The following is a 144,179-nucleotide window of genomic DNA, read 5'->3' as shown; positions in this document are numbered from 1 at the left end:
TGCCCTAGGTTTATAACAACAGTGAGATGAGCCTATCACTCTCAACTTATCCATATGGACAATTGTAAACGATCCCTTGGTGTCAAGTTCACAGAGTAAGCATAATTTTTCACTGTCCCAGATTAATGTTATTAGATTTAGGACCTCTTTCCTTAAAACAGCCAAGTGTTTTTTCAAGTCCTTAGATCTAACCAAGCACTGGTAGTAAAAAGCATGTAAAAGAAAAGGTCAAAAAACAAAGGTTTCAGACTAGACACTACTTGTGGCCTGCTGCCTGACAAATTTATGAATTTCTACAGTGTGTTGGGCTTTCAAACAGTAATATTATATCTCAGATTGTGATATTGCCACTGTGCACCAATTCCAGAGGACTTTTTGTGTCTGACAGAACAGCAGTATTTCTATTAATCACCATTGTAAGATAACACATTATCTGTAACTTTGCCGCTTTCTGATTTTTTTTCTTCCACACAGATTGGCTATTGTTCAGAGGTAATGTTTATTGAGCGATTGAGGCACTATATTTATCTGGTGGACATATGAAGTGGAGCCCTCCTAACATTTATACTTGGGGAAAAAGTGGTTGGAGGCAGAAATTGTTGCAACCATGTGCTATGAATTTGCGATGTTGTTGCCTTTGAAATGATTGCTTCAAAGACAGGCACCGGGAACAGAAATTCGCATTAACTTCTTCAGAGTCCAACCGAAATCTCATAGATTAGAAACAGAAAATCAGAAATTGCTCTGCAAATAGTGACGTAGTTGCTTCAGGATGGTAATTTAAGTGAAAAATGAGATAGGTGCTCAGCATTCATAGTTTTATCTCTGAATATAAGCAGAATAGAGCCACTTGGCAGCCAGTTCAGTCAAGTCTCCTCTTCCAAAGAGAGGCATCCCAGACGAGGTCAGCTTATCAGTGCAGACTGACTCAGATTAATTGCAACATGTTGAAAATTTGTCTGCGTTTATAAATCAGATATCAGTTATTGGCAGACCTTCATCAGTCTGTCTGAGAGGGATTTTAGTCAGTCTGAGTCAGACTGCAAATGAGACAGGTTTGAGACGGGTTGCCTCCCAGCGGACACCCAAAGGGTGAGCGAGCAACACCCTAACCACTGCACAACCAGATCGAGGGTCAGCACTATTTTAACAGTTTACTAAATATTTACAATCACAAAAAAAATCTTTAGTTCAGTCACTGAACAACCACCAATTTTTCTTAGTTGCAAGATGTAACTATTTTTACTCCAGTGTGACTGATACAGAGCCCAGTGGCTAATATTATATTAATAAATAACATATCCAATCATTAGTCATTTCTGTAATTTCTGTTGCAATTTCTGTGTAGGATTTTTTTATTTATTTTATAACCTGTGAATATGAAGAAGAACCATTACTGATATTTCTGTATTTGAAATATTTGCAGTTAAAACAGAAACATCATTTAATTCCAACATATTCCACTTACTGTACAATTTGAAGAGTGATTAATTGAGCAAAAACACTGTGTTTTTATTTCTTTTCCTCACAAGTCGACCTCAAACTGTACTTAACTGCTTTAGTTGTCTTGATACATTTGAGCTAAATTTTCAGAAATTATGTTCCACCTTTACAAAATGATGCTAGTCTTTTTTTATTTCAAGTTTTTCATTTTCAAGTTTCAAGTTTTTACATTAGTGACCCAAAAGGGATCATCAAATTACAGTGATTCATTGGGAGAGGGCATACAAGATACTTTAGATGGAGTTGTGTCTGTGAGCGCAAGAGCATATTAAAATATATTTATAAAGATAATAGCTGTGACTTTTTATTATTTCAGTCCACTGTAATTGTCATCCATTTGTTCATTTTATTTTGTTCACAATGTGCGTTAAAAGATAAAGATATCAAAGATAAACACAAATGCACTGCACACATTCAATCACTTAAACTTTATTTCTACCGGACCTTTGACGCAGACTAGTGCCGTTCACGGAAGTACTGGTAAACTGATAATAAGACAGAGTGACTTTAATAAAATCAAACAAACAAACAAAGATACTTTACTTTTAAGAAATTATCTTTATCTAGAGCTAAATGCACACATGCCTGTTCTGGCTCTGGTACAAAATGTGCTGCTGTTTACTATGTGTGACGCTGGCCAAAAAGCTTTTTTTCTTTTACTATTTTGTCTTGGATTACAGACCAAAGCCATCAGCTACAATTGTTAGGTGAGCAGTCATTTCATACATAACAGCCATTACATGTTTTTTTCTCAGCGACAGAAACCAAAAAAAAAGAAAAAGCAGTCAGCGAGCACTCAGAAAACAAAATACAGACCAAAAAAAGACATATTTCTGCAAGGCCTAATAGAGTGTTCCTGTCTTGTACCTCACAGTCATCCCTATATGAACAAACAGCAACCCTTTTCAGTAGATAAACACAGACATACACAGAGACACGCAGACGTACTGTGTTCCAGGAAAACTGCTTCGGGGAATCTCTCCTAATCACCTACACAGCCAAGCCGAAGTGATGAGGGTAATAAACCCCAAAGGATGGTGACTCATTTTATCGATGAGTGTATACACACATACAGACACACATACAGACGATAAACATCACTCTTTCTTCCTGCTGATATTTAATCAGAATATTCCTGCTCACCTATCCAAACCAGTTCATTCGTATGGGTGCCGGGGATTTCCTTTAATGTCCCTGAATGCACGCTTATACTTTCACCAATAAAAAACATCATTATTCCTGAAACAAATGGCAGCATTAATGTCCTGGCAATAAGATGTTTCATAACATCTTAGTGGATTTAATAATGTTAAGGTTCAAATCTCTGAAGGGGGAATCAAAATCAAGATCCTGTTGATAGTGAAAGGTTTCTTTGAGTCTCAGCAAAACTCTTAGTCGTATTTTCAAAAAAACAAAACATGTGAGTCAGACAAGATAATTTATCAGAAACTTTGCGACTCAAAGATAAGGAGGGGATAAGTCTGTGGTGGAAAAGTGATTGCAGTAGAGGAAACCACCTCTGATAAGAGAGACTTTTTAAGATAAGACAGATCAAAGTAATATAAAGCTAATGCACAAAACTGTGAAAAAGCTTTACAGGCACTGAAATTATACTAAGTGTATTCTGATGTTAACTATTAATCTGTTAGGCTGAAAAGTATAGTAAAGAGAATGCTATACCAAAGTTCAGTGTAATCAAAATTTACCTTTAGAGCATCACTTATTCTCCTTGGCACATTTGTTTGTTTTTCAATATTTTGCAAATTGCCTCAGTCTCTCTGCTGATTTTGATCATCTCTTGATTTTCTCATTTTCCACGAGCCCAGACTGACTTCTTGATTTGAGATCAAGGCAGCAAGGTTCCTGCTCCACCTTTTGTTCTTCTTTCCACTTAAGACAGGTGATTATTTTACTACAACATAAATTTTATGATCAATAAAAGCAGTCTCAAAAACCGAGACCGCTCTTTGTCAGTGACTGCCTGTTAACAGCTTTCCTAGTGGCCTCGCTCATTGTTGAGTTTACTAATATTTACAATTTATACAAGATCATTCAAGTTGCCGGGACTCTTGCTCTTAGTAAAGTCAACAATAGTCACAAGCTGGGAAAATTCAAAAAGATATTCAATCATCTGCTTGTAGTTTATTATCTGAAAGTCAGAAATAAGTATAAACCCTGCAACTAAAAAAGACGAATAGACATTGAATGGCTGATGTTTTCCAGCATTCAACAACCCAGAAAATCACCCAAAAATTAATTTTCTTGCATGGGTCATGCTGACATCTTGGACAATGCATGAACTTAAAGTTTATAAAACAAAGCTATAGGTTATGTAGGTCTATATTCTTTACTAGTGACACTGGAACAAAGTGACCCATGTGGTCTATTTTTTAAATTTTGTATTTCCACAAGTTAAACAAGTTATAACAATTTCATGCCGGCACCAATCATAGTGAAGCTATAGTGAGTAAACACTTAGTTTAGCTTGAAAAAGCAATGTTCCTGGCTGCTCCATATTTACTATACAAACTAAGTGAAAGGTCTAAGTATATTTCCAAAGTTATGACACTTTTTCCACAAACATATTACTGAGTATCAGTCACAAAAAAACATAATCATTTTAAATCATTTCAATTCATTTTAAAGAGATTTCTCTTTGATATTGTAATGACATGTTTTCAGCATTTTAGTTTAAATGAATGCTATGATACAGCTCTTTTAACCACACTGAGCCTTTTGATCAGTTAAAGTGGATGATTTGTAAATAAGCCTTTCAACTTGCTCAAGGCACTCAGCAGGAAATTAAAGCTCACTGCCTGTAATTTATTCCTCTTTTGCTCCGAGACTTTCTCATGACATGTTGAGGTTTTGTATTCATGAGCCCGACTTAAAGTTCTAATCCACATTTCTGTTCTCATTTCATGGAGATGAATTCTTACCTTGTGAGGTCTGTGCTCTTTCCTTAATAACCAAACACTTGTGTTACTAAATGCAGATGGTTGACATGGCCTGGGGTTGCTGATAGAGTTATTTTCCTTTCACTTACCTTTTGTGTTTCTGTGTTTTTTTGTCTACTGTGCTCTTCAGTATCTTCCCCTGGCAGTTGTTAATATGCTACATTTGTCCCTTTGTTTGTCTCCCTCTATCCTTGTTCCCCTTTTCTTTTACCTTCTGGATTTGTTTGTGTTTGTTTGCAGCACTTTACCTTTGTTGGGATTATACCTAATTGGATGGTGTCTGTTTTATTCATCTGCCTCTTTGTGTTCTGGGGCTTACCCCAGCCTTTATCTGTTCTCTAAGACTGAATAAAACTAAGCCTTTGTTTATTCAAACTTCCTGTTTAACATAATACTGCCCTTCACTTGAACAGAAACAAGTAACAGTTGTCTTAAACTCATCCACAACTCCATACACAACTCAGCTGTTGAAGACTTATTACACTTTCACTAACTGGGCCCACGTCCTCATTTTAGGTTTGACAGCGTTTTAGTAGGGAAAGGTGAATGGCTTGGACAGGAATTGAGCTGTGGTTTGTGGAAGGCCTGGTGACGGCTTCCGGGCCGGGCTTCCGGGCCGGGCAGATCCCCATGTACTAAATAGAAGTGAAGAAGTTAAAGAATTGAAAACAAGGAGGGAGGGAGGGTGGGACACGTAAACGAGAATGAAAAGCTTGCAGAACTGGGGGAACCTAGATGACAACCGGAAGGAGCGTGTTTGGAGGCGTGGTCCCGCTCCTCAAATTCCGATACATAATCTCCAATTAGAGTCACTTTGTGTGAGTTCTGATTCAAATTAATCCATATTTACCTGCTTATCCACTAAAACAAGCATGCTCCTCTCCCTTTAAACCAGCTTTTTAATATTGGTTACCCTTGGATCACAGAAGTTATTTGCCCATATTTTGCACACCTCATTATTTTAAAGTTTGGGTATATTTAATTTGAGCTAAGAAAGATTGTCGTATTTTTAAGGAGGTAATTAAAATTAAGTTGCATATTTTACTGAATAGCCTCGATAGCTGGGGATCAGACTGCCAGTGCCCCCGCCTTTGACCACCACATGACACAGTGCACCCCACCCTTATGGCATTTCAGGAGAATGTGGTGTATGGCCTGTTGCTACGGGTTGCTAATATGTGGGACTCATTCCCAGCACACGTCGGCAGCACAAAGGCACACCCATGACACACTGGAGAGATTACATCGGCTGGCTGGTGTTCCCCTGGATAAGCTGGAGAAGGTGGCTGGGGAGAGGGAGGTCCCGGGTCCAGCTGAAGAAAACTGATGAATGGATATAATTTATTGTAATTTGCTGCCTCAGTCATTTTAATGAATACAAATTAGATTGTGAGATAACGGTATGGATAAGCAGCATGTCAATGTTTAGAATTCTTTATTAGATTTTAAAGCTGAAATTATACATTTCCATCCTTCTATTCAAGTCTGCTTATATGTATGTGACAATAAGCTAAATCAGAGAATCTGCTCCTCCAGATAGGAAAGGTCTCTTTTTTTATTTATATTTCCATATGGAAACTGACAATGTGACTTTTCTTCCTTATCTCCTCCAGACTGCATTCAACGCCTGCCATTATGTGCTGCTCCAATCATTTTATCTTTTTTGGACCACATCACATGTCTGCCTGTTTGATGTGCTACGTGTTTCACATGATATTTGTTGAATTTCTTCATCTGATTTTTGAATGTTAAAAATACAATTTCTGACATTTCCAAACATCTATCATTCCTGCTTTACTGACGCTGCAACAGTTCCAGATGGGTTTGTTGGTTAGATAAACTAGTTTGAGCCAAGATGAAATAAGTGCATTGTTATCAAAGTTTCCTTTATCAAGTACAAAGTCAGAAAAAAGCTGTGCATCTACTTAGTGGGTTGGCGTATCCTGTGGACTTGAAAACAGTTAAAAGCTAAATATTAATAACATTAATCCATCAGCGCTTGTCACACAGAATAACTCGTCACTTTCTGCTGCTGAAGTGGGTTTTTTTTGTCAATTCTGCAATTCTGTTATATTATTCATCTTTTTCTGCTAGTGGAAAACAGGATGGACATTATGTTGTTATACAATTTGAAGAGGATGTTGTTATACTTGTTTGCACAGACAAGAACTTAATTTGATTGATCTTCATCTAATTCTTTGGGAAACCAGGATGAAACCAGCAAAAGCAAAAATCATTTCTATTGCTTATTCATGGGAGATTTCTGTGCAGTGTACAGACGATAAAAAGATGTTTATTGTTAGGATCTTACACCACCAGCCCACCAGCACTTATAGAGGGAATTTTTGTGGCTTTACTGCATTATGTACACACTCTTTTGTATGCACACAGTATTTTCATGTTTTGATTATTTCTTCATCACATTTTTTTGCAAATGCTGTGTGTGAATAAATTGGACGCCACACAGCATTCTGATGGCTGTTTATGATTTTTTTTTTTTTATTTGTGAAACACACAGAAGCGCTCAGCTTTGGCACCAGTGTCCCGGCACAGTTAGCTTTTCAGCTGTCCTCGCATGCGTCTCTTTCTTCTGGTCTCCGACGTCAGTATAAAGAACAGAAAACCTCGTTACATGGATCACCTTCACCTGTTCCTTCAACCTCCCTGGTACTGCAGCTTGAGCTCACTGCACCACGCCTCCTCTGCAACTGAGCCAGGGACCACACCTCCGCCACACTGTGCTAATTGCTACTACTCAAGAAAAAATAAATGAAAATCACACCAACATTCTGGTGGCACTATTTATTTATCCCTTGACCAAAAAAAGCAGCCTCACATCAAAACAATGTTGGGGCTTTTGCTTAAGAAAACACTGATCAACAGTGACAGTCCTGCACCAAAACTTCAGCACCACAGACAGTGCCCTGGATATCAAACACAAAAAAGCAAGGAACTGGCTGCAGTGTGTGAGATGACAGATGTCATTTAATAGCTCAGACATAGAAGGACTTGTTTCTGCAAGCTGTTGATAACTAAGCAGAATGGTCCCTTCTTAGTTCAGGTTAACCAAAAACCTCTGACCTGAGGGACATGTGGGTGGGTTGCCCACTCACCACTAAAATACTGTTTTTAACCACTGACAGCAGCTTGTTCGGTTGCGGCTCGTGGTCTATCTTACTAAAGTTGGAAACAGGTGTGATTTGTGTTTTCACTGACATGTGATACACAAAGTATGAACTCTGCTCTACATACTTAGTGAATAAACTAAGTACCAATAGCAGAGCTCTTAAGTGCTTAAGAGGAAAGGCTAGTCTGTTACTGGCTTTCTATATACCTATATAACCCAATGCACATCAATGCACCTTTTATTCTCTTTTTATTCAAGCAAAGAATGTTTGTAAAACTCATGAAAAAACTGGATGTAACAATATTCAATATAGGAACATGCAGGAATCAATTCATCCACCTTCTTCCGTTTATCCGGGGCCCGGCCGCGGGGGCAGCTGCCTAAGCAGAGAAGCCCAGACCTCCCTCTCCCCAGCCACCTCCTCCAGCTTGTCCGGGGGAACATGGGGCCTGGCCGAGCACAGCCCAAAAAAGGAACATGGGCCCATCTTCCTGCAGGCCCACCACCCACAAGAGGCTCTGTAAGGGTCAGGTGCAATGTGTGTCTGGCGGCAGCCAGGAGCGGAGGCCCTGGTGGATATATCCCTGGCTACCAAGACTAGCAAGTAGGAATATGTGGCTCTGAAATATTTCCCCCCCTAGGTTTTAGACACACTGTGAGATTTATAGTGACATAGCATGGCCTGACATAACAGTTCTATCAAGAGAACATTAAAACAATATTTTGGTTAGGACAAATCACAATAGCCATAACTGAAATGTCAGTAAAACAACATTATTTTTAAAACTCATAAAGTGAAAAAATAACAAGTAATAAAAAAAAGTAAAGACAGCTTTTGTTTGTGTCTATGCATGAACCAACAGTTAAACTGCTTTGTGGAATTTCTTGAGAAATATATCAAGCAGCACAGTTCAGACAGCTTCTGAATTAATATTTTACACATCATCAACATCTTCAGCAAAACTGACAAGACGGATTCCTGAGGATAGAGTTTAAAGTGCACTTTGATGCCACTGTCTAACCAGTAAGCTATGTAGTAAATCAAATTCCCTAAAAAATAAAGGAGTTTTTCTTTGATGCACTTACCGTACAGTCGTGTAAAACATCTCAAATCAAACAAATGATGAGCATTTCCACGTAACATTCAAACTTTATGGTTCTTATTTCAATTTTCTGCTGCCCTTTTCCAGAAGCTGAAATGCTTATCCAATTCAGAATCAGGGAGCTGGAGTCCATTACAGCTGCTATAGGGCAGGACACGTTGTGATTCACGAGTCTGGTGACTATTACTCATAATTCATAAAACCAGTGACATTTTAACACAGAATAGAATGAACTTTTATGGCCTCTTTACTCTGAAATAAAGATCAGCTGATATGTATTTGTCCTTGTTTTGCTGGTTTCAACCCAATAAATCAATTCTTCTCACTCCTGGATGAAATGTTATTTGCACAAAAAAGACCACACCATGAGCATTTAAGCCATTTTAATTATTACTAATAAGGGACTACCATGATTTGTTTATTTCATCCAAACTGTGAGGTGAGAAGAAGACAAACACAGAACTCAGTTTAAGGAGTGTAAGATCCGGAAGCATGGTTTGGACTGACTGGGTCTTTGGGGGCTGCTGTGCTGCAGGGCAGCAGCTGGCTACTGGGCACAATTTACTCATTTCAAACTTCCTTCACATGAGATGTTTTCCACATAAAGTAGCGGATTAATTTGTTAGAATATGAAGAGGCTGTTACAGTAGCATTCCCGATGACAACTCTCATCTCAGTGCCGCCTAGCTTAGGCTCCCAGAGGAACGTCAGTCTGTCACACTCTTGACAACCTCACCACGAGAGGTTTCTCATGGCTGCGATTCACTGCCTCTCAGCCCTCCCTCTCTCTGTTTTGAGTGGGCAGACGGGACTAAGAGGAAGATCATCCCTCCGGTTTTAATTAGGCTTTTTAATTAGAGAGCTGAGATGCTTTTCACACAGACTTGAACTGACGTAACACATGAGCAGAGGTGATAGCAAAGGGAGGGTGAGTGTGTCACGGCCAGTGCCTCCAAGATCTGCCAAACCGAATTCCCACTAACTATTTGCTTTGAGTGAAAGTCTGCAAGTGAAAATAGATTTTCAATTTTCCTTAAGGGACATTTAAAAAAAACAAAAGAAACATGATCTAAAGTTGGGGAAGTAATCATTTGATCCCTGCTGAATTTGTAAATTTGCTCACATACAAAGAAATGAATTGTTTGATATGCTGGTAGAAATGCTGAGTATGATCCAAAGAACACCGTCGCCACACTCAAGCACAGAGGTGGAAACATTATGCTTTGGGGCTGTACATGTACTATAAAATCTTCGACGAGAACCTCCTTCCTTCAGCTACAAGACTGAAAATCGGTCATGGATGGGTCGTCCAGAATGACAGTGAACCAAAGTATAGAAATAGGAAACAAAGGAGTGACTAAAGAAGGAACACATTAAAACAATGGAGTGGCCTAGGCAGTCTCCGAACCTCAATCCTATAGAAAATGTCTATATAGAAGCTGAAACATTGAGTTGCCAGGTAGGATCCAAAAAGCATAAAGGATTTACAGAGTTTCTGTAATAAGAAGTGGGCAAAATACCCCCTGAGATGTGTGCAAACCTGGTGACCATCTAACTGCTAAGTCATGTTTTCCTAACTCATTTCACTTAGTGACTTGCAAATAAATTCACAACTTTAATATAATGTGTGTCACAGGCAGCAGGAGCTGACTGTGTGTAGAGTGAATACTGGACCCAAAAAAGTGAAAAGTGACTTGAACAAAAAGCAAGCAGTTTATTGTGGCTGATAACAAGAGTACACAAACAAAGCAAAGCCAAGAGGGGAGATAACTACACTAGACCCTAAACTGGAGAAAACTAGACTACCATCACTGTGACATAAGACATGAGCATGATTCAGAGCAGGTGCATGCAAGAAACGATGAGGAAAAAACATGAACATGAGCAAGACCTGAGCTGAATCATGAAATACCTCAGCGTGACTTGACATGGTGGAAGGAACACAGACAGCCTCACAGCCACTGAATGAAAACACACAGGAGGTGATCAGAGGAAGTGGAAAAACACATGGGGAAACAGCTGACACAAATGAACATAAGGATATCACAGGGGAAGAGTAAAACTAAACACACTGAACAAAGAAACACAAGACTTTCAAAATGAAACAGGAAACACTAAGAGACATAGACGTGACACAGGCCTGACAACATAAAACACGCAGACAAGAAATACATGACATAAACTAGACTAAACTCAAGGCAAACAAATAATAATCCTATAACTCAGAATTATCTCAGGATATAACATAAGAACTCAATATATAACCTGAAAACGCTGGGTCACAGACCCACCCCTGACAATGGGTTTTTTCTGAATTTCCGTGGTTGTTTGTTCTGTCCAGAAAAATTAGAGATTCACTGAAATAAAAGCCCAAAAATAAGGTACTATCTGAGGCAATGATGCCTTTGTATTTGTCACAGATGCAAACAATTTCCTGAAGAATGAAAGAATTGACAGATACGTTTTTGAGATATCTCTGTAAACGGACAAGATTGGACCCAGAAAAATCCAGATACTCATCCATTAAATATACTCATAATATCTTAATATTTATTCTGCTAAACATCTTTCTCTGATCTCTTTCATATTACCATTATCTTTGACCATTTCTTTGTAAATGAGCAAACTTTTACAAAGCAGAAAAGGATCAAATAATTATTTTCCCCACTGTAGTGGACATCAATAAATTAGTTTAAGGTAAAATCGGCTTTAATAACTGTGTTATGTTGTATTTCTAAGCCGCCTGTTGTATAAATGTTCTTTTAAAAGAAAACTTGGATGCCGTTTAAAATGTAAATGGAATGATTTGCAAAACTTTTAAACCCCATGTTTAATTAGTGCAAAGCGGCACAGCAAATGCTGAAAATTAGTTTTGCTTTTTAATATATGCTCATGAGGGAGAGAAGAGCCACACTGTTGCGAGCGCTCAACAACCCTTACACGTTTGCAATTGTGGAGACAAAAACAAATGTTTCTGATTATATTTTTCAGAAGCTTTCTTGAGCCGATGCAGTAATTTCCACTACAGTGCCACCTGAGGGCCTGGAGATTGTTTTCATCTTTATCTATTGTGCACAGAAATTTCTCTGGTAACGCTTGCAATGTTATTATGCACTGCAGGTGATAAAATCCCCAAATTCTTTGCATTAACACTGAGAAATGTTTTTCTCAACTCTAACTATTTGTGAACCTGGCCTCAGAGTGGTGAACCCCTACCCATCGCTTCTACTAAACACTCGGCTCTCTCTCTTTATGGGCTTTCAGGCACAGTGTGATGTGCTGTGATGGGGTCACTGAGTACAAACCAAATGCATAGCGTTTTCTAAGAATTTCATGGACTAACATGATTGTGCTAATAAAATATCCTGTTCGAAGAGCTATTCCTTTTTACCTCGTTAGCTCAAGAAACTTTAATGTCTCTAGAGCTGTTGAGGGTTAATATAAAGTTTAATAAGGTGTGAGTCATCCTTTGACATACACATGTAAGGGGGGGGGGCAGTAACTGCATCTCAGCAACTGCAGTAATTACATACATTTCACATCATGGATTTCATGGATTACTGACATTTCCACAAATTGGTCCATGACTACTTTCACTTAGAAAGAGACTCAATCTTTAACATGCGATGATTCACTTTTGTGAACTGTAATTGGTGGAAATTGTGGGAATTCCACCTGTTTTTCAACATAAAATATAACCACTAAAGGTTAATGCACATGCTGGTGTGATGCAAAAGTCTGACTGCTGAGGTCTGAATGTGCTGAATACTCCTCGCCTGTGGCACAGATTTAAAAAAAAAAAAAAAAAAAAAGAGTCTGAAGTAAAAAGAGGAAAAAATAGGCGAAAATAGAAAAAATAAAGGATTGTTAAAAAGTGTGCATACGTTCACACCTCAGAACACACGAAAAAGCATCAAATGTAATCATGAAAGTGAATCTTTACGGGCCGCAGCCCCACCAGTTTTCTTGTGCATCATAGTGCTGCAGTGGTTACCACTGTTGCTGCATATCTGTAACGGTTTGCAGGGGCAGACTGTGTGTGGGCGTGTGAGGACCCAGGAGCAGACACAGGCGAGGAGACCACAACTAACTTGAACAAAAAGCAAGCTTTTCATTACGGCTGATAATCGGGTCAACAAAACAAGGCAGTAAGCACAGAGGCAAAACTAAAGTGGAACCTAAACTGGGGAGAACTGAAAACTAAGAAAACTGAGACTTGACTATGACAACTAGGAAGACAATGACAAGGGGACTGTGATGACTATGAACATGACTTTGTGCAGGAACATGAAGGACTATGAACTTATACATGAACAAGCAACATGAAGATGACCTGCACAGAGTCCTGAAACCTGACATGAGGGGTGATCAGGGGTGATGACACATGAGTACACACTGACTAGAATGAAACATAATGACAACAAGGGGGAGTGTAAGACTACATACGCAGTACAAAGAAACACAAGACCTTTCAATATAAAACAGGAAACATGGGGACACGAACCAACAGGGAATACTTAACACAGGGGTGACCACATAAAGCAGAGGTGGGCAGCTCCAGGCCCCGAGGGCTGGTGTCCTGCAGGTTTTAGATATCACCCTGGGTCACCTGAATCACATGATTAGTTCATTACCAAGCCTCTGGAGAACTTCAGGACATGTTGAGGAGGTAATTTAGCCATTTGAATCAGCTGTGTTGGATCAAGGATATATCTAAAACCTGCAGGACACTGGCCATTGAGGCCTGGAGTAGCCCACCCCTGACATAAAGGGATCTAATAAACAAGGAACTAAAGAAACCTAGAAGCTAAAACCAAAAGAATGAAATATAATGAATATCAAAAAACAAGAAAAACTCAGAACGCTGGGTCACACGACCCAGGACCGTGACAACATCAAGAAGTTGGTCATTGTCACCAGGTTTTTCTCGGTGGAGTTTGCAAGCTCTCCCTGCATCCGTTTCTTCCACATTCTCTGGCTTTCTCCCACAGTTCAGTGGCATCTTAGGTTAACTGAATGCTGAATGCTTGAAGTGCTGTACGAATGAACATTTAAACATGGCTTGTAGCGGTCAGTAAGACTAGAAAAGTGCTATATACACTCACCAGACACATTATTAGGTACATCATATGAACACAAATATATAATAAGCCAAACATATGGCAGCAATCCAGTGCACTAAAGCATGTAGATGCGATCAAGATGACCTGTTGAGGAAGAAAGGTGATTTAATGGATTCTGAACATTGCAATGTTGTTGGTCTTGACAGCTACAAGCTGACAGGAAAGCAATAACTCAAATAACCACTCATTACAACCAAGGTATGTAAAAGAGCATCTCCTAATGTACAACACATCAAACCTTGAAGTAGATGGGCACATGCAGAAGACCACACTGGGTGCTGCTCCTGTCAGCTAAGCGCAGGAAACTGAGGCTATAGTTTGCACAGGCCCATCAAAATTCAAGAAAAGAAGATATGAAAAGTGTTACCCTGTCTGATGAATCTAAATTTTTATTGGAACATTTGGATGGCAGGGTCAGAATTGGATGTAAACAGCATGATAGCTCCATCCTGCCTTGTATCAATAGGTCAGACTGGTTGGGGATGGTGTAATGGAGCAGGGGATATTTTTTTGCACACTTTGGAACCTTTAGTATCAACTTAGCAGCATTTTAAAGCCACAGCCTACCTGAGTATTGCGCCTGATCATGTCCATCCCTTTATTACCACACTACACTCATCTTCTAATGGCTGCTTCTGGAAGCATAACAAGCCATGTTACAAAGCTTCGAATGATCTGAAATTGGTTTGAGTCGCATCATGGATGTGATGACAAATCTGTTGCAGATGCATGATGCTGTCATGTCACTTTGACCCCAAATCTCTAAAAAATGTTTCCAGCATCTCGCTGAATCAGTGCCGCAAAGAATTAAGGTAAAAGTGGGTCCAACACAGTAAAAGCACTAGTACTAGGCACACCTAATAAAGTGTCCAGTGAGTATAAATGACAGTTCATTTAATAGTAGAATAGGGTATCTGACAATGTTTGACGTTTGATGAAGCACTTTATTTTAGGTACAAGGTCATCTTACTGTCCAGCTGTTTGTAAGTTATTGTTGCATTTCTCTTTTATCCCTGTAAATGTCAAAGTAGTTATTTTTAATTCTGTTTAGCAAACTATTTATTCATGTTAACACAATTAAAGGGACAGTTAAAGTGTCATTTTCACTTTCTAAAATCCATAAATAATAGTTTCTTGTTTGTTTGTTTGTTTGTTTGTTTGTTTGTTTGTTTGTTTGTTTGTTTGTTTGTTTGTTTGTTTGTTTGTTTGTTTGTTGAACAATAAATCATTACATTTTCCCCTTTTAGTAACACTGAGCCTGATCCATGTGCATTAACATGAATTACTTCCTCCAGAAGAATAAAGAGTGTTTTGGGATTGATTCCAGAGAAGTCCCAGGTTGAGAGGAAACGTGTCTAAAAATATTAGTTAGGTGAGGGTTGTCATGGAAATACTGCAAGATGCAAAAAAAATTAGCAAAAAATAGCCATATATAATAAGTCAATGAAGATGCATTTATTATGGATGTTCTTGACATTTCTTACAGTAGGCTTGATCATCCAGTTCTAAAGTTAAGCCTTCTGCAGAGTTTTTCCATCCCCTTGTATTTGTACTCTGCCATGAACTTAGTTTCATATCCTATTATCTCCAAAATGAGATGATAAAATAAGAACTCAAGAGCCAATATGAAAACCTGGAAGGTCCTTGAAAAGCTTTAAAATAAGACATGCACAAAAACCTTCCCAAAATAATAAAACCTCATCGAGCAGAGGAACCTAGACTAAAAAAAAACATTCCCACTGTTATGTTAGATGAAATAGAGTACAAAAGATGGAAAGATTGGAGGACAGGGTTTTAAGATAAAAATGGAACTCATCCTAAGGAGTGAAAAGGAGACAAGAGCCTAATAATATACTGTCGATGATGAAAATGATTGTTGGTTCCAGGGAAATGAGCCTGTAAAATGCTTCTCCGATGGATGCGGAAAGCAATTCTGAAGCTGAGGGATGAAATTTTGAAAAAAAAAAAAAAAAAAAAAAGGGAAAGGGGACTTAGAAAAAAAAAGATCAGCACATACACAAGTGGAGAAAATGGAAAAACTGTTTAGTGAAGCCAAAGGCAAGAAATGTAAGCAACAGTGCAGTGGGCAGAAGTTATAGCATCAACAAATGCAGACTGGCCTAAAAGAATTGTGTATATAAATACACACCCCCGAGGTTTTGCACTTATTAAGGACCTGCTTAAAAGTACTGCAGTCATTGTTGTTGATAAATGTCAAATTTATACTCAGATCAGAGCACTTAATGCATTTAATTGAAGTATGACTGGAATTCAGACGATATTAATATTGGTTGGTTGTTTTGGTTTTTTGGCCGGTGTGAGGGGTCTGAAGTGCTGGGAAGGGGATCTCAAGACTGCATTGTAGGTGGTTGATAGCTGGTGTTGTAAGCCAACACCGCTGTTCATCCGACATAGATGGCCTCCAGTTTTCCACGTTCCACTTTGAACTCAAACCATTTCTGTGTTCTCAATCCAAAATGTGAACACTGGTATTCTTAAAAGAGTGTCCTTTCTCCTTTCCTAAGTGCTTCAACCCCACTCCCACTTTTGTCTCAGTTAACCTGAATGGGTCACATGATAAACTGGGCACTCTCACACTGCTTTCACCTTTAACCTCGAAACCTTGACTTATATGCTCTGCAGGAAATCTATGTCCCAACTTACGATGTAATCAGAAACCCCTCTCAACTCTACACACGACCATTCAGGTCAGTGCAGGCTGCATCGACCCGACTTGTAGTTACATTTCTCCGGAGGTGCACATCAGGTTTTGTGGAAGGTTACGATGTAGGTTTAAAAGGAGTTTCCGGTTACATTGTATAAGAGTTATATACCATTTGTTTTCAGAACTGAAGAAGCCTAAAAGGTGAGAGGTGAAACATCTTCACAACATCAAGCTTTCAAGACTACCCTGACCTGGATGACTGAATGCCTACACAGACATCACTATGATGAACAGAGCAACAATAGGACTCTGGTCTTGCCGAGGAGTTGGAGGTGTGCATCCTGCCACTTGTGACTGCTCCTCTTTGATTTGTTACACTTTTTTTTAATTATCAACTTGAAACACTGTTTTTTTGTGTTTTTGCTTCTTTTTTGTTTATTCTTTTGGAAATTTGTTTTCTTGTGATACCCTCAGGTGGTGAGTATCAAATTAAAGAGAGGGGGATGGTGGGGATGGTGCACTCTGCCACAAACAATGAAAACTGATATGAAGAAGAAAAAACTCCTGATTTAATTTGACCTTATTCATATCACTGAGCACAAGCATCAGAGTTTTCATGTGAGGTTGAGAGAGGAAGATTTTGCAATGTGTGGGGCTCAAGAACATCAGGAGCCTGTGGACGAGTTGGGAGTGAAGAGTTGTTTGAAAGACATGAAAGAAGGAACTGAAGACCAGAGTATCAGAGGAGCTGAAGCGGTAATGGGCAGGAAGAGAGGATGCAGAGGAGGATGCAATTATTATTTATTGATGTGATGTACCCTTGGTGAGATAGACATGAGAGTAACCATGGAAACTAAAAAGGGTATGAGTCACAGGTAGCAACATTCGGGTGGGGAGAGGGGGTTGAATGAGGTTTAATCTGCTATCAAAGGCTACATATAAAAAAAAAAAAGCCAAAGAAAATTTGTTGTTATCTGAATTACTAGTAAAGAATTTATTCTCCAAATACTCAGGTGTTTTCATTCTAGTATCAAATATATTAGATTTATTTGACACATAAATGTGTTTTCGTCAAAAGTTGATGTAAGTAAATTCAATCCTACCGATACAACACAGCTGCTACTCTTTCCCACTTTCAGCCCAGCTGAGTTGATGATTTCTAGTTTACAAAAAAGTAATTTGATTATATTAACGGTGGACTTCAGACTTCAACTTGAATTTGAAACAAAACAAATTTAAGTAAATATTGATCCTGGAAAACTCTACAGAAATATTTCATTAAAATTCATTTTTATGAGTTGTCTGGTATTTATAGGTGGCTTTACCTCATAAGAAGCCATTTAAATGACTCATTAGAGATATAACTTTATCTCACAAATTTCCAGATAGCGCTTATAACCTTTAAAATGTACAACAGAGATGACTCTGAAGAATTTGAAAGTGCATGCTGATAATCTGTCTATAGGAAAACCTTTTATTCCCGTTTTTCTGAAGTCCATTCAAACAACAGTTCAAGAGTTCAAGGAAGTAGAAGTCATGTTTATAATTCTGAAATATTAACCCTTTCACACATAGTGGTCACTACAGTGGACAGCTATTCAAAGGCTGGTTTTCTTGTATTTGTGTCAGTGTTGATGGTATGCTTGCACATAAACCACTACATTAGACACTGATGTGTATTCATTTGTCAAATTCATAAGTCAAAACGTATGTTATCCACCTAAGTGGACATGTAAAAAAATAATTTGAAAAGTACATGTTTAAAAAAATGGAGTTCAAAAATCGTTTTTTTCATGCCTAAAGATGAATAAAAATACTTAAGAAAAAATTCTGATTGAGGTTGTCATAAGTCATGCATGAAAGGGTTTAATGAAAATATTATATTCCCCAAAGAAAGATTTCATATGCTTCAAATTATTTTTTTTAAGTATTAGTATGTTAGTGTTAGAAAAAGCCAGTCATGTTTATGATGCACTGAAATTCATCTGTAAGCACGCACCTGCAACTGCTTGACATGTGTCAGTGCTGATGTCACTCTGACATCACTTTTATAATGTGCAAGTTGCAGGGTCACACAACACATGCAGATATACACTATAGGAACAAAACCACTGGGCCACCTACAGTTACACCTACATGAGCTGCTCAGAACTAAAGAATCACCAAAGCAATTACTTTTATGCTCTATGCACTCCTGGTGGCTCCAGTCTGTAACTTTACATTTTGCAATAATACCACTTTCACTCGATATAGAAAAATATCTAGGAAACATCTAAGAAGTATCACGCCACTGTAATAGGCAAGTGCAAGTAATGAGTATGAGCCAAAAGCTCAGTCTACAAACTGCTCGAAGTCTGCTGTTTCACACAGTTTATTACACATAGACAGTGTAAAAGATGGACGGTAATTCCAGATTGAAAACTGAAGCTAATGTGAAGTGCTTTAAACCTGCATTCTATATGAAAGCCACCAGATGGTGATAGCTGTGGTTGGAAAAAGACTGGTCCTAAAGTCCCTGGGAAAAAGCGCCTTTGTTCCACCTCTGTAAACACTTTCCTGCTGAGTTTAGCAGTTTAGCCACTCGTTTGGGGTAACACTGGATAACAAATTAAGACTGTTTGATAAATCTTGGTATTACCGTGTTTATTAATGGAGGGTTATGTTTGAGATGAAACCACATGATCATTTACTCACAACATGCCAACCAGCAGTCATTAGCCAATAAGCGTATGGTTTTACAGTAAGCTCTGAGTCTCACTGTCGTCTTGCTTTTTTACAACCAACATGCCAGAAATGCTGATTTTAAGGCTTCAAACTGGAACTTCAGAAACCAGTGGATCTTTTATAGTCTTATGTCAAATCTTGTCTCTGTTTGATGTCACTGAGAGTGGATCTTCTTTTTATGGTCATACCAGGCACACAGGCGTCGACTGTGAGCACAGACGTCCCATCCATCTGCTGTTCACAGCTTTTGTTTATAAAGGGCAGCAAATCAGAGGAAGGTTTCCCTCAAAAGCTAAAATAATCTTTTTTAGGCAGTATATAAAAAGTGCAGGATAACATAAACAGGAATTTTTTTTTGTTTGTTAAATTTCTCAATCATCTAGTAAAGTCCAAGCATAGAATTAAGTATTTTTTTATGTATTTTTAATGAGTATAATAGGTTACCTTTAAAGAATAGTAATATATAGACTCAACAACAATCTTATGTTACCTTTTATTTCTTTATATTTTGCAAGGAAAATTGGACATAAAGTGTAGTGATTTATTGAAACATCTGCAAACATAATTGGAAATACAGTTTATAAGACAAATACAGAGTATGATGAGATTGTATTGTATTGTAATATTTGGTTTGACCACATTAATTCTTCAACACTGTCTGATCTCTTTTACATATTTTATGTATGCTTTTACAAGCTTTCTTTTAATTCCCTTAAGCTATTCTCAGTAATAGGACATTCAGAGTTGTGCTTTGACTGCCTTTTGTTCTTGTTAGTGATTCCACACAATAATGTTGAGGTCAGGGCTCTGAGGAAGCCAGTCTATGACTGATGGTGTTTTTCTATCAATGCTTTTTTTGCTGTTGTTGTTGTTGTTTTCACTGAAAAATGAAGATGTTGCTGATGAGAATTTTTCCAGATGTTGCATGATGGATCTAAATCTGACTGTGCTTTTCTGTGTTCATAATTCAGTCAACTTTGGCAAGATCTACAACAGCTGGGGATGCAGACCCAAACCATGACAGAGCCTCCGTCATGTTTTACAGTTGGCTGTATATAGTAATTGTTCTACCTCTCTCCTGACCTGCACCACACATACTGCCATCCTTCCACTTAGACCATTTCCTTTGGACAGTTTTTGTTAAGCCTGCCACTTCTTCTTCTTCTTCTTCTTCTTCTTCTTCTTCTTCTTCTTCTTCTGCTTCTGCTTCTTCTTCTTCATTTGTCCAGTTTCCTCAAACTTTTGAAGGACACATAAGCTAAGACTTGCAAACCTTTCAGCTAATAACTCTTTGGGAATCACCTTGCAAAAATGCTGTCTGTCAAAACTGTGTTATCTTGTTTCATAGATTCACCAAAGAAACGGGAACAATTTACTTTAAAGTGTTTTGCGACAGGCTTCTAGTAACAAGTGCCTAAACATACAATATAAAAATGTGGTATTTTATAAGTAGTCTGTTACGTGACACAACACTGGTTATAATCCCTCTGATTAAGTGCCCTTTTACATAGGAATGATGTGACTTGACAAACAAACAAAAAATTCTGAAAAAACGAATGAACATCAGCGAAAAAGCAGCTGATGTCCAAAGAAAACTAAGAAACAAAAGCATTTCTCAAAAGCACTTTAAAAAGCTGACATGAACATCTAACTCCACATGAAGCAAAATACAAAGAAATGAGTGACAGCTCAAGACTTTTGGACAGTACGGTAGAAAATATGTAAAATCTCAATTTATAAAACAGTGTAGATCGTATCCTGTGGGTTTTCTGTCTCATTGCATGCCTATGTTCCATCTAGTTCACAGCAGTGGATGTAAAGTATTGCTATTAAATCTATAAACACACAAGATGGTTTATATAACGTGTAGCATTTGAGCAATAAAGCAGCTCTTTTTTTCATTATGTCTGGTTCTTACTACAGGATGTAACACACACTACATCTAAGCAATGTCACACAAGCAACAGACCATCTGCAGTTTAATATTTGTTTAAATGTAGCATAAATATATATATAATTACTATATACATAGAGTGTCACATAAAGTTTACGTCTCCATGTGATTCATGCTTTTCATTTTGTTAGCACACTTACAGCGGCATTTCTACCCCCATCTGAATTTGCTTACGTAACACCTATAGGACGACATTTTTTTCCCAGTAATTTCTGGTGACAAGAAATTTGTGTTTTTCCTTACATTTCCTTACATTTGTAATAAAAATGACAAGAAATTCTAAATATTTGCCCTGTTCTTTCTGCCAAAAATCACTCACGCTTCCACTTTGTAATGCTCATTCTCGGCTGGTCTTTCAAAGATATGTCACTTACCTTCTCAGCTGAATTTATGGGGGGGAAAAAATCGAAGAGCTGGCCCACAGCTAACCTTCACTGCTTTGTAGATGAATGGGTAGTCGCAGTGCAAAGGGAGGTGTGCTCTGTATATAGAAGAGGTGAGTAAAGAGGACAAGAACAAAGAGAGGAAGAAGAAAGAGCACAAACACCAACAAACTGAAAGAATCCAGATCATTTATAAATAGAGATCTCTGTTAAGTGTCTGAGAAGACCTGTGGTTGGTTGACTTTTTCCAAGGAAATGTATCTTTGAAAGGCAGACATTTGGAAAATATCCTCAACAAGCAGAGATGACATTCCTCGTCCTGAACAAGAACTGATTTAACAGACAACCCAGGGGGGAAAAAAGCAATTTATTGCTTGTATGTGTTGTTTTTTTGTGTGGGGTTCAGCATTAGTGTGGAGACAGTCAGTCTTTGAGCAAATAACAAGAAAGATCGCATACCAGACTTAAAGAGGCCGTAACATTTAGGAAAGGTGAAAACAGGCCAGCGAGGTGACTTTATTGAGCTACAATTTAGGAAAGAAGTCACAGGAGACTGCTGGTTTTTGTTTTGCTGTTTTTAACCCCGGTTCAGACTCATACTCTGTTTCCTACGACTGTGATGTTTAGTCAGGTATTTATTACTTTAACCATGATGATAGACATTTTGTAAACTTAATGGATCACTGAATTTGACGCAAACCCTGATTTTTCTGTTCATCTAAACTTTGTGTGGTATATCCTTAGTCCTCTAGTAGTGTTAGTCTTGTATTAGGAGTGTGTTTTCGTTCAGCAGGAGGCATAACGTGTTGAGGTTTCTGCCAGATTGTCTTCTCACCTATCAGGCATTAGTTTGCACTGGCTCAGTGTAGAGTGTAGTGTACCCAGTATATTATCTGATGCTCCCGCCTTGGCTTCCCATTATGGATGCCTACCGCTGTCCCTTGCCTAGCTGCTTGCCCATTCCCAGTATGTCTGAACAGTCACTAACCTTTCCCATTACACTGTTCCAAGTACTCAGGTCTGAGCATTCACTTAGGATCAAAGGATTCCCAGCACACCTGCTCACATTTCAAATTCCACTCACCTGGTTCCTGTTTTTGTTTTTTTGTTTTTCTGTGCAGCATTAATTTAAACATTTTTTCTCCTGCCACCAGTACACTTATGTAGTGTCTCGGTCACTTACACAGATGATCTGTGTGACATCTCTGTGATCTATGACATCTAGTACACACTGCACAGTCTGTGCTGGTTGGATATTAAATACTTCTTAAATAAGACACCAGCACTCACAAGCATTAGTATTTCTTGTTCTGCAATGCTTTCTTTGATGAATCTGGTTCCCAGAGTCCAGGTGAATTTCCACTTCAGTGTGAAATATATAGTGTGATTAATTCAGGGAGAAGTGCTGCAGGAGAGGACAAGCTGAATGACCCAATCTAAATTTGCAGTGTGACAAAATTAGTCTCCGTCTTGCATCAGGAAAGTGTAATCAAGGAAACTCAGACCTTTATCTCCGATTATTATCTTCCAAATTTGGTAATCAGCCATGAGCAGATGGGAAGCCTCAATGACATGGAAAACTGCTGGCAAATACTTTCGAGTGCCTCTTGACAGTCTCGGTGTAAGATGAATTTCAAGTACAGCTTTGCAGTAAAGAAGATAAATTATTTAATGTGGTTTTAAACAATTTTGACAGACAGCCTCACAGACTGAAGGGAGTAAATATAGATCATAGGTACAGAATGCAGTGATATGTAAATCTGATAGACCCATATTTTATTCACAATAGTACATAGAAAACATATGAAGTGTTTAAGCTGAGGAAAATACACCGTTTTAAGAAAAACTGTGGCTAATTTTGACAGAAAGAAAGAAAGTCACATAAAACAATGACTGCCTGTGCCATGTGAGGTGAAGAAAGCTTCTGATTTACTGTTGGGTATTGGCTACGGAAGAGGATTAGGGCGACTGGGAAAAAAAAAAAAAGTGGGCACATCTTCTATTTTCTTCTTTTCCAGAATTCTGAGAAAAAAGTCAGAATTCTGACTTTAATCTCAGAATTCTGACTTTTTTCTCAGAATTCTGACTTTTTTCTCAGAATTCAGGAAAAAAAGAAAAAAAAAGACGTGCCCACTTTTTTTTTTCCAGTGGCCCTAATCCTCCTCCGTAATTGGCCAAGCCTGCCTCTGTGTCTAGAAGAAACATAGTTCTGAATATTTCATGAAGCTACAATGATTTATACGCTACTGTCGTCCCTACATGTGTACAGTTATGTCACTTTTGAGGTGTGAGTTCTGCTGCACTATTCAATCTTGAAGAGCCATGGTCAGACTAATTCAGAGACATAGTACTGTTGTTGTGAGCCATAAGGTCTGTAATAATTAAAGTACTCTGCATAAACATAAACTCCATAAAATGAATAAATTCCAAAGTCCAGCTGAAATCACTTTCCAGTCAGGATGTTTTACATTCTGCAGCCCTTTATGTGGATCTGAATATGTTATCAATGGTTCACATACCTGGTTGTTAAAAGGTTATATGAGCTGAAAGCAGCTCTTAATTTCAGGCTGGCTGAGCACAACCAGCAATCTCTCTTAATGGCTGTGCAGACTGAGAGCACGAACCTTTTAAGAAATGTGTCCAATTAAATGAAGAAGAATCGCAGTGCACAGGCGAGGGTTTATTTCCCAAAAAATCAGTACAATCGAGCGGCAACTTGAAAACGACTGAGGTACATTTCCACCGAAACTTGTTTGAAATTCAAACGACACCGTCCTTCTGTTCCTTTTTCTTTAGAAACAAGTTGAGTTGAAAACATTCATTCATTTTCTTTCAAAGTAAAACCAATTTTCTTATCTGTGCTAGACTGTGACTGTGTGCCTGCTAGTTGTTTGCATCTTCATGTACTTGAAGTCAACTTTGCATGCTGAAGAAACTGCGAGATATAAACGTGATGATAATCTTCTATACCACACGAGTTTCCTGGTGGTGTGTGTCAGCATGAGAAGCTCTTTCTCTTTTGTAACTTCACACACCCCGAGGTTCTCTGCTAATTATGTCAGTTAATCATCCTGTTCTTCTCTCATTTTTGGATGTCAGAATGAACATTTTTTCCCACATAACAAAGTGCTGCTCGTGTTTCCTCTGATGAAGAGATTTGTGTTCTTACTGAGTTCATGAATATCTCAAACCAGACATTTCTCAGAGCGGATGATTTATATTTCACACCTTGAGCTCTTATGATTACAATAAGCTGAAAGGGTATTTTTGGAGAGAAAGAAATCACTGGTGACAGACTAGTTGAATGATATTCTGTTATGATTTGAAAAAAAAAAAAAAAAACCCCAGAGCTGAAAATTTGAATTTTTTTAAGTGCAAAACTCTATTTTTACCTCCACCCGATTATGTATATTTTTAAAATAACATACTGTAACTTTACTGTATCATACAAAATAACACAGATTATTCTGTATAATAAAGTGGCAGAATAAAGATTTGCCTGTGCTTCTTTATGCTCATATGATCCTTTCATACCCTCTCTTTGCTTTTAAAGGTTTCCACAGCAGTGGTGCTGCTGTGCTTCCACTTGAATCTTACTTAGTATAATAATAGCTGCCTTAGGCCCTTCTTTTTAAAACACATGGAATGGATGTGTTCAAAGCTGAACTGTGTCAAGAGCACTTTGATTTCTCATTAAGATCTAAAGCAATACTATGTCACATTCATTTAATTTCACACAAGAAATGTAAAATTTCAGTAAAATTGCACCAGTAGGCTGATTTAGCTACAGGTGCCTGACAGTCAGGCTTCAGGACTGCAGTGTAGAAAGTCTCTATAGGAGGCAAAGAAATCGTGTTTGAAGGGCATTTTCAGAGGTGTCACGTTGACTCTCTAAGGTAAGATCCCTACCAGGTAACAGAAATAGGTCTGAGTTTGAATTCAGCCCTCCTGAAACCACTGCTGCTTTTGCTCAAAAACTGTTTTTGGGTGTTGAAGAGAGAAGATGTAGTGTAAAAACAATCTTTGAAAAGACTTTTTTTTTTCCATTTCACTTTGAAAGCGAGCTTGCTAAACTGAAAGTATAAGTGATATGACTGGAACAAATCGTACCTGAGATTTTTAACACGTTGCTTATTGATTTGTGGCGGTTTTAGGATAGTAAATAATGTAGGAACAATCTACATTAACTGATCTGAGGCATAGGGTCACTGCTACTGTGACTGTTTTTGCAAATGCATTTTATTCTCTGTTTATCAAGCAGACATCGTACACTAGAGTCGCAATTTGCATGTAATTTGCCAAATGTTTGTTGCATATGACGGTAAGAGAAGATCCTGTGGATAATTGGAAGAGGTTAGCATGGAGATTTTATTTTCAAGTGCGGTAACAATTTGCAACAGTAAACTTTGTATGCATTGCATACCATATAATCTAATTAGCACTGAGTCTTCAGTGATGCAGTGAAAGACTCTCAGAGTGCTACATAATCTTATCTCAGGAGGAGAAAATAGTCACAGATCCTGTGGGTTAACGCTAACCTTAACCCTAACAGCGATAGGGGTATTACTCAAAAAAATGTTACATTTTATAACATATACTACAAGATGTATATAATATAGATTCAGCATTTTACACATTTTCTCCTTATGTTACAGCAATCATTATATTACACTTTCAACTCACCTCAAGTGTCTTATAACTGCCATAAGAACATCAAACTTTACATACACTCAACAGCCACTTTGTTAGGCACACCAATTGCTCATTTATGCAAATGTCTAATAAACCATTCACATGGCAGCAACTCAGTGCATTAAGGAACGCACACATGGTCAAGATGACCTGCTGAAGTTCAAAGCATCAGAATTGCAGAAAAAGGAGTTCAAATGGCTTTGATGTCAGATGGATTGGTTTGAGTATTTCAGAAACTAATGATCTACTGGGATTTTCATGCACGGCTATCTCTAAGCTTTGAAGAAAATGAGCTAAAAAAAAAAAAAAAGAAAAAGAAAAAAAGTAAATATCCAGTGAGCTGCAGTTCTTTTGGTGAAAATACGTTTTTGTTGCCAGAGGTCAAAGGAGAATGGCCAGACTGCTTTGAGCTGAAAGGAATACAGCAGTAACTCACCACCTCATGTTTGTCCTTTAGCTAAATTCAAAGTAATCTCCATATCGACAGCCCTCAAGGGCTGCAGAGCGATCTGCTGTCTCCCACAAAAACTACGATCGGACAGTTGTTGCACAGTTGCTGGACATGATTGAAGGTGGGCAAATGCATTGACAGAACATGGATTGCTGAGATAGAACAGACTGGATCCAAGGATTATAAACCATATACACACATTTCAACTGTTACAGTGAACAGTAATCCATTTATCCATCCATCCTCTTCCACTTATTTATCAGGGTTGAAGGGTGGCTGGAGTATACAATGAACAGTAATGTTCTTGCTAAGTTTTTTAAAGTAAAAATCCAGGTTTTCAATGTGGAAGCGACTAGAAATAGAAAAGTAAAAGATGGAATTGATGACAAGTTTAAAAATGCAAGGGAACACTCACATGTTATGAAGCATGAGCATGTGAAAGCATTTAATTAAGGAGTAACATCTGTTCATTGTCATAGGCAGTGCAGTCTCTGTAAGGGTGAAACATGTAAGAAAAGTTGAAGCTTTACAGTTAAGTCATGAGCAGACAGAGTATTAAGCTTTATTATCTGCCATCCTCATGAAAAAAGTATAACCTCTGCTCACTTGCCTGGGCAGGCTTCAGATCCATCAGTGAGGAAAAGAGCTTTAAGTGAGCGCTGAATGCATAAGTGAACAGGAGCCTTCAGATGTGATGGACTTGATGAGAGGCTGCTCTCATCTTTAATGGCCATCTAATTTAGTTTTCAAGATGTTTTTTTATGTCATGTTAAAAGTCAGAATTTAGAACATACTAATATCCTCATGCTAAACTGTTGGAGGGGAGTAAGGCAGATGAACAGTAAATAAAGTGTTTCATCTACTCTTGAGTAGCTCTTAGCAATTAAAAAAATTTATTAAGTTCTTATATTTAATGTATGTTTTGATTTCTTTGCTTTAGACTGGAATCAATTTTTCTTTAATCTTGTGTATGGTTGAGTGAAACCATTATTTTTCCCAGTGGGCTCAGACAAAGAAGAAACCAGACACATGCTGTTGTTATTCAGGTCTTATCATTTCTTTGGGTAGAGAAAGTGTGACTGCAGGCTCTATATGTCCATCTGTTGTCTATCTTTCTTCCTCTCCCTTTCTGTATCTCTCTGTATCTCTCATACATGTGGTACACAAACAACAGTCAAACAAATTAACTCCAGAAAACCCCAGAAGGCTGTCTGGGCTCAGCTTGACAAATCCCACAAACACAATGACCACAGGGTGAAAGATAACTGTAGGCATGTTGAGATAGTATGGAAGGGTCTAACTGAAGGAATCCATATACTTTTTCTCAGCCTTGCTGGTGGCTTTGATGGCCACCAGCAAGGCTGAACCAGGGAGAGGTTCAGGTTATGTGCCTCTACTTGCTGACTCCTTTCCACCACTTAAAGGATCTACAATCGGCATGTGAGCATCAGAACTTGATCAATGAGAAATTGTTTTCTCATTTAAATCTTGTGGGTGGTAAAGCATATGTGCATCTTTTAACTGTGTGCAAGATGGCTGTAGGATGGATTAAAACTAGACAAGGTGGTGAAGACAATGTTCTGTGAAACCTTAACATTCATGGGGATGTTACTTTGACACCAACGACCTACCCTAACATTTGCAAACCAAATGGGCCCGTTCATCACAAAAGGCGATGGTAATGGCCCCTTACACCATGGTAACTGTTTTTGCTTTTTTTTTTTTTTTTTACACTATTATGTTTCTGATTCCTGAAAATTTTTGCAAAGAGTTCAAGGTAATGACCTGGCCTGTAAATTCTTAGATTTTCATTCTGATTATCTGTAGGAAGTGCTGAAAGAACAAGTCTAATGCATGAAAGCCCCAGGTGTCTTGGTGGATTAAAAGCACCTTCATAGGTGGTGACCAAACTGACAGATCTGGGACTCTCTCACTCCATATGCCTCTGGATTAAAGAATCTTTGTTTGATCACTCCTTGATGGACACAGCAGGACCCTATACCTCCTCAACCCTCAACCTCAGCACTGGCTCTCCACTCCAGCAAAAGCATCATCTAATTTGCTGATGACACCACCATAGTGGGGCTCATCTCAGGGGATGATGAGTTTGTTTATCAGGATAAGGTGGAGCAACTGATTGCATGGTTTAGAGATAACAACCTGATCCTTAACACCATCAAGGCCACAGAGTGGAATATTGACAACAGGAATAAGAAAATACATGTAAATCCAATTTTCATCTGCAAGAAATGTGTGGAGAGAATTTCAGATATCCAGTTCCTAAGGATACACATAGAGGAGGACCTGAACTGGAGTGCAAAAACCACTGTACTAGTAACAAAGAAAAAAAAAGAAAAGAAAAACTAATTTTACCAAATATATCCCACTTTAATCTTAAGTGGGCTAGTCCAGTGAAACTCCCCTTTCTGTAAGTGTACAGAAGTTGAACTACATATTTAACTCCAGAGTTATAAGAAAAAGAAGTGTAATTACAATAGCATGCCATTTTTCTACATGATAAAGAAATGCCACTATAGTAAATGAAAGAAGTCTGTCAGCACAACTTGTTGGGCTTAAATTGTGTAAAATTACAGAACAGAAAATTACAAAACTTCTGATAACTCATTGATCAGTCCAGTCTAGTCCACTCATTGTCCTGTAAATATAAAACTTAATATAAATATCAAAAATGTTTTCTTTAATTAACAGAAAATATCCTGAAAATCTGAAATGTATGCCCTTCTTTACATCTTCAAAGTAGTGCAATGGGTCAGATTAGAACCTTTGTAGGGGTAATTGTGGACCCCGTGCCTTACGTTTGATAACCCAACCCAAAAGCTTGTGTTCTTCAATGACTGCTCAGTAGAGAGCATATTGACATGCATCTATGTGTGACTTGCCATCTGCACAGTGGCAGAGAGTAACGTACTCAAGAAAATCATCGGCTGCCTTCTCCCGTCCTTGGAAGCTCTTTGCTGTTCCAGCTGCTTCGAAAAAGCCTTCTGAACCATCCCACCCTGGACATGTTTTGCTTGAACTGCTGACCTTGAGCAGATGTTTTAAAAATAACAGATTAAAAAATACTTGTCATTCAAAAGCTATAATTGCATCAAATGCTGCCGGAACTGTGCAATTTTGTTAGGAGTTTAAATTGTGCAATGAATATATATATATATATATATATGTGTGTGTGTGTGTGTGTGTGTGTGTGTGTGTGTGTGTGTGTGTGTGTGTGTGTGTGTGTATTCAGAATTACTTAAAGGGGATGGCAAATTTACATTGTTATACAAGCTGTACACTGACTACTTTACATTGTATCAAAGTGTCATATCTTCAATGTTCTAACATGAAAAAATATAATAAAATATTTACAAAAATGTGAGCGGTGTACTCACTTTTGTGAGATACTGTAACAACTGGATGGTAACAAGGTAGTAGGAACTGAGAGGAATGTACTACCAGAAGGCAACACTGGAGATATTGAGGACAGTTACAAATACCTGGGAATCCCACAGGTAAATAGGAACCATGAAGAGGCTGCTAATCAAGCCGCAACCATCAAATACCTGCGGATGATCAGGCAAGTCCTAAAAATTCAGGAGAATTAGCAAAACAAGATCCAGGCAATCAATACCTACAATCAGTCATCAGATACTCTGCTGGGATAATAAGCTGGTCAAAGGAGAAGATAAAAGCCACTGACATTAAGACAAGAAAGCTCATTACCATGCATCGAGGGTTTCATCCCAAGTCCAGCACACTGAGACTGTATGCTAAGCGGAAGAACGTAGGCTGAGGACTAGGGAATGTCAGAACCACTATCCAGGATTACACTGCAAAAATCCATGAGTGCATCAGGAAAATGGCCACGACTGATCACGTGCTCTGTGAATACCTCAGGCAGCAGAAACCAGAGAAAGAAGAGAAGCAAGAACAGGAACCATCATGAAAGAACCGGCCACTGCCCGGCATGTTCCGGCGGCAGACAGAGGAAGTGGCTGATATTGAAAAATCCTACCAATGGCTGGACAAAGCTGGACTGAAAGACAGCACAGAGGCACTAAACATGGCAGCACAGGAAAACGCTCTGAGCACAGGATTGATAGAGGCTGGGGTCTATCAGAACAGGCAAGACCCTGAGTGACGGGCATAATATACTGGAACATCTGTGCTGAGTATGATCTGGAAGTCCGGAGGTCAAAATGGGATACATTGCCTCAAGGGTGGTTGAGAATGACCAAGCTAAGATCCTGTGGGACTTCCAGATACGGATGGAAAAACTTGTAGGTATACCAAGGGGCAGCAACATCAGGAAGAACATGAGACGCTCAAGAAATACCAAACGCTGAGAGAGGAGTTCGAGAAAATGCGGAGGATAAAGGAAAACAGTGGTCTCTGTGGAATTTTTGAATTTTATTTTTAATTTGTACCAGCCACTGAATCTTCATGATTTTGCTAATGACCTTACTTTCTTTTAGTCAGGTTGGCATTTGTCAAATGATTAACTAAAAACGGAAGTTGTGGTGAAAAGCCAGACTCCTACAGAATAATGGGGGTAAAGTACAACTCACACTCATGGAGTCACAAAACTAGTTTTGCAAAGAATGAATGATCTTTTTTCAAAGTCACAGAAAATGTTGCACAAAGCATAATTATGATGTTAAAAAGAAGCAGGGAGAGCTCTGCAATAATCCCACACGTTTGTTGAAGTGTATAGCCTCCTTAACAGGTAACCACAGTATTTTAGTGCCAAAAATTAATCCATTATATTTTAATGTCTCTGTTTGTGTTTATCGTGCCTACACTGTTTCCTTTATCTCTGATAAACATTTAAAATGTTCTAATGCAAATAACTTGTGCTTTAAAATCATTTTTGCATCACAGATCCACCAGATATGTGGTGTCATACTCATCTGAAACAAAGAGGCTATCATCTGATACTGTATCTCCCTCTAATAGACAACTTCTTTATCCTACCAGGAATATCATTTGGGTAAATGGGCCACACACATTGTTCAGATATCCCTTAAAGCAGCAAGGTTGTCCATGATGTGCCTGTCTGCTCTGTTTGCTTGGCTTTCAAACCCCATGTACTTCTGGATCTCACTGAAGCTTGTTCTAGGTCTAGTAGCCATGGCAAGCCACAAAACATTGCAATGTAGTGATTAGAAAGCTAAAATAAAATTACAGCCTATGATGTAAAAAAAAAATAAAATGAAATAAAATAAATAAAACATACAGATACCTCAGATACAGAGATCCCAAATAGCTTTCCCTTGTCTTTGCAACACTGGTGGGCCAAAAAAAAAAAAAAAGTTGACTGTTTCTTTGAAGTATTGTTATGATTTTAAATATCACAGTGGCACATATAAATATACAGCTGGGGTCATAAATGACCCATCTGGGTTACTCGAAGGTTAATCTTCTTTCCCTCTTATTTACATGTGCACATACTTATCTGTGAAAAACCAAACAGATGTTTGCAGAGTCACATTTTGCCTAATTATTCATTGCTCATGAGGTATATAAATAAAAATGCACAAACACGTCTGTACTTGGATGTTCGTCAGCTGAGGACATGCACGCTTGTCTTCCGACTGTCTATGCCAGAAAATTCACTGCTGCATGTTCGAGATTTGCCACGATGAAGCAGAGTGGTGCTTTTGTGGCTCTTGACCTTTTCACATGCAAATCAGTGCAATCACTCTCAGCATGTGAAGAAAACAGGAGTTGATCCAGGCCTCTTCAAATCCCTATTAATGAGTCAATGGTGTCAAGGAACATTCCCATGTTCCATCTTAGCCTCCCAGCCATGACCTTTTCGTAATTGTCCCTCTGGAGAACCAGAGTTCCTCACAACTAAACACTGAGTGCATCAGATGTATAAAGATGGAGGCCTGCCAGACAGTAAATGCACAATCCATCAGTCCTGGTACAATTTCCATGCAGAGCTCACTTAAGTGTTTCTTCTTTATGCACAGCGGGTTGTTATTTCGCGCACATATAATGAGTTATTTGTCTGCTCAAAGCCTATAATTGTCACTGTAGCAGCAATAATGTTTCCTGCCATTTCCGTTCACACATATAGGGAGGCACATCGCATCAGAACAGGTGTTTGTGTGCATATGTGTGTGTTTGAGAGAAAGAGAGAGAGAAAGATCGAGTGTGTTAGAGAGAGAAAGCAGAGCAGAGCTGTGGTGCCCCCGTGTGGTGGAAGTGGAAAATATATTTACTGCCAAAACTGAGATTTACTAGATTGCGCCTGCATTCTACAGGCTGCACGGTGATGAGGGAAACATCAATTAAAATAAACTGTGACACTAAATCAGAAGTACAGGGAAAGCTTGCGATTAACAGAATAAAGCCATAAATCGATTCTCTGATCCCCCGATAATATTTTTTTTCATGGATGTATGTTTAGAAAACCTCACAATGTGTTTATGTATTACATTTTAAAGATGTCTTTCTTTAAACTCATCTGAGCATTATTTAAGAAGTATTTAAGCTTGATCTTAAAAGTGCGTATTTTAAGCATCTTGTTGTCTGCATATGTATGTAAAGCATAATATGATCATCATACTGTGTTAACACTGTAAAAGTGCTAAACACATATGCTTCGTGAAGTCAGTGTAATCTCACTGATAAGCTTTAACAGTGCATGGGGCTTTATGTTGAGACGAGAGAAATAATGCAAAACTTTGTTCCCATTTCTGTTTTAGTGCAGCAACTGTTTCTTGCGGAAACTGTTTTAACATCAGGACAGTCTGTATGTGAGATAGTTTATGGTTCATTTTTACGAGTTTATAACCCGGGGACACATTTCCTCTTGTATGAATGGTGGCCTTCTAACTTTATTACCGGCTGACTGGCTTTCCGAAAGTGTGCTCGCTTGTGTTTAGGATACTGACTAAAGCTAGTACAGCATTGTTTTTAAAGCAAACTGAGCGTCTTCAGTTGTGCAGCAGCACAGCTGTGATAATGATCCTCTGTGACCGGACTGTGTGCAGCCTCGGCAGTGCATCTTCTCACCAACTGCGGGCACAGAGCGGCGGTGGCAGCGCGCCTGCGCAGTGCATCCAGGGGCTCGGCGGCGTTCGGTGCTGAAGTGGGGCGGATGGCAGAAAAACAGCGGCGATGGACTTTACACCGCGGGATTCCCATTTACGATGTCGTTAAATAAGCATCGGGACGTCGCTTTTTCACACCTATCATCCTAGGACACTGACAGCCCACCGCAAAGGGGTAAGGTGGTGATTATTCTGCGCGAAGGGTCCACACGGGCTGGCTAGCTGACGTTAGCACGGCGCTAGCTGCTGCTCAGCTGCCACCGCCTCCTCTCCCTGCGAGAGATAGCCGATCTCAGGCTGACTGCTAAAGCTAGCGAGAAGAAAGTGGGTGGTGTTTGATTTCTGTAAAATGTCTGTGCGGGTGACAGCGCTGTGCAGCCCCCTCTCTGACTGCGTTAGCCGTCGGTGGTGTCAGCTGGGAGGGGATCCCCTCTGCCGGCCGGCTGGTCGGACCTGCAGCGACTGGGCTCAGATGGTTCTTGCAGCTGCAGGAGACAACCATGCAAAACAACCCAGCCGAGCAGCTAGCCAGCAGAGCTAGTGTACAGAGGGTGAGAGCAAGGTCTGATGAGCTTGCCTTCTTCATATCTGAAGATATGCACAGGCCTTCAGGGAGATGCAAAAGATTCCGTTCTGCGACTGTCCTGTTAACTTTCTCACTCGGGAGTGCATTTTGCGTGTGTTGTTTATTTAATGTAATGCACTGTTAAGAGATCATGCAGTGCACAGCTGTAGCAGCACCATCACTGCAGTTTCCCATGGGTGTGTTGAGTCAGAGGAGCCCAGGTTATGTTGCAACTGCATCCTGAGAGACTTCCTGATTAATCTCATTAGGCCTGTACTCTTCATTCAAAGAGTTTAACAGAATGCAAGCTGACCTATCAGCATCTGATGTTATTTGCTTCTAGGATGGCAACTTTTATTCTTGAAAGCAGTGAAACTCGGTGGCACCAGTATCGACATTTAAATTGATCCCTAAAAGCATTCAGTGATATGTCCTCTCTCAGATATACATACATACATACATACATACATACATACATACATACATACATACATACACATATATATATATATATATATATATATATATATTAGTTAATAATTTACTCAGGGCTCATTTCTTGTCTCCCTTAATTGATCAGGGACTGTTATTCAGTTTACACTGGTTTAAAGCACGACAGAGCAACAAAATATTCACAGTTAACAAGCCATACATATTTATTTTTTTTAAAGCATTTGAAAATTACTTTTTTTTTTAACTAGCTTTGGCTTCCTACAAGTTTAAGAGCATGGATCTATATGTTGTCTTATTCAGAACATGATTAAGAAAAACAAAATGCTTGAGGTAATTTAGAAATAAGGTTAGCATATAGTGTCCAAAAGAGCAGCTCTAATGTCATTTTCAGACTGTCTGCTGTCTGCAGCACATGTAGCAGAGCAGCTATTTTTGTTTGTGATGTTGTCTGACAGGGTTGAAAGCAGATTTTTTCAGTTGTTTTTTTTTTTTTTTCAGGGGTCTGTTGAGTTTTGTGGATGTTTAATTTGAAGGTTGTTTAGGGAGTTTGATAGCCAAGTCAATCCTCTTGCTAAGTGTAGAATACTTATTAATTTCTGCAACCAAAAGCTTCTTTAGTTCCCAATAGCAAATTAGCATTTAGGCACCAATTGTTGTTGTTTGTTTGTTTTTTTTCTTTAAACACTAATAAAGCAATCTGGATGAATTCTGGATGAAAAGATGAAAAACAAAGTGCTGGTGAGGTTTCAAAGGGTTGCTGAAATTAGGTTAGTTGTTAGCCTCCCGCCCCAAGGCTGGCTTCAGACCAACTAAGCTGATATAAAAAGAGCAGCGCTGGCAAAGTATTTGGAAGGTTTTATGACTTTGTAGGGCTCTCGTTGACATATCAAACCTGTAGGTGCCCAGTCAGCAGACACAAATTAATTTAAGGTATAAGGTAACATCATCCACAAAACAAGGTTAGTAATGAGTATTTTGTGGGATTGTTTTAAATTATTCCCTACCAAAATCTCAGCAATTTCTGAATATATCTGTAATGTACAAAACGTAGCTTAAAGGTGTCTTGTATATGAATAGTGCTATTTAAAAAGACAAAAAGCTATACAGAAGAATAAGGATAATAACCAAACAACCTTTTACAGCTCATGCCAATTCAAAAACATCAAGGGAGGTGTTACTGCAGCATTTCAACACTGACAGCGCTCCCTATGCAGTAGAGGCTTGGACCCGGAAAAAGGCTCGATACGTCATCAGTAACAAAGCGCACAGATTGGCTCTTTGTTGTGTTTCAAAAGCCATTCCTGTGCAGTTTTATCCCAGGATGATTTAGCCATATTGGAATTTTTTCACTCACTTGGATTATCAGCGGCATCAGTCTCCAAATTCCAAACCGGACCGAGCTTTGTCGTAAACATTTCCGATAGTCCTTTTCTTCATTTCGTTCAGGAAGCACATCACTAAAGTTGGGGATCATCTTCGCAACAGGAATAAGCAAACTCACAAGTACAATGAAAAAGCCTTATCTTAACAAGCTGCTGTGCAAAATCATTTTTCATAGATTCTTAATATACAAGGGAAACTATTGTTTTCAAACCAGTTTAAACTGGCATGAACAGATGTTGATGCTCCCCTCACGTTGCTTTTACAGTAGAGCAGTATTGAGACAGCATGTTGTGTCATATGGGAGGGATGGTAGTGACATGTGAACCTCGATTTTTTTTTTGCTTTGTGCTGCTCTTTATCTTGCTAGACATCACTGTGGAGGAAATGAGCCATGTATAGGCAAGGGTGGGTGGGGGACTGTAGATCATAGCTGATAAGGCTGCTAACCCACTATAACTGAAGATGTTTAGTTTGTTTGGTAAGTCTTTTCAATATTAGATATTATCTTTATCTTCTTTTTTTGTATATGCTAATTTTACACTGTAAGTTGCAGACTGCTGATAATTTGCAATAGTGTTGAGGTCACCATGCGAACACCTCTAAGCTGCTGTTATGAGTAAGCACGGCGTTGGAGCACTAATTCCTGCATGAAAAACATGGAGCATGAGGGCTACCTAGGAGACACAGCAGCCTCACTCAGGGCCAAAATCCAGCATATGGCTTTTGACATTGATTGAGTGTTGGGTTGCAGTGCCAGCGAGCTTAATGCTTTGCACCATAAATGTTTAAGATAAGCATTCGCAGCATCATTTGCCATTTACTGCATTTCCTGGTTGAACTGGTCTTATTCTAACCACATCCTTTAGCTTATCACAAGTAAAGTATTATGGTATCAGCGTCTGTGTTGGTGGCTGAGAAGAGGAAGCTGTTGCACAAAGGCGTCAGAGGAAAAGTACAGCTCTTCAGCTGATGTCTGTTTTCAATACAGATGAATATGCTAGCTTTTTCACATAGTCGACTTCCTCATTAACCAGTAGGTCTTTGTCATCGTTAACCCCTCCCGTGTAATGATTGTATATTAAAATACAGTCCATTCCCAAATTAAATGTACATTTTTACATTTTCCTCTGGCCGTAGTGCTGCTTATCTATCTAGACTACTTTGGTGTGAGCTGCTCAGTTTGGGAGGTTTTGGCTGAAGAAATGCCTACATTTGTCTTGAATTTAATGTAAGTACCTTCCTCGTAGTTCTTCAATGGGCACTACATTAAAAAAATAAAAACACAATATCTTTTTTTAGAAATCAAAGCCCGGTGACTGAAAAAGTCCCGGTGTTCACAGGTTTATGCAGCAACTGTTTTTCTTTTGAACTACACCTGGCAACGACACAGGATGTGACAAGATATAAACTCAGCTGAGCTGAGCTCAAATGTTAGGCAGTTTCATACCTATTTTGGCCGGTGCGTGTAGATAGTAGAAAGAAAAGAGTTCTACAACAAGAAACATGAATAACCAGATCGCAGTTTCTAGAAAAGGCATTGCTGCTTAGTTTCTCTGCTGCAATCTTTGGCAATTGAGCACACGTAGACAAGTAAGAGTAGATATCTTTACCACTTATAACTCCAAAACTGGGCAGCTGAAATAATAAAAAAAAAAAAAGAAAAGATCTACACCTAATCTAGTTGTAAATCTAGATGGATAAAAATGAGGTTCTGCTCTGTGTCGCATTTGCTCGCATCTGCTTCTGTCTTCTTGTCGTTGCAGGATATATTTCTCCTGACTGATCATTTTCACTTAAAGTCAACTTCTGTGTTTCATTGTGTTTTCTTTTTGTTCACGTTCTGTGTTTTACAGATGCTGCACTTTCAATGCTCCCTACACCCTCAAGTCCATAAATGACCCTTTCACAGAGTTCTGAGGAAGCTTAGGAGGTGTCGGTGAGAGAAGCAGAAGTAGCGAGTGAAGTAAGGAAACGAGGGGAGGAAGTGGTCGCATTTCACCTCAGCTCTCGTGTCCCTTTCTGTGCCAGTTGGTCAGGGATGGTGATACCAGTAACCTCTCTGCCCTGTGGTGAAAAGAACCTCCTCGCCTTGCCCCAAATCTCCTGCAAGTCAGAAAGACGCTCAGACAGCCCCCCAGTCAGTCACTTCGTCAACCAGCCTGCTAGCATCCAGCAACCTATTACCTCATGCCATGACTGCTCTGTCTGACCTGTGTTTAGGAACTCACTAATTCATGGTAAGTTTCACGCTTGCCCAGTAATTTAATTAATATTTTTAGATTGTTTTTTATTTATTTATTTTACAGAAACTGAACTCGTATCTTCAAGTTTACTGTCACAGTGAGGATCGAAATTTGTGTGAAATATAAAGTCAAATGCTTTGGTTAAAGGGTCAAAATGAAAAGTCATATTTTCATGTTCATAACCAAAGTTTGCAGTTGTGGTCCTGGAGGTTGACGGACCAAGCAACATCTGCCAGATCGTGTAAGATAATGAGTCGGCAGCAAAGGGTGACTGGCTTTTACTTCTCGATTTTGAAGTTGAAGTTTTGATTTTCATTTGTAATTCTCAGAATGGACATGAATTTAAATGTTGCTTAGTAAAAGTCTTTTCTTCATGGAAGTGAAACAAAGCAACCCACTGGTTATTTGTATATAGTGCTCGATATCAGTCTGTTATTAGCCATAAATGGAAAATGATCTGTCACCTTGAAAGGACGTTCTTTATCTTTGAAAACGAGACAGTGTTAACTCAGAGTTAGAAATAATTTGTGTTCAGATAACTAATGGTAAGATGCTTTTTCTCACACAGTTTCTCAACAAACGGTTTATTTGTTTTTGTCTTTTTGTAAAAAAATGCTATTAACCATTTTTCCTACCACAACAAAGTGAGAATGGAGGCAGTCTGTGACTTATGTGCCACAGTGACGTCATTATTCTGTTATTTTACTTTTTGCTCTTAGTACCTCATCAAAGCAAATGCTGCTTGCGCAAATGCGAGGTCAAAGTCTGCACAAGGTGCAAACTTTTCTGGCGTTTTGCATGTGGCACTAATTTGTGAAATAGGACGCTAGTTTCATTTGCATCGCTCTCGTGAAAAACTGCCTGATGATGAAGCAGAGTGGAAGCTTCAGAGTAAAGTAGGACGTTTGGATGATGATTGTTTTGGTTAATATGGCGTCCTCTATTTTGGTATTATTTTAATATTTGCAAAAATGTACTGCATGTATGACAGATCTTGTAGTTATCTTTTTCATCTGTTTTTTTTTCTTTGCCCTCTGATGTTATTGTGTTAGTATTTCCACTCCTTATTTGCATGACATGTCAATGCATCCTCCTTCTCTGGCTTTGGAACAAAGCCATACCCTCTCTGTGGTTTACGTCTAACAGCCTGTTTTTCCACGGTAGCCGCCCAGTTGCTAAATAACCGATGGCTGCTCCGCTGGACGGACGACAGCATTTGCATATCGGGCTTGTCTTTTTAGCCGTGCCTTCCATGTTTCTTCATTGAAGCAAATTATGCGTCTGTAGAGTAGAGGGAACAAAAAAGAAGAAAATTAGTTATTTTTTCTTCTTTTTTTAATTTGGATTTTCACATTTTTTTATGAAAAGATTTTAATTTGAACCATGACATTACAGGTAGGAGTGCTTTTTCAGTCAGTATACTTTTAATTCTCACACTTCATTTGATTAGACCCTCCCAGCTAAGTAAACGCATAAAACTGTAAAGCAATTAGTTTTAACATCCTCGTGGCTGATCTTTCTAGCATTTCTAGTTGTATATGTTTGCAGCTGAGCTTTACGTTACGGTTAAAGCTTATGGCACTGTGAGGTAAGGGTTTTCCCAGTATAATAAGCTCACCAAGTAAACATGATAAATAGCATACGGGTCATAAGAGTAGGTGAAGTTTTAGATATAATAAGGGAAACATCTTGTTTCTAAACAAGTTGATTTGGATTTCGTACATGGCTTCAGTCATACCTGGGGTATCACACTAGGGTAGGATGAATTTTTTTCCCACCATATCCAGGTTTTATCTGTGGAACCATTCTCCTCATTTTAGACTGTTTTAAAGAAAGTTATGTGCAATGAATATGAGAAGATGCGAACAAAATGTCAGTCCTCTATCTGCAAAACTGTGGTTTCTACACGCCTCCAGATTCATCATTCTGTGTTAACATGAGCTACACCCCTGAAAGTCTACGTGTATAGAGCCGTAGTACAAGATATTTACCCAAAGAATTTTGAAGGAATAAGTTTAGGTACTTTTCTAGATAATGGAATTTTAGAATGGCCTTCTCAAAAAAGAGTCCTTAAAAAAACTGTCTAAAAATAAACACCTCTAACCCCCAAATTTGCATAATTCCTATTAAAGAACTGCAATTTTCCTCTGGAATATCTTACAGGCAAATCAGATATGTTCAGAAGAGACATGGAGGAGCCCACTGACTAGTCTATAGTGTAATTTTGTAGACTCATGGCAATCCCCATGTATTTGTACTTTTTTTTTAAATTCATTTATTTTTTTCCCCACGTTGTGGCACAGTAGTAAAGAAATCATGACTGTAAGAATAACTGCTAACGTTTTTCCAGTATTCGCATGCTTTCGTTTGCCTATGCAAAACTGATGAGACACACCAGATAAAGATTTGTCGCTGCTATCGGTAAAAGTGATTTTATTTCTCCAATTCTGCATCCACAGAAATTTAAATTCAAAACTTCATAGATTTGAAACAGAAATTCCTGCCAATCTTTCTAAGAATGATTGCAGTCAGTCCAAGTTGGACAGGAATTCTTTTGAGACCTGTGCATGAGGTGAAGTTGACAGTATTGCACTGGTCACTGCAACTACTTGCAGTCAGTCTCCCACAGCAGAAGAATTCAGTGCAATCTCTGGGCAACCACCGATTTATTTATTTTATTTCATTATTAATATTTCTTTTTCATTCAGTCACAGAGAGGTAGCCACCATATTTTTATTCCGCTGTGACTGAGAGGAAAGGACTCTCCAAGATGGCTTTAATTAAAGGAGAACAGAGTGTGACTACAGAATTGCTAGCTGCACATTTTTGTTTCTCGTGGCTATTTTTAGGCATCGAAAACCATGGTAAAGTAGCTGTAGCTGCAGCGGCAAAGAAATAACCCACAAAACCCTTGCTAAAGTTTCCAAATGCAATCAGTGAACACTGCACTCTGCTTGCTGAATATCCAATTATAGTGATTTTTCATCAGATCGACTGAGGCAGTCACTGGCCGATTGATCAGCAATTTCATTATTGCAAGGTGTTTTCCCCAGTGAGATACAATGACACCAAATGGTATTTATGTAGACTATGCTAATAATACAATGGGGGTAGCTTTGCTTTACACTTTGAATGACCTTTGTCTGAATATCCAAGACCTGACAGAGGGGGTCTTAGTCTTCAGAATCTTTAAAAGTGAGTGAAAGTCAGTTTGAAGCAATAAGGAGACTGCAGGCAAACACTACATGTGTTGTTGTTCTAGGATATCGTTGGTTTGTTGCACACCAAATGGCATCATTGAATCATCTGGACATTTATGTTCCTGATACGATGTCTTTAAATGGCGTTGGTGCTCCCAGGATACTTGAGCACCAGTGTAAGTGTTTTAGGCTGGAGCCTATCATACTGTAGCTGTCATGGATCAAGAAGTTTTTGGTCCAGCATGTGCGAGGAATCAAACATGAAGGAATTAGCAGGAGAGAAACCTGTAATGGTATCGTACATTATTGTCATTTCAAAGCAAAAGATCGCAAGAAATTTTTAGGTTTACGTCATGGATCATTGCACATAATGGATGTACAAGACCTGAGTGAGTTGGTATGAATTCTCATGAATTTGTGCGTGCCTGTCTGCGTTTGTGACACGCAGATCCTGTTTTTCTGTGTCGGTTAAAATTAATTTGTAATTTCTGTCAAAGGTGAGTGAAAGACTTGGCTCAATGCCAGAAACTCTCGCAACGTATAAAGGAGGGAAGTTCCTATACTGTCCTGCCTGAGTGCTCTTCCTCTCTCCCCTGCTCATAAATTCACCTGTCGCACAGTTTCTGTTTTGTTTCCTCATCTACTGTAACATCTGAAGGTATAAGATGTTTAACTGCACGTTCTCGTCCTCTTTACGGTGAAGCCCCGGAGTGTGAGTGGAGTGGAGATGAGAAAAAGGCAGGCGGCTCATATTGAGGCCCCACCCCAGGCCCCTGGACAGCCCCGACCCAACACCTGCTGCCTCTGCTGGTGTGGCTGCTGCAAGTGTCTCTGGTAAGAAAATGCAAAGCTGTACTAACAAAACTAGTCCGTGCTAATATTATGCTATACTTTATTAGTTTTCAAGCAGCATTCTGTTTGTTTGTCCATCCTTCACATGAGTGCAGTATCTCAGGGATGCCTTGAGAGAATATTTTTCAAGTTTTTGCACAAAAGTTTCCTGCACACCATGTGCTTTTTAGCAACCTTATCAGTTAATTGCAAACCACAGTGCGTGACATGGGCCTGGTAAACTTGAGTCAGCCATCAAGTTTGATGCATGTAAACAGTGCAAAGACGATGCCCGCAGAAACAACCCACACATCTGTTTGTTTCTACTGCTCGGCCGTGATGACCGCCAGAGGGTAGAGTTTGCAAACATGTTTGTTTTGCACATTTTACTTCCATTGTTTGGTTTTGTTTTTTTCCCCCACAAGTACTGCTGTTGAAACGATTAGCATGGCAACTCACGCTGGACTCCCATTGGCTCATCGGCAGACGCGGTTCATTGTGGCTGTAATGTTGCAGGATATCTTTAGCCACAACAGCCAACTTTGAACCTATGTCACTGTGTATTATAAAACCAGGGCTGTGCAGCCAGAACCAAAACTAGGCCAAAGACCTGAGGATGAACTGGTTACATTTTTGTGATCAAAGGTCAAGGATGTTGTGGTTTCACTTCAGAAACACCCAGTAAAGGTTGCTCACACAACATGTTTTTGGAAAATAAGTCATGATTTCATGCTAACCATAACTACTCACACAGCTGTTTGTTTTTTGTTTTTTGTTTTTTTTAGCAGTTTATTAAATTAAACTGTGAACACAAAGCAAAATGTGTCACGTGCAGTGATTGAGCACCTATACTTCCTGACTATCATCAAAAAGCAAGTTAGGTACTAGCTGGTAGCATTTATCAGCTAAAATGGCAGGTGGAGACCAACATAGAACTGAAACAAAGAATGTTATTGATCAAGTAGCTCTAAATAAATGATTATAATAAACACCTTTGTGCTGACAATGTCATGCTGTCTGGTGGTTATGTCATTGTTGTTCCTCTGCAGCCCTGAAGAGGCCAAAAAATCCATTATTGCCAGTTAAAGTTGCATAGTGTATAATAAGTTGGCAGCACAGACAAGCAGAATAAATAACTGCAGTCTGTTTTGCTTTAGATTAGCAGTATCTGACTTTATCCTTTGAAAAAGAGGCCCAAAGGAACCACTGAACAAAACCAGTGTCTGAATTGATCATACAATAATGCAAACAGCATTTTAGCATTGTGTGATTAGGCAGCTAGTTGACAAATTGTTTATTTTTCTTAATGGTTTCTTCATTTTTGCGTTGTGCTGTTATTTTAAACAGTGTAGACATTTTTAATAGTGTGAGCCTTAAGAGATTAAAATACAGCCCTGGTACCTGAAATAATAAACAGTTGTCCTGCCCTTAATCCCGTTGTCCAATCTGTGATGTTGCACTGATACTGAGTTTTCCCTCAGCTGAATAAATTATGATTTTTAATGGCAACACAAAGCTGGTGACTGACCAGCAAAAGCATAAAAATAAATGTACATTTATTTCTTGAATTTTCTTTCTTTTTAGTTTATTTATTTTTTAATGTCTCATTATTGTGTCTCACCAGTGCTGACATGGTGTAAATTGTCCATCATTGGTTACCTAAGCCCTTGGGAATCAAGGCTAGCAGGTTTAGACAGGCATGCAAACCAAGTTTTGGCTGTTAAAACTTTTGTTATACTAGTTAATACTAGTTAATATCATAATATTAAACATGACAATAATTGCAGGATTTTTCTTTTAATTTTTTGGCTGGAATTAATAGAAGTTATGCAAAAATGTTCTAGTATTATTATTATTATTATTATTACTGCATTTGAGTGTCTTTAGTCACAGACGGGCTGTCCACTTAATTCATCACCAGGCAGCCACCCCTACACTATCTTTGGCTTTGCTGAGTTATTTTGAGCTCCAGAGTTGTGATCAGCTGCAACTTTATCAGGCTGTGTCTGATTCACTACACGACATTCTCATGCAAAATCACCATATGCACAACTTAAAGATAACAGTGGTGCTGCATATAGATATACGAGGATTGCTTGAAGCAGATTGCTTTTTAGTTTTTTTTCTCTTACACCGTGTACGGCCACAGACTGACTGCGGCAGCTTGCTACTCTGTCACTCAGTGAACAGAGTCCTCTCTGTGCTGGGAGACTGCAGAGCAATGCTGTCCATGAATCTTTTTTCCTAAAAAACAAAAATGATGATTTTAATCAGCCAATCACCTTTCAAAAGCACAGTGCATTTAGACATGGTCAGGATGACCTGCTGAAGTTCAAACAAAAGGTGATTTAAAGGGCTTTGAACATGTCATGGTTGCTGACAGACAGGCTGGTCTGAGTATTTCACAAACTGCTGATTTACTGATCCCACAGAACTCATTTCTCTGGGTGAAAATACCAGAGGGTAGAGGATAATGGGCAGACCACATTGAGCTGATAGCAGAAGAGCATCTCTTAACGCACAACATGTTAAACATTGAAGCAAATGAGCTGCAGCAGCAGAAGACCAGGCTGCCACTGAGAAAAAGAAATTGAGACTACAAAATTGGAAGAAAAATGCTCCGTCTTGATTTCTGCTGTAACGTTAAGATGGCAAGGTCAGAATTTGGCATAAATGAAGGCATGTACCCATCCGATCTTGTATCAGGGATTCAGGCTGCTGGTGGTGGTGCTATGGTGTGTAGGGTGGGGAGATCTTCATGCATTTTGTTCCTCTTGTTACCAACTGAACACAGTGAACCCATCATGGCTGTTTCCAGCAGGATAACGCACCGTGTTACAAAACTCAAATCCTTATTGTCAGTTTCTTGAACACGAAAATAAGTTCACTGTTCTGAAATGGCCTCCACAGTCACTAGATCTTAATCAAATAGAGGATCTTAGTGATTTGATAGAATGGGAGATTTGCATCCTGGACGTGCACCCGTCTATTGGCCCCTCAATGCAGTGAGGTCGTTCTGTACCCTTAGCACACAAACAGCCCCTAATCAAAATGTTTCCGCCTTCGTGCTTGACTGTAGAGATGATGTTCTTTACCCAGAATTTTTGTTCCTCCAAACAAGGTGATGCCAAAAAGCTCAATTTTGGTTTTATGTGACCACAACACTTTCCCCAAGCCTGTTCTGAATCATTTCCTGAATCATTTCATTCACTGGCCACCTTAAGATGGGCCTGTATATGTGCCTTCTCGAGCAGGGAGACCTTACAGGCACTGCGAGATTTCAGTCCATTACGGCATAGTGTGTTATCAGTGGTGTTGCTTACTGCCTTCAGATCATTAACAAGCTACTCCCATGTAGTTTTGGGCTGATCTACTTTCTCACGATCATCCTCACCCATAAGGCAAGATCTTACATGAAGGATAATTGATGGTCATTTCATATTTCTTCCATTATAATAATAATAATAAAGCAGTTGACCCCTTCTCACCAAGTTTCTTTCTGATAGTCTTGTAGATCATTCCAGCCATGTTCTGGTCTGTAATCTTGTCCCTGAGGTCCGTTGACAGCTCCTTGGTCTTGCCCATGATGGTGGGTTGTAGAGGATCAAATATTCAATGATATGCAAATCGGTTCAGAACTTTTATGAAATGTGTTTGGTTTTCTGGGTTTTTGGTTGACATTCTGTTTCGCCGTTAAAAGGAGATGAGCCATAAACGAAAATCATTTGTATTATTTTTAGCAAAGCCGTGCAGATGTTACACACAAGGATAGCCAGACAAGAGACACTTACAAAAAAGAAGCTATATTAGAGTATTGCATAACTAAAGCTGGTCAATAGCAGGACACTGACACAGTTTTCACTGTTTTAGCTTCAGGGGATTGAAGGAAAGCTGTGACTGCTACGTCAAAGTGCACGATGAACTCTGAAGAAACACCTCAAGATTTGGGGATGTGTGTGTGTTTGTTTTCTCGTTGAGAGTAGAAGAGTAGAGCTATTATTTTGACTTTACATAAATGCTAGAGAGCATTTTTAAAGCACGGACCTGTCATCTGTCACCAGGTTAAAAATAAATTTAGATATTTCGGGGAACCAGCAGAGTTTCCAGGGCGTCGCTGAGTTCAGCCGAGTATCAGTTTCAATAGTTCAGGTCAATTGTGGCTCAGCTATAATTAATATTAGAGCTGGAAGTATTAGTCAGTGGTTTAAGAAAAAATGCAAAAAGGCTAAAAATCTCTCTCTAAAAATGTGAATTTTTAGTGTCGTGTGATTGTAAAATAAAAAAAAGGTCAACTTTGGTAAAGGTTGGTGATTTTTTTATTTTTTATTTTTTTAAGTATTATTATTTATTTATTATTATTTTTTAAACATTTAGTTTAAAAAACAGTGATGATGTGCATTTCTCCCAGATTGAACGACCAGAATCTAACACAACCAAAAAGAAAATAGTCAGTATCCTGTCACATACAGATTTCACCTTAGAGAATAAAACCTCCTGTTGTCCATGAGCAAGGCACCAAAGCCAAGTGCTGGTACGCAGCTCCTATAGCTGCTTTGCTGTGGCTCCAGTCTTGCTGCGAGAGGGGAGTGAATGAAACATTGTTTTCAGGCAGTGAATGGTGAATGTGCTGCTTTTTTCACACCACTTCATCTGAAGTGGTGGCAGCCTGTGGACTGTGACTCTGCTGTGTGTTTTTCAGTCAGACGCTCATGTCAGATCTCCAGAATGAGCCTGGAAATTTGTCCTCAGAACCCTATATGTTTATTTATTTTAGTGTCGAGGCCGGCAGGGATCGTTAGTCCAGCCTGTGTGACACTGCTCAGAGTTGTATACGAGCTGCTTGTAAAGCACATATTGCTCTCTGTGTCACTTTTTTTGCAGTCGTGCCAAGTCGAGAAGTAGAGGCGTGTGTGAGTTTGTGAAATCTCTTGTGCCGTTTTAGAGGATCGGGGTGTATGAAAGTATTAATCTTCTTTTTATTTTCTCCCAACCTCTTACCCTTTAACCCCTCCTCATCCACCCTTACACAAGGCCCTATTCTGGTAGGGGTGCCTTCTATTTCCATCCACACATCACATGCAAAACAGCTGTGAGGAACAGCCTGTATATTTAGCAGTATTGTGAGGGCGCCAGGGGGCTGAGGCTAGCTTAGCCCATTACTTCTGCACAATGGGGACTTTGACAAGAGACTGCAAGAGGAAGGAAAGATCCTCCATGGTGTGGACAAAAATAGACAGCTCAGTGTGTGTTGCATTGTGGACTCAGCAAGTGTGACTGAGCTACGATAGACACAGAGGCTACCGTGAGTGTTTGCATAAAGACCTTAACTGATGCTTTATTGTTTTAACAGAGTACAAATTAACAACAGAGCAGAGCTGCTTTCATTTTATCAGGTTTTATCAAGGTGGTGTCTTAGTGAGAAGCAGGAAGTAGAAAATGTCTGCCAAGCCACTGTTATGCCTTTGATACTTCATGGTATAAAACTGTAGCTTGCAGTAATCATAGTGGAAAGCAGAAATTTCAGTTGACACATGACAGATCTTTAAATGTGTTACTGCCTTTTTGTCCATGGGTCCTGACCAGTGGGGTAATCTTTTTTTTATTTATTTAATTTTTTATCTGCTATTACTAAGTCCTGCTCCTAAATTTATACCACATATCTCTCTTATCTACACTCCTCTGCACAGTGCTACTGCACAGTGCAAATTTACTTAAATGTAGGCCTGCAGGAAAGTCTAACCAACCGCTGAACAGTAAGGCATACAGTAAACACAACCCACATAACCGTTTCCTTTTTAATAGTTTCAGACGCATGCAGATACACTTTTCATACAGCATTGTTTGTAGCTCTTTGCTATTTTAAACGATATGTGTAGAGAGTGAAGGTTGGGGCTGTACTGAGAGGACGGTTTAGACAGCGTGAGATGCTGGGACACGAAAATATATCAAGTGTTTATTAACCCAAAGCGGCTGTGCTTGCTGACAGTTACTGGAACATGCTGTCAGTTTAGATATAATTGATATAAGCCTCTAGCTGCCATTTATTTGCCTCCTGATGCTGTGCATTATGAAGCAATTCCCAGGTTTAACACTGCGCTTTGGTTTATTTGACAGCTGGTGTACCCATGGAACAATAGACAGAGGATTACAAATAAATCTGGCTCTATGTAGCTGATCGAGTAAATTTGACTCCAGCGTCTCCTACACTTATGTTGTTGGCTAGCTCTTAAGATCCTTCATGAGAGGAGAAATCGAGTTAGTTGGATGTAAAGAAGAGAATGCAGAAGAAGTGAAGCAGTGCTTTACTTAGGTGGATAGACTGGACAAAGCATGTTGAAGATGGAGTTTCTTGGTTGGAGGAAAATAGGAGCACTACAGAAAAGATTCGTAGATGTAATGAAGGAGGGCTGGTGGGACAGAGGAAGATGGAGGCAGATGATCTGCTATGGTAACCCCTAAAGGGAGAAGCCAAAAAAGGAGGAGAAAGGCTCACAACCTGAGCCTTTCCTTCCTGCAGTTTCAGTTTAGTTTTGTTGTTGTTCTGTAGCATGCTGATGAAAGTGAAATCATTTTTTTAAGCACAATGATCCCTATGAATACTTTTAATTATAATATTAGAGAAGTTTGACCTGAATAAACAATGTTGTCATTTTTTTTTTTTTACTATCGTAGGACTAGCTTCCCGGCTATCAGCAGCAGATGATTAGTTCCTATTGGGAAGCTTTTTATTACAGTAACAATAATCTAATAACTTGCAGTCAACTTAGGTAATGTTGTATTAGCTTCACGTGTCTCCTCTGCTCCATGAAAGGGCACGTAAATTATGTAAATGACAAATTATTTATGAATTATTGATTTTCCCTTCTCCAATCCATCCAGGGGACTGACATGTTTATCACAGTCGATTTAACGTTACAACCCTAAGTATGTAAATATTAAAGAAACATGCCCATTTTAATAGACATATATTGAGGCTTTTATTTTGGCAAGTATAATACTTTCTTCCTTTGATCCAGGAATGAAGACAGAATGGAGAGGAGTGAACGACAGACCTGCACCAAGATGGACAGTATTGAAGCTACTGAAGAACAGTGAGTTCAGCTATCTATTCTCCTGTTTGTGTGCCTCTATCAATCTAACACAAGTGTGTCTTTTTTTTTAAACTGTAGACGCCCTAGCCTAGAGGAGGTGTTGTCGTGGGCACGGAGCTTTGAGATGATGCTGCGCTCGCTGGAGGGCCGGGAGGTTTTCAGGCAGTTCCTGCGTTCTGAGTACAGCGAGGACAACCTGCTTTTCTGGTTGGCCTGTGAAGAGCTGAAAAAGGACACGGATCCCACAGCGGTTGATGAGAAGGCCAGGATCATATATGAAGATTATGTGTCCATATTATCACCCAAAGAGGTGAGCCACCACAGGAACGCAACCGAAACACTTTAAATCAAGACCTTGCACTAAATGGCAAACAGGTTTCCTCAGGGTCATCTTTAGTCCTGATTTATGAAACTCATGGCTGGATTGCTTTGGTAGTCTCCAGTAATTAATCCTAATAAAACTGCCGATGCTTTACTTTTCTTCTCGTTCCACTAGTTGTGTTAAGGCAATTTCCAAGGAATGCATGTCGCTATCAGGAATAAGTGTGACCACTTTACTATTCCCAAGATAAATTTTCCATTTAGCTACTACTTTATTTCCCATCAGCCATATCTAGACTCCGTGTAGGGTTCATCACTAATTTGAAAATGTGGCCATGAGAAGTCACTGAACTAAAACTGTAAACACAGTTCATGGCAGTGGGTTCTTATTTCTGATTTGCTATGCAGACATGTGCTAATGTGATTTACAACTATAGTTTAAAATTGGCTAGATTCCTCATTTGCAAAAGAAAAACAAAAAAAATGGTCTTCACACTGAGCAGATATGGGAACTCTGCAGGTATACTGTGGTGTCTGGAACAGTAACTCTGGCAGAGGATCCGTTGGTTGCTGTGCTTTAGGAGTGAAGCCTCTGTGGAACAGGCTAGTGCTGGCACATCCTGCAGATCGGTGTTCCTCTAGCCATTCCTCAGTGTCACTTAATTAATCTATTAGCAGGGTTTTCACATTACTAACATTTTAAACTGGGCACCAGTACCCTGAAAGATACCATTTCTGATGCCACCTAGGAAAAAATGACAAAATTAAGCATTTTTTATTTAAAAATAATAATAATAATAATTAGATCATTACTGGTTCGTGCAAATGCACTCATCTGTTTATTTCCTGTGGCTTCTGATGACTTGGCACCATATTTCCTTGCTGATCAGAGTTGGTAAGGTAGGGTGCCACAGCTTCTAGTTGCAGACTTTTGTCTGCTTCATTTCCTGTCTGTTTCATAGCTTAACAGACAACTGTTACCGGTTACGCTGATGACAACACAAAATTCTTCATAAAGACTGGGGTGTTAGTCTTTAAGACGCCTCGTCACATTTGTTGTGCTGCTGTTCATCTGTTCAGCTGCTAGTGAGGGGCGGGGCTGTGTACTACCCTGTCTGCAGCAGTGCTGTGGGGGGAAAAAGAAAAAAAAAACCAGACTATTGCAAATGAGTAGCTAACTCATGTCATGGCTATGGTACTGATGGTACCAAAAAACAAAACAAGTACCATCACATTTTTCAGAGTTGTGGTATTAAAATGTACTGAATCCATTCTGGTGATGTCCGTATCTATCATTGGATTTGATGTTCTGCTTAATCAGGTTATTTTTGCTTATTTGCTTACTGACTTTACGTTTACTCAAATTGCTAGGTTTGTAATGCCTCAGAAAGGCCCTTTGTGGTATGACTACACTCAGAAGCATGATTGGTCTTTCTACATTTAAGTCAGTGAGCCTAGTCACTTTATTCAGCAGGGGTCTATGCATTTTCTTAATCTTGAGTGAAAAAGCTGAACTTTAATCGTGGTCGTTTAAAAACCTGCTAGCAGCATGCTGATTGTTGTGTTTGTATCGCTACTTCATTTCTGTTTCATGTAAATACTATAATTTCATACGACTCAGTATGTTGTTTATGTTATTTCTACCAACCAGACTGATTGAAGTGGTTGCAGTCTGTCGCAACATTATGGTTACCTTTCTGGGGAGGTGCATGATTCAATGCAGAAGTTGAAGTCCTTAGCACATTTCCTGTGTAATGTCTCAACAAACCACAGATCATCACTTCTACTTAATTTTGTTCTCCTTACCCGAGGTGAGTCTGGACTCACGGGTCAGAGAAGGAATAAACCAGAGCCTGGCAGAGCCGAGCAACCTGATGTACGAGGAGGCCCAACTCCAGATCTACACCCTGATGCACCGGGACTCCTTCCCCCGTTTCCTCAACTCCTCTGTTTACAGAGACCTCCTGGCCAGCAGGAGGCGCACCTGCCTCGACACCTAGTCCCCTCCAGCCTCCATCATCGCCATCAAACGCCAACAAGACTACTACTTAAACTTCAAATACTACTATGGTGCCAGAAGTCGGGTTTGGAAAAATCTCTCCCTCTTTTTTGGTTGAAAAGGCTGAGTGACATCCGAGATAGCTGGTTGTTAGTTTTTTGTTTTTTTTTATTTATATTTTTTAAGCAATTTATATCCAGTTCTCCGCTGGAGGTGGGTCAGCCTTTGCTGGTTGGTTATTGGTCAGTTTTAGACCATTAATGCTGGCCAGTGATTGTTTTGCTAGCAAATTGTGCTTTTTGTTATGGTTGACTGGCCAACCCACGTATCAGCTATCAGTTGAGATGGCCAACCTAGTGGCCCGCTGTTGGTTAACTGTGGACAAAGACTCCTCAGGAGGTGGGAACAGAGTGCGAGAGAGAGAGACAAAAAGGACAAGCCCACTGTTCCTGTACTGTAATATTTTAGACCTCATGCTTTTTACCCTTACTTAGTGATATTCTCTGTCTTTACTCATAATTTTTAACAACTTTTTAGTTTTTTCAAGTCTGTCCCATTCCTCAGATGTCTTTCATTTAATTTTGCTTTTCATTCCTTCACTGTCCAAACATGACACCTATCTGTCGGTGGGATTTAGGGCATTTTTTGCCCTTTTAACCAGTAGACACACTGGCTCTGCATGCAGCTCTCTCTCACTATGATCGCTTGATGATATAAGCCGCGGACTGCAACTGTTTTTGACTATTAAGAGGTATTTAAGGGGGGCGGGGAGGACTGTATCTCTGTTTGGCTGTCTGTGTCCAGTGATGGGAAAAAGTAAACTTCTGACATCTTTAGGCTTACTGCAGTATTTTTATTGAGGAGATTTGAAGGTGTCTGCAGCACGTGCAACACCTACCATTTATCCACCTGTCCATCCAATCCATCCGTCCATCCAAGCACTTTCCTTCTTTAGGATTCGTTAACTGGGAGAAGTAAGGGCTAGAATTGTGGTTGGGCAGCTACATCTATTATTATTACTCATGAACTTTAGACAAAAAAATCTCTCCACTGAGAAAATCACAATGCCTTTACATGCAGGAAAAGGCAGCACAAGTGCTGCTGGAGGTTTTCTGGAAAGCAACCACAGTTTGTCCACCAATCCCTACCTCCCTTTTTTTTTTTTTTCCTCGTTTCCCTCCCTCCTCCCTCCAGTTCAGACCATCAAGGCCTGACAAGCACAGGTGCCCAGTCTAGGGGAAAAAACACAGCTGGAGAAAAACAAACAAACGAAAAAATACATTGAATCCAAATAAATAGTCATCTACATTTTTAAATTCTTGAGCAGAAAAAGAGGGCTTACCTTGTAGTGTTTTACAGTGAATTTTTGAGCATTATGGAAAGCCGCTTCTGCTTTAAGAACAGTAGCAGAAATTGCAGGCGCGGGTGTAATGTAAAAGGTTATCAAACCCTGGCTTTTGTCTGTAAGGCTTTAGCTTTAGTTGTGGCTAAAAACCGGAGATTGGATGCCTGTTATGAACAGTTACGCCGAACCAGGTGCCAAACACGATGTCAGAGATGCCGTGATGACGTCAGTACTGGTCGCTAGGCTGTGGAGCCTTGGTCCTTCTGCCGTGTGGTGGTCCTTCAGTTAGCTACTGCCTGTTCAAGACGCTTGTTTCTTCATACCAGAGCTAATGAAGAGGGTTGGTAATAACAACGCTTGCACACGGGGCTAGTAAAAGAAGCTTGCATAGTCATGCTACACACTCGCCTTTTCAACTAGCCGTCTAGGTTCCAGCATGCTGTAGTCAAGCAGTTAGCATGCTTGTGCTAGCCATGCTAATTTTCTACTCCACTGCCAGCCCTCGCGCACACTCTGGTTTGTTTTTCTAATCAGACTTTGACAGCATGCTACGGTAAAGGCCGTGTGTTTATGGTACAGTGACACATTTACCAGAGAAAAAAAAGAGAAAAGTTTAAGGGGTTTTGCCAAACGTCCCATTAACATTTTTAATATATGAAATGATTTTTTTTTTAATGATGTAAACATTTGAACATGAACTTTGTTCCTGGCCTGTGGATGTACAGTAGACAGTGCATGAGTGCAGTATATGCTTCTTTTTTTGTAATTAACTGAGCCTCTGAGTGTATTCAGCACTCGATAGGTAGCTGACCCCCTGGCTTGGTTGGGTGAGTAGTGCCACATCTTAGAGTGTCAATGAAACGGTGCCACTCCTCACTGATTAATGTAGGCATCCATGTTTCTGGCTCCTTTAACTACCTAATATTCATGTGCCAAGCTTGGTCTAGATTAAATATAAGAGCGGATGGTGCACGACGCCTAGCAGGCCTTTGAAATGCAATTGGATGTCAATTTGAGGCTCTGTCTCACTTGTCGGAAAGTTAATTAATAAACACCTTTCAGGATATAAAGTTTTTGTTTGTTGCCACTGTTTCTAAACTGCAACTTCAGGTTTTGTTGGAGAAACTAAATAAGGAAACGAATGAATACAAAAAAAAATCCTTTGCAAGAGCCTGGGATTTTGATGTTTCCTCCAGACTTATTTCAACAAAAGAAACAGACAGGATGTCACAGTAGTACAAAAGCTGTCTGCTGTGAATAATGGTCAGGAAGACAGGTTGAAACTAATAACCATGCCACAGTTTTTCAGTGTTCCTTATTAAAAATATACTCTTGTTTAACCTTTGGCAATATAGTACTCACATTCAGGCTATGTGAATATCCATAAGGGCTTGAACTGATATTGCTTGGCTGCTTTAATGAAGAGTTGTGCATGCATGCGCCCAGTTGATCAGAAACAGAGGAATACAGAGTAATTTACCAATTCTGATACCGCAGGATCAGTTTTCACTCTCACTCCTTGGAACAGTTTTACCTTTTCACAAAGTGAAAGCATTTTAGACATTTGTATTTGGACAACTCTGGAACTTTTTAACTCACTCATAAAGCTCTCATGCAGACACATCCCTCTTCTGCACACTATAGCTACATTTCCTTGTTTTTTGCAGGGGTTTTTTTCAGAGTCTATATAAGTAACATGAGAATGTTTCACCAACAACCAGATATTGAAATCATGGTGCAATCAAAACAAGTTTACATTTATAAATTGTGAGATGTGTGTACCTTATTAAATACTCGTAACAGTGGGAAGCTAACAGCCAGCAGGTTTGAAGCTGGCGCGAGTCTCTGCCCAGGGCTAACGGGCAGGCTGGAGTTTAAAACTGGGAGCGTTTTACAAGGAGGACAGACACGGTAGAAACCCAGGTTTTCTGCTCGCGTCCATTCCTCGTAATTTATTGTGACTTTTACACAGCGGGGAGAAGTACACGGTTGTTTATTTTTAATACCTGCGTTTTAAATGTGGATTTTGCAAGCAATGACGATGATGTGAAGTGATATAGTTGTCATCGCTGAGTTTAGATTTTTGTCTTTAAATTTCCATGGATTCCAAGTGAGAGGGTCTTTAAAATGTGGCTGTGGTTTTATTGACTAAAAAAATATTAAATAAAGGTTGCGAGCTAGAGCTGAAGTGTCCTAACAGGATGGAGGAGGTTTGCGAAGCTTTGGCCTTACTGACATGTTTTATTTTTTTTCTTTGTATAAAAAAGAAAACAAACGTCTCTGTAGGCTTTTCACTACCTCTCATGTTGGTTAATTTATTTCACATCTAGTTGTCAATGTAAAAGTTGTTTTTAGATCTACTTGAAGCCTAACACTGTAAACAAAAATGTGCACAGAAAATGACTATGTATATGACCAGAGGGGTTAAAGAGAGTTTGGCCTAGTCAACATATTTTTGTTTGTTTGTTTGTATGTGTGTTTGTTTTGAATTGTGTTGAGCTGAACTAGATTTTGCATCTCTATAAAGAATTCAGGAATCCACTGTCTAAGGGCTAATCCCATTTTTGCCTATGCAAATCTGTTACTGTGGGTGAGTTGGGAAAGGGTGAGCTAATGCACCTTTCACCTGTTTTAGATGGACCATGGTTTACATTGCCCTTTGCTGATATTCTTCAATCTTATTCAGCAAAAATGTACGCTTATTTTTGTTTCTATATATATATATATATATATTATTATATGTGTATATATGTATACATATATATACATATATACAAAACAAGTAATATACAGAGTAAATAGTATATGCCTTCGTGATGATTAAAAAAAAAAAGAAACCTTGATGAAAACAAATGTGTTGTCTGACATTATGTGGCTGTGTGCTGGAGTCTTGGTAAACTAGATGACTGGAATTCAACTTGACTGTCATAAAACTGTCATTACTCAGGCTACAAGACTTGTAGCTGACCCTGTGCAGTATTACCTGACTGAAGGAATAAATTTAATTTATTTAAAGATCAACCAAATCATGACTTTCTGTGACAAACATGTTACCCTGACAGTAGCATGTTATTAGACAGTGGGGTAAACAGGGGACCACCAAGGATTTGTCCTTATCATCTTTAAAGCCAAGACTATGTAACTTTTGGTAGGAAAAGCCTTTTGTTGCCAAAGTAGGGGTAGGCAGGTGTTTAAACAGCAGTAAGTGTTTAAAGAAAAATACATCCATAGTTTTTATGATCTGAGAAGGAACTTCACTCCTGCATCTCCTCTGGGCTTGTGATGCCTGTGATAAAGAATTTTCATCAACTACAGGTCCTTACAGACCAAATCACACATGGGAGAGCTTGCCTTTAATGCTTTAACTAAAATCTAATGAATTAAAATCTACTCGACTACTCAACTAAACAGCAACCGGAAACAATATCAAAGTGCTACTACAAAAAGACTTGAAGGCAAACTTCTCCCACTTCTGACCAGATTGGGTGAGTAGTACAAGACGAGGATGAAGAACACCGGCTAAGGTGGTACAATGGGCTAAGCCAGAGACTTTAAAGTTGGGGAATGTGAAACCAGAAGGGGAGTGACGTACAACCATATTCCTGTGCTCGACCTGTTAGTGGGGCTTGAAAGAGAGAGGGGAGAGTGGCAGGAGGAGGGATGATTTTTCTTTTTTTTTCTTTTAAATTTTGTAATTGCTTTGTCCCCCCCCCCCCCCCCCCCTTTTTTTTTTTTTTTTTTTTTTAAAAATCCATATTTCTGCGTACTACAACTTCAGGGTTAAAACAAAATATTGTTTAGAAGTAGCACAAGTCATAGAGTTAGCAAACACGCTCAGTAATGTCAGTCGCACAGCAATTTTGTTAGCAATAGCTAACATTAGCCACTTCGTCACAGAGGCCTAAAGACTGCTCGGTGAACCCTTGGCAAACTCTGATCGCTGTAGAAAAGAAAAAAAATCTGATCGATTGGTGAGCAGTTGCTGGAGTACTACTGTAGTACTAAAACTTGAAAAAAGAGTGAGACAAACTGAAGACTGTTCACCTTAAAAAAACTTCAAAAACTTACTGCTGAAATAGACCTTATTAAAAAATTGGACGTAGATACCATGACATCACCCATAGTTTTCTGAAGTCCTCTTTGAGGCTTTGAGATTTCTACCATTGCCATCATGGTTTAAAAAAATGTGACTATGACTAACGACTAGCGACTTGTGATTGTACAAGTCCCCAGCCAGTGAGTATACCATGGATAATCATCCTTTTTTTAAGCATAGTACGAGATTCATGGAAAATACTTATATTTTTTATTCAAACTAAATTAAAATGAGTGACTGAACCCATAAACTCATCACGAAAGTGTTCACCTGGGTCAGGAAAGAAATGCTTGCTCCTGTAGACTTCTATAGGCCTGTATGTCTTTCAAGACTCTTTTGCATTGGGTTAATTTTTAGCTTTGGGAGCTACATCTGTGTTGTATACGGTCTATGGCTGAAGCAACACGTTTCAAAAGGTGCAGCTTTTACTTTGAAGGCGTTGCACTATTTACAGTTTTAAAACCTCTTGGCGAGTAGTCGGCAAATGCAGACAAGTCCGTGTCACGCAAACTTAGGGCAACTGTAGCAATCTACTAAACCATCGTATACTACTTTGCTATCAGTTTCAGAGATGGCAAGCAACATCCAGAATCCTCTCACACCTGGTTTGAAAATACTCCTTTTTCCACTGTGACTGATGGTTGCCAAGTGGTCTCCAACTGGTCTCTACGCCTGTGTGAAAGGAGCCTTAGTCACATCCAAACTTTGAGTATACTGAGTGGAAAGAGTTTGTTTTACTGCTTATGAATATAATTGTTTTATTTCTAAGAGTGAGACCGTGTTATTGACTCATTCAAAAGTTACATAGTCTCACTTTTTAAGGGCTTTGGAGTTGGCGCAAACATGGAAACAAGCTAGCCGAGTCACTGACAGTATCTGCCTTTGAAGTGTGCACTGTCCACACGCAAGTCGCAGTAATTCACTATAACCATTCAAATAAACCCCGCTCACCATGAAGTATTCCATATTTTATTGTGATTATCTTTGTTGTTTGTCAGTGGACTCTCCACGAATGTTGTGAATTATATGATGAAATGAGTGCAGCACTGTGGCAACAGCAACTTATTTTTCTATTCTTCAACTTACTGTTCTTTTTGTAGCCACATCCAGTCAGACTATCACTGTGTTTATACAGTAGCATCGATGTGGAGCAGAAGTGGGCTTTGTGTTTGTTAAACACTCCACTAATGCAAAACGGTAGACAGTTACTTACAGGACCATTTATTCAGCTCTAATGAGCCACTTTTAATGTTCAGTTGAGGTTTGATTCAGATCTAAATTATTTTTGAACTTTTTTTTTTGTCAGGAAAATTTAGCTCCTGAACTGAAATGGAAGTGACAGTAGGATGGTTGATGATGGGGGTGTGTGTGTGTGTGTGTGTGTGTGTGTGTGTGTGTGTGTGTGTGTGTGTGTGTGTGTGTTTTCCTTCTTCCCACAGTGCATCATGGCTAAAGAAAAGTTTATCAATTGATGTCGGTTTTGTGTGTTCCCTCAGTTGGATTTGGTGCCTCTTTATGCTTCACAACAGACCTCAAGATCTTGTTTTCTTGTCTGTCTCACTCTCCCCCTGTCAGGCTTACGCTTTCTCTCTTTGTGACATCACATATACAACTCTGTTATTAGCCGTTAGTGGAGAGACGGGCCAATTTTACAGCAAAAAATTGCACTGATGTTTAATTTCTCCCTCATATTGTCTGTTTTGTACCTCTTCCGGAGGTGTTTGTGCTACTCTCGGAAAGAGATTTTGTCCGTGCGGGTACTGCTCGAAGTTGGTTCTCAACAGTTTTAGGCAATCACTTCTCTCTTTATTGATTTAGATGCCTAAGCCTCTTGCTTTATGTCATGCCTTTGTAGATAGATCACGGTCGTCGAGAAATTATCTGCAGGTGAAAATGAAAAAAAGAATTTTACCGTCACTTTAGGCGATTAGAAAAGTGACATTTTTTTCTATTCAGCATGCTTTGTGCTAAATAAATGAAATAATTCAGTTATTTGCTATAAACGATACTGTATGAGTATGTATTCAAGTACTGCAGTATGCAGACAATTAAAAATATGAGAAACTCTTTCGAGAGGTTCATATTTTTCTTCTAGTATGTTTGACTATAATATTGATGGTTATGGGTACTTAATTCTTGTTTTGAGTGTCTCATGAATTACCCGAATGATTAAATGAACATCTTTGTATTAACAGATATGGTCAGTTATTTCCACATGCATGATTTGAAGAGAGATTTTACCAGGACAGTGCTTTTTAATCCAGAGTCAGGCTCAACTTTTCGCTGTTTTTCACTGGTTGCTTGACACGTCTCTTGAGCGAGATCCTGATTGCTTCATTTTGACAGGTGAAATTTAATCTTTGTGGTCACTAATGGTCCAGAAGGTGGTCTGGGGTGAGATGTATATTTAATTTGGAGCCTCATCCTGCCGCACTAAACAGATGTGACCTCCCTTTTCAGAATTGAAATGCAGAGATGAGAATAGTAGCCAGTTTAAGGTTGAAGTCTTAAGACAACAGAAAGCATCTCACTGTCTCCAATCTTCAAGATGACTGCTTGTATGTATGACTTTGAAATTTATCAGAGGAAACTGATTGTCAGTTCTTAACTGTAGCATGTAAAGACTTTTATATCTTCTAGTTTAAACCCAACCTCATGTTGTAAAATAGCACTGGAGGGACTCAAGTCGTGTGTCACACAGTGATTTAAATCTGTACTCCAAGAAAGAGAGAAAATTAAAAAGTATTAGGGAGTTTGGACTTTGTGAGAGATATTCAGTCATGCTTGTACTGGCATTTTTTTGCATGATAGAACAAAACAGACAAAATATTTGCATCCAGTTTAAAAACAAACAAACTAGGTTTCAAGAAAATTGCAGGGAGGAGTGTGAAAAGGAAAACGGATGATATATACTTATGTACTTTTTTTGGTGAGGTTTATTTGGGAAGATGGGAAGAAACTACAAGCCTGACCTGAGGTTATTAATGCTGCAGTCACACTAGGGAAAACGGGGTTGGAGACTGAGGCATGACCAAAATTATTGCAACCGTATGCCGTTTTGGAACCGTGTATTTATAAATTGGATGCCAATTATTTGCAAACGAGAGTGACTCTAGTCAGCCTGAGTTGACTGCTGGTATTTCTTCATTTTCAATGCCCGAGCCTCTTGCTTTATGCCATGCTTTTGCGGGTAGATCACAGTTGTTGAGCAGTTTTCTGCAGGTGAAACGGGTTGCCTGGTGGGAGAGAGGCCGCTCCCCAATAGGCAACCTGTGAAATTGCCTTATACTTGAAAGTGGGTGCTGCAACCACTTGCAATCAGTCTCCAACCAATTGCAAAATATTCAGTGTATTCACCAGGAGACCATTGGTTTATTTTTTATTTTTGCCATGTTAATTTTTCCTCTAGTGTGACTGAACCATAAGCTAGAAATAAACCTCACATAAAACCATTCTTTTCTTTTTTGTAATAGCAGCAGGCTCCAGTTTCATACTTGCAGTCCCTGTTTTACTCTCATCAAGAAAAGAAAATAAGCCTATTTGCTGAACATCACACGGTTTCTTTAAGAATAAACAGCCTAAAAAAATATAGAGCTTTGTGGAATTAAATTAAATAAATAAAAAGAGGGAAACTCGAACTGCAAATGTCCAACTAAGTACAGAATGAGTACACTGTGGTGGATGAAATGTGCCAAAATAATAATCTACCTTCCACTTCAGTGGAACGGGGTGAAAAGAATTGTTGGAATATAAAAAGATCCTGATGAAACGCATTTCATGAGCGTTCTTTTCATGTTGCTGTTGTGGGTTTATGTCACTTCTGAATCATTCACATGTAATCCAGTTACCCAACATGTAACCAACAAAACCATATTATAATGGGCACTGAACCTTTTGAGACGTGACTGATGTGGATTGCAAGCAACCAGGTCAGCTCCAAGTAAAATTGTACAACTCACTCACAAAAGAAGCTTGCTATTGTTTTTAATTTTATCTTTACTGTTGCTGTTAATTTATTCCAGTCAGAAGTTTTTCTGTCATTGTTTTTTTTTTTTTTTCTTTTTAATCTGAAAAGACACAAAAAATGTTGTTCATCAGCCTTTAACTTCGTGAGCATCATGTTTACACGGTGCTCAGTCTTGGTACACTTTGATCTACGGTTCTGTCTCTGTCTTTGTTTACACAATGACATCTTGCATTAAAAGAAAACTCCAACTTATGGTAACTGCCCTTGAATATCTGTAATTTAAATCGTGCTGCTAGAGAAAGAAATCTAAATGTAACAACTTACAATAAATACTTAATAGATTTTTGCCAAATGTGACTGTGTTTTTCTTTGAAGGTGTGCGAAATAGTGACTCTGATTTAAGGGACTCCAAACTGATTGTGTGAGAAAATCAAAGTTTTACAGACAAGGTCTGAAACAAAAGAAATATCCAGTGAGCAGCCTTTGTGTGGACCAAAAGTCCCTGATGCCAGAGGTCACGGTGATGATAGGAAGGCGGCTGTAACTCAAATAACCTCTCCTTCCAACCAAGGTATGCAGAAAAGCATCTCGTTGAACCTTCAAGCAGATGGGCTGCAGCAGAAGACCGCAGTGGGCACCACTCCTGTCAGCTATGACGAGTGATCTGAGGCTACGATTGAGTTATCAAAACTGGACAATAGAAGATTGGATAAACGTTCCCTGGTCTGTGCCTTGATTTCTGCTGTGACATTTGGATGGTAGGATCAGGGTACATGATGAAGTGAGCGGCGAGTCGATGCATTTTTATTGTAATTTCCCTTTTATTAATTATGGCAGCAGGGTGTGGTTTCCCGACTCAGATGTAGGAGGGAGAGAGGTGGGGCATTTACGGGGTGGCAAGGACTAAGTTCAGTCTCTTATTTCATCAATTTATCATTTTAACCCAGAGTTAAATATCTTAAGTAACTATCAAGCAGGTGTACAGCCAATTTTGTGTAGGGTTTCATGGATGAACTCTTTTGTAGCTTTTTAAGCCTGTTCCTTCATCTTTATACCTGAAGCTGGAAATGGGTGAAGCAGTTTGTTGAAGCATGCAACATATATGGAAATGCATGATATAAGGCAAAAACAGAGTTTGTACAATTCTAATGAGTTTGAAAGTCTATAATGGGTTTGACTACTTTTTTTGATTAACATAGCCTGAACTCTCTCAGGTCATCTGTCTTGTAATTTCTTCAAGTGGTCTTCAGGAATAGTTCTTATGGCCTCTTGAACATTCAAAGCTTTTCTTTGGATGTTGGCTACCTTTTGTTACATCCTCTGTAAAACTGATTGCAAATTGCTTCAATAATGTTAAGGTCTGGGTTCTGGGGAGGCCAATCTATGACTGATATTGTTCCACTGTGTGTTTTTTCTGTCCAGGTATGCTTTTAAGCCTTATTGTCTTGCTAAACCACTCTAGATAGTCTAACCACTGTAGGCAGTCACTGTTGCACCTCTCCTGACCTGCATGCAATTTGAACCAAAAATTCATCACTGGCTGGAGGTTTCTTCCTGTTAAAAGGGAGCTTTTCCTTCCCACTGTTGCCAAAATGCTTGCTCATAAGGGGTCATATGATTGTTGGGATTTTCTGTTTTCTTTGCATTATTGTAGGGGCTTTACCTTACCATATAAAGTACCTCTCGGCAATCTGTTGTGATTTCGTGCTATATAAATAAAACTGAATTGGATCATTCCATAAGACCTGTTGTCAGTGATATTCAATCCAGTTCTTCTACAAATTGGCATACCTTGGCCTTCTCTTCATGTTTCACTTTATTATGAAGGCTTCTTGACAGCCGCCCCTCAACTGAGATCAGGTTTCAGTGAAGAGTAGATGGATCAGCTAAAAGGCCAGATTCACCTCTCAGATCCTCTGTCAAGTCTTTGCTAGATTTCTTGTATTTTTCTTAAGGACACAACTGGTCATTTGCTTGCATTTTTTTAATTTTTTTTTAGGTCTGATACTTCTTCTTTTATCCCCCACTTGGACAGCTTCCTCAGTTTCTTTCAAGAACACACTGCACACCCTGCAGAGACTTTTCAGCCAATAGCTCTTAGTCAATCACCTTGTTGGTTCAAAAGTACCAAATTATGTCCATAAAATTGGCCATAATTTTAAAAAAAAATGTATTCAACAAAACAAATGGGAACAAATTATATGCTTTTGCAATGGTTGCTGGTAACAAAGTGGCTAAACAGAAATTAAAATTAGTTCTTTGCTAAGATGTCACTGAGTCATCTCTTGAATTAGATGACTTTTTTGTGCTTGAATGACTCATAGGTCAGTATTAAGTGGTGCAGAAAAAAAAAAACAAGATTAATCTGAAGATGATCAGGTAAAAGGACAAAACTGAAAAACAGTGAAAAAGCAGCCAATGACCAAAGAAAGACCTTCAGAAAGCCTGGAGAACCTGGTGGTCAGCACTTTTACATGGTACTGTACATTTTAAAACTTTCTTTAGAGAATAAAAATGGCCAAATAAGTCTTTTATTCAGATTTAGGGGCTGTTTAATCCTATGTTGTGTTATGTTTCTTTGCAGGCTACTCTTAACTTAAAAAACAACCATTCAGCTGAGAACTGGGAAGTCCTTTTCAGGTTACAAATCCACTGGCACGGATTAGAGTCAGTAAGATTTTGGGGGGGGGGTTAAAAAAGAAAAGACATTATAACCCGCTCAAAACGAGGCATACATTATTTTGCATCAAGTCAAATAGTGTTTAACAGAGTTTTCGGGGAGATCATCTGACTAAAGGCCAAAAGGTTAGTAATCACATGTTGGACTCAGACATAATGTAGTTGCCTTTTTGAAACAATTCATGATAATTTAAAGTAAAATGTTTAAACAACCTAATACACGGGGGAGTTTTGGCATCTCTGAGTAAGACTATATAATTAACCTGTGGCCTTTTGATAAACTATACTTCCAAAAATAAATATTTCCTTCTGACACCCAGATTTAAATGAGACCTCTTAACCACAGAAAGAGGCCACATCGTTTAAAAATGTCTTTATTTTGATCCTCTGCATCAAAGACTGTGTTTTCAGACTTTACATTCAGACAACAGGGTGAGACCACATGCTGAGGACAGAGGAGGCAGGTTTGTGTGCATGGGTGCTCTCTCATACAATCTTCTTTATTTATGTGTGTATAACTCTTCATACAGTCCTGTCTGTATGTGGGCATGAGTATGGGCACTGTCACAGATGTGTTTTCTCTCTCAGACAGTCTTTTGATCAGTTGGGTCTGGAACTGTTGAGGCAGATGCTGAATCCTCCTGGGTCTTGTCTAATCCCTGGCTGCAGCCCTGCTCGCTTAACTGTGTGTCGTCTTTCACCGTGACTGCAGCGTTGGAATTGCTCGCGTCTATACTCTCATATGGCTCTGATGTCCACTGACGAAGAAAGGAAGAGAGAGGAAGCCGCTTTCAGGCACAGGAGAGCATTCGCTGTTTGTATAAAGCAACTAGCATGTTCGAACACAACAAGAATATCAGACGGCAACTCTGATCATACCACTCAAAAGTGTCAAATGATGCATGAGAGTAAAAATCTGATTTTCACTTTGTTTTTTTCCTCTATTTTAATTCTGGACTTCACAATTTGGGCTCCAGGAGTACAAAACAACCGAAATGAGAAGAGTTCTCTTTCTATGAAGGATGAAAGTCATTATGACATATCATGAAATCTGGGAAATTGTGCTTATTAGCTTTCTGCCCAAGAGCAAGATCAAGAGACAATCGATACCACTCTCAGACCTGTTGCCTAATTATGAAACTACACTCAGTAGATGGTACATGTTTGTTTAAAGTGCATCTGTTGTGCTCATTACTAAATCAAGATTTTAACTTTTGGACTCCACTAGAATAGCTTGGAATGAGTCACAGTTTTTAAATACACGCACAAAAAAAACATCCTATTAATCGTTTTATGATGCCCCCTAGAGTCTAGGTGTCTCTGTTTTGGGTTTTTGTGCTGTGATTTGTTCTGAAGTAACTATCTGAAGGGTAACTGGCTGCACATGCAACCAAAGAGCTTCCTCCTTCCTTCAGTTATGGGCTCTGTCCTGACTCTGACACCAGCCCTGAGATGCTGACCAACTTAGCTACATCATGATTTATAGGGTGTCCTTTGCTTTGCACATACTCTGTTACTCATCTAGGCTTGTCTTACACTACTTACCTGCTGACAAACACGTCCGCTTTAGTTAATTATGTTATCTTTTTCTAAGCTGCTATCTTGTATGGGCTTCCTGTTTTGTCACAATCTAAGGGATGAGCTGTTATACATTACACCGAGTCTCACTTTTTCAGCTTTCTTCAACTTTTTTTTAAACCTTCAAACAGTAAAAATATGGGACTTTCTCCACTTAAAAAAAATCCCCACACAAACATTTTTTGCCATCCACAAATTTTGGGGTTATGTTAAAATTTAGACTTAATAACTCAAAATTTAAAATTCTTTTCTCTGAAGTTTCAGTTGGTAAGTCTAAATTTGGAGATAATAACCTGAAATGTTGACTTCTGAATCTTAAAGCAATTGTTTTTCCAGCTGCTGAAACAGGCTTCCACAGATTGATCTGTAGGTTTAGAGCAGCCTGAAGCCTGAACATTTGGCTCACAGAGACTCCTTGTAAATCCACTGACATCCTCATTTGAAACCCTGGTTATGTTTAATATGAGCATCCACCTTAATAATAGTGAATACATGGCAGAAAATAAGGAAAAGCAGAATACGGGACTGATGCATTAGTTTTGTGCATATTTTCACACTGTTGTTTCAGACCATCAAACAAATTTTACTATTAGACAAAGTCATACAAAATGCAATTTTTACATAATGATTTCATTATCAATCAACCATTTTTAAAAATTACCCCCCTGAGTGGAACCTGAGTTCCATTTCACTAGCAACACCCAGGCCTGATTACTACCAGACCTGCTGAATTTTTAACAAATCACTTAAATAGAACGTGTCTGACAAAGTGATGTAGATTAAAAAGTCTCAAAAAGTAACAAATCATGCCACGATCTAAAGAAACTCAACTATAGATGAGAAACAAAGTCATTGACATCTATCAGTCTGAAAAGCTTAGAATAGCATTTCTAAGGCTTTGGGACTTCAGCAAACCACAGTTAGAACCATTTTCCACAAATGGTGAAAACATGGAACAATGGTGAACATTCCCAGGAGTGGCTGGCCTACCATAATTATTCTATATTCTATTCTAGAAGTTCACAAAAAAACTCAGACCAACATCTAAAGAACTCCAGGCCTCACTTACTACAGTTAAGGTCAGTGTTCGTGATTCAACAAAAAAGCAAGAGACTGGCCTTGGAAAACGTCCAAGGAGAAAACCACTGCTGACCAAAAAGGCTCATCTCACATTTGCCCCAAAACATCCCTAAAAACTTTTTGGAAAATATTCTGTGGACAGACGCGACAAAAAATGTAGTTTTTTGGAAGGTCTGAGTCCCATTACGTCTGGAATAAAACTAACAACATTTTATAAAATTAACACGATACCAACAGTCAAACATGGTGGTAGTTGTGTGAGGGTATGGGGCTGCTTTGCTGCTTCAGGACTGGGACTATTTACTGTGATTGATACAACCATGAATTTTGCTCAGGTTGTCCTTGAATCTCAAACACATTTGGATTATGCAGCAGCAAGTTCACCTCTGAATGGCTCAAAAAAGCAATTACTTTTTCACACAGGGCCAGGTAGGGTTTTCTTTCCCTTTACTGTATGAAATCATCATTCAAAAACTGCATGTCGTATTTACTCTGATTTTTCTTTGTCTAATATTAAAATTGCAAATCCAATCTAATCTTCTCAAACAATAAAAATGAGCTGTGCTTTTAGACAGACACTGGATATGAGAGAAATATCAGTCTCTTATCTATTGGCAAAAACTGCAAACAAGCTTCTCAAGATGTTGAACTGTTCCCTTAGTATTTAAAACCTCTACAAAAGAACCCCAGTGGTACAGGGTGTTCAAATGTTTTGACAAGCAAGTCGAACTAGGAAAAAAATGTGCACTTGTTTTTCTGTATATGTGTACATCTAACTGCTGCCTACCTAGTCTAAGCTGTGTTGTGGAAACAGCCTTAAGTGGGTGCAAAATTCAGACAGTGCTCTTTTCCCCACCCACCTGTGTGGCTCTGCTGCTGGACCTATGTGAGGGCCCGATGGCGATGTTGACACTGGAGGATGACTGTGTATCGGTGGTGTTGCCCCCTTCAGCAGCGGACAACCCGGAGATAACCAGGCCGCTGGAGAAACTACGCTTCCCAAACAGCAAGCTGAGTGTGGATGAAGATGAGGAGACCTGGCACCACAAGGAACGGAGATATTGTAGTTCTGTTATAATGTCATACAGTAAACACTAAGGTGATTTATAGGAACATCAAGAATCTCAGTTTTCAGATCTTCCATCTGTCGGCCATGTGTTTAGGCATGCTGCATTAGGAGTGTATTAGGGATGCACCGATACCGATACTGGTATCGGGTATCGGGGCCGATACTGTAAAATGTGTGCGTACTCGTACTCGTAAAAGTTAACCGATACCATGAACCGATACTAATGTAGCCCGGATGGGAATTTGGGAGTGGATACTCATAATTCCCATGGACTTGAACGCCACGGTAACATAAGGTGTTCACGGTTATGTGATGTAACTGTACCCTGAATTTAATTTGCCCTGTAATATGTCACAAGGTAAATACAGGTAATTAGCGCAATCAAACTGTTATGTTAATCATAAAGTATTATTGTATGGTATGTAACTCTGAAGGGAGTTAAAATATTGTTCAGAGTTCTAATTTTCTGGAGGCCCGTGAAGGTAGCATAAAACGGGACCTGTGTATCTGTTGCAATGGAGGAGGAGAAGAGAACGGCATGGAGAGATGCACGAGGTTAGCTGAGCCAAAGTGAGAGACTCGGCTAGTTTTACTGAGGTTAACTAGCACAAAAGAGTGTGTGACTAGAAAGCTAACCGTGTGGGAGCTTCGCAACAGAGTGTGGGTGAAGTGACTTTTTGTTTCAACGGTCGCACCACCGTGGAAAACTGTGTTTCCAGCTACGACCGCCGAGGCTAAAGGCTAGCCCGGACTGCTTGGACGCGCCACGGAGGCAGCCGCTATGGACTGTCGGAGAGCTGGACAGTGACTGGCTAACGCGCTGCAGCAGAGACAGCATCGGGTCCGCAGGGAGTGGATTTAGTGTGGGACTGGTGAACGGCGACCTACCGAGCTACGGAACTGTAAGTCAGACTTTTGTGCTCTTACTGGGGAGAAGAGGATTTTTCTCCATCGTCCAGCGTGAGCAGCAAACAGGCCTGCAACAAGTGTGAATGTGAGTGTGTGTGGGGCCCATGTGTGAATATTGTGTGTTAATGGATTTATATAACGTGTTTTGGAGTGTATATTAGGGAGTCACTTACCAAAAGGTGATAACATAAGTTGGGTTGTTTAATATAATTTGAAAGGGAATTATTTCATTTATACAGTGTATTTCATTTGGTTAAGGAATTGGAATATCATTTGAGTTTAAAAAAGGGATGTGTTGTACAGTATTTGTCTCTGCCCTTACGTTCAGTAAACGTTTCGTTTGTGTTAAAGAGTTGTCTGGGGTCGTTTCTTTACTACTGGTTAAGTTTAACTTGTGTGTGGTAGAAGTATCGGATTTTGTACTCGGTATCGGCAAGTACTCATATCCAAGTATCGGTATCGGATCGGTTTGAAAAAATTGGTATCGTTGCATCCCTAGAGTGTATAGTTCCTACCTGACTGGAGCGCTGCTGATGCTGCGCTGCCTGAAGCTGCGCGCTGATGCCACCTGCTCCTGAGAGACGAGGGACCTGGAGACAGACAAAAATCCTCTTTACATTCTTAGTAAGGGAGCACAAAAGCAGCTGCAACTGAGAAAAGTAAGCTTTTTACAATGTGTGCGTATACCTGGGAGAATATAGAAGCTATGGAGGTGTTAAAGGACAGCTGACTGTTGGACAGACGCTGGACAATCCCGTTGTTGGAGCCCGAGTCCAGGATTGGGCCAGACTGGCTGCTGACAGGAGGGCGCTGACTCTGAGGCTGCACTGATCGACTGCGGTACTCTCTCCTGGCTGTAGAATTAAAAACGTGAACATTTGTAATGAAACGCAAGCTTTAATAACCTAATGTACAATTTAAAAGCATGTTATATTTGACTTCAGGATTTTAGTTTAGCTCTGTGGTCTCTTAAAAAATAAAAACACTGGTACATCTGTAAGTATTTGGACACCACCATCAAAAAACCAAGATGTTAAATGGAGACTTTTAATTTTTAATTCAAAGAGTTTAGCAAAAGCACTGCAGTAACTGTTTGGATTTTTATACACAGTCTTCCAAAAGTTATTGGACTAACATTTCCTTCCTAAAGTGGTGATCAAAATTGTTATAATATTAACATAAGTAAACTAGGTAAATAACTTTCAGAGTTGAACTAAAACCATCTAAAACTATAGCCAGTGAAAATTTCAACTCAAACACATGTTTTGGGTTGTTGGAAGACAAAGCGACGACACAGAGTAGTTTTGCTGCTCACTGGTTGAGATTTTGTCCCCCAAAAATTATTATTTTTTCATGATTCCTTCCAGGTTGATGAGAGTCCCAGCTCCAGATGCACTGAAGCATCTCTATAGCATAATACTCCCACCATGTTTCACTGTGGGGATGTTATTTGTTGGGTTGTACGCCTCTTCCTTCCAAACATGTTTTCCAAACATGAGCAGCATCTCTGTGGCCAAAGACCTCTAGTTTTGTCTCATCTGACCAAAGGGCGCACTTCCAAAATGCATGATCTTTGTCCAGGTTGTTCTTAGTGTACTTCAGTATGACTTGAAGGCATCTCTTCTGAAGAAACCAAGATTTTCTTGCACCGAGTACACACCTGTGCAGGTCTCCTTCGAGACTACAATTCCCAACCGGTCTAAGTCATTTACTAATGTCTTGGCAGTTGTTCTGGCGTCTTTACACACATCTCTCAGTAGTTTTATTTCCAGAGTATTTAAAATCTTTTGCCTCCTATCTCTGCCAGGCTTGTTCTGTACTGTGTGGCTCTCTTTGTATTTCTTGATGATACTTTTCAATCCTCTTCTTTACACTTGGAAAAAAGTGACAACTTTGTATATCCATCTCCTGCTTTGTGAGTATCAAAAATTATTTTTCTCAAGTTGAAACTGATTTCCTTTGTTTATGGCATGACACTTTCTCAAGTGACAGCTCAAACCCTTACTGAAGTTTTTTTTTTATACTGTGTGTAAATTGCAAGATCCATCAGTTTTAACTTGATTTAACAAGTTTTGAACATTACACAGTTGCTCAGCAGTGGTTTGTACTATGGCTCAGTGGGAGGTTAATAATTTTGGCCCTTGTATTTTTTGTGTTTTCTGAAATAATCCTGTTATTGTTTGCAAATTTTTTTAAAAAAATAGTATGTTTAGAAATGCTATGGTGAAAATCTGTAGCTTTATAAAGACAATTTCATAGGGGGACTAATTATTTTGTCCTCATATGTAAATATTAATATCACAGCATAGTGTCTATAGAATAATGGAACAAACTGTGTTTGCGATGGTTACGCCTTGTATTAATCATAAAGTGATACAATTTATACCAATGGGTATGAAGTATCCTGCGAAAATGAAGGCTTGAATGTGCATTCCGAACAGGAAGAGGATAACGCCTTTGTTATATCTGGAAGTTACTGCTAACTTTCCTTGGGTAGTTGTGGAAAAAAGACCTGCTGTCAAAGGAGGAATAGTAACAGGAATCTGAAGTGCTTTAGAGTTCAAAAGCTGACCTTATTTTTACCTCATAAGTAAGCAGCCTAGTCATTAGTTACATGCGAAAAACTGAGTTAATCCCATGCTTGTAGAAACACCTTCTGCAGCACGAGTGACTTTATCGGTTTCTCACATAATTGTGGAAGAATTTTGTCCCACTCTTCTTTACAACATTGCCGCAGGTTATTGAGGTTTCCAGAGATTCATTTTTGTCCCACCACAGCATTTCAGTTGGGTTGTAGTCTGGACTTAGTCCCATTTCCCTTAATTCTTTTCTTTTTGGGGCATTCTGTTGGAGTTTTGCTGCTGTGCTTAGGATCATTGTTTTGTGGAAAAACCTAATTTCTTTCAAGTCATAGCTATTGGACAATAAGCCTCATATTTGAATCCAGAGTACTTTGACACACAAAAGAATTCATAATGGACTCAAAAACCGCAAGGTTCCCAGATGCTGTGGCTACAAAACACACCCAAATCATTACATCTTCACCACCGTGGTTAACAGTTGTTATGAGGTGTACGTTCTAATATGCTGTGTTTAGTTTTTGCAAAACATGGTGGTTTTGATTATGACCAAACATCTCCACTTTGTCCTTGTCTCTCTACAGGACATTGTTCTGGAAGTCTTGTGGTTTGTTCAGATGCAACTTTGCAAACTTAAGCTGTGCTGCCAGTCTTTTTCTAATCATACTGTCATTAACCTTAACCTTTAACATGGTAACTGGGGCCTGTAGAGTCTGAGATGTTCACACGTCATTCACTCCTCGAAGATCGTGGCGTTGTGTTAACACACACCTGAAGGCTCCAGACCATCAAACTGCCAAAACATCTGCTTTCATAGAGGTAGCCACACTTGTTGATGATCAATTAATCAAATGCATTTGATTAACAGCACCTGGATGCTACTCAGTACGACCTTAATGCTACTGGAAGCAGTGCAGGTGTACTTAGTTTTTCATATGATTGCACAGAGTAGTCTTTCCTGCAGTGGGAAAACCTCTCCCAGTGAAAAATTAGTCTGATTGTATAGAACTATAGGAAAATGACCCTATTGCTTAATTCATCTTTGACGCTAGTAAACACTTTTCTGATAGGTTTATATTCCCTTTGCTTGTTTCAAATATAATATAAAACTACATATTATTTTATAAAGCAGGGTCAGAGGCTAGGCAATGTAACAGACTATAATTTAGGGTGGGGCTTAGGTTTGAAAAGTTACATAGCTTGACTTTGGTTCATGTGATTAAAAACAAACAAAACCCAAACATTATTAGGTTTAGACTGAGACTGTAGTAGAAGAATTTGTACCAGCATTGCGGTGTCTGTGGCTGTGTGCCGTCCTGGCTCTGTGCTGGCTCAGGCTGTTGGATGTGACAGAGGATGGGCGGTTGTGGCTCAACGATGACGACCCACCAGCACCGCAGTCCACATCCTCCATATTCATGCCGCTGTTACAGCTGGTCAGGTTGTCCTTACGCACCCTGCAGAACACAAGCACACAGCTCTGATTTATTTATTCATGTCCACATCAGTGCAAGGGATGCGCACAGGCAAGGGGACGTTCAAAAATTTAGCGAGCCTTAACTATCAGCACTGCTTAAACCACACACACACACACACACACTCAGAGATGTTACGTAACTGTGCTAACATATGTGGTGGTGGTGGTGTTCCTCTTAAATTAGTTAAATGTGTTCTGGCTGGGGAGGCTTGATCCATCTCCTTATCTCCTTTTCTACTTAGTCGAATTAAGACAACACCTTTCAGTCAAGGCGGATGAAACAGGCTTAACAATCTAATCTAATCTGAAAGGAAAACTCTGCCCCAAGAAGCTTAAGGGCGAACTGCGCAGTTACAAAGACACACACCATTAGCTGACCTGCAGAGGTTAATGCAGCGCCTGTACGATAAGCTCTACCGAAGGTATTGTGTAAATGATGGAGAGAGAAACAAAAGGCAGGATGAAACTGGGGCTGAAGGAAGAGAGAGCCAAGGAAGGAGGTTTCTGCATAGCAAAGCAGAGAGTTAAAGCTTTCAGCTTCCCTCTTACTCTGTAATCCAGCTGTCTATTTCTCTCAAACATGCACTTGCACTGTCCCTGTACATGTATTTAAAACTACATCAAGTTGGCAGAGAAGCCTCTTCGCAGCACTGACTACCACCAAGTCAATATCTGTAAATCCACAGAGCAGGCAAGGCTCCCACTAAGCAGGCAACCAGAGCATTACACTGCAGTTTGCATCTTATCCAGAGTGATTTATACTAAATGCAACCAGCTGAATAAGAGCATTAGGAAGCTGGCATAAACTGCTTTATCCCAACTTTTTCCCCTTTTGTCCCGGAGACATAAGGCCTTCTGTAACAGCTCAGAAATATGTATGTATATATATATATATATATATATATATATATATATATATATATATATATATATATATATATATATATATATATATATATATATATATATATATATATATATATATATATATATATATATATATATATCAGATTTAGTCTTTGTGACTTACAGAATGCTATTAAGTAGATGATGCATTTTAGAAATCGCCTGGAGAAAAACAGAGAATATATACTTATGTGGTGTAACCACAGTACTTTTGTACTCATCTCTGTTCTTATTCACCTCTTTGAAATGAGCAGGCAGCTTCTGTGGCAAACTAAAGGGTTATCAAGGCAAATAAAAATACAATCTTTGAAAACACAGAATAAGGAGACGATTTCAAACAATGAGTAAGTAAACAGTGCCATCAAAACAATGGTCAAACTAAAGCAAAAGACAAAACGATGGTAAAAAGAGCTGCTGACACTTGTCAGGCATTTGTCAGTGAATTTCAATGCATAACATATCGAGAGGAAAATCCATAACATCTGCAACTGATGCACATGAAGCAATTGCACCGTCACAAACTGCAACTGTCCACTGGGCATGTGATGGGCCACACTGAACATGCACCGTGTGCCGGAAAACTACTACAACTTACTTTCTGCAGTCTTTGCAGCAGATAATTAGCTAGTCCAGAGATTCAAATCTTCTCTCCTGAAATGATTTTGTCCCAGTTTCAGAGATTAAATCAACTAGATGATTAGACGAAATATGAAAGTTTTTGCTGTATGCGTGCCCTCTAAATATTCCAAATAAAGAGTGTGTTATTCAAGGCTCCTCAGAGGCTCATGGTTCAACCAGACTGAACCCATGACCTTCAAGTTACAGCATCATCTTCTTACCCATCAGAGAGAACTAAATAAAGTCTGTTTTCTGTTTATCTTTAGCATGTGAAAAAAAAAAACTAATTTTGAAGCACAGTCACAGGAAGAGATTTGGAAAAGGCTGAGCCTGGAAGGCAAGGATGAAAAAAGAATAACAAACTGCACTTTCTACTTAAGTGGGACAAAATGTACTGACCGCAGCCATTTAGAGCAGAGCCAGGAACGAATGGCATCCAGGCTTAAAGCCCCTCCTCCAATGCCACGTAGCGTACCGTGTGTTCCTGCGTATGAAGTTGTCAGAGGTGACACATACCTAAAAAACACAAAAAGAAAGAAAGGGAAACAGAGAAAACGTCTATGTGAGTGGGCTAAATACTTCTATTGAAGCAAATTAAGATTTATCTGTGTAATAATTTGGCACGTACATGGGGTAGCCGAGTGGCTGGTCACAAGAAGAGTTGACCATGTTCCTCAGTGCTTGCTTTGAGTTTTGGATGCTGCCTCGCTCCGGGTTTCGGTTCCTTAAAAATATCAACTCCTGCTGCTGTCCTGCCCAGAGGCCTCGCACACACTCCTTATTGATCTGAAGAGGTACGGAAAAAATAGAAACAATCATACAGGAGTATAAAGTCCAAACACGAGAGAAGATCCAGAGAACATCTTGTTTGTTTTATACAAAAAGCAATGTGTGAATATGACAATTCTGTGGCCTTATAATTAGCATGTTTTAAGGTGCTTGTGTGAGGATTTTGTAACATTTGGGCAGCCTTAGGCCTTAGGGTCATGGGAATGAGCTGTTCCTTTGTAATCATCACCTAATTTTAAGTGGTGTAAACTTTAAAATTGACCTATTATACTGATTTCTAACTCCATATCAACCAGGTGCTTTTGGCAGACACCAATAAGCCTCTGGAATAATTCTGGCTGGATATGTGACCACTCTTCTTGGCAGAATTTGTAGACTTCATTTACATTGGTTGGTTTCTTGGCACAGGACCTTCTTTGAAGTGTAGTCCACAGATTTTTAATACGGTTGAGGGCAGGGCTGTGGGAAGGCCATTCCAGAAGATTAATGTTAGCCTGTTTTATCAGTTCCAAGATGAGTTTTGATTTGCATTTGGGATATTTGTCCTGTTGGGACACCAAATTGTGTCAAAGTTTCAGTCATCCAGCTGTTGACATGAGATGATATAAAATTGCAACAAAACAGCCCTAGACCGTGATGCTACCACCACCATGCTTGACAGTTGGTACAGTGTTCTTGGGTTTGAAAGCTTCCCCTTTACTCCTCCAAACGTATCACTTGTCGTTGTGGCCAAATAGCAGAATTTCTCTCTAACCATAAAACATTTTGTCAGAACATATTTGGCTTTTCCATGTGGACAGCTGTAAATTTCAGTTAATCATGAAGATGCTGATTGGAGCAGGAGTTGGTTGGTGCCCTCAATTTAGTGACAAGTTTGAGCCTCAGTGGTTCTTAGGATTTGCCTGAACATCCAGTTTTCTCTCATCTGAGGGTGACAGATAGGGTCTTCTTCAAGACCTTGGCAAAATAGTAATACCTGTACTTGTACAGTCTTGGAATCTGGAGACCTTCCCAACTTGTGTAAATCTACAATTCTCCTTCTTCACTGAGTTCCTTGGACTTCCCATTTTTTCTGAGTATTGGTCAATCCAATGAGTGTTGTTGAACAAATCCTTTTTATGCTGGCAAAGAGAAACTAAGATATGTAGTCAACCATGATCACCAACATGAAGTTAATAGGCTTTGGCCTTGTCGAGTTAAACGACACTGAAGAACTTTTAACGCCACTGATTAAAAATTTAACTGAGTGTTTGCATATATTTGAGCCTTTATATATACTTTTGACCCTGTGTGGATTAGAGAAAATCCAAAATAAATTCATACTTCCAAATCTTGTTTTTTGAAGTCATTAAAGAAGTATGCTGTACAATCATTCCACCCTGGAAAAAAAAACAGCTCAAAGAAATCATTAAAAGCCCAGAAATACCACCAGATGATGAGTGTATGTTATCCAGATGTGCGCATTTTCAAAAGTCCGTTTTACATCCTGAAGGGAAAGCAGCAACTCCCGAATCAAAAGTAGTTTGAACAGAAGAAATTCAAATTTGCGTGATTTATTTACACTAAAATTAAAAAGCAAAAAAAGGCCACGATTATGTTCTATCATACAGATGGAAAAGTGATAGTGTTGGTTTGTTTATTGCCAAACCTTTGAGACCAACCTTCTCCTCATAGGTAGGCAGGAGGCTGTCACACTGTGCACACAGCATTTAGCTGTTTAGCCATTCAGCCAGAAAATTAAACTTATTTTACCTTGATGACCTTGAAGCTGAGGTGGCGTTTGTACAGCATGATGATCTTGTACTCGTCCGTGCCATCATCAATCATGTGTCTCAGAGTGAGCAGCGTGTCACGGCTTGACAGCACAGCCTTACGCCAAGCGGGATCGCTCTCGTGGCAGATTACGAGGTTGCTGCGGTAGTTTGTGATGGCTTCGTACAGGATAGATGCCTCCTCGGTCTCTTCCAGACAGGTAAAGTGATCCTGCAAAAGCAGGAAAGTCATCATGAAGTGTTGAAGGAAATGTTTTCTCTATAATGTGTATTTCCAGTACAGTTCGAGACTGAAGGTTGAAAAGCTACATGCTCTCGCTTTACCTGATGCAATTTGAGGCTCATTCTGACTGCAGGAGCCACCACCTTCTGGAGGAGGTCCAGATCAGTGAAAACCCACTCATCCTTAGTGGCGATGCGGAAGTCGCCTTTAAACAGGGTGTTGAAACCGTAGAGAAATGATTCAAGACTTTAAAGAGGAAGGGAGGGATTTGAGGGGGAAAATAAAGGAAAAACAAAGATAGAGAAATAAAGGATGGATTATAATAACATATTTTAGATTAGATTACAAGACATAATAACACTGCAGAGTCAGAGGTATGTTTAAATGACGGGGATGTTTAAAGATTTATCCACTGGCTCCCCCTTCTGGTGTTTCTGTTTAGCACCGGGTAATATGTACAACATGAGACAGACGTTCCAATAATTTGTGCATGTAATCTCAAATGCAACAGAAACATTTTTACTGTGTTTTAAGATCAATTTAGCGTAAGCATTTAATTGCATTGGTTTCCATTCATTTTATTTTAATGGAATAAGTTTATCTACTGCCAAAGTGCACAAAGGAGAGGAAGCAGACTGAAGAGGTCGACACTCTAACAGCACATAGGGTTTTAAAATTAGATTCAGATTCAGATAACATCAGTCCCAAAAGGGCAACTTGTTTGCAACTTACCCACAAAACCTACATATATGGTCAAACACACAATCTATAGTATATACACATTGTCAGGGTAGAGATCAGCAAAGAATGAGGTCAAAGCAAAACAGATTCTTAGCCTCCTAAGACCTGAACTCTTCCACGGCATGCATTTTTAATTTCTCTTTGATATTTGGTCACACTGGGGCCCGATGAATGTAAAACCAAACAATTACCAGATTTTTTTTTACCTTATTTTTGTTTTTAGGAAAAATAAGAGCCACATATGAGGATATTCGTTTAAAATTTTGATAGGACAGTAAATGGTAAATGGCCTGTATTTGTATAGCGCTTTACTAGTCCCTAAGGACCCCAAAGCGCTTTACACAACCTGTCATCCACCCATTCATACACACATTCACACACTGGTGATGGCAAGCTACATTGTAGCCACAGCCACCCTGGGGCGCACTGACAGTAGCAGTATAATGTCCTCGTAAGTGGATATCAGGCCCTTGTAGAGCAAAATTGAGTATTTTGGTCTAAATAACCCAAAATGTGATGTCCACATATGTGGACGCCAGGTCCTGGGAGGTTAAAGAATAAATAAATGTATCAAAAATAAATAAATAGAAAAACAAGGACAAATGTCTAAAAATGAACAATCATGGAAAAAATCATCTAAATGATCCCTGTAAGTAATCTAATAGCTGAGGGAGTGAATGATTTAAAGTATTTGTAAACAATTACCACAACATCACTGTTGACTGCGCTTTTCCTGCGTCCTAAAACACTTTTCAGCTCAAGAAATGACACATACTAGCAAATAAACCAACTAAAAATTCACAATATTCCCATAGAAAAGTCACACCTGAATAGATTTTAAACACAGTCAAACATTTCTACATGTTTAAAACTGAAGCACATTAAGCAGCTGTAACCGTCTTACTGTTTGTTATATGACGGCACCTCTGCCTTTCTTGTGTAACTTCAGCTAATGGAGGCACAAATAAATAATTTGCTCAAACCGAGTTCTATGAAAGACTAATGGGCTACCAAATATTTGCTCAAAGTGATGAGCATAAGGCTATGCTGTATAAAGACCTTAATAATATTTCCACACAGCTCACTTCACAGAGGGATTGCAGGCCAGCCAAAACCAGTCACGCACTCTAATATTTCACTGGACTGCCTTCAGCTTTGATAGCCTTTAACTGTCACAGCATTTATTTCTGACCACAGTTGGATTTATTTATTTATTTAGTCAAATTCTTTCATTGATGATGGGAGAGTCAGACTGCTGCATGAAGTCTTCTCTGCCAGCTGAAACATATTGATTAATGCAGTAATTATGCAACAGAGGGCTTTTATGTATTCGCTTTGTTAAATCCAGGTGGTGACCATTTTTGTGGCCTGGCAGTGTATGTGTGCTGTTTTTGAGTCAGACAGGCTTACCTGTTGGACATGTTGTGTGACGCAGTGCCAAGGGATCTCCTCCCCAGGACGGAGAGAGCATAAGACAGAGTGACCAGAGGAGAGTCTTCATCGCTGTCCACAGGCTGGATATAAGCACAAACACACGGATGAAGGCAATGGCATATGGGCCAGAGATAAAAGTAAGTACAGATTCAAACATTATGAGTGCTGTATGACAATTTGCAGCAGTTTATTTTCACTTTGCAACTCTTGCTTTCTTGATTACTCATGTCAGATTTCTAAACAAGTAAAAGCAGAATGACAATAAACAAAATTCCTTAAAGGAGACGTAAAACATTACTGTTTCCAGCTTCTCAAATCTGAAATATATTCTAGTTTTTCTTCTTGTTTCAGCATTTTAAGCTTTTGGGCTCATGACTATAACCACATTAAGTTGCAGCAGACTGTAAACTGAAACTCACAAGACGATGTTTAATAGGACAGTCTTAAAGGGACGTACCGTCTCCATTTTCCCAGCACAGTGCTGGATCCACTCCAGGTAAACGTTGCAGAAGCTGGCGCGCGTCACCCCCTGCAGGCAATGCACATAGTCCTCATCGATCTTCACGCTAAAGACCTGAGGGTCGCGCTCAATGTGGTGCCACTTGGTGTAGAACTGCAACGCCTCCTGAATGGTGGCATCCTTGAGCCATGTAGACAGTTTGGGAGAGTGGACCAAGTAGTAGATGATACTCTGAAAAGGAGATTGAGAAAGAACGGGTCAGTAAGTAAAAACATAATACTCACTCAAAAGGAAGACGTGCTCTTGTACGTACTGCACTGCTCACGATATCTAGAGTCCCTTATTGCCATGCTGCTATTTGTAATGGTGATTAATGCATAAGATGCTAATTAATTTGTCATTTAAACTGCTTAACCTTTGTGCAGGCAACTCTTTAAGAGCCTTTTGAGACGAGCTGAATGTTCAATTTTCAGCCTGCCTCTGAAGTGAGGCTGAGTGAATGCATCAGGGGTGAATGCATTATTAAACCGTGCAGGGTTCCCTTTAATAGCAGAGATTCATTTGAATTTATTTGACATGACAAAATATGATCTTAAGTGGAAAGCAAATTCCCATGTAAGAACAGTGACTGCAGGTTTCTCTGGAGCCAGTCATCGCTTTCTGTTGTCTTACATGAAAACATGTTGCTGTCAGCGAGCCGAGCCTTTTTGTCCATCATCAGTGTCTAACCTCACAAATATGCTTCTGGAAGAATGTTCAAAAATTTCCATAAACACACACTAAATCTTGTGGAAAGCCTTCCCAGAAGAGTTGAAGCTGTTTCAGCTGCAAAGAGCGGGCCAACACCATATTAAACCCTTTGGATTAAGAACAGGATGTCATTCAAGTTCGTGTGCGTGTGAACGCAGGCGAGCAAACACTTTTTTAGCAATATAGTTTGAAATGTTTTGATGCCCTGTAAACGCACATACTCTATGAATCTGGCAGCTTCAGGTTGGAGTGTAAATGTACCTTCAGGTAGTAGGTGATGAGCAGCTTTCGAAGATCGTACACTTGCAGCATGGTGGCAGCATTGTTCTCACTGATGCTGTAACCCTCCAGCAGGTACTTGGTGGCCATCACTTCCCAAGCCAGCCAGCGCAGGTTGAAAGCAGCGTTGCATGACAGCATGTGAGGCAAGTGGCCCGGCTCACAGCAGCAGCATGCGTCATCTTCCTCCACGCCCTCTGTGATGGCCTCCACCTCGCGCTGCTGACAGTACGTTCCTGGGATAGAGACATGGAGTCATAAGTAAAGCAACAAGATACCTTTGCCAGGGAAGCGATGTGATGGCTGTACTTTACCTCTGAACTCTAAACCCCTCAGCTGGAAGGTGACCAAACCATTGCCAATCTCTATGAGGTGGACCAGGGCGTTGAGGTAGTCAGAAGCCAGGATGAAACAGTCCCCAGCGCTATAGTTGCCCCATCGGCCCAGCATGAGGTCACCACAAAGCGAATGCTGCAGTGACCGAGTCAGGTACTCATAAAAGATGGAGTTTAGGTTGTTATCGTCGCAACCTGCAAAAGAAGAGCCAGAAAAACAGATAAAATGTGCTTGCTGCCTTATCTGGTACTAAAAGACAAGATGTTCTTTGTGTTGGGGGAATGAAATAAATTAAACTAATTTGATAGTCCAGTTAAAGCTCACCTGTCTCCTTGTCCACCTGGGACACCAGCCTGCTGTTGGAGTTATCAATACGTTTTGTGCTGCAAGGAACACACAAAGAAGCATATCTGTGCAATATTGACCAAATGTTTTTCCTGTATGTGCTTATACATCAGGTTAAAAGCTGATAAAATATATCATGCAATCCCGTATGAAGTGTCTCACTATAAAACTACTGTATGCTTTTTTGTTCACTTTATTCCAGGACCAAGCTGCTCTGCTGTGACTGTTCTGCTATACTTTCTGTGTCATGTTGCATTGCTGCTCATCTGAGCTTCACAGTGACAACTTGAGCAAACACTTCCTATTTCAACTGACTCCAGCTGAGGTGATGCTGTCAGTGATTTCAAGGTTTCAGGTCTAACACTGACAGTGTCACCTAAATATAGTCGTGGGGTAAGCTTGCACATGAAAGCTGTGGGAGTATTTCTGGCGTGCTCTCAGGGTGCTGAATGCGTGCAGTCTCTCACATCAATAAGTAAGAGGGAACAAAGACACTTTATTGTGTAAGCAGCTAAGTGTGAGACAGAAGGGGAGCTCAGTTCAAAAGACAAAGATTGATTGCTTCTTCAGTAAATAAAAAAACAGATGTGCAAATTACAAACTGGAGAAGGAAGTCACGACTCAGTATTTATCCTGTCACGTAATCAAAGACAACTTCTACAAAATGAGCTATAGGGCCTGGACACCTTGTAGTCATTGAGTTGATCATGTGCTCCTCTATATATCAAAGTATTGTGGAGTCAAATGTGAGGCCATGTGCTGTAGCGTTCCAAAGTGAAATGCTGTGGGGGCACTTTAACAGAGTGGGCCAAAATTCCTCCACAGCAATGTGAAAGACTGACAAAGTCATACAGAATATACTTCAAGTTATTGCTACTAAAGGTGGTACTATAAGCTATTGAAGCCTGAGGTACAATAAGCTTTTCAAAAAATCGCATAGACATGTGAAAAATTGTTTTTTCACAACTGCAAATCATTTTTTAACACAGCTGGGTATTGTAGTTTTTAATTAAAATTACTCTAACTAATAAGGACTATTTTTAGCCACATTTGCAGCTGGACTGTGCAATTCAAACTTGTAAAAAAGGACCATGCAACAGAATAAAAGTCTACCTCATTAGTTTGTTTTAATTAGAAACGACAGCTCTGCAGCACAGAGGAAAAAAAGGCTATTTTAGTAAAAGCTAAAAACATTTATTTTCATGAGCTTTACTGACAATGACCTGTTCTTTAATTTTCAAGAATTCCTTAATCTGGACCATTTGAGAGACTGACGGCACATTCACTTAATTTCCTCATCAGGCCCTTACTTGTAGTTTCTCTCCCAGAACTTAATGGGCCTCGGATAAGAGGAAATGAAGATGGCACTGCCCAGGAAGGGGGCGAGTGGAGTGTAGAAAACTGTGGTGAGCAGAGTCTGGAGCAGCAGCATGGCTGAGTCTAGACGCACACACACGTCAGTCAAGGAAAGAAAAAACAGGCACTGATACACTTTCACACACATGCAGGTCTTAGAGAAAGGATACGAGGCACAGCAAACGGCTGAGCAAAGGCATGAAAAGCGCTGCCCCAGGCGATCTGCCAGGGAGCGATGTAAACCAGGATGAAATGGAGTTTCAGCAGCAGCTCACGCATCTGGACAGAAAGGGAAGCACACAGTCAATCCTCTGAGAGCCGCACAGCAGCGACAGCCTTATTTAACTGCCTAGCTTCATATACGCTCTAATTATTCTGCAAGGTTCACGACAGGCACATATTAACAGAACACAAAAGGGAAGTCTGTTGATGGTTTCATATTTCAGTCACACTTTCTTTGGTTTCTGTCAACGGCTGCACATAAAACACACAAAAACACACCTTTCAATCGCAAATGAAAACATGTTTTTGTTGCTCTCAATCAGCTTGAAGTTAGTATTTTTACTATATTTTTAAGAATCACTTTCAAAAGGTTTGTCAGCAGATTTAATTTTGATTATTGTATTTTCTCAGACTTTATCAGAGCATGACTAGCACCCTCTGTGATGAGTAACTACCCTTTGCGAACTTGATGAGTAAATTAGCAGTTACCATTCAAGTCTCAGCTGTTGTGTATAAAACTTTCTTTGTGACCTTGTTTCTGCTTATCACAAATATCTGCTTATTTCTATACCCACTAAGTATTCTATACGTGTAAGATAACTGTGTTTCAACCGCCTGCATTCTCTCATGTGGTCCTCCAGAAATCATCAGTGGCTCTTTTACCTTGTGGAACACAATGGACATGATGAAGAAGTCCAGCAGGAAGCTCTCAGAGGCACGTGGACAGTCGAAGTGAAAGAAAATGAGTGTAAAGAGCAGAGTGAGGAACTGGAAGCTGGGGTTGCAGAAGGATGAGCGCAGGAGTTTCAGTCCAGCGACTGTCGTCAGGAGAACATCACAGCTGAAGGAGGCACAAACAAGGGCACAAAAAAACGATTAAATCCCCCTCCTTAATGGGCTCTGTACTATCTTTTCATTATCTAAGTGGATAAGCAGTCGCACCAAGCTGATTGCAAATTTTACCAGTTAACCCAGGACGTCACATAAAAGGATTGATGTTGGCAGAATCTGATCAATCAAAGATCTACTGTATAAATAAAGTAAATGCTGAACCTTGGCAATGTTTGCTCCAAGGATAGGTTTAACCCTTTGTATATTCCTTCATCAAGTGTCAAGATACAAGTGCATCTTCTTAAAAATGTTTGCTTTTATCTTCAGTGAGATATTGTGTGGCAATGGCTATCGTTTACGAACACTATTTAAGGCTGTGATGAATTGTGAAGAAAAATAACTTCTGTAGGTCTCATAGTGGACATCATGTTCAAAGAGTGCCGTGGTCCTTAGTACCTCTTAAAACCACAGAAAGCAGAAGCTCCATCATCAGTGCTGTAGTCAGGGACTGGGTGGTGTTGGTGTGATGCTGCTGTTCCATGATGAGTGTGTCTCAGAAAAATGTGATGCTTGAAAACAGAATGAGGGAAACCTGATCAATGCATTTCAGCCTGTTGACCCGGATGAAGGGCACAGGCCAAAATGCATTGGTCAAGTAATAAAGCTGTTCTTTATACAAGTGACGCTGGAGACGTGACTTCTTTAGGCATTTGTTTTTCTCTATGCACCTTGGAATTAGGTGAAGTTAAGCTAGAAGCCTCCATTCTGTTCACAAGCCAAAATGGTGAATGTGTAAGTTAACAGAGTTTTCACTGTTACAGCTACATCATTAAGATGTTGTTTTGACCTTGTCCTTTTAATTTGGACTGTAAATTAATTCTCATACAGCAATAAAATTCCTATAAAACTGTTTGCAGCCAACAGGGGAAAAAAAAAAAATCAAGTTCCATCTAAGAATCTAGATTTATAATTGCTGCTCATCACGGAAACATAAAGGCATCAGACACTAAAACTTTAGACCCGCCTACTATCCACACACAGAGCTCTGTGGGGTCTTCCACGAAAGGTGATGTGATTTTTCAGAGAATTAATTGGTCAGTAGGTGGTGATTTCATACCTGTAGATCTCTCATCATGAAATTAACCTTCTCCGGAACAGGTTAGGTTTAGAGCATAAGTTACCATGGCAATATACCATGGACAGTAAGAAGTGAACCACCTTTGTAGTTCAGCAAACCCAGGGTTAACCCTGAAGTTACCTGGTTAAGATGAAATCTTAACCTTCCCAGTGCATCCTTCTGGATCCGGTCTATATTTGTTATAAAACACATTTGGCACATCCACTGAATAAACCAACTACTACTACTACGAGTATCATCACATTTTGTAGAGTCACAATTGAGAATTATTAGATTAGCTTCAATAACATCAGTGTTAGTCATTCATTGTTTTATGGCTGCTACTTGGTCTCCTATCTGCAATTTTAATTAGGTGGAATTGTCGAACAAATATTATTTGTAGCCATTTTTCAAATTCCACTGGACTTTCAATAAGCGAAAGGCGAATTATTATTTTTATTATTTTTATTATATCTGAGAAAACTGCAGCCGACTGTCTGCCTGTTCTGCAGAGCCATGTTTTGAACCGGTCACAATCATACACATGCATTCAGTGACTCCTAAAAGCTGTGCTCTTTTCTAAACAGCAACTTGGTGAATGCCTGCGTGTGACCTCTGTAAACTGTAGCTACAAAAACATAGGTTACACTAGAAAATAATGATAATTAAAATCCAGAATGTGGAATCTTAAATGTGATGCTGTATGTTTTCTGTGGTCCACTTACTGGATTCCCAGCTTCTTGCGGTGACTGAGAGCAAAACCATCATTAGTGAGCGCGCTCAGCACAATGGCGGGGTACACCACGTATTTCTCAAAGCACAGCAGTCCCACATACAGGCGCTCAAACCACATAAGCACCGCGTCCTCTGCAACACATGACAAAATTTAAAAACCCATGAACGGAGCAGAATCACAAGATTCCAGAGCATAGTTAGCGGGACACATTTTAAGTTTAGAGTCTGACCCGCTGGTGGCGCTACAGCAAAATCCATCCACTCCAACTCATTTCACAAAAACATAACGGCAAAGCAATACAGCAGTTATGTAGATATTTAACCAACAGACACAGCCATACTTTAGGTTTCACCACCATCATGAAAAATCAGCGTGACTGTGTATAAGCAGGCAGGGTGTAACAGTGCAGACCATTTCATTTATTCCCTCCATAAATTCAATTCAATGAATTTATATAGTGCCAAATCATAACAACAGTTGCCTCATGGAGCCATCATTTAAAACCCATGTATAGCAAAGGATATGACATAGTACTGGTTCTGTTATTTCTCTTGTAAACACAAACTGCTGACTGAAAATAAAGAATAAAAAACATGAAACAATACCAAAAAGCTACCTTTGTCTGCTTTCTTATTCAGCAGAGGTCATCACAGCGAGTAGCTCCATGTTTGGCATGGCAGTTTTTTTACACCCGTCTCAAAAATATTTCAAAAAAGTGTCAACTGCTTTTGATTTTTAAACAAATTTTCCTTTTTTTCCTTTCCTTTTTGCCTGTTCAAGTCATGCCTGGACTTGCACCACCTTACTTATCTGAGCTAATTGTGCCATATAGACCAGCAGGCCCTCTTCACTCTCCCAGTGCTGATATACTTCCCTAAAGTGCTCTTATCTCCAGAGTGGCTTCCCATTACATGATTAAGAAGCAAGTTCAGTAGAAATCTTTAAAAAGACTGAAAACCTGCCTTTATTTAATTCATTACAAGCCATTACTCCTGGGCCCATCAGATTTCCACTTAGCTGATGTTTTTTAATGTGGTTGTGATATTATTTTAGCGGTATATTTATCCCATGTACTTGCATTAATTATGTAGTGGGACCATGCTGCACACAGTGATTGTGCACTTTTATAACTGAGTGACTGATTGCTGTTACGCTAACTGTATGGTTTTGTTGTTTGCACGCACATACTTCATTATTAACTACATGCAGTAGGGACACTGACCTCTGGGTTCAAACTGGTAGTACTCCTTGGTCTTGAGGACTGGGTGGGAGATCCACAACCAAGGGTGATGCTTCCTGAGCTGGGGGATCAGGTAGTGGGTTACAAACCCCACAGTCCCCGCCAGAGCATACAGCACTATGGTCACAAAGGGCTGCACACATGGGTATATAATAAAAGAGACATAAGATGAAATTATTGTGCCAGTAGTAAAGATCAAATTTAGAATGCAGTGTAAAAAGCAGAAAACAAGTTGGGCCACCTTGAGAGACAGAAACACGGTACTCGCGGTGATGGCGAAGGTTAGGATGTAGGCAACGGAGCACACAATGATGTCCGACAGCAGAATTTCTTTCTGCAGAGCACAAAAGGGAGGGACAGCTGCAGTCATTCATAATCCACATGAAAACGCATATCCAGCTCATTTAGGTGTGCGATTATTCCTGACTATCTGCGCTGAGCCGCCAGTTTTTGGAGATCAAAGGCGCAGGAGCACGGGAAGAGTTAAGAGCTTTACAATCTCCATTAATGCTGTAAAAGGCGACGGGAGGTTTGCGTTCTCTGATGCATAATTCCCTTTAATCACACACAGTGATCGCCAGCAAACACTGATTCATCATCTCACCTTTATGCAGTTTATGCCTTCTCACGCTGTATAAATTCAGAGATGCACAGAGATAATGAGGATTGATTTTCTGATAATTATTATCGCAGATTAACCTGAGCTAACAGGGACAGTCTTGTAATCCCGGGGCTGATAATAACCTGAACCTCACCATCTTCCACTAATATGAAGATAAATATTGTTACCATGGAATTCTGCAGTTTCTCAGGTAGAGGATCTTTGATGTTTGTATCATCCTCTTCCTCTTCGTCACTCTCCACAAGCGCAGGCATTATCTTTGACTTGATTAGAGATCTGAGAATTAGTATTTTACACGTTTAGATTAGTAATGACCGATGATAATAGACAGCTAATAATAACAGAATTTATTTAGGAAGCTTTTTAACAGCTTCAAATAAAACTTCTGAAGAATACAAATAAAGTGAGTCAGTGACAGTTTTTTAAATAGTATAAGTAGTATCAACATGTTCCATCTGAGTTATCAATCAGCCTGCCTCCAGTTCCTTGTGTCAATGATTTCAGCTTTTTCAGCTTTTTTTAAATAAAGAACAAGAGGCTGCTCGCACGCAAACACACACCCACACACGCACACACACACACACCGCGTGATACTTACAGAAGTACAGAAGGGTCACTGCTTTGTCGGCTGAGGTGATAGGAAAGCACCACTAAAAGGCCACAAAAACCAGAGAACAGGGCTGGGGTGTGCTGCTCATCCCATGGTTCCTATAAACACCAACAAACACACACACAGCAATGTGAATTGTGAGTGTGTGTGACATGTGCTTGACTAGCAACACTTTCTGTGTGTTACAGTCTTGGGTCATGCAACCCAGTGTTTTGAGTTTCACTGTATTTTGTTATTCATTTATGTTCTAGCTTAGCTTATCCAGTTATTTCAATTATGCCTAGATTGCTGTTATAGTTCATTGTTTTGTAGATTCCCCTTGTGTTTTCACCCTGTGTTGGTCTCCCTTACCCTTCATATTGTCATGTCTGTGTCATCATTTTTCCTGTTTTATTTTGAAAGAGTCTGGTGTTCTTTGTTCATTGTATTTAGTTTCACCTCCCCTGTCCCGTCATCAGGTTCATGTGTGTCAGCTGTGTCCTCATGTGTCTCCACTTCTCCTGATCACCTCATGTGTGTATTTAAGTCCTCGTTCATTGTTCGTTGTCGCGTTGTCTGTGACTCTGTGCTGGTCATGTTGCTCATTCGTGTATATGTTTCATAGTTCCTTCATGTTCCAGCACAGAGTCCTGTTCATAGTTGGTTCAGTCATAGTATTCATAGTCACCTATTCATAACCTTCCTAGTTGTCTTAGTTAAGTCTCAGTTTCTAGTTTTCTGTTTTCCCAGTTCAGCTTCTAGTTTAGTTTTGCCTCTGTGCTTTCTGCTTTGTTTGCCACCTTTAATCCAGCCAAAATAAAGGCTCGCTTTTTGTTTCAAGTTCAGTGCTGTCTCCTCGACTGTGTTTGTGCCTGGGTCCTCACACTTCCACACACGCTCTGACCCCCCCACCCCCACCCCCCCCTCGCAGACCGTGACACTTTGTTTTACTGAAGATTATTTTAAAAATTCCTGTACCTGTACTACATGCTTCCCTCTACTCCTTTAACCATTTAGGTGACCGTGAACACAGCATTAGTTCAAAAGGAAAGGAAAAAAGCACCAAAGAAGAAGATAAGTAATGTTACGTCCTCTAAGTGCTCTTCCTCTGTTTCCTACCTTGAGAGCGCCGAAGCAGAAACCGTAAAGCAGAGACAGAGCAACCAGACTACGTAAGATGCTGTATACTGCAGAGATGAGACTGGTGGCAGCTGAGACACACAAGTTAGAAAGGTTAAAAATACATACGGTGGTTTAAAATGGCAACAAACTAAGCTCAGAAGATACTTTTTCTCGATGGCCCTGAAAGGCTGTTCTGTCTTTGTATGTATGTTTATGAATAAACAGACAAAAGTTACAGTTTATAGTGAAAATAGGAACTAGGATCTGAATTAGCTAACACGAACAATGCTAAAATCAAGAGATTAGAAACCTGTTCCTCCAAAAAAGTGCATGTCAATCTGCTCCAGCAGGTAGATGGTAAAGGTGTTGATCTGAGGGAAAAGGCCCACCAGGAAGGTGATTGGGAAGCAGTAGGTAAAACCTGTTTAATGCATAAAACAAAAGACATTTTTATGTATTTATCAAAGGAAAGAAATACTGTTAGCATACTGCAAGCAACTGCATCTGCATGTTTTCTCCTGTTATATTTATCCCTACCCACTAGGATGTCTCGTAAGAAGCGCAGTACATCATAGCAGACGATGGTGACTCCATACAGGCTGGAGACCGGCAGATCCTTCCTCCTCAGCAGCTGCTCCAGCACCCAGATCAGAGCACAGAAAATGCAGAAGTAGGCCGCTCGGCTGTAGGCCACCATTTGGTTGTGACCCTGGAGACATAGAGGGATGTCACCTGTAGGGGTTTACCCTGATTTCCATCACATCAAGATAACACCTACACCTAAACACCTTCCTGTGTTTTCACAGTAATATGACACAACTACCATAGCGTCAAGTAAGACAGATCCTCTGTAGCCACTCTGCATGTTCACCAGTCAAAGCTCAGCAAAATTATTCACATGGAAAAAAGGAACTGTTTTGAAATTCATAACATCATATATCAAAAACTGCAACACTGAAGAGGAAGAGAAGTCACACGCACACACAACAAGGATGCACGTGTTTCCAAATTATTAGTGATTATTATACAACCTTTTCAGTATTTTTTTCAGTGACACATAAACAAACTTACATGGGTTGGTGAAGCTGCATCAGGTTGAACACTCTGCAAAACAAACCCATAAAAGCCAGTTTGAAAACAGCAGCGATAAATCCAACTTTAGTCTGATAACATCCATCCACCAATCCATTCATCTACCCATTCATCCATTTTCTGCTGCTTATCTGGGTCATTGGGATATCTGTGTAAGTATCCACTGTAAAAGCTAAGATTTAGAACCTTGACTTCACTTCAGATCAATCCTTGACTGTTGTTGAACTGGAGATGGCTGTTCATGCCTTCATCTCCTCCTACTTAAATTATTGCGATTCACTATTTTCTTATCTGTCTAAAGCATTTACCAATTTCCTTCATCTGTCCAAAATGCGGCTGCAAAGCTTTTAACTCACACACACAAATTTTGATCATATCAGCCCATTGTTAAAGCACCTGCAGTGGCTTCCACTCAGGTTTAGGTTTCAGTTACAAACCTTGGTTCTTACTTTTACGGCCTTGGGTGAAGCCCCCACCTATATCATCAAATTACTCCACCCCTATTCACAATGCTGGATCCTTAGGTCCTCAGATAGAGGTCTTCTTGTGATCCCACATACTAGTCTGAAAACTAAGACGGATTGTGCATTTCAAATCTTAGTACCAAGACTGTGGAATAGCTTAACACTCTCTCTTCATGTTAGGGTCATGTTTTTGTGTTCTCTGTTGTTTTATTTGGTTCATGTGTGCTCATTTTGACCTCACATTAGCTGTCTTTTTTACCGATTGTCTGTAAAGCACTTTATGACTGCTTTCTTGCCTTAAAAAGGGCTCAATAAATACATTTTACTTTTACTTTACTTTACCCCCAGACCTTCCTCTCACTAGCCAACTCCTCTAGCCTTTCTATAGAGATCCTATGAATCACAGTTAATCTGGCCTTTCACTCAGGGCCTGTTTGCCTTGGGAGATCCTATATAGCACATAACTCCAGGGATCACCAGGACATACAAATCTCTCCATTTGATTCATGGACGAGAAAATATGCTGGAAAACAATTATGACAGCAGCATAACATAGTAGGAGTTTAGTGTCTGAGGTAGGTCATCATTTCCTTGTTTCTGTATATATCATATTTCGTTATACTTGGCTAAATATTCTCTCTGGAGGCTGGACTGGTGGGGGGGGGGGGGGGGGGGGGTGTCTATAAAGCAGTGACTGATTAAATTAGCGTGTGGGCTTTGCTGCATTTCAGCAGAGAGGAAGTGAGTGGGAGCAAACAGGAACTGGCAAGTCTGAGCTCAGTTTTACTTTTTGTCTATATTTAGTGCCCATGGCTAACATTTTGACCTCACAGTTTATTCCTTAAACGTAGCACAAGCTGTACCTATTAATGTGGCAATTACATCGTGTTGGATTTTGCCCTCAGTTTGATATACAGTATCTTTATCCTGGACTGAAGACTTTTTTACCTTCAGTAATGAATAGTGGCAGCTGGCAATGACCAGACAGAACTGGAAGATCCAGAAGTCTTTGAAGCACCCATGGTTGAGAAGCACAAAACCCAGAAAGGAAACCAGGAAGGCCATGAAGACTGCAACTAGATTCTCCAGAACATCCTGGTTTCTATTATAAAAAAAAGCAGCACATGCAAAAGGCAGAGACAGGTCACAGCAGAGCCTCTAATACCTTATTAGGAAGGAAGAGTGCAAAGAAAAGAAGTGACTCAAGAGAGACCTGCTGCTGAACAATGTTCTTCACCACATAGTGAAGGATACAGGAGATATAAATACTAATGCGACATACAAAAACTCATCTGTAAAATTTTGTATGTAAACTAGATTTTATTTTCAAAGTGTGAACAGCTGGAAGATCTTACAGCAGGTTTTGTGTGTTACCTGTCCAAAAGGGCGAGCAGCGTAAGTCGGTCATATAAAATGTTGATCCACTTCCCAGGAAACAGTTTGAGTTTGTAATAAATTTTCCTGGCTGGCTTCTCCTGAGTGGACGTCTCTGATGAGTCATCCAAAGAATCCTCTTCCTGACACATACGCACACACATGCACACAGACATAAGCAGCTTACACTGACTGGAATTTCAGTGCAATAATACAGAAAACAAAAACAGTCTGCTGTTTGAAACCTACATGATCCCGCATAATTCAAAATGCAGTCTTTTTATAATCAGACCTCTGAAAATGAGGTGCAGTACCGATTCATTCGCAAATCATAATTTGATGTTTCGGCTTCAATAACTGATCCAGACAGTTTATGTCACTCTTGCTCGTCTGGGTCCAGATGCAATAAAGACTGATTCAGGATTGATCTTCTTGCTACTACTACAGCCTGACAGAGACAAGACATTAATTGGATTTAGCTAAGTTAAGTGGGCCATTCTAATGTGCATTTAGAATGTATGTTTTTTAAAATATATGCTGTTTTATATGCGATTTTAGCAAACTGGCAACCTGTCCAGGGTGTAACCGCTTCTCACTCTATTACAGCGGACAGGCTCCTCCTCCTAAGTTGAGCATGGCAGAAAGAAAATGGATGGATGACTGACTATTACTAGTAACCACACTGAGAAAAGTGTAACAACAGTGGTGGCAAATAGCATATAAATATGGGACTGTTTATGTTTATGTACAACAAACTTAATTTAGATGTATGTATGATTAAGGGATCACGTCAACCATCTATTTTCTAAAAATGAGTGTACGCACGAAGTGTAATGAAAAACTGGTATGGACGATTTTGTTCAATTGTATATACACCCATGGAGTAACAGGGGACTTTATAACTTTCATAATGGTTGCAAATTTACATCTATTATGTGTTATCTATGCATGTAAATAACACGTACGTGACAAGAACGCATACAATTACATGCTGGAAAAAAGCTACTCATCCAACATTAAACTTTTGATGTAGTCCGTAAATACACGACACTTGACTTCATAAGTTAAAATGTCTAATGTGGTAATAAAAATCAGAATTTGGAGACATCAAAACTGGTTGCATATTCAATTCAATATCTGCTAAATTAGATGCTATTCTCATGTAATTACAATTATGCTTTTATATGTGCATAAATGTTACAAATGGGTCATTTTAGCCTGCTGGTAGGTGGTTGCTAAGCAACGTGATGACATCCCAATAGTTAACATAGATATGAACTTTCAAGGATTTAAGTTGTGACTGTGCGCTAACTGTGACTGCTCGACTCCTGATGGTATAGGAGGAGTTTATAGTGAAACAGGCAGACAGATTTCGTGTGTTATATTAAGAGTTACTGTAAATTAAGTACTTGGATAAAAAAAAAAAAACTCACAAATTTATCAATGCATTCATTTCTTCACCTGGTTAAAGTACCTCAGGAGTTTTTTTAAAGAAGGAAGCAGATATGTTGTCAATCTCACATCATTTGGTTTCCTAATAAAACATTTGCAAACCCCTTTTGCAGCCTTGTTTATTCTCATTTTTGCTTGCTAGAGGCTTCTTGTTGACTCCCGTTACAACATTTCTTGAGATTATTTTCATATCAGATTTATTATAAATTTGATGCTACTGGGTTGCAAAGCAAAAATATATATATGTATATACAAAAAGGTGACAGACACCTGGAAGATCTCGGGGTGCGTCCTTCGTGGCCGAAGCCTGTGTGCAGGGATGATGCGTCGCTGGAAAGGGCAGTCACTGTGACCGCCCACAAGGCCGTCCTGACACTCTGAGTTGGAGGAAGTTGACAGCAGGTCACTGAAGACACACACAGTGGAAGTTGATGTGAGTATGTGGAATATACTTGATTATACAGGCAGAGATTACGGTTTAGCAGAGGATGGAAACAAGCACTGACGTAAGATGATGTTTAGAAAAGCTCATGGGAGCAGTTACAGACAGCATGCAGGTAGAGAAAGCAGGGAAAAAACAACCGAAAAATAAAAATTATTTATAATAGACAACTTGTTGCAGGCAGATGAAGAGGGGGACGAGTGGAGCGTGGAATGAAGATATAACAGCAGTACCACATGTTGCCGGTAATGAGCTCTGCTCCTAGCGGCAGATTGAGAGCTCTCTCTGCATACAGCTTACGAGGCCTGTCTCCTGGTGACACAAACAGACACATTGAACTAGTCAGACACGTTCTATTTTGATAATAATAGCTTGGATTTGTTTAGCATTGCAGCCATCTGAGACTGAAGGGCTGAAAATCTTGGAGCCATTCCAGGAAATTGTCATATAATCTACAAGCTGCTATCATTGTGTGTGTGGGAAGCTGCTGGCAATGCTTCCCACACACACAATGTATTTGCACAGAAGATCATAATATTATTAGACCCCCCCAGATACTGACTGAGGGTATTAACAGCACATGGTTGTTGATTGTGACTACAGGCAAATCACTTGTCTCCTGCATAAAACACATGAAATTTCTAAGAACTAACAAAAAGATAAGGCAGTCTAAATGCTAGACAAGACTAGCTACTTACGGTGTACAGTATGAAAGGTGTAAGCCTCTTCTTTGTTGGTAGCCTCTGGTCTGCAAATGACCTGCAGCATGGAGCTCTCAGATTGAGACGTTTGCGAAGGAAGGGAATCGTAATCCGGATCCTTTTCTCTGTCTGTCTGTGGACTGCAGACAAGAAACAGAATCAGCCAGAGATCCTGGATGCTATTAGATTATATAAGTGATGTAAACATGTGCTTATATCTGTGTGTGTGAAATCAGCTGAAACATGTGAGAAGTTAATGGAACGCTTACCTGTCAGGAGAGACTATTGGGATCTGTGTAGGTGGTATAGCCTGTAGTGTGTTGGTAGGCAGACTGGTGGGTGGTTTGGGTCTCTCTGGTTTGTTGTCAGTGTTGCTATCGGTTACTGTTTCATCTTGTTTTGAAGTTGCACTTTGATTTTCTGTACATGGATTAAAGGAAATCATTTTAATCAAATGCACCTTTCCAACCTTTTTCTTCTATCTGTCTTTCTTTACCTTCGTCTGTAGCTTCAACTTCCTCCGTGCGCTCTGGCTTCTCCTCTTCTTGTGTACTGCCACCTCCCCCTCTGGTACTCAGGGATCCCAACAAGGAAACAAACTCCAAGAAGTTTGATTCATTGGGAATCTGGCCCTCCTTTGCCTCCAGGTCTGATTTGGAACTGGTCATGGTAGCCTGACAGACAATGAGAAATATTTGTGAGATTTATGGGTGGTCATTTCCAAAATGGACACAGAAATACAAAGGGGCAAATCTATCAACATACCGTGTTGTGTGAGCGGTCTGAAAGCAGAACTGCATCTTTCCCGCTGTCCATGCTCAGCCCTCGGATGTGAGTCCTCCCACCAGGTCCGTAGCGACCCAGAGTTTGGGGCAGGCGCAGGAACCCTTGTGAGTCCACGTTTGCTTCCAGAGGGTCCGTGTCATCTGGGTGGGAGTGGACGTCGATACCCGACGAGCTGTTATCATTTGTCAGCTGTGGACTAGGTGTGCTGTCAGTGGTGATTTGCAGACTAAGACGTTTCTGCTCTGGATCTGGGCACTCGAGCATGGTGGACTCAGAGCTGGTGGTTTCTCTGCATAAGTGGAACTCTTCACTTTGGCTTGTAGTCATGTGCTGTTTCGGGGTGGGGTCGTCCTCTGAGCAGATCACTTCCTCTCCCTCTTCCGAGTCCTGCTTCTCCTCCTCGGGGGAGTCGAAGGTGATGACGGGAATTTTGATGTGACTTTCTCCTGCATCCTTCTGAGCCTTGCAGGGTACACAGAGACATGTCACTTGTACTTTCCCTCGAACGTAACAACACCTCTGACATAAATCAGCCGGCATTTAACAGCCGACAAACTGAACACTATAACACACACAGAATACAAAATCTGATCTTCCGCATATATTTGGAGACTTAGAAATATGTCTACCTAACAAACACTGTCAAATTCTTTTGCACTTTGAGTTTCATACAGCAGCTAATAACCAAACAAACAGACATTTAGATGCTGAATCAAATTTGAATAAAGGTCTGATTTCACTGGGAAAAAATGAGCTTTTATACTGTTTACTGCTATCTTTGGTCATCTACAGCATGAACCTGAGAGCACTGAAGGAGATTGGTTTAAAACAAACCACTAAGGAAATTACTTAGACTACTAAAACTGGGTTAAGAACTGTCCAACACATTATTAAAACCTGGGAGCAAAGCAGTGAACCACGATCTTCTGGAAAGAAATATGTTGGAAAAACATCTTCAATGATGAACAGAGATCACTTCAAAGTTTAGTGAAATCACATTGTGAAAAAAATCAACAGCAGCGCTCAGGATTAGTTTAATCGTGAAAGTAAGAGCATTTCCACACAAAGATAACTCGGGGATTGGGACTAAATAGCTGTGGAGCATTAAAGAAACCACTTATCAGAGAGGCTAGTCAGAAAGAAAGGTTTCAGTTTGCTAGGGAGCATAAAAATGTGACCCTGACTGGGTGCATCAGGGTAAGAAGAGGTGGATGAAGTGATGATGGGGGCTGTGTTATGATCTAGGGTTGGTCAAATCCAGGTCAAAGCCTGCATTTATATAGCGCTTTACCTAGTCCCTAAGGACCCCAAAGCATTCAGTCATCCACCCACACACTGGTGATGGCAAGCTACATTGTAGCTGCCCTGGGGCGCACTGACAGAGGTGAGGCCGCCGGACACTGGCGCCACCAGGCCCTCTGACCACCACCAGTAGGCAAACATGGGGTTAGCATCTTGCCCAAGGCATGCAGCCAGGAGGCAGCCTGGGATCGAACCACCGACCTTCTGATTAGTGGCTGACCTGCTCTGCCACCTGAGCTACAGCCAATTGTGAAAGAGTGGTTCAAGGCGCATGAGACATCATTTTCACGTATATCTGAAAATCTTTTGGATCTACAGGCGAACACTTAATCTCTACATCTGACCTCAGTTCAGCTCTAGTGACATCTGTTATTACAGTTCTCTTCAGCTGACCAAAAATGTATTTAACACTTAGGAGAGATGCCAAGGTTTCTACAGGTCAAAAATATTGCTGGTGTTCAATGACCTGTGTGCCTGTGACATTTAAAATGATGAAGTCACTGTGATGCAACTACAGTTGGGTAGTGGAATGAGATCATTTTAACATTTTAAAAGCTATGTAAATAGGGACAACACCAAGAAACAAACATTATGTGTTTAAAAATAACTGAGTAATTGATTCTGACCTGTGCATTCTCCAAAAGGCTCTGCTTGACGCTCTCTTCCAACTGAGCAGCAGTCTGAGGATCGCAGCTCATAGTGATGATGATCTTGACTGTGTCGCTGTCGTCCAAGTGAGCTGGCACAGGTCCGGGGCCAGAGTTGTCTACCAGAACCACTTCAATCTCATCAGAACAGTATGTCTCCTCCATAGCCTACTCATAAAGAAAAATACTCGTAATAAACCCGGCCCTTCAAATTCAAATTGATCAAACATGTCTTCCTACTCTTTTATGAGGTCTACCTGTGTAGGAGGTTCTGGGATATCAATGACATGCTCCTGGTCCTCATGGGGAGCCTCCAGTGAGTTGTTGTTGGCATCTGAGGGCTCTTTATGCCCCTCACTCTCCTCCTCACTCTCCTCCTCACTCTCATCTTCACTTCCCTTGGAAGAAGGCAAACCTTCATCAGCTATTTCTCTGTCTGCAGTCTCTTTATCCTCAGAGTCTTTTTCCTCTATTCTGTCTTGCTCTGACTCTTTCTCCGCTGTCCTTTCCTGCTCCGACTGCTCTTTGTTAATCCCTGTCAAAGATCCCTTAATGTCTATCCCTTCTTTCACAGGTTCAGTTTCAATTGTTTCTGTATCAGTTTTCTCTATCCCACCCGCAGATTCAGACTGGAGCTCCTCTTTTTCAGCTTGGGATGGGGGCCTCTGCTGGGCCTGCAGCAGGGGGGCAGCCTGATCGGGATTGGGGCTAGAGAGATCATCAGGAGATGGCTCTGGGCTTGGCTGCAAGCCTCCCTCCACAGGCCTCTCCTCTGCAGCAGTTCTGTCTTTCTCTGGAATGAAATGCAAATTCAATTTGTTGATTTAAAGCGTAATATTAATAAAAACCACAATAAAGCTTTAAATCCTACAGTAGAAATAGTATAATACCCATATTATTTGGCTGCAGCAATAACACACGATTACAGTAGATATCTTTCCATTGGGGAGGAAATCAACTGCAGAAGCTATAGATTCATCCTTCTACTATTAAAAACAAATGGCACCATTTTTGCACAATAATCTGGTGCATTGCACCCGAGGATTTGGATTTCTCTTTTTTCTTCTTCCTTTTTCAACCAGCTGACTGGGCTCTTACTAATCACCAGCCCATTAGGTCATAACTTTACTGAAAGCAGTCAGCTGCTCTTGTTGGCTGGCTGCTAACTCTGTGTTTCCTTGGGAGGAAGTTGTCGGCCTGGATTGTGTAAGAAGCCATCCAATACAGTAGGGAAGAGGAACAGCTTTCTTTCAGCACAGACTGATTTTGACAACACGCTAAACAGGAAACGGGTCTGTTACAATGAACCTGTCATGAGGGTTAAATGTGGAACTGCAGTTTTAAACTGCTGCATCCTGTCTTCACACAGTTTTTGCATGCTTATCTCTTAGTCATATTGTTTGTGCCATTTTTAACATCCCAAATAGCCACAAGGTAGTCTATTGGCATTGCTTCATACTTAGTGTCAGTCTGACTGAAGTTTCTCTAGCTTAAAAAAAATGAAACACTACAATTTGAGATGACTCGATCATTCCAAAACACAAAATCAATCTGCAGTTTACAAATAGTCACCATGGGGATGAATACAGTGCTATATAAGAACCAGTCCATTTGTCATGTTTTTTTTCTTTATTAGTTAACTATCTGTATCTTAGATTAGCATTACCTTCCACGGTCTTCACCTCATCTGACTTTGAGCAGTCCTGCATGGAGGACAATTCAAAAGGTTGGGATTACAATTTAGACATAACACAGTATCCTCACACTGCCAGGTGTTAATATTTAAACCTTCTCTCACCACCCCAATCAGTCCCGGGTCAGTTTCAGTCTGTTTCACCGTCACCTGGATCACTGAACTGGGACGCTTCCGAGCCAACGTAGTCATGGCAACACTGTCAGGGACTGTGCTGCTCTTCCTAACGGACAAAGACATGAGATGAAAACAGACACAGTTAAGTAAGAATGTGAATAATGTAGCACATTTTTTAAATACAGTGATGTACAGGTTAGAGATACAGATGAATAAAGAACACACAAATATACTGCTTTATACATGTAAATGAATTAAAACTCAATTTTAGTCCCAATGCAGTTACTGATGTAAAACTGATGTAAAGACATTTTTTTTGTTTATTTTTTAAAGCTGTTTACAGACTAACCCTAATGGTAAACACATAATCACCTGCTGATTTACTGAGGTTGTATGAGCTGGGTCACCAAGAGGTGGAGCGGGATCCAAAAGTGAAGAGACATAAGAAACGGCAACACTTTGAAGTGCTTTGTTTGTGATAAGCAATACTTTAAAATTAGAGAAAAGGAACCTTTGAAGAGCGTCTCAGGATTTCCGCCACAGAGAGGCCTAAGAGGTCTAAATTAAGTTCTAATAGAAATATATTACCCTCAAAAAGTCCCTTCTCAGCAGTCAGGGCTTTCTGAAAGTTCAAAAACTTGAGCTTGTGGAGCTCAAAGTGCCAAACAGTTCTAAAGGTCATACGTACAATTTCTAGAAAAAAATATGCTTGATTATTTTACAGGAGGTGTTTCAAACATTTTGTGCCCAAAGTCTACCAAAGGGCAAATCAAAATTTCAGCATGCATTGTATCTGCCTTAAACAGTATCTCTATCATCTAAATTCTTCTGTCTCTTTTGGACTGTACTGTAAGACTAAGGAAATCCTGGAAGCCCATTTGAAGCATCTAGACTTAGCATAAAACCCCTTTGCAAGAGTGTTGCCTTTAAGTTTCTTTTGCTTTGCAATAAGCTCGACAAGCATATGTCTTTCACACAAGTATCCTTTGCTGCCCCCAATTCAGGTCCAGAGTTGTTTTGATCTTTCTCTAAGAAGGGATGTTTTTCTGCCTCACAGCAGACCGTTTGGGAACTGCTTTAAAGTGTACAGCAGAAATGGCTGATTACATTTTTAAACACAACATCACACTTTGCCCTCTCATTCCTAGTTCAACAAACCAGACAGAGAGAGAGACAGAGAGGCTGGAGAGTGGTAGTCGAGTGAAATAAAAGGTGAATGAACAGAGGGAGCAGCATTAATGGAAAATCAGAGAAGTAAAATATGATTATTTTTTTATACTGGGTATGTTCTGAAATACAAATAAATATGCTCACACCTCCGCTCAACCGTGCAGGAAGGTGCCACATTGACAGATTTTTTTCTGAATGTAACTGAAGTGTGTGTGTGTGTGTGTTCCTGTCTAGCTATCTTTGTGAGGACCGAAATCTGTATTCTACTATACTTGTGAGAACCAACAGTCACTTGTGAGGACACACACACCGGTCCTCACAAATTTGAAGGCCTTTTTGAGGCTCAAAATGTGGTTTTAGTGTCAGGGTTACAATTAGGTTATGGTTAGGTTTAGTGTAAGGGTTAGGGTTAGGGTTAGGCATTCATTTTTAATGGTTAGGGTTAGGGTAAGGGGCTAGGGAAAGCATTATGTCAATGAAGGTCCTCACTAAGATAGCTGAATGGGCTTGTGTGTGTGTGTGTGTGTGTGTGTGTGTGTGTGTGTGTGTGTGTGTGTGTGTGTGTGTGTGTGTGTGTGTGTGTGTGTGTGTATGCATGCTGCTTGTCAAACAAACAGCCAAGATGTAACCTGGTCGCTACAATTTTATATAAAGTTTCACATGTAAAAGCCATAAAACAGCAATTGATACATCAGTGGACACAGAAAAAATTAACAGTCTGAAGAAATCCTGCAAGTTCCTTGGGAGGGAAATTTCGAGGAACAAGCACCTACCGAGATGTCAACTGATTTGGAATCTATAGTTGACATAAGTTAGCAGAGACAGAGATAGACTGTGGAACTCATTACATGAGTGCACCATTTTTAAAGGTGGATTTTAAATTCTATTTTAAATTCTAAAACACACTGACTCTTACAGATGAAAAAGTAGAAAGAAATACTTTCGTTTGTATTTCCTTTTTCATCTCAACTCAATTAAATGTAACACATTCACACAGAGAACAAGATTTTTTTTGTCTCTGTGCAGATCAAGTGTCTCAGCGAAGGGGCTGACTGAAGATCACTGACCTCTCCTCATTAGCTCATCACTCACCGAAACTGTACTTTGAGTCTTTGAAATGAAGTAGAGAGAGTGCATCCCACTTTGAGACACTTGATCATGAAAGTAATCCCATCTCAGACGGAGGGAGAAAAGTACAGAGACACATAAAGAGAAAGAAAGGCGGGACTAAAATGGAGAGTGATGCTTGGCTATGTTTAGTATTGGTGGTATTATTTTAAAATTGGGTCTCAGGCCTAAATGTATAATTTCATGTTAATAATTAAGCTGTGTCATTAGGGATTTATACCTCTGGCCTAGATTTTGTATTGGTTATCCGAGGAGGGGAGCAGCTCAAGGCACAAGGAAAATTATTTCTTGGTAGTTATATATTTGCAGCTATTTCATATTTATCCCACTCACTGTGTTTTTGGTTTTTACCTGATGCTGGGGGGCAGGCAAGAATCTGAGGCATTACTTTTCTTCTCCTGAGCTTTGCTGAGGTCAGAAAGGCTGCTGCGGACCACTGCCTCGCCCTCGTCGAACATCAAGTGCAGCCGATAGTTGGCGAGCTTGATAAGGACGAAGAAAACAGTGATGGAGGAGCAGTAGATGCTCAGAGCCATTGTAGTGGGAGGCAAAGCCTGTGGAGAAGAAAAGAAGAGCTTAGTCATATTGAAATCAGCATTTCCTGAATCTCCTGACTCCACCAGGACAGAGTTTGATTTAATGCTTCAAGCTTTAGCACCACCAATTTCTTCTGATTTATATTGCAACACAGCCTCAGCACACTGCAAGATCTAATTTTGATATATTGGTAGATTAATAAAGTTTACTAGTCCACAGGGGAGAAATTGCCCGTAGCAAAGAACAGGAATATCAAAGGCAAAGTATCATGCCAATCATGAGTCATAATGTCCCAGAGAGAGTTCTTGCTCTTTTGAATGTTTGCTATTGTCCCTCAACTTCCTTCCATCATTTATCCTGCGCTGAATACGACCTTCACAAAAAATGCTAAAAAACTTGAAATTTGAAACACCTTCCCTTGGAAAGCTTGTGTTGTTTCTGCAGGGGAAGCAGTGGATGTTTTCACACAGTCTAGAAACTGTCAGCAACAACAATTTAATATAGAATCAGTGCCAAAGTGCTTACCGTCTGAGGTGTCAGTCACACATCACCATGCGCCTTAACAGCTAAAATATGTGACTGGCTAATTTTGGAAGTAGCAAAACAGATATAATCAGCAATATCTTATCTTTGATAAACTGCTTACAAAAATGTACTCTGTGTACAATAAGCCGCCATTGCACTGTTTCCACAATCAAGTCACATTACCCTTTCAGTATTTGCACTGTTTTGCCATAATGTCTCCTATTCGTTGCCTATTCACAAAGCCGGTGGAGTCAGCATCATCACGGCTAAGGTTAATGTGTTTGACCTATAGGTAAGCTGTATGGCAGGAACACAGAGGTCACTGAAGATGTCCCTTCAAAGAAGAAGGGTCAAATTTGATTGTATTGTGTTGTATTGTAGTGGAGGTTGGACAGTAAAAGCCCGGACTATATATAAGGCTTTCTGCCTCTATCAATCACCATATAGCATGAAGCATCATCAGCCCGTGTATTGTCACTGGGAGTAATGCAGCCTGCGTCGCACGTTTATCAAAGCCCATGGCATGAAAATATTAGTGAAGCACATTTCACGCTTTCTGGCTCCACCACTGTCACATCCAGGAGCAGCCATGCTTTCACTTACTACATGCGGGAGAAAAATACTGCGACAGTGCCCTTTTCCTGGCCTTGTGTTTCCATCAGCTGCAACAACACATTGCGTGACATTCCATTCTCCTACAGCTTGTGGCTGTTGTTTTTTTTTCCCAAGGATAAACAGGGGCATTATTACAATTTTACCTATGTAGTGTGGGCACCTTACACCCCACGCACGGCCTTGAACGTCACGTTCCTCAATAAAAACTCACCAGATGGAGAGACAAGGGCAACATCAGGAGAAATATCCACAGATAGAGGTGACATGAGTTGTTGAATTTATTCTGGTCCGGGTCGTGGTACCAGCCCCCGGTCAGGGATGCCCAGACCCCCTGACGGAGGGTTTGCACAACCTGTGAGCCCATCTCCCCTCCTCTCCCCTCCTCTCCGCTCAGGTTGGACTGGCTGATGGTGATGATGATGATGCTGGTGCTGCTAGGCTACAATGAAATGATCTCCTCTATCTAATCATGCATGCTACTGTCGCTACGCCTCCATGTTGGCGCGACGCAGCTCGACTCTTGAGTCTTTCCTCTCATGGCTCGGTCTTCCTCAGCGTTGTCCTCTCGTCTGCCGTTTCCCATCCCAGTGTCGATGCGTGCATTGCTGCTGCTGCTGTTGCTGCTGCCGCGGTCCTCATCATCCTGTCCTGTTCGTCTCTATCCTTCCTCTCTCTCCTCTCAAGCTTGCCTGTACAGATGCGCAGCTCTGACCACCCCCTCCCTTCTGTCTTTTTCACTCCTCCTCTCTCCATATCCATCCATGTCCATTATGCGAGTTCCACCTTCAGTCAAACACTTTGCGACATGCAATCAAGCCACGTTGTGCATTACATACAATGTATTTGTATCCTATGTACAGACCATGAATTGCGCACAGTATTTAAAGGTTTTAGAGCTTACGTTTAAAAATAATGTACAGCAGTGCAAACATGCAAAACATATTATATTATATTATATTATATTATATTATATTATATTATATTAAATTATATTATGCATGTGCACGTGTCTTTTTGTGGTCCACTATCGTTATAATTTCCCTGAAGGCGCGCTCTCTTCATGCATTCCTACAGTGACTCCTCCCCCTCCCCCCTGCTGCTGCTGCTTTGGTCACGTGTCAGGTGTCCACCAATGAGAGCGCAGCGCAGCCTGCAACGGGAGCAGCAGCCGTGTCCCCTGATCGTCTGTCCAGCCACTGCTGGGTCCGACTCCGTCTGGCGACAACGTTAGCGGGGTCTTGTTTTGATTAAAGTTGACGGATCTTTTTCAGTTTCATATTTTATACCTTGTATTATTGTGTGGAAGTACAGGATATATACTGTGGTTCCCGAGTCCTTATCCGTTGGCTGTTTTTTCCGCACATCACCGAAGGAGAAATAAACTTTGGAATTAACCGATCTCAAAGTGGAGAGGAGCAACTTTTCCAACAGGCTGACCTATGCTAAGCTAACCAGCTAAGCCAGAAGTGTGGAATGCAGTTGAAATTCCAGTTAAAAGTCCACAAAGGAGCGCACGAACTGTCCGTTTCGCTATTCGGTGACTATATGAGATTTACTAGAGACTCTCACAGTGAAAGCTACTCAGTGGAGTCTCTCCGTATTTGGTCGGAATGGACGCTGCAGGTGCACCTCTTGAGGCACCTGCGAAAACTTGGTAACTTGAGAGCTAACTTTAGCCTTTTCACGTTAGCGTTCAGCAGAACCAGACAGTGTTTTGTGATAGCTTTAAATTAAATTGGCTTGGCAGTTAATTGTTATTTTTCGCTTTACTGGCATTAACCAGGAGCTTTAAAAAGCGTCGTTAGCTAACCCGTATTTCGGCTAACTTAGCCAGCAATCTCGCTAGCTAGTTATTGACCCTCACACTTGTACCGGAGTGGCGACGTGGATACAGACGCGCTCTCCCACGGGACTTTGGACACAGTTTGACCACGGCGTGGACTGCGCAAGGATACCCCCTCCTCTGTTTTCATCGGATAGTGTCTTAGATGTGACAGCATGAGGATTTCAAAAAGTTACAAGTTACCTTTTTAAAGTTTTCATTTTGTCCAAAAAGCGCTGCACCCTATGGTGCCGCTACGGCCACCGAGAAATGGATGTCTCGCAGGCCGCTTTCCCAAACGGTGAAGGGCGGCCGGGCGGCGGTGGGACCGGGGAACATGCCTGGGCAGAGTCCCCCTCAGTTCGGGCTTGGGCTCACTCTGCCCCGCTGTGCCCGACTCGATCCCTGTGGACAGCTGCTTATGACTACGAGGCGAGCGGCGAGGACGAACTCAGCCTCAGGCGAGGTGATGTAGTAGAGGTCCTGTCCAAGGACGCTGCGATCTCCGGGGACGAGGGATGGTGGACGGGGAAAATCAACCACAGGGTAGGGATTTTCCCTTCCAATTATGTCACCTATCAGCCCGCTATATACCGTCTCCCAGCTACAAGTGTGTCGACGGGGGTACCAGAGCGAGTCCCGAGCTCGCCCGTCCAGATCCCTTTTAGTGAACTGGTATTAGAGGAGATCATAGGCGTGGGTGGATTTGGTAAAGTTTACCGGGGCACATGGAAAGATCAGGAGGTCGCCGTGAAGGCGGCTCGGCAGGACCCAGATGAAGACATAACGGCAACCGCCGCCAGTGTTAAACAAGAAGCTAAACTTTTCTCGATGCTGCAGCACCCCAATATTATTAAACTGGAAGGGGTGTGTTTGGAGGAGCCCAACCTGTGCCTGGTCATGGAGTATGCCCGAGGCGGGACACTGAACCGGGCGCTGACCGGAAGGCGGATCCCTCCACACATCCTGGTCAACTGGGCTGTGCAGATTGCACGCGGGATGCACTATCTACACGAGGAGGCCGTGGTACCCATTATCCATCGTGACCTGAAGTCTAGCAACAGTAAGCAAAGATCGATGTGTGTGTGTGTTTGTGATTAAGACAGATAAATTGAGGTAACATAACTTGCAGGAGGATATTTTGCACTTCATTTTTTAGTCATTTATGTTATGTTAGTTATGCTTTGGTTTCATTCTGCTCTGTCACTCTTTAGGTGTTAACTAACTCTTTTAAATCACTTGTTTCATGTTTCTATCATCCCAGAATATGTGTCAACGCTGTTTTGCAACTCCACATGTACCAACCTGTCACTCAAATAATGATAGTTTACCATTTCCTTAGTCACATGACACATTTGGAAAGGTTCACTGTATGTTTATTAGTTATTTGGAAGCACAGCATTGTGACTGCAATATGAGGTTGCCTATTCCCCACGTTTCACCACAGCTGCCATAGTACTGCTCTGCACTCATGACGTCTTACAGTTTAAGAAGTTTGTGGTGTATGAAGTGGTGGGGGATGCTATTAAGAGGATGTGAAATGAAGTCAGTTTGCTCAGCTGGGCTGCTCCCTCTTCACTCATTCCTTATCCTTTGACTAACACACACACACACACACACACACACACATACACACACACACACTTGCTTTCCAGCCCCCTCTCCACCAGCAGGTGAAATGCTGTTCAAATAAATTCGGTGATTTAACAAACATATTAGGGTAGACACAATCTGTCAACACTATCGGGCCATGTCCTTCATCACCACCTGGCAGTAGCAAAGTTCATAGGTGGAAAAAGAAATTATATGAAAGTCTGGTTTAGGCTTTTTAATAAACATAACCTTTACGTAATTTATTTTCAACAGAACTACAACTGCTATAAACATTTGGTTTAGGAACAAAAATTCTTGAGTAGGTCTCACTTTTGAGCCTTTATAAAATAACAGTTCATTTAGCTGTGCTTGGTAGTGTATTGGGCCAACTGTGCCAGTTCCACCATGGACTGGTAATTGACAACAGGCCAGAGAACTTTCCCAGGACTGAATAATGAATGGACAGGTCTTGATGAGAAAAAGGTTCTGACTCACATACCCACTGACACAGGCTGCTCACTTCAACTCAGGTGTGTTTATGTGTGTAATTTGACTCCAAACACTTTTTCTCCCTTTTGTGACCGGAGACGCTTATCAACCCTGGGCCATGTGGGGAACAGCTCCAGTGCACTGATCTCTTATCTCCAGCTCTGGGAGCCAGTGTGTGAACACGGGGACGAAACCTGTGAAATGTATACATACCAGTATACATATATGTATACTCCGTAATCATAGGTCAGGATGCGTGATTAGATTTTAAGGACTGTGATGCACAAAGTCCCATGTATGCAGATCCCATGTATATGTTATTGCTTCTGCTGGTGCACGTATATCAATTTCAAATTTTTTCAGTTATTGGTATTAATAATTTTTCACAGCTTTATGATAAACTACTTAATATAAAATGTGCTGATTTGGGTCTCTCTGTGGTTCGAAGTTAACAGATACCACTAAAGTTGTGATAAACGTCACACTCCTCTCTGCTGATGTGACAGCCACACAATCTTGTGATCTACTTCATTGGTCACAGGCATGCAGAGTCTCCTAGTCACAGAAATGCTTGAGCTATGTGGTATGTTGCGGTGGCATGCTGTAAAGGCTAAGACTATGGCAAATGTAAAGGGAAGTGGCAAAAGTAAGAAAATTTGTATTAAAGTGCTCTAACTGAGGCATTCTTTTGCTATGGCAATAAAAAAAAAACTTTTAAAAAAGTCATAAAAGCACAGCTCTGGCTTCCTCCAACAGTCCAGTCCAGAGACATGTTAACTTAAATTAACTTGTGATTCTGTATTGCCCATACCCCGCCTCCTGGCCTATGGTAGCTGCGATGCCCCCCCCCCCCCCCTCCCTCTCTGATAAGGGCAAGCGGAAAGACTATGGATGGATGGATAAAAGCACATGAGCACTGTGAAATGTTACAATAATAACATACCAATGTGTAAGAGCGCTTTCCTACAAATACATATTTTCAATATATGCAATTTCAATAATTCACGCTGTTTTGGGTGTTTTTATTGATAATCAATGTTGCCTATGGATACTGTTAACTTATTAATAATAATTTGGAATATAGCTGTAAAAAGAATTAAGTTACTAGCTTTCGTAGCCATCAGTAAAACATAATCATCACATTATTTTGAAATCTGTTTGATGATGATGTTGATGTGTTTTTGTGCATGTGACACACCTGATTAAATGTTATGAACAGTGTAGAAGAGCCCCACCCTTCAAGCAGTCTTATTTAGGATGAAGCTTTGTGTTAATTATAGGGCAGATGGAGAGAAAGGATTTAACTGCTGTTTAGACTGTTTGAGCTAATCGGATGTTTGGTGAACATACACAAACAGACTCCTCCAAACAGGCACAGTGCTGCTAACGCAACTCTTTAGGTTTGTCCTGCCACTTCACTGTGACCTAGATATAGCATAGGCTTTTATTAAAGGAGGACCATTTAAACTAAAATTAGGAGACTTTGATTAGTGTGTTTCTGCAAAGTTGAGGTATAATGAAATTCTGAATTCATGATAGCTCAGACCTCTATCACATAGCTGAATGAAGAGCACAATAATAAGCAATGCCTACAGAAAGAGGACAGAAAAGTATGCCAATAGTCGATTTTTCAGAAGTCTGAAAATCTCAAGTCAATATAAAGTGCACTCTAAATAAACTGAGAATGAATGGCACTGTGTGTGTTTGTTTAGAACCAGGGTAGCAAGTTCACAAAAGACTCTCTCCTAAACACAAATAGAAAAATGGCACCCAGGGGCGTGTTGGGTTGTTTTCCCAGTTACAAAAAAAGAGGGGGAGATCCAGCTTAGGAAAGTTGTTGCATCTGCTAATGTTCCCAGTTGTCTGTTTGCTTTGGCATTATGTGTGCTTAGTTCAATCAGAAAAGCATCTAAAAATTTGTACTGATCCACATTAATGGCATTTGATATCTGTTGTACAGTTTTTGTCATTTTTAATTCTGTTGTGTTTGGAGTTGTTGATTTTGAGACATTTTGTTCTGTCAGACTGTTTCATTGTCTTCTCTCAGTTTAAACCAGGACTTGCACAAGTACAAGTATACACTAAACTTTTCCAGCTCTACTCAACTCTCTGTCTGTCATTTATCAACTTGCAGTGTACACATGCTCCACACAGGCAAACATACAGCTATTTGATCAATGATTAGCCTGTAAAGTAATATGTTGGAAGTCAGCAAGATTTGCCCAATCTCCTTTGTGTTTTTCAACCTAATCTGTAAAATCCCAGCCTGCAGGGAGGAATGTTGCTAATGAGGATAAAAGCTTAACATACGTTTACACAATGGACTGGTCAAGCAGCGGTTGCTAGGCTACTGTGGCCAGAAGAATGGCTAGGACTCGGAGGGTCTCAAAGCCCTCGTTTTGTTTTGTTCCGTTCATATTTAATCTCCCAGAGAGCAGCGGTACTCTTTTATTGCCACAAACTGAGGGGGTTTCCCTTGTTACTTCGTTATTTTCCTCCTTGCTTCCCTTGCTCCATTCTGCTCCCACTTGCCACTTCTTATTTTTTGTGGCTGCATTTGAGCCAACATTTGTTTTTGTTTTTTTTAATCTTTAAAACATTAGCGTTATAATTTAAGCATAGAGTTTTTCTTTAGCTTTGTCCATGCTCACATCTGTGTGCACCATAGCTGCCTTTTCATCCACAAAAAAAGAAAATAGGGTTTGTTGTGGTGACATTTATGGAGTTTACCCTGCGGCTTGTTATGTGCACTGGAAATTTTCCAGAGTAGCTCTGTGTTGGGCATGCAACTTGCATGTTTAGGGTTTCTAAATGTAATTTGTACTGTATGTCCACTAAATAGACAGGGACTTTTCCTGGCTAAAACAGGGCCTCTGATGGTTTAGCATATATCTATTCAATTCTGGTCAAGAATGCCAAAGTTTTATGAGGATAAGTTCATGGCTAATTTTGGTTGGAATATTTTGCTGTTTTCACCCTTATTGTGCTTACTTTGTTTAGTATTATTCATTAGATTCATCCAGGTCCTCCCTTTTTGTGTTCTAGTCCACTATGACTTGCATAATTTTCCTAAAGTTTGAGCAGGTGGATTCCATAAAGCAGCAAATATGAGCAGGAAGTCACACTGAAACCTGGCCCTGAGCCAGCACGCATAATCATTGGAGTTTCACACATATTTTGGTGCAAGCAGTAGTATGCCAGGAATGCATGCTTGAATGCCATTGAAACTGATAGAGTTCATTTGGAGCGTGTGCAACAGCATCCTCCCATCAGTCTCTGCCTTTTGTTAGACTTCAACACACTGTCTCTGTGTTCCCCTCCCTCTCCTTGTTTCTCCACACACTCATCTTCTGTAGATTAGTGAAGACCTGACAGATGCCACAGAAGCGCTGGAGGGACTTCCTTTCAGACCTGTACACTGAAAGTGGCACAGATGTAGCAGGCAGTGAAAAATTTAGAATAGCCAACACTACTGAAGGATAATATTGTGACAGCCACCAGATCTCAGTGCTTAGCCTTGTGCATAACAAGTGACCCTGTTATGTCCAGTGCTGTATGTTGCACACATAAATTATGGGCTTCTCAGCCAGGTTATAATTGGCTGGAAAATGCCTCAACATACATGGATTCAAGTAGAAAATGCAAGTTTTCCAGGCTTAAGAAAGGCAGTAAATAGGCCCTGTAATCATATTGTGAATAATAAATGTATCTCCCATGAATTTGTTTTTGCTGGAGCTAAAAATAGATTTGGAAGAAATTACTGAAGTAGAAAGCAGTGATTCACCTATCACATATTTTGTACCTAGACTAAGAGGAATGGCTTACCAGCTTGGTGCACTGTTAGCTATGTTAACTTTGAATAGCCTTTGCTATCTTCCCTCGAAACCATCTTACTTCTGTAGGAACAACTTTTTAGACAAAACCTCTTTAAACTCTGTTTTGTTTTTTTTTACTAGGTCACAATGCAAAGCGAAAACAGGCTTGAAGTAGCTCAGAAACAGTGTCCCTGGAGATAACACAAAATACAGTGAAGAAAAAAAAAGATTATCTTAGTCTACAATTGAATAAGAAGAATATAAGGGAAAAGTTACCAAAGCTTGACTATGTGTTGCAGGGCAACTTTTCTCTGGCTTCCCACAATTACCCCTGGTGACACACAGACAGTTACTGCCTGTATTTTCTCTGACAAGAGAATGGGCAGAGGGGAGAGAGGAGGAGTTGAGATGCTTTCACTGTGTTTTTTATGACCTCTCCCTGACTGCACCTATTGTTGCAGGGCCGGGTGAAAAGGAAAAGGGCCCACAGCTGAGAAGAGCTGCCTTCCAAATCAACCAATCCCCTCCATTTGCCTCTGTAGCTCACTAGCACATTGATAGATGCTAGTGTAGACAAAAAAAAAAAACTAGCTGCATACTTCAAACATTTGATATGTTTAAATTGGCCTATTTAAAGGTTAATTCAAGCTTTTACAGACCCAAAGGAGGAGAGGAAGAGGATAGACAAAGAGCAAGTGGCCCAGGGAGATGTGACCATGATAGATGGATTTAACCAGCCATTAGCCCTGATCCTTTTCCCATCGACCAGAATGCCTGGGGGCACTCTCCTTTCCACCAGTATAGACAGACCAGTCACTGAATATTTAGCAGCCTTGTTTCTGCTTACTACAGGAAACCCCCTTGCGCTCATGCTTAGTCAGTTGGCACGGTTACGAAAATACTGCCACATCAAGTTAGGAGACCACGCTTTAAACTCTCTCAGCTACCGTGGATCACTTTTGATGTAAATATTTTTACTGGCACATCAGTATATGGTTTCTGTTTAATAGCACCTCTAAATAGTAATATGTTACTGAATAACACGAGTTAACTTTAGAATGATCATGCCTCTACAGCTTTTCATATTTTTATTTATTTATTTTTTTAAATCTAGGTTTTGATTGTATTTCTTTTTCTTCTGGAATTTAAAGAGTGCTTTTCTACTTTACTATGTGTTCATATATAGGAATTTTTATAGGCATGGATGACACTAAGTTCTCATTATTCAGATAAATGCCATGGAAATATTCCCTTAAATGCATTAAAAACACTAAGCTGCACCATCTCCCAAAACTGTTTATTTTCATTTATAACAAATTTTCTTGCCATTGCAAGTGTTTTAGGGTTTTTTCAGTTCATTAGAGGTCCGAAAAGTGTACCGTTTTGGTTTTTACCTTGAGGGGGAGAAAGCAATGAGAAGAAGCGTGGGACCTGCTTTGAACACAGGAGCTCTGCTTCTGATCTTCCCACTGTTCCAGTATGAAAGATGGGTCTGCCTCAAGATCCACTGTTGGGAAGGGGAATTAAATGGGGGTTGGACTGAGGGTGGGGTCTGCCTTGGAGGCATATTCATCTCCAGTTGCGCTGAGGTGTTGTCTGTTTCAAAACATTTTCTTTTCAAAAGAGTGAGAAAAAAGCCACAGATGAAGCAAACATACATTCTGAAATATAACCTTTGAAAAAGACGTCTTTTCAATGCTGATAACAGGTTCATATTATAAAATTGTATACACTGCCAATTGTTGTTCAGGGAAATAAAAAGGACAGTATCTAATCAATTGTTTTTATTACACTGTGGCCAGTTGCTTGTGACACCCAACTGTAATGATGATATGATTACAGATTACACACAGCAGCATTTCCAGATTTCAGCAATACTTTGTTACCTTTGTGGAAAGAGGTAATAATATTTGAAAAGTGCACACCCCCTGTTAAATAGGTTCACCTTTCTACATTTTCATTAAGCGATGTTTACAGGCTTGATTTAAATCAGAAAATTCAAATGATACATTTTTAGTGCTGTTTATATTTCTGAAGTAAAACAGACAAGTGAACAGAACAAGTTAGGCTAGTTTGTTTAAAGAAATCACCCTAGTATGCCAATGAAGGCTACTATTTTTTTAAGTTTTTGAGCATGTGCAGTTTAGCGTTTCCACTGAACTGACCTGTGAACAGTGAACAACAATGCAGTTTAATAATTTGGTTTCCATTACTGCTGTTTAAAAATATCTTTTCAGAATAGGTCTTAGTTGGTCTGTAGGTACTAAATTGACCGTTTGTTTTTGTTTTTTTTTTTTCCTTTTTTTTCTTTTTTGTATTACAGCAGATGTAAGGGCTTTACATGTATTAACATTACACTTGCATCCAAAAATATGTTTCAAGTAAAAGGCTGGTTTGGCCTGGGGTTTGACTTTAAGTGGAATCCTTACAAGAAATCTACTCGAGTAGCTTTTTATTCCTTTGAATTGCATGTCCTCAACGTTGTTTAAAAATAAATTTAGCATCAAAGTCTCAAACCAATGCAGTGTTTTTAGTAGGGCTGTGCTATACCACATCATCTGCAATAATAATTTCTATGTTTTCAAAAAGTAGAGCAGATTTTCTTGAAATATTGTTATATATTTTTACTTTAGAATATGGTGAAGAGATCATAAGAGGTGGACTTCAATCAAAGATTGGTGATGTGTGTTGCAGGTGAGCCATTAGTCATACAAAGTCATGTAGGCTTGTCCTTACCCATTTATCTCACCATTACTAATTTTACTAACAAATAAAGTGTCATCTCACGACTTCACAGGATATGTTAGTACTATCCACATACCATAAGGCACACTGTGTTGCCCAAACACAGTAGTTTTACTGCTGTTCAGGGTAGTGTATTTCTCGCTTCCAGCACGAAGTGAAAGAATGTAGACCAATACAGGGATGGGCATTTCAAGCGAAAATTCTATACGACTTTCTTGGAAGAGAATCCCAAACGAGAACCTCTCTCAAGTGACAATGTGTAGTTGTTTCAGACTTGAGTCATGCTAGCTGGTGCAGTTTTTTTACGTTTGTTTTTGAAGGAATTCCACATGAAACTTTGACAGCTGTCACTAGTGCTGGGCGATATGACGATATATATCGTGTGGACTATAGAAAAGTGTCTATCGTGCCATTTGTCTTCTATCGTTTATATCGTACTAACCCAAATTTTATAAATTATTACATGAAATATATAATTAACCCTTTACAACTGGTCGGAGCAGGTACACTCCGTTTTACCTAACTATTTTTAAATCCCTGTAGAACTGGAACCACATAAGGTAGTGCAATAATTTTTTTTTTGCATGTGAAACCGGAGTTGTACTTACATCTTATGCCATTAGCTTGTCCAAAGTCACGGTTTCCTTCCACATATAACTTTGCAAAAATTGCATAAGAAGCACTTGCAGCAACAAAAACATAATATTCCAAACTTGCAGCAACAAAAAGATAATATTCCAGAAACAGGCTTTGCCGACGTTCATAAGACTTCCTACGTTGGCATATACGTCAGCGCGAACTATCGCACGTCCGCCATTACCTGCCCGAAACCGGAAGTGACGTCATTTTCGCGAAAGGGCCTTATAAGCCTATGTTGGTGTTTTTAAAAGACATGTTTGACTTTATGCTTTTCTGTATCGTTTCTGGGATGCTTAGAACTCAAATTACACTGTTGGAAATAGTTTATTTTGATGCATTATAATATTTATTTTCATTTTTCCTGTAGTATATAAAAATTAGTGTATCTCAAAAATAAAACTATGAAGACACTCAAAATAAATTTCTCGTGGTTGGAAACTTTTGTATTTACAGTTTTGAGGGATACACCGCTTAAATTTTTTTTAACTAGAAATATATGTAAAAAAACAAAAAAACGATTTTCAATTTTTTTGTAGTTTATTGCACTACAAGTTTTTGCAATTTATGTAGTTACTATGGACTTAATGCATACATATTATTAAAATTTGGGCTATAACGGTTGTATTGATATATGGAAACTTGAAATACTCCCACAAATGGCACTACAGCATGTAAAAACATAAAGATAAGCTCTGGCGGACTTGGTTCTATGGTAGGTCTTAAAGAGTTAAATAGCCTGTGGCAAATATATTAGTGTTGTCTTCTCACTATACATGCTCTTAACTTTATGCAAGTAAATAATATGGTATAAAAAAAATGATATTTTTCGCAAAGAAACTCCGTCTCGTGGTTTGCGAGCTGGTGCTGCTGTACGTGCACCCGGATTTGCGACATACTTTACGGTAACTCAAAACAAAGACTGCACCCTCGGCACTCGCTGTTTACAGACTGCGTACTTTCGAGATGACCACAGGTCAGGTCGTATATCGTGATATATATCGTTATCGTGATATAAAATAATTCATATCGTGATAAATATTTTTTCCATATCGCCCAGCACTAGCTGTCACACATGCTTTACCCATCTAACACCTGAAAGTTAGCAACATGTTCAGCACAATCCTATTACAGAACAGAAGAAGACAAGTATAGCTGTAGTCTAATCGGGTGTCACAAAGTGCACAAATATACAGTTTGCTTCAATAATTAGTTTAAAGACACATTTCACTTTTCACATACATGTGTGCAGACTAATGCATGTCCCACATATTATTTTGCTTCAGTAATAAAGAGATGCCCCAAAATATGTTTATATGAAAATATACCTTTGCTTCATAAGGACATACTAGCATCAGTTTTTAATCACTCCTTAGATAAAGCAGTTAAGGTTTACATAACGTATGTTGAACATTAGTAGAGCTTTAAAATTTTCCTATAAAGATGTTTGAGTTAACAGAGTGCCTGCAAATGTGTGCTACTTTAACATGGTAATGATTAATAAATTGAGATAAAATATTGTGTATACTGCCAGTTCTTCACGAACTTTACTCAAGTTCTTCAAAAAAGTTGAAATGAAACAAAATAATAGGAAAATTGTAATAGAAGGTTTCCTGAAGTTGAATTCGCAGTATTGCATTTGTGTAGATCAGGGGTGTCCAACTCCAGGCCTCAAGGGCTGGTGTGCTGCAGGTTTCGATATCACCCTGGGTCACCTTAATCAAATGATTAGTAATTACCAGGCCTCTGGAGAACTTCAAGACATGTTGAGGAGGTAATTTAGCCATTTAAATCAGCTGTGTTGGATCAAGGACACATCTAAAACCTGCAGGACACCGGCCCCTGAGGCCTGGAGTTGGACCCTCCTGGTGTAGATCATAATTTCCCTTCACTACAAAGTAGCTTCTTATTTATTATTGGTTCTGTGGTTTCCAGGAAAGGGGCTAAGCTAAAGAACCTAGAACAGCACCAACACAATTAAGGATAGCCCACAGAGCAGTTGTTGTTTAACAGCTACAACATGTAGCTCTGCAAAGCACCAACGCACAGTTATTCTGGTCCCATGCTTTCCAGGGCTGTTATATTCAAACCTTTTGTTCAAATGTGTAGCCAAAATGCTACACATTTGAATGCTTGGTTAGAAGTATACATTAGAATAATGGTTGACTTATAGTAGTGCTTTACATCTGTGCACTGTAACATGTGCCTCCTCAGACCTGATGCAGACCTGATGTAAACCTGGTACTAAAATGTCACATAAGCACAAGGATAATAAAACAAACTATAACTAGCGTGTTTATTTTGCTAATGAAATGGCTTGCATTCTTTCAGTGTAATGAGCAGTTTAAGTAATTTTTATAGTCTGTACATCTACATACAGGCTATGATTTTCAGATCTTTCTCCCTTTTAGTAAAAGCAGCTGGTAAACATTTATTAGTTCCAAGTCTAACATCAATAGTTCAGTTGGACTCAAGATTGCTGAACAATTCATACACACAAGGCCCAACTAAAAATGAATACATAATCACCCACTATGATGGGTGCATAAATTACACCAGGTTAGCTACAATTTGTGTTTCTGATAGTAGCTGAGCTGCTAATAGGCTAAAATGGCTGACTGGCTGGGGTTTTTTACCATAACGTCAGCATGGAGTCATGTTGACAGGAGTTAGGTCTTTTATCAGATATTTCTAGAGGGCTGACACTGAAGGATCATGGAGCTACAAAGAAAGTATTTGGCATGATATTCTATAGTCCAATCAGAGTAGAAAGTTTTATCCCAAAGCCACTGCTTTCCCAGGCTGTGTAACTAACCCACCATAAGTCATTATAAACCTACAGAGTCTGCTGGGAGGAATCTATGGAATCACTCAGAGAGGAGTTGACAACAGGAAGTAGTAGTAGTATCATTGGTGTTGTGAAACCCGTTTGTAATGGAATTCCCATTGTTGTAGCCTGGGTAGAGGATCCCCTCTGTGCCTCAGGCTAGTAATGGTACCAATACACTATTAGTGGAAACCCAATGAGTCTCATTACAGTTAAATTGCTGCAAAATCATTTATGCTGGCTGAAAATACTTGTGCATGCCAAAAATATTTAACCATATCTCTGTAACTGCCTTAAATGAATTTAAAGAAAATAGATCCTAACCATTTGTTTTTGATAGGAAGTATTCTACAAGTAGGAATTGGCCCATTTGTTCCTTGAGTTAAACAGTGAATTGATTTCTTTCCCCTGAGTCCTACTTTAAGTGTTTGTGTAAACTGTTAGGGGAATAGCAACTCTAAAACCAAGATTTGAAACTGTGCTGCAAACTATGCATGGCCATTTGAAGCAAAGATACTATTTGGCTATTCTTCAAAGGTTTCACTCCTAAAAGACTCTCAAATGACAGTGCATAGTCGAAACAGACATGTGACATGCTGGACCTTATTTTCTTTCTTTGTTTTTTTTTTTGTTTGTTTGTTTGTTTGTTTTATGTTGAAGGTGTTCCACAAAAGACTTTGATGGCTGACCAATCCAGTTTGTACTATATGAAGGGCAACAAAAGACATTCATTTATAGTTCAATCCAAGTTCTTTTTTTTTTCTTTTTCTTTTTTTTTTAACAGTGCATTTGCACGCAACTTGCATCCAGTTAGGTGGACTGATGCAAATTTCACCCAGGTAAAGTGAATAGAGGCAAGTTTTTGTTTATGTAAGTTAAAATGTTTAAACTGGGATGAAAAATTTGCTTCATTCTACATCACAAAAACCCTGGAATTTTCCCATAGATTGGATTGCTGCTGATGCCAGCAATAATCAGAAGTGGAGGTTAAGCCTATTGACATCATTTGAGGGCAGGTAGAGCTGTCTGGTTGAACTTATTTCATGCAGAGATTTAAAAAAAAAAAAAAAGGAAAAGTTTTAGAAAAAATTAATCAGACCTTCATGTTAAGTTTTTAAAATGTCTTATCGTATTGATTTCCATCATGCATGCATAAACGCAAGCATTAAGTGTACCTTAGCTTCATGTTTGGTGTGAACAGACCATAATAAGGAAATTATGCTTCATTTATTTATTTATTTTTAACCAAGTGTACAGTTGGTTAACCCCAGAATGACCTTATTTGTATACGTGACTTTGTTCATACTATTAATTAATTAATTAATTAATTTATTTATTTATTTTTTTTTGTCTGGGATCATTCGTGACCTTGGAAACAGCTTTTTCTTTTTATATGCTTTGATTTTATTTTTCTTTGTTGGTAAACATTCTTTAATATGACATCTAATTTGTTGCAATTTTCAGATTTTTCAGTAGTATAAATATTGAAAATATTGTTTCCACAAAAAATACGAATGTAACACATTTACCAGTAGGTTTTGGTTTAGGTTTCCTTTTAAGCAGAACTGTGGTAATAACAGGCACGGCTTTGTAACAGGCCATTGTCACCATGGAAACAGCAGCAGGATGATGACGCTGGCACAGTTTAACGTGAAGCTGTTTGTTTACACACCGCGAAGAGCAAAGAGGCGGAGCTGTTATCGAGATGCTGAGCTCAGGTTTATTGAAAGAAAACATGTTTCTAGTTTTCAAAACAGCATTGCTGTTCCTGTGATCGCCATTAAAACCTTTACTGGGAATAAGCAAGTGGGAGGTTTTTATCAAAGCACCTGATCAACAAACTCTGTAGCTGCTCTGATCACCACCGTTTGTTTTAAACAGTGAAAAGTCTGCAGTAAGCCTCTAGAAGTTGTATTAAAATATGCAGATTGACTGTTCACTTAGTCCGATTCCATGTTTAAATTATACTGCTTGCTGAAAGCTAACGGCAGCCGTCCTCTTTTACATGGAAGCAAACAGGGGTGAGTCTAAAGAGGAGAACAGTGTGTACTAGACCATATTTATTTCAAGGTTTTCATAACATTTTTCAGATTCAAAGTGAAATAATATATTACTTTGTCAATGAAATTGCATTAACATTTAAAAATATATAAAAAAAAAAAAAAAATTTTCACAAGCCAATAAAAACGTGCATGGGCCAGTAAAACTCTGACCCTCTGACCTGAGGGATTTGAGGTTGGATATTGAATTATTGTTAATATTAATTAACATCTGCTGTTACGTCCTGGTCTAGGGGTATAGGAGTGCAACAAAAGGGTTAAAAGGAAGGTGACCCTGTGACCCTGGTCCCCAAAGCCATACCCAGAAGCCAATTTACAAGTTAAGGTGTTACCAAACTGAAAGCTTTAACTCCGGAGTGAACAAAGGCCGAAATAACAAACAAAACAAGCTATTCCAAAAAGGGAGGTGCTACTTAAACCCTGGGTGAAACAAATATCAAGCAAAAGATAAGCGCTACCCCCAACTCCCTAATTCAATTACATTTTATTTAATTTACAGCAACAGTCGCCTCAAGGCGCTTTATATTGTAAGGTAAGAATAAACAAGAGCAAAAAAGTACAGAAAATAACAAGGCAGTTCACCCCTTCTACCTCAGTGCCTATTTACAAGTGAAAAGCATCTACACACTATATACAAGGCTTAGCAATTCTTGATCATGGAACCAATCAGCAGCTGCCAGCTCTGCAATTAGGAACGATCTGCAGAGACTCTTATATATCATCATAACAGCTTGTTTTTAGGCATCACAAAAATTTTGCATCAAAGCACCAGCCAAACTTCAGATACTTCTGATACGCTCGCTTCTCTTCATTGCAGCCACCACATTCTTCTTTAAAGACTTACAGACACAAACTCACTCACTCACTCGCACATTTTAACACACAGAAACACATGTACAAAAACGTATAAAGCCTTCCAAGAAGACAGAGTAAAGAATACTTTTTCATTACAGCTTAAAGCAAAAAAACATTGCATTTTCTAAAATGGAAACCAATGAGCAATTCATTTTAAAAGACTTGTATTTGTTCTCCTTTAAATATTTGTTATTATTATATAACAAAGAAAATGTGTTACATATTATCTAAATGTGTTCTTTAATGTACTCCTCTGCATAAAAATGCTTAAACCGAATTTTTGGGGGTTTTTTTTATTCATTTATTTTACATATGAATATTTTAAAATATCACTCAGAGAAAAAGGAAATAGTCTAGGTGTTTACAAAAAAAGAGCTGTAGAGCTATAAAAAAAGGACATTGTATCTTTTACCAACTAAAATTGTATGGTCACTTGAGTTTTCCCAAGGTCTCTAAACTTGTTTCTATTATCTGTTCTCCATCTAGTCCTTTCCACTGCTCCTACATCTTTCAGCAAATCTGGTCCAAGTTTGACACATTTACTGTGTCAAACTGAATATCTGTGTACTTTATCAGTTAACTGTGCTACTTGAGCTACTTGAGCCTGAGATGGTAATAAAATTTGATTAGTAGTGTAATATAGGCATGCAGAAGGGATTTATGTATAGGTGTGTGTGCATGTGTGTTGACTTGTTTAAACATCTTTATGAGGACCAAAAATTAGAATGCCACTATACTTGCAGGGACCAGCAGTCAGTTGTGGGGACTAAATGCTGGTCCTCACGAATTTGAAGGCATTTTTGAGGCTACGAATTTGGTTTTAGAGTTAAGGTTACAATTAGGTTGTGGTTAGGTTTAGGGTAAAGGTTAGGAGTATACACTGATTCCTAATGGTTAGGGTTCGGATAAGGTTAGGCATTATGTCAATTTGATGTCCTCACTAAGGTGTGAAAGCGAGTGTGTGCGTTTATTGGCAAGTCTTGGTTGTGTAGTCGTGTGGGAGTAAGTCCAAGGTCATCAAGTGATAACAGCACAATGGTGCAACTGAGTGCCGACAAACATTACAAAGCCTTTGATTAAAAAAAAAAATGCTGTTAACAAAGAGTCTTTAGACTAAATAACGTTTTTAAGTTTACATTTAGTTACAGTCCGTCAAGGCACACAAATGCGTTATTACCTTGAACACTTCCACTATCTATCTTTATCATGACGTTGTTTCTCCCTTGGAAATATTCCCACAGAGTGTAAGTGGCAGCAACATTCCATCCATCCATGGAGATATCAGGCTGTTTTTCTTAACAATAAACTCTCAACACTGATTGCCTCTGTCAAACCAACCAAAGGGGCATTTAGACTCTCGAGTTATTGCTAGCCTTTTGTTTGTTCTGTAGAATCAACACAGCTGATAGGACATGTTCAGATTGACCTGTAGTGTAAATAATGAAATCGGGCAGCTTTTAATGTGAGGAGATCTTGGCAAAAACAAATTTTGTAAACGATACAAAGAGAATCAAAGGATCAAAGAGTTCATTTTGGCTACACCAGTTCATGGAAAAAGAGGCTTCTTGTTATCAGAGGTATAATATTAGTTTTATTCTTGTTGAAATGAAACATTTAACATTAGAAGAAATGTGGCGCAGGTTGAGAAAGCCCAAATGCTGGTTTGGTATAGGCCCTGTCTGCATACACATGTATTTTGGAAAACAAAGCTTTTTATGCGCATCGTTGCATTTTGTCCACATGTAAACAGCTTTGTGCTAAAAATCAAGCTTTGAAAAAGTACTCTCAATGTGATCATTTTCAAAAACTGCATGTGCATTCATGTTTGGACAGGGATTACAGAGATTATGTCTTGCAACATCAGAGGTGTTTGTCTTTATCTTCATTTTTGACGTCAGACTGGACTACATGTTATTGTTCATAGGCTTCTGACATTTTTGTATGGTTAGGGTTATATTGCTTTGACATGCTCAAAGCAACAATGGTTTTTACATTTTCACATGGATGATGGTGTTCATCAAAACGGTGCTTGTGAGGGAAAGGATTAAAAAACAAAAGCAGAATATTCCTGTTTTGAAAAATACCGTGTACAAGTGCGTTTTCACATCTATATTTCATTTACTTCAGTCCATATCAGTTGATGAGCCTGATAGCTGAAACTTATAGTTGTTCCTTTTACACACAGAAAAAAAACACATTCTTGCAATGTGTCACTAGAAACCATGTGAGAACTTTTTGTCTACCGATTAGTCAAATGTGTCTGGGTGGGAGCAACAAAAGTAACTAAAGGAAGAAGGTGCTGTGTTCTGGCATGTTGAAAAAAAACCCAAGGGATTTACATTACATTTAAGGGCTAGTTGCTAGCCTGTACTGACAATTTGTGTACACTGAACATCTGTGGTAACCTTCCACATTCCAAAATGCAAAACGTACTTGACTACGGAAAAGCATTTCGCTCAAATTTGCAGCATACACCAAGTAGTTGGTTCGTATTATGTTTACACCATAAACAAACAGCTCTGGAGTTTGGAAGTGGACCAAGACCACCTCCTCTAAAGGGTCTCAGGGCAGTTGTTTTTGTTCGCACCCAAGCAAAATTACAGTGTTCACCCCTGCATCCCTGATTGTGTAGTTTTAAATTGATTTAAATGGACTAAACACCAGAGACCCTAAGTTGTTTTCATAAGCTCTGTGCTCCCTTTTTCATTTAGTTGTTATTTACGGTTTGTTTATTATTCTGGTTTGTTTATTTATTCATATGCAAAAGTACATTCACGAGTGCTCCTTTTTCATCATGTTATTTCACCCTGAGTGTCTATTAAGTTTTAGTAAATAAGACATTTGAAGATGAGGCTGCAATTTTATGTATTTTCACTATTGAAATACTTCTGTAGATATTTGTAAAGATATGATGAAGAATATCCAGTTGTGCCCCAGATTGCAAAAAAATTCCTAAATCCAGATCTAGATCTGGATGTGATTTCTTGTAAGATGGGCAAAGCCCTATCTTTGGTAACAATTTAATGCAAATGCAAATCAAACCAATCTCCCTTTGGTGGTAACTATTAGCAAATTATAGTCTATGAATACTGCAGCCCTTCATTTTATACCCACTTTCTTAGTGAACCACAGGTAACTGATATCATGCAATTTGACAACTAAGCAACCAGAGGAGGCAGACAGGCTATGGAAAAACCTGCTGCTTTCAAGAATATTTAGGCAGCGTTTTTAGTCCATTTGCCCAGTACTGTATTCCTGGTGCAAGTTTTTTGCAAAAACACAACACGTTCAGTGTGTGTATACTTTACACGACAACGTCAGATTAATTTGAAATTATGTTTTGCTTTTTCACAACACGTTTGGATGTGTTTGCCCTTATCCAGAGTAATTCACAGAAAACTGTATGTGTGTTTGTGTACGTCTTCAACTTGTGAATTTATTTATTTTATCCACATCGTGACACTAAGGGTCTTGACTTCACACATTTTAGTTTGTGACTTCACTGTGGCAGCGCTCTCAGACCTGGTGTAGTGTTACCAGCAGGTTTGAGGGGTTCTTGCTCTCTTTAATGTGTTGAGCAGTTTTAGGACCTGAGGACAGGTGCTTTGTGGCACTGTCAGCCTTCTGTTTCTACAGTAATGAATGACCAGCATACTGCTGTTGGCCCTTTTTAAATATCTGCTATCATCTCCTCACCTGGACGGTCGCCCTTTTCTCTGTCGCTCACTCTTTGTATATCCCCCTTTCTTTCATTTCGCCTTTATTCTCCATCCCCTTCACATCTGTCACTTTCATCCCAGTCCCGTCTTTCCCTTTTTCCTTTTATCTCAGTTACACTGCTTTTTTATGCTTTTTTTTTTCTTGTGCATTTTTTTTATCCTATGTTTTTTGTGCATTGATCTGCCTAAAGTAAATTATTTTTCCTTTTCAGTTTTATTACTTGAAAAAATTGAGAATGATGACATTGGGAGAAAGACCTTGAAGATCACAGATTTTGGCTTAGCCAGGGAATGGCACAAAACCACAAAAATGTCAGCAGCAGGCACCTACTCCTGGATGGCACCAGAGGTCATTAAGTCATCTCTCTTCTCCAAAGGCAGTGACGTCTGGAGGTATAATGGATGATAATGACACATGAGGCCTTGACATTAGATTTAAATACTTACCTTTTCTCATTTGTCTGTCATTGTTCTTTAAATTTATTTATCATTAGTTTACTTGTTTTTGTTTTTTTTTCAGCTATGGTGTCTTGCTGTGGGAACTGTTAACAGGGGAGGTGCCGTACCGTGGAATAGATGGCCTCGCTGTTGCTTATGGCGTGGCAGTTAATAAGTTAACCCTACCAATCCCTTCCACTTGCCCCGAACCCTTCGCTAAGCTCATGGAAGGTAAGTATGAGCAAATATCAGTGGAGCTGAAGCTGAGCTGAAGATTTGTTTTTCCACAGAAAATGTATGTGAGACTGGCATCTTATTCTAAGAGAAGAACAAGAAGTGACGCCACCTGTTCCACAAATAGGCCATATGGCACTAAATATTAGACTTTAAGTTTAATTTAATTTTATGTGTAGATTTGTACATGTGTACGTATTTCTAGTGCGTGCATGGTAATAGTAAATGTACTCTTAAAATGGCTAATGGCAAGTTTGCTGGTTTTCCCCAAATTTGTGAATATCTGCTGATCCAGCTGACTCCTTTTTTTGTCAGAGCAGTTCACTAGGCCCACAAATACAGTATGATGTAGATGCCCTGGTCACAGTGGTTATGAGTCCATCTTTTCACTGCATTGTATTTGTCCAGATTGCTGGGACCAGGACCCCCATGTGCGTCCCTCATTCTCCTGCATCCTGGAGCAGCTTTCAGCCATCGAAGAGGCAGTGATGGCCACCATGCCTCAGGATTCCTTCCACAGCATGCAGGACGACTGGCGTGTGGAGATCCAGGAGATGTTTGATGAGCTCAGGACCAAAGAGAAGGTAGAACAGAAGGAGGAGATTCTTTCATACACTAACATCAATATTTTGAAGCCACTGAACACAGAACTATCCTGGCAGCTGGTTAAACACATGAAAGTAAACTTAATTTCCAGCATCCTCTCGTCTGTGTCGCACAGTGTGGGAAGTTGGACCCTGACGCCAAGTATGAAAAAAGACCAGCTTTTCATCTTGCTTCACTCTTTGAGTTTTAGTAATGATACACGCAGGCTAATCTATCATTAAGTCTAACCCCGATGTATCGCCCTGGACCGCTTTCATGGGATAAAAATGTTTAATTGGTTACTTTCAGTGGATAAGGCTAAATCGCACGTTTAACAATCAAGTCATTAATGCCGAAGTGCTTTAGTGGACTTCCCCTTGTTAAAACCTTAATCTGCTTCCTGTATAAGTCTGCTGTTTCTGGCTTAAAGTGGGGAGAGGGGAGTTAATTAGTGTTTAGAGAAACAGCAGGATCAGCACACAGAGCTGAGTTAATGAATGGTGAACTGAGTTTTACACAAAATACAAAAGTGCACAGGTGGTGTTGTTATTGAGAGTTTTAATTTGTGCCTATTTTTGTATTGTGGATTTATGCTGTCTGCTTTGTTCTAGTTTTTCCAGTTCTGCTAATCCACCGTTTGAGCATGAGGTTTTCGTTTTTTAAATCTTACAATCCCCAAATTAAACGCTTATCTGCACAGCTGGTAATTTCTGTTGCCTCACCATGCTATATTAAATTCAACCACTATGCAAAGCTCAAAGAATAAGGCTAATTTAGCTTTGAGCTTTCCCATCATAAATTTTACAAGATTAGGGAATTAGTCCCTTCATTTAAACAGATTTCCTGTAAAAAATCTCACCGTAATCTGTGTCTAGGTGGGTGGCTGAAGTGGTTTGACTGTAAAGCTGCTTTATGGAAGTCATCCAGTAAGGATTATTATTACTCAACTGAGAGCAATTCAAGAGAAAATAGAGGGAGTGAAGAATGAGTAAGCAGTGGTAGGAGAGCATAACACTGCCTCAAAAAGAAGGCTCCTGAACCAGCTTATTATTGGTTAATTATGTAACATACTTACTCCTGCCTATTTTGAAGATTTCAGTGCTCAAAAAACATGTCTAAAACCGCACACGGAACAAATGTGACACAGAGGCACAACTTAAGAGTAGTTCTAAATATTGATCTAGCGAGGATGGGCTACATCCTTTCTGGATCTCTAAGGCACTTTTACTCATCCTAGTGTTATCCTTTAAATGTTGACTGTTCACTAAAAGAGTAGTTTATATAATTTACTTACTGTAAACTGCTTACTGTAGACTTGACTAGCTCTGCACTTTAAATTGTGCTTGCTCATGTTTTAGCTCATACAGTGTTGGCAAACAATCCCAACTTAGCTCACTATTGTTAGAGAAGCTATGGAGGTCTATAGAAGGTGCCTTAACCTCCTAGGACCTGGCGTCCACATATGAGGACATCACATTTTGGGTTATTTAGACCAAAATACTCAATTTGGCTCTACAAGGGCCTGATATCCACTTACGAGGACATTATATTGCTACTGTTCTATCGAAATTTTAAACGAATATCCTCATATGTGGCTCTCATTTTTCTTAGAAACAAAAATTCTTTGTTTTTACATTCATCAGGTCCCAATCAGCCCAAATATCAAAGCAAAATTAAAAATGCATGCCGTGGAAGAGTTCGCGTCTCAGGAGGTTAAGGGTGTCACCATCTGAAATCTTTCAGCCAGTTCTATAAATGCACTTACCTCTTAATACCTGCTTCTTCCAGGAGCTACGTTCCAGAGAAGAGGAGCTGACGCGAGCCGCCCTGCAGCAGAAGTCTCAGGAGGAGTTGCTGAAGCGTCGGGAGCAGCAGCTGGCAGAGCGCGAGATCAACGTGCTGGAGAGAGAGCTCAACATCCTCATTTTCCAGCTCAACAAAGACAAGCCCAACGTGAAGAAGAGAAAAGGCAAATTTAAACGTTCCCGCCTTAAACTGAAGGATGGGAACCGCATCAGCCTACCCTCAGGTGAGCTTGCAGACTGAACTAAGCTAAAATATTCCCACATCCAAACCTCAAGATAGAAATGAGCCTTCCTTTTTTCCCCGTAATAGCACTTAAAAAAAAATTGGATTGCAGTGCTTTAAAACTGGAGTTCTCACTCCAGTTTTAAAGCACTGCATCCTCTCTGTCCCTTTGTGGATGCATCCTCTCTGTCCCTTTGTGCTACCATTCAGTGGTACAAACAGAGTGAGATTTGCCATGCCCACTGCCTGTCAAAGCTTTGAAGTTAATTTGGTATTTGAATTTCTTGGAATCTCCTGTCAAAAACAACTTCAGAGCTTGACAAACCATGTTTTCCCAGTATATAGTTCTTGTATGAGAATGGTGTATTTGCCACATCATTCCCATACATCTGTAGCAAAATAAAAAAGTTAAACCATATTGTATTTTCCAAGCTTTTAGCCTACACTATTCAGAAAAAATAAGCAAACTAACACGTCCAGATTAAATAATCATTCTGATGTTGTTGTGTTTGCAACATTTGAACTGTGTTGGAAAATGTAAGTATACATATCAAACTGTAATCACTCAAACAATAACTCCTCTGGGATTATAATAACTGTTTTACTTGTCCGGCATATTGCAGACTTCCAGCATAAGATCACCGTGCAGGCTTCGCCCTCCATGGACAAAAGGCGGAGCCTTCACAGTACCAGCTCCTCTCCTCCCAGCAGTCCCACACTTATCCCTCGTCTACGAGCCATTCAGCGTAAGTTCACTTTGTGTTTTTGCATATTAAAGAGTCCCTCAGGTTTTCTTAGTTGTGCTTACTGTCCTACCTTGAGTCCAGCCTGCTCAAGTGTAAAAGAACCAAAGAAATCACATCAGCTCTGAGAATTTCACAGGAACTGGGAACATGGGAACAGTATCATGCACAATGACTAGAGCCATGTGAACAAAAGCTCCAGAGGTAGAGCCAGTTGTTTGAACAGTTTTATAAAGATGTTAGTCACACACCAACGCCCCTGCAATAACTGGGACAAATTCCTCTTGTGCATTTATGGTAGGTGATAATACAGATAGGGGTCTTCTCTGTAACATAGGAGGCACTGAAAAATCAGAGTACTAGAAAAAAGACGTACATTTTTATACAGATCCATGTGTTTAAACTTAGTCTTAATTGATGCTTTGAGCTACAAGATTAGACAGAAGGTCTGTGCTATCCAAGGAGGAGGTGTGTTTTAGAAGCCTGTATTTAGTTCACACAGGATTGTACACTTGATGAGGAATCATGTATTTGCAGTTGTGTACACTGTTTTACCTCAGCATTTTATTAAATCTTTATGCATAGCCATATGATACATAACAATTGAATAACAGCCCTGTTGACATGGACACCTATTTCTTGCACATTTTAAAGTCAGTTTTATTTGCACCAGCCATAAATTTCATTCATACATATAAGTGTAAATGTTTATTCCAACAGATAAACATTTAGACTTATTTATGGCAGCACTGGCTGAAGTACTCCACCTTCTGTTTTGTAGCATTAAATGCTCTGTTTCACAGTGCTCAGGCTGTAACATGTGCATTTCCCTCCTCAGTGACATCCCACAGGCCGAGGGACAGTTTGTATGTTTACCAACAGGATGTTGATTTGACCAGTGAGGTGTCAGCCTACTCTGGGTTCAGGAGGAAAGGCAAGGAGACTGGCTTCGCTCATGCAGCGTGAGGCGTTGCCTGTAGCACTGAGTGCCGTGTGTTACGTGTGGCTAACTTTAAGTGTTGAAAGTGGTTGAAGTTTCCCATCAGTGATTTTTCTCTTGCAGATTGACAGCATTTATCTGATGTGTGGATCATAACAAGACTTTGGTGTTTTCTACTTGTAAAAATGTTTTCATCAACCTTAAAATCAAATAAATTAACTACACAGTTTATGCTGCAGACATGGGCCGCGGAGCTGTTTATCTTTTTTTTTTTTTTAATTGTCTTTGAATTCCACAAATGAATTTGGTGGCAGCTTTCTTTGGCCCTTGTCTGATGCTGTGACATAATTGGTTGATGCTGCTTTTGCTGAAGTTCATAACAACTTCACAACCAACCAATACCAGTAAGAGGATCTTAAAACAACACTGGTATTGGTTGTTGTTTTTCTTCTTGAATTGTTCTATGCAAAATTAATATACACCTGATTATCACTGTCATGATTATGATATTCACTCTGAATCTTCCTGAATTAGACATTAAATTAAAAGACTCGAAAGCCATCTAGTGTATAACTTTTGAACAACAGTACTCCAGGGGTTCGGTGTTTACCTAATGTTTTTTAAGTACAGTGGTCCCTCACTATAACGCGGTTCACCTTTCGCGGCCTCGCTGTTTCCCGGATTTTTTGGGGGTGCAATTTTGCATGGTTTTGTTTTTTTTCTTACAACGCATTGTGTTCTGCATCCTGATTGGCTGTAGACCATTGTCAATCAATCTCGTGCCATGTCTCCTGTACAGTACAGAATGCATTCAGCTTGTCAAATTTACATAAATCTTCGATCGCTAGCAGTGTGACTCTGAAGTGCTGCACTGTATGTTTGTAAGTTTTCCCCCCAACAAACACAACAAGGTCGGCGAAACGTTTTGCACCGTCAAAGGCACCCGCGGGAGCCTTTGGTTTCATTCTATAATACTGGACTTATTTTTCTACAAAGGTTTGAACTTTGAGAGTCTTTAAACAAGAGAGAAAAGTGTGAAAATGTTCATGTCTGTCTGAGAAAAGTGTATAAAGTGTGTAGCGAGGGGTTTTACAGCCTTAAAACATCTATAATAATTGTAAAAATAAAGTTGGCTACTATGTGGATTTCACCTATCATGGTTTATTTTTGGAACGTAACTCCCGCGATAAACGAGGGACCACTGTACTTCATAATGCTTCTATGGATTGATTAATACCAGGATTGTACAGATGGCAGAAAACATTTAATAATCCTACTAACATGTCTACTCCATATTTCGTGTGAGGACTGTCTTTTGGTCAACAGCAGCTTGCAGGAGTTGATTGACTGGTTTGTTTATTTGTAAAACGTAACAATCCATGCATTTACAGTTACTCAAGATGAGAGCAACCGTACGTGGGGCCGCAGCTCCCCCTTCAGGCCAGAGGAGTTTGATGACGTGAAAAAGGGAATCAAGAAGAAAGGAAGAACCTGGGGACCCAGTTCAGTACAGAGCAAAGAGAGGCCTGCTGCCGCTCAGAGGTGAAGTGTGTTTACACACAGGAAAAAAAAAAGCAGGACAGTCACGTTTTACTCACGCTGTGTAGTTGAAGACTTCAAAACAAGCTTGTCTATGTCCAATTTTCAAAGTGATGAAATAGTTTTTGACTCTTCTTTGTGTATCTGATCCATGCTACATTTGCAGAGTCAAAAAAAAGTAAAGAAGTCATCATTTGTATGCTTCTCTAAAGGACTGCAGTGCAGATGGTCAAACATCTCAAAGTCTCATACAATTTAAAAAAGCAAAAAACGTTCTGTTCGCTGGCACATGAAAGACACTCAAATAGAAAATGTAACATTGCATTCGCACAGGGATGGTGAAGTGAACATAATATATACAAAAATCTAAACAATTGTAATTTATAATCAATCCTTTTATAAAAATATATAGATGTTAATAATCTCTGTACGTGTGATAATGTTTGTGCAAAGTTTCGCTCAGATTGGCCAACCCGTTAAAGAGGCGATGAGGTATATACAGACAAATGATCATATGCTACGATCATTATAGTAAGAGGATGGAAAGTGGCTTGCACTGTGCTGCACTCTGAAACTCATCCGTCCAATAATGGTTGCATCGCATGGGCACAGTGTGACACACATATTTGTCACAAATAGAAAAGTAGGATGACAGGGAGTCTTTGTGGCCAGATGTCTGCACAGTTACAGTGCATTTTTATTTTTTTTCTTTATATATGTAACTAATTCTGCAGTGTACCTCATGTATAGAGTGCGTCCTCTATCAGATGGCAGTAACCCGTGGTCCACCAGCCTGGTGAAGTCCCAGAAGTCTGTCCCTCTTGCTGCCCTGTTTGCCGAACAAGGTGAGCTAAAACTGTCAAGTGGTGACATTAAATTTGTTTAAATGGTGCTTGGATTTATAAGGAGCAGGTATTTATTGATATTTCCACTTCTGTGTTTTTAGCAGGGAACGGTAAAGATGAGACTTTCTCCCAGGAATGTTCTGACAGCAGCTCCAAACCAAAGCAGCTCAAGTTCCCCAACCAGGTGTACATCGATCTACCTCTGTGGAGGGACGAGCAGCAGACTCAGATTTGCCCTGGTGGAAACTGCGGGACAGGAGATGCTGGAGTGGGATTAGCAGGTCAGAGCGGCCAACCAGAGACTCCAGACGACCCATATACCACCACATCCACTTCATCCACCTCAACTACCCCACAGCTTACACCCACCAACAGCCTGAAAAGGACATCAGGTCGCCGCAAGACCGACGCTGTGCTGTATGGCTGCGGTTCGCTGCTGGCTTCGGTTGTGCTCGGTTATGACATCAGGGAGGCCCTGAAAAACTCAGCTGCTGGCGAAGACTGCGAGCCCCCGAAAGAGGAGAAAGAGAAGAAAAAGAAAGAGGGCCTGTTTCAACGTGCAACCCGTTTCCGCCGCAGCACCTCACCACCAAACGGTCGCTCCCGTAAAGACGAGGGAATGTCAAACCACAACTCCCCCCAACCTGTCAATCTTATTTCCATGTCAGCCATCATGGAATACAACTCCACCAAGTGTCTCTTACAGTCTGAAGCGGAGATGTCGGAGTCTAACCCTGTGAAGGCTGAGCATGTGGCTGTCAATCATCACACAGAGCCATCCAGATGCAGCCCAGCAGCAGTTCCAGAAGGCCAGAGTAACAAGACTGCAGCTAAAACGCAGACAGCGGTGCAAAGCCAGCCGCCAGAGCAGACCAACCACAACCCAGCAGCACGTCTACGCAGAAAGAAATACACCACCAACCACAACAGTGAGTAACTAACAAAAAGTGAGAAAACTTGTATATACAGGTTTAAAAAGGATTCCCACTCCAAAAATGTATCTCCCTGTTTGTTCACAGCCAATGGCCTGCCCGCTCTGCCTCCTCCAGTCACACAAAAGAAGCAGGAGAAACAAGAGAAAGAGAAGGATGGAGGGCCAGAAAGAGAGGCCTTCACAAGACCGCGGCCAGTATCACTCAGGGCCAAACCCCACACCTGGGCTCTGCTGCGAGGACGCAACAAAAGCTACTCCCTGGGTCACTATTCCGGAGAAAAGACGGCGCAGAACCTAAACGTGATGCTGTCCTCAGAGGTAGGGATGGGCTGCTCCCTGCTGGACGTGGACACCGAGGGCCAGAAACGAGACTGCACCGTGCCGCTCTGCCGGATTCAAAGCTCTCCCGCACGGCCCTCTGTCTTTGAGCTGGACAAAGAGTTCCTCTCTTAGAAGTCTCGAGAAGCGATCTGCTTGCTGGTGGTTGTAGCTTGTTCCTCACAGCCTAGAATGTTCAGAACATACACACACAGAACTCCTGGAGGGTTTAGGACCAGGCTGCCTTTGTTTCTATTTGATGAAGTTCTATACAGAGCAATAGAAACGGCTTTGTCGCAGTTCTAGCACATATTCTATGTTCTAGACTACAGCAGAGTCTGAGGCTTCTAGAAAATTCCTGAGTCACAGGTGTTCTAGTGTGTTTCTTTCTAGTACACACACACACACACACACACACGGGGTTCTGAAACCAAGGCAGAACTTTCCAGAGATGGATCAGCAGCTCTTCCTGTGATCATCTCGGTGCTTGACTGCCGCCTTTGTTTCCCCTCATCCTTTCCTCGCTCTTGTCACCCCCCCACCCCCACCCCCCTTTTCCTTTCTCGTTCTATCGGTGCAGCTAAACGTTGACCGCTGCTGCAGCTTTCTCAACACAATACCCTCACCTTTTTATTTATATATATATTTTTATAGGTAATTTAATATGAAGAGACTTGACCTTACCTTAGAAACCAACAGGACACACATTCCATGTCAGTTTCGAAAAAGTGTGATCACGCTTTTAGATTTTTTTTTTTTTTTTTGACTTAAAAATCATGCATGCATGTACCCTTAAAATGTTGAACAAAAATATACTATGCCTTGTTTGTAAATATTTCTTTTAGTCCTTTATCGGCCTAATGCTGGCAGTTTTGTTTTCTTTTATATGGCATTAATGCTGTTTTATGACTGAGGCAGCAATGCTGCAGTACAGTTTGTTCTTGGGCAATAGATTCGGGTTTTTGAAGAGTCCGTGGAGTAGTCGAGAAATGTGTCTGTTAATTTGTGTTCATGAAGAAAAATGTTTTCTTTTTTGTTTGTGTGTATGCACAAAAACACCTGCCACACAGTCTGAGGGGAGTTTATGAGGTTCATGAACACAAATTGTAGTGTAGTCCACCCTAGGAAGGGGAAGATGGTGGCATTCACTTAAGAGATACGATTCATGTTTTTATGGTTAAGATTCAGACCAAAATCTTACGTTTAGGTTTAAACACAGATTGTGGTTTAGGTTCAAATAAAACAGCTGAGCCATGTTTTAAAGCTCTGTTACACTTCCTTTTGAAACACTTGAGTTTTGCAGTCGGGGTTACTGTCACATATTTAATTGCTGTCCATGAGTACACAGGAACAGATCACATTTCTGGACTACATCACGTGTTACCATGAGGCCACGCTGTCTCAAGGTAGATTACATGCTGGACCCGGGTAGAGATGCATGTGTGTTTCCACCCAGAATTCCCTGAATATTTTAGAGATGCGGGTAGAAAACTGGAAGTCCTACAAAGCAGACCTGGAATCTTCTCATTTAGGAGTTGTGGTCATGTGTTGATAATATGGAATATGGAGTATTTATAGATGTTTTTTCTTTGTTAAAATTGTCTTTATTTGGCACACTGCAGCAGAGCGGGAGGAACGCATCAGCCGTGAATGTTCATGTGAGGGAAAACCCAAATAAACTGCTTGGATATTTAGGATTTCTACAAAGCCCATAAATGTGCACACAGGAGAGTGTTTACTTACCGTTTAGAGCATCAACTGCACAAAACTGCAATACTTGTACTGTAAACCTGATAAATGTGTGCCTTTTCAGCTTTGTCGTTTAAAAGCTCGGTCACTCAGAGTCATAGAAAGCCCCAGTTTGGTTGGTTTGATTCTGTGATAGCGCTGTTACATGTAACTGGTTTTAACGTTTAGTTGAGTCAGGTTGTCGGTTGTATCTGTTTCTCTTTGTACACTTTTTATACAATGTTAAGCAAAAGGTTTTTGCATTTAGAAAATATTCAGAGTAAAGACACCGTTTGCCTTTCATGATCATGCTAGTTTTCCTCAGTATTCACAAAGGGCTTTGAATGTTGATTTGTCAACAGACTTGTGTGAACTTGACAGTATGCAGAGCTGATAATGAAGGATATATGCTGGACCCAATGCCACCTGTAATTGTTTAGTGTTGATTGTTCTCCCCCAAGTAATTTGAATATAAAAGTGGCCCACTCAAGTATTAATTTACTAAAAGATATGAATTTCCAAATGGTGTAAATATAACTGATTGCTCATGTGTATCTCACTGTGGCATTTTATAATTTCCTGTGTTGCTGTGTTTTATGACCACTGAATTCAGAGCAGCTCTAAACACTGTAAAGGGCCTTACTGATCATAAAGCTGTTAAAAGTGAACGCTAGGGTTTTTTTTGTTTTTTTTTTTTAATAAATTAAGGGCATCTTTAAACACCAGCATGCACTGCTGCTATAACACTGCAGACCTGAAACATTCCCAGACACACATGCCAATATATTTTACAAACTGCAGCAATAATATTCGTGAATCCAGACACGGCACATTCAGGCTGTGTGGCTACAGGACCAAAATTCAGCTCTATCAGCACTAAGGCCTCTCAGTCCTCAGGACCAAAACTACTAAATGAACTAGCTGCTAGTGAGGAGTTCCTACAAAGAAGGCGACTCCACATGAAAACGCCACAAAGATTCTCAGTGTGAAGCACTGTAGCTGAAAGACCCACCGCCTTCCCAATCAAATGAGAACTTCCTGTTAAATGCAGTGCTTCCTTTAAATCACTGAACGCGTGTCACGCTGACTGTGTCAGATTGAGCTTAGAGTACGTCTGTTTCAGTGAGCGCTGTTTGATATCATTACAGTATTTGTCATTTCATGCCTGATTGATCAAGAGTATCCAGTTTATCAATGTTTTCAATAAAGTCTAAGTGGAGACTAATGTCATTGGTTTGTCTTTTTTTTTGTTTTTTCAAACACAGTTTAAAATATTATTTCAGTTGTTTGTGTCATCTGAAGATGATTTATGGGGATTCGATTCAACTAGTAGTTCTGCATCATGTTCAAAAGTTCCCAAAGATGCTGTGAAACCCTCAAAAAGCTGAAAGCTGCCTCTGCCTACAGGAGCAAACCCACCAAAGCGTGGCACAAAGACTGGATGGTTAAAGGACGGGGCCCAGATTCAAAGACAAGACAGTAAAGTTCATGGGATGTTCTTTTTTTTCACAGCTATGAATGTGAAAGTAGCAACAACACAAGACTTAAAAAATAAATTTTGACGCAGTGAGGTGAAGCTATTGTTGGTGAAGACCCAAATCCCAAACCTACACCATCAGAACATGGATTTTTATTATTATTATTTTCCAAAGTCCTGCCATTCAGGGTAAAAGAAAAGAAAGTTATCATTCTTACAGACAACCATCAAAAACACATGGTTTGAAGCTCAAGTGCAAGTCAGTCACCCCTGATGACCTCAGAAGGTTCAGTTACTACTTTTAAATCTTCCTTAACAAGCAAGCTAAGTGCACAGATTATATTATTATATGACACATAGGTATAAAAAATATCGTAGGTTTTTTTTTCTTATATTTGATTTCAAAGTATTGTGTAGACTCCTAGCAACAGTTAAAAAGTCTGAATCTTGAAATCTGAAGGCACCACTATGGTGACTCTGTCCTTTAAGTTTGTATTCACTGCCGTCTTGGAATAAATCTAAACTACCACAACAGGAACACCAGGAAAAAAAACACTTCAGGTTTTAGAATCAAAGTTGCTGTTTCTGCATATTACTGAGCTTTAATAAAAAAACAACAACTATATATTCATGGCTGCACAAACAGGCGTAACACTATACCTTTGTAGGAAATAAAATACAAAGAGGAGAAGACGATGAGAAAACTGCGAAAACACCACCAGCTTTACTGTTTGTACAAAAAGGGTCCAACTTACAGGACGGAGGTCAATTTCAACAGTGGATTTTATTTGTAGTGTGATACATTTGGCACAGTACAGTTTTTTCTTTACAAAAAACTCTTAAAGACGTTAAAGCAGCATTCGCTGATCCTCACTGCTGGACTGCATGCGAGAGGAATGAGGAAACAGACATAAGTTGAAAATATATCTTGACCATGTGTGAATGAGCACACCAGATTGCAATAATATTTTAATGATTTATGGAGAGGAAAAGCTGCCTGTCACCACTTTTGACTGCCCGTTAGATAGAAAACTCCAAAACAGGAGCTCTGGCTGCGATCAGTAGATGAATCTACCGGGTGGCTCTTAAGTTCAGAATATTTTTGCCATGAATAGAAAAATTAAAAAAAAAATACTCTTAAGTTTAAAAAAACAAAAGCAATTCTCTTCTGGTGAACGTGAAAGTTTGCCTTCATATGAGATCTTTAATGCTTTGTACAATAAAGTGCATCACTTTTACTTGCACGGATGTGTGTGGCTGTGGCCGTCGAGGTAGCGATGGATATTTAAAGCTGAAGGGATGGCCGACGCTGTGTCTGCAGAAAATAGAATAGAATAGAATTCAGCTTTATTGTCATTGCACATGTCACAAGTACAAGGCAACGAAATGCAGAGAGAAGGAAATCAGCAAACGGAGCAGTTCTGTTTTGTCTCTCTAAAAGATCTAAATATAGTGAAAAGGGTGGGGTGAGCTGGGGTAATTATTGTCATCATGTACAGACTCTCATGATAGGATTTCTCCTCCAGGAGTTTCTTTTCCCGTCCCTCCCTCTATCTCAAAGCTTCAGGCGATTGTAATGTGACAAATGATACTAGACGTCTCATCTGGGTGATCTTTTGTTGCAGCAGTATTGTTGGTCATCAACAATACTCTCCAACGGGTCTGTGTGCAGGCAACAAAAACACACACCTGCAACAGTTTCTCACAGATAAGGCGGCTTTGCGCTGTGGCAGGAATCTGCATCTGTGTTGATAATCTACAGGAGCTAGATACGTCTTTACCCTGCAGCCGGCACGACATGATACGATACGATGATGTGATATGAGGGAATGTGTTTTCATACCTGTGTTGTCAGAGGGTAGTGACGCATTTCAGAGAGCTGCGGTCGCTGTGCTTGCCCTGCAGAGGGAGGACGATCTGAGCTTGGAGGCAGTATTCTTCTCTGTGATTCAGGTCCTTCAGAGTCAGCTTGTGAGAACAGCACTTCATGTCAAACACCTCCTAAAGGAGAGAGCGATAAAGAGAGACAGTGAGTGTCCACCAGCCCTCAGCGGTAATGGGCGGCTGGAAGCAACAGATGGTGCAGTTTGACAGAAAATTTCAAGAACTACAGGCGGAAAAAATACAAGTTGTTTTGTTCTTCTTTTTGTTGTTGTTCTTGTTTTGTCAATTATGTTTTGCTGCTCTTCCTCTTCTTCCTTCTCTATTTTGGAACTGTGCACCGATTCCACTGTAACCTTTCAATTTTATTTGTTCTAAGCTCCAGAAAAAAAACAAATACATTTTTGCATGCTGCTGTGACGGTGACTGTTTGTGTTTGTGGAAAAAACAAACTGCACGCCACCTTCTCTAAAGTGAGTATTTGAGTGTCACAAATGAATTGACAATGAATAATTTACTAATGTTTACAGTGAAACCTCCTAGAGAAAAAAAGATGTAATCCGGTGCTTATCATAGAGAAAATGCAGTGATTATTAATTATTATTTCATTCTTAAATGTTGAAACGTGTGCTGAAATTGGGGAAATGTAAAGATTTCAGCATGTTCAGCTGTTCTGACTTAAATTCCCAATTAAGTGTGATTAATTTATCACGAGTGCACAAATCAAACACAGTTTTCCATGGAATTACATTCAGGATGTAATGAGTCTAAAATAAACCCAGCCTAATCAGCGTGGAGATGGATGCGCAGCAGGGTGTTTGGTGTGAGTGTGTGTGCGTGTGTGTGCGTACGTACTTCTTCTTCACTGGGGTGTATTAAGTAGATCTTGTAGTACAAATTGCTGTGCAGCTTCCGGACCAGCTCTCGGGGGGGCTTCACTCGGACCACAATGGCTGGTTGTTCGGTTACATTCAGTCTCAGCACAGGGGGGCTGATTTTGGCTGCATGGGAAACAAATTTCTTTGAGCTTATCCGCAGAGCGATGAACACACACTTGTGAGAGCGTGAAGCAACGCAGAGGAGAAGAGAGGAAGCAGCGGAGAGTATGCTGCTGTTGTTTTTAACTTAAAGAGGGAAGTCTAAAGAAGTCATGTGACTGTGATTCGATTGCAAGACAATGCAACCTGAACTTTGGAGCTTTTTTATCTGACATTAGTTATATATATAGTTTGGAGAGTTCAGGTAGAGCATTTTTTTTAACTTAACTTAGATCTTTGTTATGCTCTATTTAAATGGCTGAACCAGCTCATGAGTGTCTGCGCGCCTGCCTTCAGGCTGTGCTTGCTGCCATACGTTCCTGCATCAGTTTGGGGAAGTGAGAATGAACGGAAAGAGGATGCAGACAATGATGCGAGAAGTTGTGTAAACACTCACTGTCCCAACGTGGGCTGAATCTGGGGGAGAGGGCCCAGGCTGATTTGCTGCTGGTGGCCACAGACACAGCACCAACTCTGGCGTAGTACCACTCTCTGGGCTCAGAGGTCACTTCGCTGAGGTCACAGTGGTGCTTCCGGATCTTTTGACAGCCTGGCACATCGATCCACTCGGGCTCGCCGTAACTATGGGAGAAGACACAAACACAGAGGATGGTTATTTCATCCTGTGCAACCTACCCAGCATCCTACTGAGGGTGCTGGAATAATATTAACACAGATACTCTGACTCTGATACTCAGATTAGAAATATTCTACACTCCAATTGCATTCATGTTAAACATTCACATCTTTTCTAGAGTTCTGCTGCTGACATCTCACAGATTCAGAAGCTGGAGGTTTCGTCACTCTCCAACCGAAATTCATTGAACCAACAGCAAGAAGATCAAAACTACGTTTCACGTTTGAAAAAACGTCGTCATGAATTCCCTCTTACTTTTGCAGTTTTGCTTCCACCACCATAAAAATCACACTTCCTCCACAGCTCTCTCTCTCTCAGTGTACTTCGAGACCAGTTTCCGATCTCAAATCTCAGTTTTCTGCGTTATACCGTTGTGTTCAGTGCTGTCGGCCGCCGTTTTGTTTTGTCTTTTTCAAAAATGACCGCTGACAAGAAAGCCTCATTTCTGCTGTTCAATACCGAAGAAATGTAAACTTTTACAAATTATGCCAAACTGCAAAAGCTTATTTGTGTCTCTAATAAAACCTCCATAACTTTGCTCTGCTTCACTTCAGCAGCATCAGGTAATGTTTATATATTGATTCGTGATTTTTTTCCATTTTTGATCTACTGCAGATTATTTTTAAGGCGGTTATCTGCTATAAAAAGCCAGGACTTGAAAATCTCCTTCATGTTTTTCTGTGTTTTATCCTCCGTTACAACGGAGTCTGCTGAGATGCTTACACCTCTGATGAAGTCTGACAAGCGTCAGCTTTGTTTTTATACCTAGATATTAAAAAATATGGATATGTACTGACAAATGATCAGAATTATAATGTTTCTAACTGTCTCAGTGGAATTGAATCGAATCAAATCGAATAGGGACCTTGTGAATCAGAATTGAATCTGTTATAGAAATCAAAATTGATACCCAGTCCTACTCCAAAACTCAGCAAAAAAACTATGTCAGGAGCTTCGTGGCACGAGTTAGTACTTTAGTCCATGTAGTCTAATTCAGTAAGTTCCACCTTAACTGCAAAACACTTCATTTGCTGATACATCAGCAATAATGATACATGATCCGATGTAATGCAGAAGAGGCAATGTTTCGCTGCTGAATGAATGCTTTTATTTTGATATTTTGAATATCATGCAGGACTGTTACTTGTAAAAGAGTGTTGCTTCCTTTTTTGTAGTTAAAACTGTGCTCCTGCACGTGTGTATGTGTGTGTGTCCTCTCACATCTTCCACTGGACGTTGTACTGCAGAGAAGAGTTCGTGGTGGGTGGTGTCCAGTTCAGGATGTTTTTATAGTCCACTGAGTCAAACCTCACCTGGCTGGGTCGAGGCAGTATCACTGGAAGTGTGAAAAAACAATGAAGAACAGTATGGGTTTATGCAAAGATAATGTCCATACATCACATACACAGAATAGCAGTATAGTAAATACAGTAAAGGTAAATGACAGCATATAATATCCGTTAATTTTACACTCTGAAAGGCACTAAAACCCAGAATTTAGTAAGAGTTTTCTAAGCTTTTCCCATTACGCTGCATGGATTTTATAGAGGGCAACTTGCAAAGAAGAAGATGATTTTAACATTTCTCAAAGATCAACAGCAGTTCCTGTCCAAACTTAACACACTACAGTTAAATTATTAGTAAAAAACAAACAAAAAAAACCCAACAAACACACAAAACAATACAAATGACTTTCATGGCAAAAATCATCTCTCATCTCTTTTTCTCACACCGCTGTCTGTTATTCTTTCTGAACAAACACAGCAGTGTCGGACCACCTTTGTTTTCATTCCCAACAATAACATTACACTTCATTCTTTATTTCAACAAGTCTAGACATTGATAATCACTCAAAAAGTGTGTTTCAGTTGTTCAGGATTTATTAATGAATTTTAGACTAGGGAAAAGGTAATGAAAAAGTTGATTTCTAGCAGAAGATGCTGTAAGTTCTCCTATTGGTTGGTTTGGTTTTCTGTGGCACCAGAAAATGTAAAGTTATACTTCTTGGTTTTATTATGGGAGCAGTGAGGTGAGGCAGATGTAAATCAGCCTAACTTTAGAGCAAGAACAGCCCTAAACCACATGTTTTACATGGAAATAAAAATACAGAGAAATAAATTCTAAGAAGTTACCTTGTGCTGTGACAGAGATGCCCAAGTTGCCCAGCAGCGCTGCTCCAAGCAGGAGAGATGTCATGGTGTTTATGTGGTTTGTGGACGACCAACGTACAAATGTTCACAACGAGCCACACTGGACTGGTGCTGTTGGAAACACCCTTGCCTTTAACCTGCCATCAACTTCCCCTAATGTTCCTTATATGGCATTTTGGACACAGATATAGGATATAGTGTTACTTTTTTGATGTAATAAGATGGTTTTTTTTTTTTCCTGTGTTTTGTACAGAAGTACAAATCGTACAAAAGGATCCATAACAAAAAAGTGTCAGATCACGTTACCCGTGTGCCACCCTAATGTGTGCTAAAGTATTGAATATCATGACTTTGCTGGGTCATTCCTGCCAAAGTCAATTTTAAAACACAAAAGACACAAAGCTCTTACAATAGCAGTAAACCTGAGAATACTTGAGTCCCCCCCCTCATTCTTTGTATTCTGCTAGGAAAATGGGTTTACTGAAACTCCTTTTACTGCATTGGCTGTGTGTTTAGGATTTTTGTCGTGGTTAAAAATTAAGCTGTTGCCAATCTGATGCTTGCGATGTATTGTTGGTACCACAATCTGATGGCACCTTTCTGTGTTCCATTTTTTAGCAGTGCAAGTTGTTTTTCAGCACTTATCCAGTTTCCCCAAATTTTTTAGGGACAGAAGTTTTCACCTTATAGCTCTTTACAAATTACTTTGTTGGCAGAAAATACCACTTTATGCCTGCCAGACTGTTATCTTTGGCATTTTGGTATATTCACTAAAGAAATCAGATTGTATGCCTTTGCGATAGGCTAAAATAACAAAGTGTAGAAGGCTTTGATTTAGAACTGGCTATTTGCTAAGCGTGGGCAGGTTCAAGGACTGGACTAAAATTTGAAAATAAAAAAATTGGGTGAAAAAACATCAACAGAACTTAAAATTGCAATATTTTCTGTGGCAAAATTGTGTCAATACAAGGACACCAAATATTGATATTTTATTAAATAAATTAAAATACTCTGGGAATACTACTCCTCCTGAGATAACATTAACTAAGGAAACTTACATTAAATCGGCTCAACGAAAATAAAACTCCATCCAAAACACTTAGCTTAAAAAAATCTACCTCCTAATTCAGAGCAAGCTAATGGCTTAGACACCCCAGCAAAAATAGGACAGCAACCTCATTGCATCTAGAATAAGTGGCTGCGTGGTGACTGTATTGAATTTCTTCACATTCTGTGACAGATTGTGGTGACTAAATGGTTGAGGGTGTTCCAAAAACTTTTGGTTGCAAGGCCATTCAACAGGTTGCCTGATAAGAGGTGAACTTTCCAAAAGAAGTCGCTGTCTGCCTTGGATTGACTAAACTCAACTGGCTGGCTGTTGGTTGCATTCTGGTTACATTACTGTATAACAGGAAACTTGGTTAGCATACTGAAAAATGTTAAAAGTCACATTAATTTCATATTGTGAGTGAAATATTGTGATAATAACAATAATAATAATAATGTGGGGTGTCTGGTGATTCCCACCTCATCTAAAAATGAGTGAAAAAGCAGCCAATAACAAAACAAAAACATAGACATGGTCATTTAGAAAGACTGGAGAACTTAAGTAATCTATTGCTCAAGGTCACTTTCTTTGTTTTGTTTTTTTTAAATACAAGAAACTCTGGCTCTTTAGAAGAATTGGGTTAACTCACTACTTTTGCACAGTTCTGTATGATGAAATGCATCGTGCGAAATGGTGCATTTCCCATTAATATCAGTCTCAATATGGAAACACCTTTAGTAACCCAGATTCACACAGGATGTAGGTTACTCCTGCTAAGGCCTTTGTTGGTTCCCTGTTGTTCAGGAGAATTACCACACTGCCCCATTTCTGGTCGACCCAGTTATAAGCAATGCTAATCCTTGTGCAAGAGTTTACTGGAAATCTGTTACATAATGATTTCCTATGCATGACCTGCCCCTTTCCATCACACTTCATATTTCCATATTTCCACTCTGTGTTCATTATTAGGTATATTGCCACCAGTGACTATTTATAGCAGCTGTTATTAGGTAATGCAGAACATGAACCTATGCAAATTACTTCATTTTATTTGACATTATTGCAGTTAGACTTAATCTTTTCTTTATAATTTAGCACAGGGGCATACCCTTCAGCAGCCTTTCAATATGTGAAAAATATTAATTTAATTTAAAACAAAACAAAATTTAAAAAGTTTTTTTATACTAGTTAACTGGTATACTGATAACTGGTTACACTCTATTACATATTAAAGTAATGGCGAAAAAAGTAAGTGGAAATTAACATTTGAAATAGTTAAAAGTAATTGAAAAAAAATGAAACATTCCATACTGTTTAAGAACAAATTTAAAGCTGAAATCTACAATTTGTGGATATGCAGATGAACGTTTGAAAAAAGTAACAAATAGATATTAAGCAGCTACATGGTATGTGTTAAAGTTAAGCTCAATTAATTGGTTAGCTATTAATATTGAATGTGGTAAATGTATATGTGGACAATATGTTCCTGGAAGTAATAAATAAGCAACAAAGTAACTAAGTAAGTAATAAATAGCAAAATTTAAACATAGCAGTAAAATGTGTAAGCTTATATCTATTGAATCAAATAGTGTTTCAATAGATAAAGTATATGCAACACATGAGATAGCATCTAAAAGTAAAAACAAATAACAAAATAAAATAAGAAGTTGAATAAAGTAAAGGATAAATTCTGGATGCTAGTAATAGATCAATGGAGAAAAGGTGAAACGCATTTGGTAAAATATTAAAGCGGGTAAAAGGAACAGACAAACATACGTGCTTCAAAAGTAATGGATAAAAGCTAATATTAGATGTCAGCAAAGTAGCCTAATAAGTAGCAAATGGTAAAAGCTTAAATGCTGTGGGCGAATGGTTAAAGTAGCTGAGAGCAAGAAATATACGGATGTAA

At 39.7% G+C, this 144,179-nt stretch overlaps 4 protein-coding genes across 7 annotated transcripts; 2 read left to right on the top strand and 2 right to left on the bottom strand.

The window, feature by feature from the left end:
* The first annotated feature begins 33,765 nt into the window (after nucleotides 1-33,765).
* Nucleotides 33,766-56,837, top strand: rgs17 (regulator of G protein signaling 17). Of its 2 annotated transcripts, none has more exons than XR_010095415.1 (7): nucleotides 33,766-33,924; nucleotides 38,004-38,387; nucleotides 42,297-42,427; nucleotides 49,441-49,515; nucleotides 49,594-49,825; nucleotides 51,648-55,226; nucleotides 55,364-56,837. XR_010095415.1 is itself a non-coding variant. In XM_063491801.1 (7 exons), exons 3-7 carry the CDS (start codon nucleotides 38,385-38,387, stop codon nucleotides 51,834-51,836), a joined length of 630 nt encoding a protein of 209 aa, XP_063347871.1. In that variant the 5' UTR covers nucleotides 33,766-33,924; nucleotides 38,004-38,086; nucleotides 38,179-38,384; the 3' UTR covers nucleotides 51,837-56,837. The 2 variants fall into 2 exon arrangements, 1 of the variants encoding a protein (XP_063347871.1); XM_063491801.1 differs by having other exon boundaries at nucleotides 38,004-38,086; nucleotides 38,179-38,387; nucleotides 51,648-56,837.
* A 7,443-nt stretch (nucleotides 56,838-64,280) lies between these two features.
* On the bottom strand, nucleotides 64,281-103,818 carry pcnx2 (pecanex 2). The gene is made up of 40 exons (XM_063491999.1): nucleotides 103,359-103,818; nucleotides 101,822-102,024; nucleotides 99,161-99,278; nucleotides 99,029-99,065; nucleotides 97,620-98,155; nucleotides 97,342-97,530; nucleotides 95,393-95,875; nucleotides 95,124-95,301; nucleotides 94,897-95,047; nucleotides 94,625-94,767; nucleotides 94,160-94,238; nucleotides 93,755-93,890; nucleotides 92,033-92,175; nucleotides 91,607-91,760; nucleotides 90,174-90,206; nucleotides 89,640-89,811; nucleotides 89,413-89,523; nucleotides 89,100-89,191; nucleotides 87,990-88,099; nucleotides 87,559-87,667; nucleotides 87,011-87,103; nucleotides 86,752-86,902; nucleotides 85,519-85,660; nucleotides 83,509-83,686; nucleotides 82,794-82,902; nucleotides 82,578-82,707; nucleotides 81,247-81,305; nucleotides 80,901-81,116; nucleotides 80,569-80,822; nucleotides 79,555-79,788; nucleotides 79,074-79,177; nucleotides 77,024-77,168; nucleotides 76,680-76,910; nucleotides 74,767-74,924; nucleotides 74,538-74,654; nucleotides 72,422-72,594; nucleotides 69,246-69,412; nucleotides 69,074-69,148; nucleotides 67,441-67,617; nucleotides 64,281-64,680 (listed from the first exon to the last, which is right to left on the bottom strand). The coding sequence occupies exons 1-40, from the start codon at nucleotides 103,509-103,511 to the stop codon at nucleotides 64,507-64,509; spliced, it is 6,417 nt and encodes a 2,138-aa protein (XP_063348069.1). The 5' UTR covers nucleotides 103,512-103,818; the 3' UTR covers nucleotides 64,281-64,506.
* A 538-nt stretch (nucleotides 103,819-104,356) lies between these two features.
* Nucleotides 104,357-135,252, top strand: map3k21 (mitogen-activated protein kinase kinase kinase 21). Of its 3 annotated transcripts, none has more exons than XM_063492001.1 (10): nucleotides 104,357-106,032; nucleotides 123,921-124,101; nucleotides 124,229-124,377; nucleotides 124,789-124,964; nucleotides 126,754-126,994; nucleotides 127,617-127,739; nucleotides 130,068-130,218; nucleotides 130,966-131,060; nucleotides 131,165-131,989; nucleotides 132,080-135,252. In XM_063492001.1, the coding sequence occupies exons 1-10, from the start codon at nucleotides 105,240-105,242 to the stop codon at nucleotides 132,445-132,447; spliced, it is 3,102 nt and encodes a 1,033-aa protein (XP_063348071.1). In that variant the 5' UTR covers nucleotides 104,357-105,239; the 3' UTR covers nucleotides 132,448-135,252. The 3 variants fall into 3 exon arrangements, with proteins under 3 accessions (XP_063348071.1, XP_063348070.1, XP_063348072.1); XM_063492000.1 differs by having other exon boundaries at nucleotides 131,162-131,989; XM_063492002.1 differs by lacking the exon at nucleotides 104,357-106,032 and adding an exon at nucleotides 113,551-113,560 and having other exon boundaries at nucleotides 131,162-131,989.
* Nucleotides 135,253-136,100: 848 nt separating this feature from the next.
* Nucleotides 136,101-141,329, bottom strand: il22ra2 (interleukin 22 receptor, alpha 2). Its single transcript, XM_063492015.1, has 6 exons — nucleotides 141,205-141,329; nucleotides 140,294-140,408; nucleotides 138,833-139,017; nucleotides 138,254-138,399; nucleotides 137,361-137,518; nucleotides 136,101-136,832 (listed from the first exon to the last, which is right to left on the bottom strand). Exons 1-5 carry the CDS (start codon nucleotides 141,266-141,268, stop codon nucleotides 137,369-137,371), a joined length of 660 nt encoding a protein of 219 aa, XP_063348085.1. The 5' UTR covers nucleotides 141,269-141,329; the 3' UTR covers nucleotides 136,101-136,832; nucleotides 137,361-137,368.
* Nucleotides 141,330-144,179: the final 2,850 nt, after the last annotated feature.

The sequence above is a fragment of the Pelmatolapia mariae genome, linkage group LG13 (assembly GCF_036321145.2).
Source record: "Pelmatolapia mariae isolate MD_Pm_ZW linkage group LG13, Pm_UMD_F_2, whole genome shotgun sequence".
Taxonomy (NCBI): Eukaryota; Metazoa; Chordata; class Actinopteri; order Cichliformes; family Cichlidae; genus Pelmatolapia; species Pelmatolapia mariae.
This window is presented reverse-complemented; position numbering and strand designations above follow the sequence as displayed.

Bases quoted from the DNA above. Each gene is read 5' to 3' on its own strand.
- rgs17 (XM_063491801.1), top strand. The intron at 49,516-49,593 runs GTGAGTTCAGCT...TTTAAACTGTAG, and splicing joins ATTGAAGCTACTGAAGAACA to ACGCCCTAGCCTAGAGGAGG. The intron at 49,826-51,647 runs GTGAGCCACCAC...TCCTTACCCGAG, and splicing joins CCATATTATCACCCAAAGAG to GTGAGTCTGGACTCACGGGT.
- pcnx2 (XM_063491999.1), bottom strand. From the start codon at position 103,511: ATGGGCTCACAGGTTGTGCAAACCCTCCGTCAGGGGGTCTGGGCATCC. The intron at 83,687-85,518 runs GTAAGTGGACCA...TGCCTCCTTCAG, and splicing joins CGCAAGAAGCTGGGAATCCA to CTGTGATGTTCTCCTGACGA. The intron at 81,306-82,577 runs GTAAGGGCCTGA...TGTTCCTTGCAG, and splicing joins TTCTGGGAGAGAAACTACAA to CACAAAACGTATTGATAACT.
- map3k21 (XM_063492000.1), top strand. From the start codon at position 105,240: ATGGATGTCTCGCAGGCCGCTTTCCCAAACGGTGAAGGGCGGCCGGGC. The intron at 124,378-124,788 runs GTAAGTATGAGC...GTATTTGTCCAG, and splicing joins CTTCGCTAAGCTCATGGAAG to ATTGCTGGGACCAGGACCCC. The intron at 126,995-127,616 runs GTGAGCTTGCAG...GGCATATTGCAG, and splicing joins CCGCATCAGCCTACCCTCAG to ACTTCCAGCATAAGATCACC.
- il22ra2 (XM_063492015.1), bottom strand. From the start codon at position 141,268: ATGACATCTCTCCTGCTTGGAGCAGCGCTGCTGGGCAACTTGGGCATC. The intron at 139,018-140,293 runs GTGAGAGGACAC...CTTCTCCCATAG, and splicing joins TACAACGTCCAGTGGAAGAT to TTACGGCGAGCCCGAGTGGA. The intron at 137,519-138,253 runs GTACGTACGCAC...TCTCTCCTTTAG, and splicing joins TACACCCCAGTGAAGAAGAA to GAGGTGTTTGACATGAAGTG.